Source organism: Sorex fumeus, unplaced genomic scaffold (assembly GCF_029834395.1).
Source record: "Sorex fumeus unplaced genomic scaffold, SorFum_2.1 ptg000030l, whole genome shotgun sequence".
In the NCBI taxonomy this organism is placed as follows: Eukaryota; Metazoa; Chordata; class Mammalia; order Eulipotyphla; family Soricidae; genus Sorex; species Sorex fumeus.
Genome location: NW_026606087.1, coordinates 8,195,170 through 8,339,348, shown reverse-complemented (window position 1 = coordinate 8,339,348; position 144,179 = coordinate 8,195,170). Strand labels below are relative to the sequence as shown.

The 144,179-nt window shown below is 45.2% G+C and overlaps 1 protein-coding gene and 1 pseudogene across 2 annotated transcripts; both read left to right on the top strand.

Moving 5' to 3' along the window:
* The first annotated feature begins 10,630 nt into the window (after positions 1–10,630).
* Positions 10,631–11,106, top strand: LOC130025209 (alpha-ketoglutarate dehydrogenase component 4-like; annotated as a pseudogene).
* A 47,284-nt stretch (positions 11,107–58,390) lies between these two features.
* Positions 58,391–143,124, top strand: SWAP70 (switching B cell complex subunit SWAP70). Of its 2 annotated transcripts, XM_056116025.1 has the most exons (13): positions 58,391–58,560; positions 84,206–84,346; positions 108,225–108,242; positions 109,777–109,950; positions 125,502–125,729; positions 126,112–126,258; positions 127,399–127,507; positions 129,309–129,490; positions 132,941–133,048; positions 135,005–135,171; positions 138,562–138,760; positions 141,121–141,217; positions 141,749–143,124. In XM_056116025.1, exons 1-13 carry the CDS (start codon positions 58,462–58,464, stop codon positions 141,853–141,855), a joined length of 1,776 nt encoding a protein of 591 aa, XP_055972000.1. In that variant the 5' UTR covers positions 58,391–58,461; the 3' UTR covers positions 141,856–143,124. The 2 variants fall into 2 exon arrangements, with proteins under 2 accessions (XP_055972000.1, XP_055972001.1); XM_056116026.1 differs by lacking the exon at positions 108,225–108,242.
* Positions 143,125–144,179: the final 1,055 nt, after the last annotated feature.

Here is a 144,179-nt window from a genome sequence, read left to right as displayed (position 1 = left end):
TAATATTATTTACTTTTATGTGGTTAATAAATACTTGAAGAGCATTCTTTGTCTTGATTTTTGACAGGCTTTTTTGTTGGTTTGTTTTGTTTTGGGGTCATACCTAATGGTGCTCAGGCCTTACTCCTAGCTCTATGCTCAGGGCCTATCACTTTGGGCTGGGCTTTTGGGACTGTATGGGGTACCAGGGATTTAACCTGGGCTGGCCGCATGCAAGGCAAGCATCCTAACCCACTGTATTCTCTCCAGCCCCAAGTTCCGACAGTCTTATGCTAGGTCATGGATTTTCAAGCCCAGAATTCACATTTATTCTATTACATTTATCATAGCCCATTATGCCATAAGACATAGAGGCTCGCTGTAAATGACTCCATTTATGATTATCCAGAGAAAGAGTTACTTTTTTTGCATGTGAGACTAAGAAGAATTAGGTAAGTTCAAGTTGGAGACAATTACCAATTAAAGGACAGAATGTAGGCAGCAAAGAAGAATAAGAAGGTGGTATGTGAGAGTTAAAATTGGAAAGAATATGGTTAGTAGGGAGACCAGCTTGATGGAGAAAATAAGATTAACTGTGACTCTATATGTAGAAGGGCTGGAGCGATAGCACAGCAGGTAGGGCACTTGCCTTGCATGCAGCCGACTCGGGCCGACCCCGGTTTGATTCCTCCGTCCCTCTAGGAGAGCTTGGCAAGCTACTGAGAGTATAGTGCCCACACGGTAAACCCTGGCAAGCTGACCATGACGTATTCGATGTGCCAAAAACAGTAACAAGTCTCACAATGGAGACGTTACTGGTATCCGATTGGGCAAATCAATGAACAACGGGGGACAGTGCTACAGAGCTACACATATGTAGAAAATGATCGAGGATCTCTATATAATGATAAATGGCTCAGCTCCAAAAGGAATCTGAAGTTCATTAGGAGAGCTTGATCAGTGTTAATAGAGAGGGAAGAGAAGGCAGTTTACAGTGAATGGGGTTAAGTGGAAGATGAATAAATAGGAACAAATACAGGGTTAGGAATGATAGTACAGCAGGCAGGGTACTTATTTTGCACATGGCTGGCTAGTACTCAATCCCTGGCATCCCATATTGTTCTTTGAGTTGACAGCAGTGATCCCTGAGCGCAGAGCCAGGAGTTATCCCTGAGCACTAGTGGGTGTGCCCTGCCCCCCAAGATCTCCCCCCAAAAGCGGCAAAATATAAATCATTTTAACAGAATAGCTGAAACGCTCGCACATCCGTATGTTGTGCTCACATAAGGGCCACAGCTCAAAGGGGGAATCTTAGGATTTTGTTTTTGCTATTAACCACCTTAGTATTTCACATAATGTCATAATCAGAAAAACTCTGACAAAACCCCATTATACGCTTAAGAGAGGTAATGCATTTCCAGATCACAAAGTTATAAAATGCCAGGATACAGATATGAAGTATTTGACTGCTCCATGTCAGATTCATAGTGAATCCTCTGAGCCTTGGGCAAAGGAAGAGTGAGTATGGACAGGACAAACTTAGAAGTGTGTGGGGAATACAGTAAATGGGTAAGAGAATTTCAGTCTGATTTCCTCTCCTCTGAAGCTGGAATCAAGTTCTCAGGAACTGAATGTGTTTGAGGACAGAAGCACATCTGAGAGGAATGACTGGGGTTGTAGTGCTCACTGGGGGGGAGGAGTGCTCATCAAATTGCACTGCTCAGTGCTGGCCTGGGGTAACTATGTTGGGCTCACTGGGGATTTTCTGCTTATACATACTTAGCCGACATGCGGTCAATAATAGCTTACAAGCAGAGCTTCCAGGTTCAAACAGCACAGCTACTAGGATTGCACCTGACACATGTGGGACACCAGGGATTTGAACTTGTGACCATATGTTTTCAAGGCTGTGTGTGTCACTGTGCTATTCCTCTGGGTCTCTATATTGTTCTTTAAAGCAGTACTTTTTTTCCCTTTTTGGGTCACACCCAATGATGCTCAGGGGTTACTCCTGGCTCTACACTCAGGAATTACTCCTGGCGGTGCTCGGGGGACCATATGGGATGCTGGGAGTCGAACCTGGGTCGGCCGCGTGCAAGGCAAACACCCTACCCGCTGTGCTATCGCTCCAGCCCCTAAAGCAGTATTTAAGAGATGCTTTTAATGACTTAGAAGAGCATTTATGTTATGTTTGGATAAAATAATCAAGAAGTTTGGGGCAGGAGAGATAGTATAGTGGGTAGGGTGCTTGCCTTACATGCAGCTGATCTGGGTTCAATTTCCGGCATCCTGTATGGTCCCTTGAGCACTGCCAGGAGTAATTCTTGAGTACAGAGCCAGGAGTAACCCTTGTGCACTACTAGGTGTGGCTCCCAAATAATAATAATAATAATAATAATAATAATAAATAATAATAATAAAGAATCAAAATTGAGTTGTACAGGTTATTTTTTAGCATGGAATATAAGGAAGGTTAGCAATGGCTGTCATTTTACTAATAGGATTCACTGTCACTGTCCTCCCATTGTTCTTCGATTTGCCCGAGCGGACCCAGTAACATTGAGACTTGTTACTGTGTTTGGCATATCGAATATGTCACGGGTAGCTTGCCAGGCTTTGCCGTGCAGACGAGATACTCTCAGTAGCTTGCCGGGCTCTCCGAGAGGAGTGGAGGAATCGAACTCTGGTCGGTTGGGTCGGCCACGTGCAAGGCAAACGCCCTACCCACTGTGCTATTACTCCAGCTACTTTCTACTATTTTTCTCTTTCTGAGTTTCTATGGCGAAGGACAGGCGGGTGCTTTTCCCAGCTTCTGCCGCATCTGCCAGCACTACTGCTCTTCTCTCTTTGAGGTCTTCCTTTATCGCTTCTCTGCACTGCTTTGCAAGCTCGGAAGGTTGCCTGAGGCTTGCGCCAAGCCACATTGGCGAATGAGCTCAAGAGTTTTCAAAGACAGGCATTTTTTTGTCTTTTTTGTGGCTATCTCTCTGTCACTCTCTCTCTCTCTCTCTCTCTCTCTCTCTCTCTCTCTCTCTCTGCGTTCCTCGCACAATCATGGAGGTGCTGAACCAGTCCATCGTATTCTTTGTCAATGTTGTCAATGACGGCATCTTCCCATGTTGCCACAATAGTGCCAAAGAGCTTCCAGCTGGTGGTCGTTCTGGGAGTTCTCTTCTGAAACTTTGCAGTCCTTGCTCCCAGCTCCGTGAAGTAGAATTTTGCACAAAGGAGATCGTGGTCCTATCCCGTTCAGAATTTTGGGACAACAGTCAGGCAAAACCGTCGATTGAATATGATGTGGTCAATTTCATTGAACTGTACACTGGGAGACTCCCATGTCCAACGTTTAGATTTGGCCTTCTGTAACTGTGAGTTATCATGGACGGTCTTTGTTGACATGATGAACTCAGACAGTCTCTCACCCTGTTCGTTCCATTCTAAGCCATGGGTCCCGATGTGGAGTTCTTTGGCTGATGATCTTGGTCCAATCTTGGCATTAAAATCACCGACAATGATCTTGTAGAAGGTGTGGTCTTCTTTATAGAACTTCTCCAGCTCCATGTAGAACTTCTCAATTTCTTCTTCATCATAATTGGATGTTGGTGCATAGACAAAGAAGATAAAAACTGCCGGCAGTGAGCCACATCTATTCAAGTGTAATCGTCTGATTTGGGTTGTTAGGCATTCGAATGAATCAATGCTCATGGCCAAGTTTGTGTTGACAAGGACACACCACCAACACCTCTTTTGTCACATGTTCTGAGGAACAGTTCTTCTCCAGTGTCAAAAACGGCGTGATGTGATTGATGCCTTCTTATCTCAGTCAGACCAATGATGTAGTACTTGATCTTTTGCGTTTGTACCATCAGGTCCTCAATGGATGCATCCAATGCCAGCGAACGTGCATTGAAAGTACAGACAGTCATTTTTGTCCTTCTTTGTTTTGGCAGCCTAGTTCGGCCTTGAGATTTTATCAGCCTCTCCTTCCTCATCCTTCTTAATCCTCTGAATTGGTGGCTCTTTCAGGGTCAGGGGAATGAGAACCATTGTATTTACTGATTTGGGCATATTGAATACGCCACAGATAGCTTGCCAGGCTCTGCCATGCGGGTGGGATATTCTCAGTAGCTTGCCAGGCTCTCCAAGAGGGATAGAGGCTTTTAGGGCGGCCTCTAATCACCTTTGCAGGTGTCCCCATGGTTCAAACCATATTTGAGCCCCATCAAATATGGTGCAGTAATCTTGGAAGATGGGTATTAAGTGTCTTATGATGTATCAGACCAAGATGACTGCCCTCCAACGTCCTGATGGATCTACCACATCTTCCAGAAGGGCAATGGAGATGATCCATAACTTTTACTTGGATCTCTTCGATAGCCACATACCAAATCTGCAGGATGAACATCTCATTCCCAACGTTCCCCCTTCCGAAATCCAACATGCCATTTCATTGGGAAAGAAGCAAACAGCACCCAGCCCAGACAAGGTCAGACCTGAACACCTGAACACCCTGCCGTTGGTACGCATCAATATAGTGGCTTGGCTCTTCACACGCTACCTGTCTAAATGCAAGTTTCCATCCCAGTGGAAAACCAGCAGGACTATACTACTATACAAGAGGGGAGACGTCCATGACATTGGAAACCATCGCCCGATTTGCCTGTTGTCTGTCGTCTACAAACTGTTCACTTGAGTCATCCTGAATAGGATTGGCAGAACACTAGATGAAGGACAACCATGCAAGCAAGCCGGGTTCCAAAAAGGATTCAGCATCGTCGACCATATCCACACGATAACCAAGCTCATTGAGGTTTCTCAGGAGTTCAAGATGTCGCTCTGTCTAACATCCATTGATTTAAAGAAGGCCTTTGATTCTTTTGAGGCTGAAGTGGTCATCGACGCCCTAGCCAAACAGGGCATCAAACTCAATACATCAGGATCCTCCATGAGCTGTATTACGGATTCACTACCAGGATCTCACCATTCTACAAGGAAGTAATCATCCAAGTCTAGAGAGGGATTTGGCAGGGTGATACCATTTCACTGAAGCTCTTCAGTGCCACCCTCGAGAATGCCATGCAATGACTAGAATGGGAAGGAATGGGAGTGAAGACAGACAGTCAGCAACTATACTACCTCCGCTTCTCTGATGACATCGTTCTAATAACACCAAACATTAGCCAAGCATCACAAATGCTGGCCGACTTCGACCATGAGTGTGGAAAGGTCGCACTACAGCTGAATCTCACGAAGACAATGTTTATGAGAAACAGTCTCATTCCTGACGTTCCATTCGCTCTCAATGGAACAAACATCTTCGAATGCAACAGTTATGTGTACCTAGGTCAAGAAACCAACATGACAAATGACCTGGCACCTGAGTTGCGCAGGAGGAAGAGGCTTGGAATACCTTCAAGAGCATCAAAGAAACAGCTAAGAGGACAAAGAACCTCCAACTCCAGGCATATCTCTTCGATTCCACTGTTCTTCCTGCATTAACATATTCCTTAGAGACCTGGGCCCTAGGAAAACAGGATGAGAACACTATCTATGCTTGGAGTATCACGTTTCACTCAAATGAAAGAAAGAATCTGGAGTTCCGACCTCTGTCAACGATCAAGAATCAGGGATGCTGTCTCATTTGCCAAGGCTTCGAAAATCAGATGGGCTGGACATGTAATGAGATTTGGAGACAACCACTGGACTAAAGCCATTACTGACTGGATTCCACGGGATGTCAAAATATCACATGGCTGCCCATCTATGAGATGGTCAGACTTCTTCGTCAAGATCCTGAATGATCGGTTTGAGGCTCTTCGTGTTCCTAGAATGAGCAGATGCCATTGGGCTACACTAGGAGACACGACAGGGATGAATGGAGACATTACTGGCGCCTGCTCAAGCAAATCGATGAATAACGGGATGTCAAGTGATCAAGTGAGTTTCTATATTTATTTTGTAGTCATGGTAAAGGTAAAGGCCCTCTCGTTGTTCGTCAATTTGCTCGAGCGGGCCCAGTAACATCTCCATTGGAGACTTTGTTGTTACTGTGTCTGGCATATCAAATACGTCACGGGGAGCTTGCCAGGCTCTGCCGTGCAGGAGAGATACTCTCGGTAGCTTGCCAGGCTCTCCGAGAGGGGCGGAGGAATCAAACTCGGGTCGGCCATGTTGGCTGCGTGCAAGGCAAACGCCCTACCGCTGTTGTAGTCATGAAAGATTTTTTAAAAATTGGTGTTATAAATGTAAGCAGTCAATACAAATTAGTCAAGTCATCTCACCAAGGTTTGTCCAGTGATCATGTCTGTTTGCCTCCATGTTTCCATGTTTTTTTTGGTATTAGAAACTCTCCCTTTGAATATAAGGGTGTTTACTTGACCTTGACGGGTCAAATGTAGTTTTTCCTGGAAGCCTGTATATGTTTCCATTTACCAACGGAAAATGGCTGACAGACGGGGCAGCCAAGCTCTTCACTGCCAGAAAAAAGCATTTCTCCTATCAAGTCCCTGCATATGGTTAGAGTGAGCACCACGCAGCTGGGTTTGCGGTTCCAATGTGAAGACTGACATCAGAGTGAGGAGATCCCACCCAAACAATCCAGAGGATGAGTCAGAGCAAAAATCTTAGCAACAGGGTCAATGCAGAAAACAATTCAGTTACCAGCCAGGGGGCAAGAGGCTTAGGCCCTGACTTGGGTCAGGAGTAGGTGAGTAGCAACCACAGGCTGCTTCATAGGGTTGCCAATCCCATGAGGTTAGGGCGTTAGAGCATGTACAGCTGGGGGGAGGGGCAGAAATAGTCTTTCCCCAGAGAAAGACACTGATGGTGAAGCTCTGCCACATGAACGCTCCTTCCCCTCACCCTGTCCCTGACACTGGGTGGAAGAAATCGGTCCATGAACTGAAGTGCCTGCTGATTTTATCTGCATGTTTTTCCTTCTCAGAAAGGGCAGAAGGAAGGGAAATGAGAGGGAGCAGTGAGCAGACACTTCAATAGGCAACAGGGAGCCACAAGAAGGAAAGACCTAGAAAGTGCAGGTGAGGGAGGGAGCGAGGGCACAGAGAGGGGAGAAAGGGTTCAGCCTTATGCCAAAATGTTGTTCTTTTTTTGTTCTTTTTTTTGCATTGCAGTCAAAACAAAAATTTAACAAAGCATTCAAAAACTTACACAAGGAGAAACTTACTGAGAATAAGTGATAAATCAGAAAAATACCAAAATGTGGGCTGGAGCAATAGTACAGCAGGTAGGGCGTTTGCCTTGCACGCGGGCGACCCGGGTTCGATTCCCAGCATCCCATGTGGTCCCCCGAGCATCGCCAGAAGTGATTCCTGAGTGCAAAGCCAGGAGTAACCCCTAAGCATGGGCAATGTGTGAGGGTCTTTTGACGGTTCTTGAAGAAATGAAAAACACATATTTAGCAATAATGTAGTTAAATTCTACTTGGATTGCTTACCTGCATTCTAATTCCAATTTTCTTTTTTAATCCCGAGGATTGAAGCCAGATCCTTATATGTGCTTGACCTCAAACCTCATACCCAGACCCTTCTAATGATATCACATGACCCCTGCAATATTCTAATGGTAATCCTGATATTTTACCTGTAAGATAACAGTTGGTTTGCCCTTCTACCCTGGCCTGCTCCCCAACCCGTCAATTACTTTTGTCTCCTGATCAGACTCTGATTTGTAAATATTGTCTTTCTCTTCTCCTTAATGTCCTTTGCAGAGTTATTATTTCAGAGCAGTTGCTTTTTTCTTTCTTTCTTTTTTTAAGAGCAGTTGCTTTTTGTATGGATATAGGAAAGGAAGACAGTTAAAAAGATAAGCTTGTGGCTTGGGAGTTGATTGACTCCAGATAATAGACCTCCTGGACATCGGCTCTCTTGACTTAAGCCTCAATTCTTCCTAGATCCCAAAAAGCAGGGTCCCAACGTGGGACTGGATGGACCCAGGGCAAGTGGTGTGCTATATGCTACCCTGGCATCGAAATGGGCCTGGCTAAAGTGCCCTAATGCTTAACTACAAGAGCTTGGTCATGGACAAATTCTGTCATGATCCAAAAGTAATAACTCAATTTGGACCCTGCTGAGGTTAGGAAGAATTAATCCGGTCTGAGCACTGTAGTCTGAGTCTGTGGTAAGATGTCCCCAGGAGAGTCACCCTACAAGCCTAAAAGTGTCTATTACTGTGTCCATACAGAATGGTAAATATTAGGAAGGAGAATTAAAGATGCTAATTAAGTTGCAGGTCTAAGGAGAGGAGAAACACACCTTATGGGCTGTTTTGCCCTCATGGGTTGCAGGTGTTCAGGAAGTCTGGAAAAACGTTTTTGATCAGGATTCCTATGGGGAGGCCTGGTTGGGGAGGTGTGGTGAGAGAATAAAAAAGCGACTGGGCAGGGGGAAAGGGGGATTGATGATTGGAGAAGTGAGTTGGTTGTTGGATTGTGGAAGGAATTGATTGAAGGTTGCTGCAGGGGGTTTGAAGGAGAGACAGCAGAGAGATAGAGGAGATGGATACAGCAGAAAGAAAAAGAATCACAAGGTTAGAGAAAGAGCTGGGAGAGACGAGAGATTGAATAAACAGCAACTAGGTTGGCCCTCGTTCTTCCTTCATCTGTCCAAGGAAACAGCCCTCTGGGGGCGAGAAGCAGCTCGAGAGCACATCGAACGGCAGCAGCGAGAGAGAGCCGCCGGGAGAGCCCACGATCATCCTTTCACGGGTAATCCCCGCTCTGGAGGCTTACACAGCCTGTGGTGTGGGGGAAATATCACAGCCCACATGTGAGCGCTGGCAGAATTTGTTTTTACATCTACCCAAGACTGTCCTTGTTATAATGGGTAGTTGCCCAAATGCAGGGTCTGTCCTATGTGGTTTAGTCTCCTTAGCATTACAGATTCGTCTGGGGGCTGGCACCTGAATCGAGGAGGACAGTTGATCACAGTTCAGCCACTGTGATTGATGGGTGGGTCAGCTGCTGCTTGACTCAGGCCTTGCCACAGTCCATCTTGGAAAGAGAAAAGAGGAAACCTCTGCAGGGCCAGGTGGGATATGAGAAGTCAGCAAGTTTTGGTCCCTCAGCTCCCTGGAAGGGTCCAGTCTGCTCTGTGGGAGCTGAAGCCAGTCTGCAGAGAGAACCCAAAGGGCACACATGGAATTCTTGGTTCTGACCATATCTGATCAAGTCTCCAATGCAGGGTCTTCCTCCCATTTCTATAATTTGCTTGCTACTCAAGCATTCAGGTATGTCCTTCCAACAGGATATCCTCTGCTTTTCTTGTTATTTTTTAAAATTAATATTTTGGGGGAGGACACTCCCAGCTGTGTCCAGGGATTTCTCCTGACTGTGATCATGGATCGCTTGTGTCAGGACTCAGGTGACCATATGGGGTACTGGGGTGGAACCCGGGTCATCTCTATGCTAGACAAGCACCCGACCTTCTGTGTTATTTCTTCAGACCTTGCTTTTCCTCCTAAAAGGTTTGGTGAGTTCCTGGCTTCTTGTATTATACACCAGAGTGTTCACATAGATGACAAATTGAATCAGTTAAATTAAAATTAAAATTATCTAAAACTTTATTCATGGGGCTGGAGCAATAGCACAGCAGGTAGGGTGTTTGCCTTGCACGTGGCCAACCCGGGTTTGATTCCCAGCATCCCATATGGTCCCCTGAGCACCCCCAGGAGTAATTCCTGAGTGCAGAGCCAGGAGTAACCCCTGTGCATCGCCGGGTGTGACCCCAAAAAGAAAAAAAATTTTATAAAACTTTATTCATCCCACACCACCAGTTACTGTATTTCTCTCTTACTTGGAGATGACTGTGGCAAGATCTGTTTTGCTGTTTTACCCCCAGCTCCATTGCTAGACCTGGTATATGGCTCTTCTTTGGATCATACCAGATGGTGATCATGGGTTGCTCCTGGGTCTGTGTTCAGGGGTCACTCTTGGTGATGCTCAGAGACCATAGGCGGAGCTAGGGAACAAACATCAGTCAGCAAGCATCTTTATCCCTGTACTACCTCTCTGTCCTCTAGGATAGTCTACATACATAAGACCAATGAGAGTCCACAATTCAGGAGGGGCTGTGAGAGCCAGAAACTGGAGTGTCCTTAGAGGATATCTATGTTAGCTTTACAAGTGACTCAGTGAGGTCGGAGTGATACCATAGGTAGAAGGGCACTTGCTTTGCACGTGGCTGACTCGAATTTGATCCCTAGCACCCCAAATGATACCCCTTAGCCCTGCCAGGAGTGATCCCTTCTGGGAGTGATCCCAAAACAAAAGCAAGCAAACAAAAAAGGAAAACAAGGGGGGCGGAAAGAGCGAGAGAGAGAGAAAGAGAGAGAGAGAGAGAGAGAGAGAGAGAGAGAGAGAGAGACCATACAAGTTACTCAGCTTCGTATCTACACAGCAGAACTATTTTTGAGCACACAGACAAATACATGGACCTCCTGAACTGGGCCCTCCTCCATAATTCATTACCCTTGTCAACTGCCCATCTAAGACAACAGGACAAGAGACAGTATTTCCAACTGAGATCATCTGTGTAAGAATTCATAGTTGAGCATCTCCAGACTTTAGGGGGAAGATGGGATTAGAAATAATTCACACACCGCCCCGCCCACCCTCGGCTGCCCGAGACTTTAGTTAACAGAGCGGTATGCGAGTGCCCCGGAAGCTGCCCCTTCTCAGGGGTTAAGATGGGCAGCAAGATGGCGTCTACCAGCAGGGTTGTTCAGGTAGTCAAGTCACATACTCCATTAATAAGGTTTCCTGACAGAAGAGACAATCCTAAACCCAATGTGTCTGAAGCTTTGGGATCAGCAGGGCTACCTTGTCACTCTTCTTTAATGTCACAGCATTCTAAAGAAAGTAAAGCACCAGATTGGCTGATGCACCAGGGTCCACCAGATACTGCAGAAATGATCAAAACATGACCTCAGAAGTACAGAAGGAAACTTGTTTCTCAAGAAGAAATGGAATTTATCCAACGTGGAGGTCTAGAATAATCACTCAGAATATGGCTGCTGTTTGTCATCAGATAAAAGAATGATCTTTACAATAAAGGACTTCCAAAATGACAAATGAGAAATTGTACATTAAACAATTTTAATAAATATTATGTTCAAAAAAAAAGAAATAATTCACTAACTGGGTGAGTGAAAGGTGTGTTCAGGACATTGTAATGCATCTTGAATGAGTAATAATGACACCTGTTCATTTCCTTTTTCCATCCAGGAGAGCAGCAACATCCAACAGTGTTAGTATACTCCTATTTCATGCAGGACACAGTATATCAATGAAGAGGAAGAGTAGTCCAAGTTTCAGAATAGAAAATCCAATTTTGGAGTTGGGGAGATGGCTCAAAGGGCTATAGCACATACTTTGCATTCTGGAATCCGTTGTTCAATTCTCTTGCACAGCACTGCCAGGAGTGACTCCCAGCACTGAGTCAGGAATAACTCCCAGTACTGTATGGTTTCAAAACCACCACCACCACCACCACCACCACCCACTTCCCCCCACCTCCCACCCCTCACTCAAAAAAAGCGGGAAAAGGAGAAAATACAACTTTGGATATGATGCATTTAAAGAGAATGCATCATATCCAAACAAGATGTGGAAACAAGATCCAATAAACAATAGGCCCAAGATTTTGGTTTGTGCATGATCAACATTTGAGTAGTTGAAACCTTGGATGTGAGTGAGATGATTTGAGAAGAATTTGTAAAACAAAGAGATAAGTAAACCCAAGTGGCCCTCTGGAACAGCAATCTATATGGGCTCGTCAAGGGGAAAAAGAAATTTATGAGAGGGATGAAAAAGAAATTCAAGGAGATAGAAGAAAGAGAAAGTGACTGGCTGTGAATAGCACCAGGAGAGGAGAATTTCAAGAATGAAGTAGTGGTCCTGTGGAAAAGGACCAGTGAGATAAGGACTAACGTATGCCTCCGGCTTAGCAATATGGGAATCTCTAGTGACAATGGGAAGAGTAGGTTTGGTGTAGTATAGAAAGAATCCAGATGTCAGGGGGTGGAAATTGAAGCGCCGCTACCAATTCACGGGGAGCGGGATTTCCCCCCATGACTCCTCAGTAGTGTGGGATGACAAGAAGATGGAAGGGTAAGGTGACATAGGAGGTGGCAAGATAAGGAGGACAGGGCTAGAACAGGTGTCTGGGCAAGGAGAGTGGGCTTTTATCAGTGTGGCACTTGTACGTGATGACAGGAGATAACAAGTGTGACCAAGGGTGTGAGCGGTGGAATTGGTGAAAAGGCAAAGGGCACCGCTGATGAAAGAGTAAGATTGATTTGGGAGCCTGAGAGAGAGGACAGCGGGTAGGACGTTTGATCTGGGTTCGATCCCCTGCAGCCTATATGGTCCCCTGAACCCTGCCAGGACTGATCCCTGAGTGTAGAGCCACAAGTAAGCCCTGAGCACCACTAGGTGTGGCCCAAAAACCAAAACTCAAACTAAAAGTGAGAGAAGTTATGCATAGGGGCATACTGTAAAGTATAAGGGCAGTAACTAAAATTGCACACATGCCTACATCTACATGCGGGCTCCTCTGTCACATGTATCTTTTGCATCTAGGTAGCTAGAGGTTGTGTAAGTTAATTTGTATTTTGGATTAGAAGAAGAAAAGTGAACTAAGGTCAAGGGTCTGTTTTCTGAACAGGCTCTGATAGCTGGCTGAAATGGACTTTCTCTCTAGTTCTCTCTAGTGAGAGGCTGGTGACCTAACACAAGGCTGTCTTTTTTGGGGGGTCTTTTTCATGTTCTTTTTCTTTTCAATCTGCCTCCGGTCGTGCTCAGAGCTTACTCCTGACTCTGAGCTCAAGAAATCATTCTGGCTGGGCTCGGGGGACCATTTGGGGTGCTCTGGATTAAACCCAAGTTGGCTGTGTATAAGGCAAGCACCCTAACCACTTGAGTCGTGCAGCTTGGAATCCTAAGACCTCTTTATTTACTTTAGATAGATTAGACAGTCGTTTTTTGTTTTGTTTTGTTTTGTTTTTTTGCTTTTGGGTCACACCCGGCAATGCACAAGGGTTTCTCCTGGCTCTGCACTCAGGAGTCACTCCTAGCGTGCTCAGGGGACCATATGGGATGCTGGGAATCGAACTCGGGTCGGCTGCATTCAAGGAAAATGCCCTACCCGCTGTGCTATCATTCCAGCCCCCGATAGTCGTTTTTTGTTTGTTTGTTTGTTTGTTTGTTTAGTTTTTTGGACTGTACCTGTAAGTGGACTGGCGGATTCAAGTCCATATTCTTCAAGGGTGAATTGTGAAATCTGGAGAAACTGTAGTTACTTCACCTTCTTGTGGGATACCTGCCGAAAGCATTACAAAGCCTGCACACAAAGGAGGGTAGAACTGAGTCCAGAAAAGCAAAGCTTCTCATCAAGAGACCTAGGTTTCAGGGGCTAGAGAGATGGTGCAGTGGGTAGGGAGCTTGCCTTGGCCATAGCTAACCCAGGTTCAATCCTTAGCACCACATTTGATTCTACTCCAAATTTGCATCTTTAAAAGCAATTTTTGATGGGCCAGAGGGATGGTACAGCAGTAGGGTATTTTCCTTGCATGCAGTCAGCTGTCTTCAATCCCCGGCACCCCATGTGGTCCCCTGAACATCACCAGGAGCAATTCCTGAGTATAGAGCCAGGAGTAAACTCTGAGTATTGCCAGGTGTATCCCCTCACCCCCAAAAGCAACTTTTGAAAACACAATATTGGAATATTGGATTGTCTAATTCTAATTTTAGGGTTTTTTGGGGGGGTCTCCTTTGGTAGGCTCTGTGTGTGTGTGTGTGTGTGTGTGTGTGTGTGTGTGTGTGTGTGACTGTTCCTGGTCATACTCAGGGCTTAGTTCTGATTCAGAGATGGGCTCAGGGGACTCCATAGGGGGCTGGGGATTGAACCCTAATTTTAATGAAAAACAAACACCTTACCCACTGTACTGTCTCTCCAGCTCCTGTCTAATTTTAGTTTAAAGGTCAAATGTTTATTTCAATAACTTTACCTTGAGACATAATTTTCTTAACAAAATGCTTTCATTTCCATGTCTTTGTCACCATAAATACATATTTTGTTCTCCTGGTACTCAGCATTATTTTCCTTATTAGCTTTGACTTTCACAGGGCATTCTGAGTATTTGAACTCTTAAAACCTCAATTTCCTAACTGCAAAACTGTAAGCAAAAAACCCAAAAACCAACCCCTCACCCTCAAAAAAAAAAAACTCCCCTATGAGCAATGTAAAGCAGTGATGTCATCATCCCAAGCTCTCCTGGGTGTGGGCAGGCAACCAGCTAAACACTTTCTCAGATGACAGTGACACTTGTGGCTGGCAGGAGAGGACCATGGAGGCAGCTCTGGTAGCTGCGAAGGTTGCAGGGGGCTTGGCACAGAAACAAGGACAGATGCAGGGAGGAGCAAAGGATTCAAACTTTTCATAGCATTTCTGTTCTCCTCTTTTCCTTCGTGATCCCTGCAGGCCTAGAGAGTGATCAGAAGTTTGAGGTCTGGAGTGCAGGTGGGGAGGAGGGAGCAGGGGACACCTGTGTGTTAAGTCTGAGTGTGCCCGGGGCAAGCAGGGATTTAAGGTTGCCCAGCAACCACTGGTTCAGCAGGCTCTGGTGGTGGGGGGGCCCACACTGGGGAGGGTTTGAAAGGAGGCTGGGGTCTTGGTTCCAGCTGTGGGCTTACCGCAGGCAGCAGGGTCCCCTTGCCCATGGTCATGCTTGGGAGGCCTGACTGAGAGGGTGTGGCTTGCTTCCCAGCTGTCAGATGTGGGCTACCAACTCTGTTGGTCTGCTAGGGTTCACCCATCTTACCGTCTGGGCTCAGGATCTCCCCTCACTCAGGGTCTGTTACGACAGAGCATGAGCTCCAGGTACAGGATGGATCACCAGGTTGAAAGAGGTTCTTAAGATGAAACTTGCCAGTGATCCTCACCCAATTATTCCCTAGAGACTTTTAGTTTTGAGGCCACAGCCAGTGGAGCTAAAGACTCCTGGCTCTATGCTCAGGGATCACTCCTGGAGGGGGACTTGGGAGATCATATGTAGTGCCAGGGATCAAACATTGGTGGACCATGTGCAAAGCAAGCATCCCTACACCCTATAGTTTTTTGGGGTCTGGGATTGTGGCTCTGAGGCACCCCCTATGGGTGAGGCTACAGCCTCACCAGCACCACCCTCTATGCCCGATCCCTGCCACCACAACTGAAAGTGCAACACCATACCCCCAACATATTGTCACTGTCACTGTCGCTGTCCTCCTGTTGTTCATCAATTTTGCTCGAGCGGGCCCAGTAATGTCTCCATTTTGAGACTTGTTGTTACTGTGTTTGGCATATTGAATACGTCACGGGTAGCTTGCCAGGCTCTGCCATGCGGGCGAGATACTCTTGGTAGCTTGCCCCCAACATATTAAATATCATTTATAAGAACATGGGTTGGAGTGATAGTACAGCGGTAGGGCGTTTGCCGTGCACGCAGCCAGTCTGGCTGAGCTGGGTTCGATTCCTCCGCCTCTCTTGGAGAGCCCAGTCTACCAAGATTATCTCGCCCGCACGGCAAAGCCTGGCACGCTATCCGTGACAGTATTCAATATGCTGAACACAGTAACAAGTTTCAAAATGGAGACGTTACTGGGCCTGCTCGAGCAAATCGATGAACAATGGGATGACAGTGACAGTATAAGAATACATGCTTCCTGGTTGCAGCCTGTGGCCATATGGTGGGATTTCCTTCCTGGCCGGGTCATCTCTCTGTCTCCTGCCTGTGGCTGCTCTTTTTTGTCCTTTGCTCATCAAGATTTCAGGGGGCTGGATTTCAGGGCACAGTGGGTAGGGCATTTGCCTTGCATGCGGCCAACCAGGATTCGATTTCCAGCATCCCATATGGTCCCCCAAGCACTGCCAGGAGTAATTCCTGAGTGCAGAGCCAGAAGTAAACCCTGAGCATCACCGGATGTGACCCAAAAAGAAAAAAAAAAGATTTCAGGTCAATGTCTGTGTAGATTAATCCAGCTTTGGGTTGGGTAGAGATTTGCTATGACTGTGGAAGGAGGTCAATGAAAGTTTGCCCTATTCAACCGGCCATCTTGGGCATTACAATTTCAAAACTTTTTGGCTACTTTAGTGCATATAAGGTGCTATCTCCACATTATTTGTTTATTTTTCTCTTTCTTTTTCTTTGGCAGTGCTGGTCTCTTGCATGGAAGGCATTCAGAGTTTGTTTTCTTCTTCCTTTCCCTTTGATGTCTTTGTTGCAATGTCTTGTGGTTGGTTTAAGATAATTTTTGTTTGTTTGTTATTTTGGGCCACACCCCGTGGAGCTCAAGGGCTCCTCCTAACTTTCAAGTGCATGGGGGTCTCTCCTGATAGTGCTCAGGGAAATGCAGTGCCAGGAATCTGGGTCTCTCTCATGTTAAGCGTGTACTCCAGGCTTTGAGTTATCTCCTGGGCCCTAAGTTAAAAAATTTTTTGACTTAAAAATTTGACTCAAGGATTGGAAAGGGGGGTGTATACTGGGGACATTGGTGGTGGAGAATGTGCACTGGTGGAGGGATGAGTGTTTCATCATTGTATGATTGAAACTCAAACATGAAAGCTTGTAACTGTATCTCATGGTGATTCAATAAAAAAATAATAAAAAAAATTGTCTTGGGCTGGAGCAATAGCACAGCAGGTAGGGCATTTGCCTTGCACGCAGCCGAACCAGGTTCAATTCTCAGCATCCCATAAGGTCCCCTGGGCACTGCCAGGGGTGATTCCTGAGTGCAGAACCAGGAGTAACCCCTGTGCATCTCCGGGTGTGACCCAAAAAGCAAAAAAAAAAAAATTGTCTCAATTTGGGATCAAGTTGGCTCAAGGAGTTTGTTAGGTGAGGGGTAGAGTGATTGCTTTGAATATGTGAGACTCTGGGTTCAATCCTTGACACTGCAAAACTGAAAAAACAAAGTCTGGGGCTAGAGTAATAGTACAGCAGGTAGGGTGCTTGCCCTGCTTGCCGCTGACCCAGGTCTAATCTCTGGAACCACATATGGTCCCCAAAGGAACATCATATGGTCACCACATATGAGCCCTGCCAGGAATGATCCCTGAGCATAGTGCCAGGAGTAAACCCTGAGCACCATTGGGTGTCTCCCCCCGCCTCCCCCCAAAAAACTCCAAAACTCCTGGGGCATGCTGGGTATAGTTCAAAGGGCTGGAGCATATGCTTCGCATAGGGGGCCCTGGGTCCTAGCCCTTGGTATCACATGGTCTCCCAAGCAATACCAGGAATATATCCCAGGCTCTGTAAAAACCCAGGGCTGACAACCTAGTCAAAGAAATGGAGCATGTGATTAAAAAGTTCTGAGTCTAGTTCCTGCCCCTACAGGGTGCTGCTGGTGGCCACCGGCTCTATCAGGTCTGAGCAGAAAGCATCCCCCCAAATCAACCAAGTGAACAAACAAAAAATAAAAACTAATGCTGGAGAGGGTGATGTGAAGCAACATTCTTCCCCCCCCCCCCCCCCCCCGACTCCCCTCACACACACACACACACACACACACGAGGTGCTTTGGGCTTAATTCTGGGTTTGCGCTCAGGAGTGGCTCGGGGGATTGTACGTGGTGCTGAGAATTGAAGCCCAGTTGGCACGCACGCACGCATACAGTTGTTCAGTCTCGTTCCTTTGAAGGGTTGAACTCAGCAGTTTATTTGGGTCTCAGGTCTCAGCTGCAGCCTCGCAGTGTGACGGGAATATTTCGCCCCCTGCAGGTGAAGCAGGCAAAGCTGCTCAGGCGCGGGTCCCAGTCCTCTTTCCTCACCGCCCGGTGGTTGCGTGGCTGTCCTTGGGGCCCTTTTCACTGGTTCTTTTTCTGTGCAGACCTTTAATTTCTCGGATCCCATATCTTGAGTAATCCCGGGAGGGTGAATTCTGTCCCCTCCGCGCTTTCCCTTCGCATCTTTCCAGCCCAGTGCCCAGCCCAGGGCACTGGGCACGCGGTCAGCACGGATCCTCCCCAGACTCCAGGTCCTGGGAGTGACTTGCAGCTCAGAGCCTGATCGCCGGGGTCCGCCGAGTTCCCTCCACTCCCCTCTTCTCTTCCCAGCACCGACTGTAATCCGTTCCGAACACACGTGGTCTGGGAGTGTCGTGGAAGCAGACGCTGTTCATAAAATTAAAAAAAAAAAAAAAAAGGAAAGTCCATGCCCGAGCGCGCACACTTAAAGTGAGCCCCAAGACAGTCGTTTGCTGGGTTCCCATCCCGGGTCAGCGGAGTGTCTAGAACCCGTCTTGCTCGCCCAAGCCAAGCTTCGGCGACTTTCAGGGGGAGGAGGGGAGGGAGAGCCGGCGGGAAAGCATCGCGCTGGAGCGGGTAGTGAGGCGGGGTGGGTGGCCTGGCTCTGCGCCCCTCCTCTTCAGCCCCAGGAGTTGGCGCCCTGCTGGAAGGAGCGAGCGCAGTGCGCGCCCCCTGCAGGAAGAGGGAGCTGCCGGGAGAGGGAGCTCGCGGCCGGGTGTTCAGGCCCAACCCTGCACCGGGGCTGCCTACCAAAGCGACCCTACTGCTGAGTCCAGCTCTCAGTACCTCTCGAGACGGGAGCTGACGGTCCACGCCTGGAAAACCCGGGCCTTGCTGCAGAGTAAGGCTGCATTTCTGGAACAAAACTCGACAAACAGTAGGGGAGGTAGGGTGGGCTTTTTTTGTGAGGGCTCCCGTACCCTGACACTCCGACGTAGGGGGCGCAGAGCCTTCCAGGGCTTGGACCCTGAAGCGGGGCAATGGTCACTTCCTAGGAAGAGATACTTGGCAAATGGCCTTGTTGCAGGAGTAGGAGACCCCTGGGAGAGAGAACACCCCCCACCTCCCACTCCCAGCTCTCCCCATCTTTTTAAAATGTTCTTGTTCTGCACAGGTTATTTTTCTGGTTTGTTGGGACCACGTACAAAAGCCCATCTCAACTCCAGTCTTTTAAATGAATCTGTGTTTATTCAACAAAAATCCCATCAGACTGAAATCTTATACTGGAAAGCCCACAGTACTCACTGCCTGAAGATGTATTATACAGGAGGAGAAGGGGTTTCACATTGAGACATTTTATGCTTTTATGTTCAGCAAAGAGTTCATAATGAGTTTGGTTAAGTTCAGGCAGGGTGCAGTAGAGATAGTCCTAGGGTTAAAGAGCTGGCTTTGAATGCACCTGATCCTAGTTCTAATCCCGGGCTCCACAGATGAGCATCAAGCCCAGTCACCCCTGAACACAGCCCGGAGTAAGACCTGAGCACTGTGGGGTGTGGCCCCCAAAACACAACAAATGAAGTAATGCTGGGGTTGGGGATGCAGCCCAGAGCTGGCCATTTGACTTGCATATGTGAGGTCCTGGGGTTGATCCTTGGCGCCACAGGAAGAAAGAAATGTTCTCAAGTTGGTGCTTCCTGGGTGTAAGATGTCAGCATGCTTGCCTGGCCCTGGGGGAAGATTTGCCCTTCCTGTGAAGTTCAAAATAGAGCTTGACTCGAATCTCTTTACTAAAGGCCCTCCCACCCCCCAATTTCACAGAAACTCCAGGGTCACCACTGGTTTCTTTTTTAAAACAATTTTTAAAGCCAAATTAGGCTTAAGTAGGTTTACTTCTGCATTTCTCTGAGCTTAAATAGAAGTAACTCTCCAGTGGGTTTTTTCCTAAGTTAGTCATGCAAACCCTCCATGCCTCACTCCCTGCTGTGTTTCGGGTTCTGCTGCCTCTGCACAGACCTGGGGTCCTGCCTGCATGGGAGCCTCCGGTTGGGGTTGGGGGCAGGGCGAGAAAATGTGGGCGCTGACTCTACCAGGTTGGGATTTTCTTCAGTTAATGTTGCCCAGGGAATTAAAAGGTATTCCTTTTAAGGAGAAAAAGAATCCATGATTTTATTTTTTAATTGTTACTGAATCAACATGAGATACAGTTACAAAGTTGTTCAGGATTGCTTTTCAATTATAAGATGTTCCAACACTTGTCCCTTCATCAGTGTACATTTCCCACCAATGTTCCCAGGAAACTCCCTCCGCTCCCCCCTTCTGCCTCTACGGCAAACACTTTCTGTCTGTCTGTCTGTCTGTCTGTCTGTCTGTCTCTCTCTCTCTCTCTCTCTTCTTAGGCACTGTGGTTTGTAATACAGTTACTGAAAATGTCACCTTACCTCCCTTCAGCACTCAGTTCTTGTCCAGAGTGCTACTTTCAAATTATCCATGATATTTTTTTAATTTAAAGAAAATAGATGACAAAACCACCTCTAACAGCACTAATATAATAACTAAATTTGTTTTAATTTAATTTTATTTATTTAGGTGTTTGGAATTTTAGGCCAAACCTGGTGGTGCTCAGGGTTTACTCCTGGCTCTGAGCTCAGGGATCACTCCTGGTGGGCTTGGGGGATCAAATGGGTGCCAGGAATTGAACCCAAGTTGGTTACATGCAAGGCAAATGTCCTACCCGCTGCATTATTGCTCCAGCCTTAAACTTGTTTTTAAGATAAGCTTTCTTATGATGCACATTGTGATTATGGAAGTACCATAGAACTGTTCTGGGGGCCAAGGTAGGGAGAGAGCTCTAAGGGCTTGTGCGCACTCTCTGCATGCTGGCCGACCTAGATTCAATCCCTAGCACTGCCTGGTCCCCCAAGCACCTTGTCAGGTGGCGTACCCAAAGTGTCACTCAAAAACAACCCCAGATAAATGAAATATAAAAAATTATAAAATAACACTTAAAGGGAGGGCCTTTTTGGTAACATGACTTATGAGCTGACACAAAGAAAGTTGAAGAATAAGGGGCAGAGCGATAGTACAGTGGGGACGGCATTTGCCTTGCATGCGGCTGACCCAGATTTGATCGCCAGCATCCTATATGGTCCCCTGAGCACTACCAGGAGAATTCCTGAGTGCAAAGCCAGGAGTAACCCCTGAGTACTGCCAGGTGTGACAGGAAAACAAAATAAAACAAAATCCAAAAAACAACAAAACAAAGAAAAGGAAAGTTGAGGACTAACATTTTTGTAAATCTGGGGAAAAGTCTTTCCAGGTTTAAAGAAATACAAGTATCCTGAGGCAGGAGCATGCTTGTCTGTTGAAGGAGGCCAGAGTGAACTGGACAAGTGAAAGGAATAGAGTGGAAAGGTAGGGTTTTTTCTCTCTCTCTCTCTCTTTCTTTTATTTCTTGAGGGTGGGGCACACCGAGTGGTGCTCTTGGCTTATTTCTGGCTTCGCTCTCAAGGATCACTCCTAGTGCAGGGGAATCAAATGTGGTTAGCTGCTTGTAAAACAAGTGGTCTACTCATTCTATATTTTATATTCTATATTCTATATTTATATTTATTTATTTATATTCTATTTCTATATTCTATATTGCTTTGCCCCAAGGTAGGTTGTGAATGGTAGGAGGCCAGGAGGGCCTACAGGCTTTTACTCTGATACTGGAGCTGCTAGAGTGATTTGAGCAGGGGCCAGAGTGAGGATAGTACAGTGGGTAGGACGTTTGCCTTGCATGCAGCCAACCCAGGTTCGATCCCTAGCATTCCATATGGTCCCCTGAGTACTGCCAGGATTAATTCCTGAGTGAAGAGCCAGGAGTAACCCCTGAGCAATCCTTGAGCATCGACGGTTGTGTCACACACACACACACACACACACACACACACACACACACTCAACCACCCCAAAAACCAAAAAGACTGATTTGAGCAGGGGAATGAGATGTTGTGAATTATACAATAGCGGGTGTTTAGAACAGATGGTCACAAAGGTCAGGGATTGTAATGACAATTTCAGCAAGAGGAGATGTGGTCCAGTGGTTAAGGTGGTAGTGCTGGCATGCAGGGTGCGGGGTCCCTGGAGATCTTGTTCTTGGCTGTAGTGCTTGCATGGGAGGGGGGTGGAGGGGGCCCTTGCTTCAGTCACACACTGTAGTGCTCCAGCAATCACATACTTTATTGTGGTGATATGGGTCCAGGGAGGGCTAGGATGGCAGAACCACCGGGACCTGGTAGACCACATCCGGGTCACTCTGAGGATTGAAGTCCACGCTTCAAGGCAGGCACTTGTAGCCACTGAGTCAGCCCCCGACCCTGTGGGCTTCTTCTTGCCTAGGGTCCTTAGTGTGTTCTCTATCTCTCCCCAGCCCTGCTCCCTCCATTCTATTCTCAGCTCAGGAGAAAGCAGGAATCTTTTCAGACAAACCAGAGCCAGTGTTCCTCTGCTCAGAGCTGCCAAGACTTATTTGTTAGCTTTGGTTTGTTTTGGGGGTTACATCCAGTAATACTCAGGGATATTACTGGCTCTGCATTCAGGAGTTACTCCCGGAGGTGCTATGGGGGACCATATGGGGTGCTGGGGAACCAACCTGGATCGGCTCACATGCAATGCAAGTGCCTGACCTGCTATACCATTGCTCCAGTCCCTCCAAGAGCTTCTGTTCTATAAAGACAAAGTCCTTATAAAACCACCGTGCTCTGTGTGAACAGACCAAGGGTCTCCAGCACTAAACCTCTTTTCACTGTGTTTGTTCTCATTGACTTTGCTGCAGCATCAGTTCCCTTACTGGTCCTCTAACATGCCAGCATGCTCCTGCTTTGGTATCTTAGAGGTAGAGAACACCCTTCTCTCAGCTGCACCTTCCTCATCCCCACACCTTCTTTAGAGTTTTCCTGCTTCTCTTTCTCAGTAAAAGGGCTTTGATCACCTTGTTAAACATGCAGTGCCTTTCACCCTGCGCTCTGATCATCCTTTTCCTGTTTTTCTCTTTAAAAATACCTTTTCACTGTGCAACATATGAGACAATAAATTAACTGAGCATGATCTCTTCCAAGACAGGAATTGTTATTCTTCTTTATTGATTTTTAGTTTTCTGGTGTGTACCAGATACCTAGAATAGTACCTAGTAGAAAGTAGATGTTTGGTTCATGCTTGTGAAATGAAGGAAAGGAAAATTGGATGAAGAACACAGTGAAATGAGTCTGATGGTCTCCAAGGCAGATTCTGATGCTGAAATTGAAAGATGGGATGATAGAAGAGGCCAAAAGCAGGTATGGGTGTAACGCTGAGATGCTTCCTGGATTGGATGAAAGGTGTAAATAAAAAAAAAAACTATCAGAGGGACTAGAAATATAGGAAAGATGTTAGGGCATTTGCCTTATATGTGACTAACCTGGGTTCTATCTCTGGCATCCCATATAGTCCTCAGCCCACCAGGAGTAATTCCTGAATGCAGATCAGGATGAACCCTTGAGCATGCCAGGTGTGGCCTAAAACCAAAACTTAAATAAATAAATAAATAAATAAATAAATAAGAGCAGCCAGAGATATAGTACAACCGGCAGGGTGCTTGCCTTGCATGAGGCCAACCTGGGTTCAATCCTCAGCACCCTGTATGGTTCCTTGAGTTCACCAGGAGTAATCTCTGAGTAATCTGTAGATCTAGGAGTAAGTTCTGAGCACAGCTGGGTGTCGCCCCAAAACAAAACAAAAAAATTATAAGAATCTGACCAAAGTTGGGGAAGAGAAACATTCCTAATGAAAAAAGTGACAGCCTTAGGGCGGGAGAGATAGTACAGCAGGTAAAATATTTGTCTTGAACGCAGCTGACCTGTGTTCAATCTCTGGAAATTCCTGTGGTCCCCTAAACCCTGCCAGGAGTGGTCCCTGAGTGCAGAGTCAATGAGCACCACTGAGCACCACTGGGTGTGGCCCCAAAACAAAGAAAAACCAGGACATATCTGGAGTATGAGACTAGTGACATAGTTCAGGGGTTAGGGCACTTGCCTTGCATGTGACCAATACTGGTCTGATTCCCAGCATCCCATGTGATCCCCTCAAGTAATATAGGAGTGAATCCTGAGCACAGAATAGGAGTAGACTGTGAGTGCCGCTCGGTGGGTCTGACCCCAAAATTCAAAAACAAAACTGGAAGTTAGAGAAATAATATAATCACTCCCTCCCTCCCTCCCTCCCTCCCTCCCTTCCTTCCTTCCTTCCTTCCATCCTTCTTTCCTTTCTTCTTTCCTCTTTCCCTTCCTCCCTCCCTTCCTTCCATGCTTTCTCTATACCTACACTGTGGAAGGTATGTGACCAGTTGTTTCTTCAGCAAAGACTATCACTATTTTGCTGCCCAAGAGCTCTGGGCCTGCCTTGGGTCAAAGAGAGCACAAATATGGGCTGCAGCTCCTGGGTTTCCCAAACATCAGTCTGGGCAGCTATGAAGGCTGAGGCTTGCTCTGCCTCAGGCATCCTGCCCTCACTCCTGGTGAACAGTCTGAAGCCGTGTCCTGGGCCAGAATAGGGTGGCCGGTGGAGGTAGTGCTGAAAAGGACCCACACATTAGACCAACTAGAGATTTATATGGGTTAGTAAATAGGATTTTCAAACATGCAAGTTCCCTAAAGGACCAAGGACTAGCAGCACAACAGGATGGAGAATCCTGACCTCCCTGGACCTTGGGCTCCGGAGACTGTTGGAGGATAAAGGTTGAACAGTTTCATCCTTGACTGTTTGGAGAGTAGATCTCAGTTCCCACAGTGAGTGACATGGCTCCCTGTAGGTGGGGGTCGAGTGAGTGGTTGGAGAACTGTCCAGGGGTCCATAGCAGCCTCCCGTGCAAGCAGGCCACGGCGGTGATACAAGAGTCTGGGTCCCCACTTGTGACCTCTTCTTCATTCCAGCTCCTCCCATCCTCTCGCTCTCAGGGCTGGGTAGCACAGACTCATTCCATTTTGTGGCTGTGGTTGCTGTACGGAAATGAGATTGATTAGACCAAAGAGATTGACCTTTCACTTTTAGCTCTTTGATGTTATTTGAATGCATAAAATGAGTAGGAGTTATTTTTGTTATTTAAAAATATTGGTGGTGGGGCTGGAGCGATAGTACAACCGGTAGGGTGTTTGCCTTGCATGCAGCCGATCTGGGTTCAATTCCTGGCATCCCCTATGGTCCCTCAAGCACCGCTAGGAGTAATTCCTGAGCACAGAGACAGGAGTAACCCCTGAGCATCGCTGGGTGTAATGCAAAAAAAAAAATTAAAAAAAATATTGGTGGTAAAAAAAATATACTGGTGGTGGCTGGGGTCAGAATGATGGCACAGCAGGTAGGGTGTTTGCCTTGTATGCAGCTGATGTAGGTTTGATTCCCATCACCCATACAGCCTGAGCCCTGCCAGGAGTAATTCCTGATTGCATGCAGAGTCAGGAAGTAAGCCTTCAGCATTGCCAGATGTGGACCCAAAACAAAACAAAACAAAACAAAACAAAACTTGGTGGTGGGTGCTTGCCCGTGCACTCAACAGACTTCGGTTCAACTCCTGGCACCACATGGTCCTGAAAGCACCATCAGGAGTGACCCCCTACAAAGAAAATAGAAGGAAATAAATAGGAGTGAGTTATCATATCACTCGGTTACTCAGAATCCTTCAATACAACTCACACACACACACTGTGCCCTCTGCACTCTCTCGCTTACTTGTCTCTTGTCATTCAGAAGGACACTGGCTCTGGTGGAGAATGGCATGATGGTGGTAGTGGAAGGAGGAAGCTGGGACATTAGAGTTTGGGTGATAGATTATGACCCAGTAAACTACCCTCTAACTTAGAAGCTTACATAACAAACTTCTCGTATCTCTCACATTAAGAATTTGAACCAAGAAAAACAGAGCTGACAATTTCTGATGGGCCTACAATAGCTACTGTGACATCTTTATTCTTGGGGTTCATGGAAGGCGGGGGACTGGCTGTACCCTCAATACTGGACTCAGAGATCAAGTGCGCTGATTCTGCTGTTAGATGGATTCCTCAGATCACCTCCTGGAGGACTTTTAGCCTCTCCCTTTGCACCCATCCTCTGCATTGGGATCACCAGGATACTTGTAGGGCTGCTGACATTTTTCCCAGAGTGTCCAATGGAAGCAATTTAGTCCACAATAAGAGTTAGGTTTATTGCTAGCAAGTGTTTGTTCTGCCACACAATGTTATTTATTTATTCATTATTAGGGTGGGGTTCACCACACCCAGCAGTGCTCCCAGCTACTACTCCCAGCTCTGTGTTCTGGGGACCATGAGGTGCTAGATATCACCAAGTCAGGGTGGGGTGCATGCAAGGCAAGTACCTTCACCCTGGTATCAGCTCTCCAGCTGTACACACTCGTATTTCAAGCAAAGTACAACATTTTTTACCATTGTAAACTGCCAACAAATGAAAAGCAAGCAGGATACAGGCCAGCCCAGACTGTGGAGTCAGAATTCATTCAAGGACTTGAACAGAGAAGCTGGAGTTCTTGAGAGGACCACAGTGAGAGCCCCACATTAACGAAATGAAAGCTGCTCAAATAAATAGGGAAAGACATGACGCTGGTTTGGATCAGGGCCTTAGTAACGGAAATGTGATTTCTGGATATATATTTTTTTCCTTTTGATTTTTGGGTCATAACCGGAGATAATCAGGGGTTACTTATGTTTTGCACTCAGGAATTACTCCTGACTTTGCTTGGGAGACCGTATGGGATTCCAGGGATTGAACCCAGGTTGGTTGCATGCAAATCAAATTCCCTACCCTCTGTAGTACTTCTCTCTGGCACTGTGATTTCTGGATACATTTTTGAAGGTTCAGTTGAAAAGATTTTCTGGTAACCTTTTTTGGGGAACAGTGCACATACCTGGCTGCTTCATACACTGTGATTTGAGATCTCTCCTGAAAATGCTCAGGGGTGCCGGGTGTTAAACTCAGGACTCATGCAAACCCATGCAAAGCGGCTCTCCAGTCCCCTGAGCAACCTCCCTGATCCCCTGATAGCTCTGTGCACTGGTGTAGACAAGGGTCATGGATCACTGAAGTTTTCACACTGAGAATCTTAAAGAAAGCCCTTTCCCAAGAAGCAGAAAATTGATAAAGGGTAGATGTAGGGGAAACCTTTGGAAATTCCAGTGTGGAAATTTAAGTTTGAGATTTCTATTGCGTGTACAAGTGGAAATATCAAGTCACAACTGAATGTGCAGGATTGGAGAGTTCTGGTTTGGATAGATATAATTTGCAAATTGCCAGGAGTGATTCCTGAGTGCAGAGCTGGGAGTAACCCCTGATCACTTTGGGGTCACACCCAGGAGTGATTAAATTTTTTTTTTTAAATGTCTGGGCTGGAGAGAGTATAGCAGGTAGGGCATTTGCCTTACACACAGCTGACCTGAATTTAAGCCCCGCATTCCCAGGGGGTCTCCTGAGCCATCAGGAGTGATGCTTGAGTTCCAAGCCAGAAGTCAGCCCTAGGCACCACGGTGGCCCCAAACAAAACAAAATGAAACGAAAGACTCAGGGTCCAGGGGATAGGACAATGGTTAGGGAGCACACGTGGTTCTCTGGGGTGGCCCCTGGCACTGCAGGGCCCAAACAGCACCACCTCCATAGGCCCTTGTACTGTACCTGATTGGCTAAGAATTGCCTGTGGGGTCCTCAGGGTTTTCTAAGCACTGCTTAGGAGCACCTTCCACCCTCCTCAAAAGAATAATTTCCTCTTAGTATAATTACTTCTTTAGGCCTGGGGATGTAGCTCACGTAGTAAAGTATATGCCTTGGTCTGACATGTGCTCTGCTCTCTTCAGCATCTCTGAGGTGTGATCCCCTCAACAATATAAGAGTTAAATGAAAAGGTATTAGGGCCAGAGATAGTGCAATGTAAGGCATTTCCTGGCATGCGGTTGACTGTGGTTGAATTACTGGCTCTGCATATAGTCTTCCTAGCACCATCCCTAGTACCATAGATGTAACCCCGAAAAAATTAAAAACAATAAATATTACTTTTCTTATTATTTCCTTCAATTTTCTTTCTCTGGAACTCCTAAATATTTAAACCATATAAATCTCTGTGTTTTTGACCTCAGTTTTTTTTTCTTTGTCTCATGCTCTATTCTGAGTTCCTCAGTGCTCTCTTCCAATTCTCTAGTTTATTCTTGAGCATGTTCAATCTAAAGATTTTTCGGTTTGTGACCTTTTACATTTCAGCTGGGGTATTTTTCACTTCGAAGATTTCTAATTGGTTATCTTTCAAACTGTTTCATTACTGCCTATTTCTGCTTAAAAATTTTCTTTTGAAATGAAAGGTGTACATTCATCTCTGAACATTTTCAATAAAATATTTTAATGTCTTTATATATATACACATATATACTCATATATATGTATATATGTATGTATATATGTATGCATATGTGTGTATATATATATATATACATATATATATACTCTTACAAATTTCCAGTGGAAATTTAAGAAAATTTCTGGTCTGTTCTCACTTAATGGCAAAGGTTCTCTGCTTCCTTCACCAGCAGTTTCAATTTTCTGAGAATTTCGGTTTACAAGCTCCTTCTGAGTGAGTGTTGGTCTTTAGATAACCCAGCAGTACTCAGGACTTAACTCCTGGCGGGCTCAGGTCAGACCAATTCTCTGACCTGAGAATTGAACCCGGGTCAGATATATTCAAGGCAAACGCCCTTCCCACTGTACTATCTTGTCTGACTGCTTTTGTTTTGTGTCTCTCCTTCTCTCCTCTCAACCTTTCCTGGGATGCCTCCATCGATGCTCTGGGCCTTGGCAGTGGCTGAGCGCTGGACCATCATTCTCCTTACAGGTGACTCAGAATCTGGCAGATCTGGTCGTGCAGGCAGCAGTTGACTTGACCCCTTGGGCCAGCAAGTGTTCTCCTCTTTGTTCCTTGCATCACAGGTTCTAATAAAAGTACCCCATAGACTGACAGTTTGACAGCTAGTTTCTTCCGCTGATTATATATATATATATGTATATATATGTATATGTATATAAAGAGCATCTCTGATACAGACACAATACACACACACACACACACACACACACATATATACTTTTTCTCCTAGTTTTTTTCCCACTCCCTCTGTGCTCAAGGCTTACTCCTGGCTCTGTGCTCAGGGATCACTGCTGGTGGGGTCAGGGGGACCAAATGCAGTGGCAGGGATTGTCCCTGGGTTGACAGCGTGCAAGGCAAGCTGTGCTAGTTTGTGCCCACTGTACTATCTCTGCCATCTCTTTTCGGCTTCTTTCCACAGGCCATGGAACTCCCCCAAAGCCTGTGGTATCAGACTTCGGTCGTCTATGGTAGAGGGGGAGCTCCATTCTCACAGCAGCTGAACGCTCATCCTGCTGCCATTTTCAGCTCCTGGTCTTGGGCGCACACCCCCTGAGGCCTCAGTCCCCCTCATTCACTGCATTTCTAGTCTATTGCTGCCTCCTAGAGATATGTGAGTCCCACTTTGAGATGCTGGAGATGGAAGCATAACAGCCACATGCAAGGCAAAGTGACTTAACACCTGTCCTCTCCAGTCCTAACATAAAAATCTTTGTGTGTGTGTGTGTGTGTGTGTGTGTGTGTGTGTGTGTGTGTGTATGTGGTGGGGGCATCAGGGAGATGACTCAAAGAGCTAGAGCAAGCACATGTTTTGCATGCAGGGCCCCCCTGGTTCAACCTCTGGCACTGCACGATCCCCTGAGCATCTCTGAGAGAGACCCCAAGACCCTGAGCAACTAACTGGGTATGACTCAGAAACAGAAATCATTTTTATGGGCTGGTATATAATAGAGCGTAAGATGTGTAAATCCCTGTGTTCATTCTCCAGCACCACACACACATTTAAGATATTTTATTTATTTGCTTACTTTTGTGGTTCCTTTCTTTACAGTTATCTTGCCAACCCTGCCACCAAAAATAGACAGTTTGGATAATCTTTGTTCTCTGCTTTCCCCCAAAAGGTTTTATTCCTTTTAGTTAACTTGTTCGTTTGTGTGGGGGGCCACACTGGATGGTGTTCATAGCTCACTCCTGGTGATGCTCTGGGTATCCGATGTGGTACCAGGGATTGAACTAGTTTGGCTGCATGCAAGGCAAAAAAACCCTTACTGCTGTACCATCTCTCCAGTCCCTAAGCACTTACTTTGCATGCAGCCAACCCTGGTTTGATCTCTGTCACTGCTAAGGGCCCCCAGAGTCCCTCCAGTCCTGACAGGGGGTGATCTGTGAGCACAGAGCCAGTAGTAAACCCTGAGAACCTTGGGTGGTGCCTTAAAAGATGAAATCAAAACCCTAAGATAGTGCATGGATCTGTCTTAGGAACTTTTGCTGGGTGGTACCCCAAGAAGACAGTATCGGTTTCTCAGAACAGCCCTGGATTCAGGGTTTGGGTGAGGATAGAGTCCATCTGGGAGAAGAAACAGGGGGACAGTGGGCCCAGGGCCTTACAATGCTGGGAGCATAGATGGGCTAGTATGAGGCAGGCAGCTCTCCCCGAAGGGAGACCCGTGGCCCTATAAACAGTCCCAAGGGGCTGCTCTGTAGGAAGCAGGGGAGCATGGCTAGAGCTTGCTGATTCCCCTTTCTGGGCGGTTTTCTCTTGCCCCCTGGGAGGTGACCCATAGAGCCCTCTTGGAAGGCAGGACTGGGGCAGTCACCTCCATCCCCCACTGTGCACTGAATACTGCTGGTGACACACCTGGTGTCCCTCCTGCTCCTTCAGGGGGGAGTAGGTGGTGATTGCACCACATAAGGGGCCCTGCAGTCCCTGTCCCCAGCCTCAGCGCCTCCTGGGCCCTTCTAGAAGCTGCTCTTGGTCTGGGGCTTTGAGGGACTGGGGTCCTAGGAAGCGGGAGACTGAACCCCAAGGCCATGGCAGTCAGGAAGTGTGGGGGCTCATCAGGTCACAGGTGTCTTTCTCCTGTGAGAACACTGAGAGGATAGTTGCCCCTTCAGAGTGCCCGATTGCTCTGAGGGAGGGCAGATGAGACTGTGCTTGTAATTTTAAATGTCATGGCTCTGTATTTGAAGCACAGGGGGTTTTCGAGATACAAGCTCACTTCCTTCTGTTGACTTAACCTCTCCACACCTGCTTTCTGCCCCTGACACTCTGCTGAAGACTGAGTGGCCTCTGGCCAGCTCAGGTGCTAGAATCTAAAGCATGTTTCTCTGTTCCAGCTATTCCTGATTGCAGGTTGTTTTGGTATAACTTATAGCATTGTTCTTCAAACATCCTCCCCTGATTCTCATTCTTTAATTTTTTTTCTTTTTGTTGTTGTTGATTTATTGTTCTGTATTTGGACCTTGCTTAGTATGACAGTGCTTGGGGATTATTCCTGGTTTAGCACTCAGGGTTCATTCCTGGCAGAGCTTAGGGGACAATTTGGGATGCCAGGGACTCGACCCATGTCAAACATATGCAAGGCAAATGCTTTACATGCAGTACTATCTCTCTGGTTCCTGGTTCTCATTCTTATTGAGCTCATTCTTGCAGCTCAATAAATCAGTGATTTTAAGATCTTTGCTAGTTTTTTGTTTTTGTTTTTGGGCTATACTCAGTGATGCTCAGGGTTACTCCTGGCTCTGTAACCAGGAATTATTTTTGGCAGTGCTCAGGGAAATGGGATGCCAGGAATTGAAATTGGTTTGGTTTAATGCAAGGCAAACACCCATCTGCTGTTTGTTTTTTTTCTCTCCAATCCCTAAGAGCTTTACTAGTATTAATTGTGTTAATGTGTGCCTTTCTTAGTTTTTTTTCTAGGTAGCCTGTCTTTTTCGAGAGGTTGTTTTTGTTTAGTTTGGGGGCCATCACCTGACTGTGTTCAGGGATTACTCCTGGCTCTGTGATCAGGAATTACTCCTGGCGGTACTCAGGGGACTATATGGTGTTCTAGGATTGAACCCTGGTTGGCTGCATGCAAGGTAAATTAATAACCCGCTGTTTTATCTCTCTAGCCCCTCTAGATGTCATTTTAATTGTTGTTGTTGTTATTATCATTATTTAGGGTCAGGATGTAGGTCAGTGGTAGAACACTTTCCTTGCATGTGTGAGACCCTGGGTTTGTTCCCTAGCACAGAAAAAAATGTTTCTTATATTTTACCATGGTGTCTTAGTATGAACTACTTGTATCTGCTCAAAATCCTGCCACCTGAACCTAATGGATAATGAAAATTCAGTTTCCACACTGATGCAGAAATAAGTTTGGGTTTCCAAAGGCACAGGGGCACCCAGTGCTGCACCATCAGTAGGTGTGCCTGTGGGTGGGGTGTGGCAGTCAGGTGACTTGTGCCTTCAGGCAGGTGTGCCTGTGAGTCTTTTTCTTTTGTGACCACAGCCAGTAAGCTGCTTTTTATTCTCCCATGGGGGTTAGGTGGAACCTTTACTTCGACAACTTTTGCTCCAGAAACCCTCATCTTCTGTTGCAACATCAGCATTAAAATTCCATCCTCAGGCAGAGAGATAATAACAGGGGTTAAGGCACCTGACTTGCACATGGCTGACCCAGGTTGGATCCCTAGCACCACATGCATGCCCTCCCAAGTGATCCCAGAGCACCAAGTCAGGCTTAGATATGCACATTGGAGGGTGTGATTCCCCAACCCTTGAAAAATCCCATCCCTAGTCCCCTGAGATGTACCCTACCTTACCTTCAGATTCTGCTCACTGTGCTAGCTTCGGTTCCCTTTTCTGGTGCTGGGGAATTCCCTTTTCATATTTTCAATCTTAGAACTGTCTCAAGAAACAGTTATTTAATGTTTTCTATTTGCTTCAAGGGTGGGTTCCTTTTTGTTTCACCACACCCAAGCCGAGCTGAGGGAGCTATTCCTGGCTCTGTGCTCAGCAGCGACTCCTGGTGGTGCTCAGTGGACCATGAGGTGTCAGGGATTTGGGTCTGCTGCAGCTTCCCAATGAAGCTATGCTATCGCTTGGGCCCTCTTGGGTTCTTTCCTGCCAATTCTCCACCAGATGATGCGGCCCTGATTGGGTTCAGCCTCACTCAAGGCCACACACAGCAGGACTGGGGAGCCCTGTCGGGGGCTGAACTCAAGGTCTTATACATACTGGCCCTGTGAGCTACCACGTGTCCCAACTTGTCCTTTGAAGCCCAGCTCAGCTGGTGCTCTAGAGAAGCCTGGACAATCCTTCCATCTTCCTGTGTCTCCTACAGTTCTGTGATCAGAAGACTCAGCTCTGGGTGGGAAGGACTCAACCTGCCAACGGCTGTAAGGACTTGCCTCCTCAACTGTTTCCTTTTACCAATCTGAGTTGTGATTTTTATTTTCTTTCTTTTGTTTTTGGGCCACACCTGGCCATGCTCAGCAGGGACTCCTGGTTCAGTGCTGGGGGGTTGTTTCTAATGGTGTTGGGGATGGAACCCAGGCCTCCAGCACGCAGCGCTTGTACTCTCCCATTGAATTTCTCTCTCCGCTGTCACTTTTTTTTTCTGCTTTTTGGGTCACACCCGGCGAAGCACAGGGGTTACTCCTGGCTCTGCACTCAAGAGTTACGCCTGGCAGTGCTCAGGGGACCATATGGGATGCTGGGAGTCGAACCCGGGTCGGCTGCGTGCAAGGCAAACACCCTATCCGCTGTGCTATCTCTCCAGCCCCTCCGCTGTCATTTTTTTCTTTTTTTTTTTCTTATATAAAATAGATCGAAAGACTGACCTGGGGCCAGAGAGATAGTAGAAAGGTTAAAACTTCTGCCTTTCTAGCATATGACTCTGGGGTCTATTCCTGGTACTACCTATGGTCACCTGTGTACTTCCAGGAGTAATCTCTGAGCACTGCCAGGTGTGACTAAAAACAAACAAAAATACTGATCTTGTCGAGTTAGTGTCTTTTAATGACTCTTGGTTTTGAGTGACCAAAAAACCACCCAAATTGTCCTCTGACTAAAGGGCATTTACTACTTTACACAGGTGAACAGTCTAGGGAGTAAGTGGCTTTAGCACGATGAGTTCAGAGCTTGAATAGTATCATTAGGACCCTTTTTGCTTATTTGTTTGTTTTGTTTTACCCAGGGATTGTTCTTGGCTCTGCACTCAGAAATTACTCCTGATGGTGCTTGAGGGAACCATATGGGACCGTATGAGATGCCGGGGACCTAATCCAGGTTGACTGTGTACAAGGCAAGCATCCTACCCACAGTACTATCAGTCTGACCCTCATCAGGACTCTGTGTTGACTCTCCCTCACACTTAGGCTCAGAGACTGGCGAGTAGCACACAGCTGTCCCAGCGGCCACCATCTTTGTGTTCATTGTGGCACGCAGGCCGGGAGCCTCCTGTCAGAAGAACCCACTTCATTCCTGCAATCACTGCTCCCAATGTATCTGCTTTCCTTCCATGCCACCGTCTCTTCTCTAGTTGACATCTAATCTTTCTTCCTAACACTGGCTTCCTCTTTGGGGCTCAGTAATGCCGCACAACTCAAGAGGGCAGTGTTCCCCTGGCCTCTTCCCTGCGGGTGGGCAGGTCCTCTGCCTGGGAACCTGTGATGGCATAGCTATATGGAAAGAATCTGGGGGGTCTGAGCTATAGTGCAGCAGGTAGGGCCCCTGCCTTGCATATAGCCAATCTGGGTTCGATCCCTGGCAACCCATATAGTTTTCAGAGTTTTCCAGGAGTTATCCCTGAGTGTAAAGTCATGAGTAATTGCCAAGAACAGCCAGGTGTGCCTCTCCTCTTAAAGAGCAACACCCCCCCCCAAAAAAAGTCCAGACACTTTTTTATTTATTTTTGGGTCATTCCCAGCGATGCTCAGGGGTTAGTCCTGGCTCTATACTCAGAAATTACTCCTGGGGCTGGAGCGATAGCACAACGGGTAGGGTGTTTGCCTTGCACACAGCCAACATGGCCTACACAGGTTCGATTCCCAGCATCCCATATGGTCCCCCGAGCACCGCCAGGAGCAATTCCTGAGTGCATGAGCCAGGAGTAACCCCTGAGCATTGCTGGGTGTGACCCAAAAAGCGAAAAAAAAAAAAAAGAAATTACTCCTGGCTTGGGGGACCATATGGGATGGCAGGGTTCCCCGGGTTGGCTCATACAAGGCAAATGCCCTATCTTAGGCTGTAATATCACTCCAGCCCCCAGGCTTTTCCCATACATACAGCTATGCTGCCACAGGGCCCCAGGCAGAGCACCTAGGGAAAGATATTGGTGGTGGGGGAGAAATTCTGCCCCCTTGAGTTGTGCAGCCTCGCTGAGTCCCAAAGAGGAAGCCAGTGTTAGGAAGAAAGATGAGATGTCAAGTGGAGCAGAGATGGTGGCATGAAAGGGGAGCATGGTGGGGCCTGAGCATGGGGAATATCCTTCCAGAAATGAATTAGCCCTGACTCGCACAGTTCAGGAAGTGAAGATAATGAACAAGTTGTTCCCTCTAACCAGCCGCAGCTAGAGGTGCCCAGCCCTGATCCAGACTGGGTGGTGCAGATCCCCCAGCTCAGATTTTCCCTCAGAGTCACCTGACGGGCTAACAATGCCCTTGGACCTTGCTCATTCTCACTTCCACCTCCAACAATTGTTCTGGAAGTAAAGGAGCTGAAACATTGTTTCCAGCAGCCGCTGTAATTTCCTCAGATGCTGGAGTCCATGTTCAACATCTGTGATGACGGATCTTTTTTTCCTTTTGGACAAAAACTTGCCTGTTTTGCTCTGTTCCTTAATGCCCAGCGGGGGTCCAGACGCCTATATTGTGCCCATCCTGCAACCCAAGAGAGCACAGGCTCAAGTCAAGTGGGTCTTTCCAGTCCCAGTATAATATGCTAAATCACCTACATCACCTTTCCTGCATTAATGCCTATGGCTCAAAAGAACTAGTACCGGGACTAGAACAATGGCACAGAGGGTAGGGTGCTTGCCTTGAATGCCAGCTATATGAGTTTGATTCCTGGCACCCCAGATGGACCCTGGGCACCTCCAGGAGTGATCCCTTATGGCCAAACCAGGAGTAATCCCTGGTTATTTGTGGTTCCCGATCAAACCTTTCCATTGAGAAGAAGAAGAAAAAAGAGAATGAGTGTCTATTGCTAAAGCAATCAAATAGCAGATCCCCGCCAACCCTGGAACAGGGACTGCCTATAGACTATTTCAAGAGGTAATCAGGGACCCTCCTTCCTGCTTTTCAGAGCTAAGCTTAAACTCCAGCTTGGCTCCAGGCTCCATGTTCAGATAGGAAGTTGAAGGAAATTGGACCACCAGAGAGATAGTTAGGGGTTCAGGAACTTGGCCTTGCACATGGCTAAACCCAGTTCTATCCTCAGCACCTCATATAGCCCCCCGAGCACCACCAGGAATGAGCCCTGAGCACAGACAAGTACAACAAAACACCCTCAAAAAGAAAAAAATAGAAAGAAAGAAAGAAAGAAAAAGAAAAGAAAGAAAGAAACCTGAAGAAATGAACCCAACCACAAAGACGGGTAGAGCATACCCACTGGGCCGGTGGGCCGGGCTTCCTGCTGTTGTAGAAGTGGTGCTCCAGTTCCTTTATTTATTTTGTGGTGGTGAAGGGGTGATTGTTCTTGGCTCTGTGCTTAGGGGTGACCATTGGCAATACTCAGGGGTCCACGTGTGGTGCCAGGGATAGGAACCAGAATTATGGCAAGGAACACGTTCCCCGCTATGCCACCTCTCAGACCACGCCTCAGCTTCTTTCCAGAAACCAGAACCTTTCTAGAACCTTAGGCATCAAGGAGCAAGAGGGAGGTCCAAATCTGATGACTGATCTGTACTTTCAGGAATTCCTTGGGTTTCTGTTTTTGGGGTTGTTTGTGGGGATGGGGTTTGGGCCACACCTGGCAGTGCTCATCCCTGCTTGGCCTGCAGGGTCACTCCCAGTGCTCAGGGACCCACCTGGCGCCAGAGAGCAAACCTCATGTGCTTTCATCCTTCAAGATATCGCTCCGTCCCAGGAACCTCTGCCTTATTCTGTGCTTTCCCAAAGGCCACCTCCCTAGAACAAAGGCAAAAAGAGAAATATCAAGTGGATATTTTTAAAATAAGCAAATTGGTTCAGTGCCTCCTGTATTGTATAGTGGGGCTAATTCATCTTAGAGGGTTTCCATGAGGATTTGATAAGATAAAGGAACTAACAATAGCGAGAGTAACCTTCTAGAAATCTCGTTCTTGTTGTTTGTTTTGCTGCCACACCGAGCTCAGGGAATCACTCCTGCTGGTGCTCAGGGCACCAAAGCCGTGCCGGGGATGGAATCAGGCTCTTAAAGTCTGTAATTATATCTCTGGCCTGGTAAATGGCAGATCTTAAGACAGAATTCAGGAACTTGGAGATGGCTCGGTGCCTTTCAGACACGAGGCTGTTGCTTCTTGAGTTGCACTCTCTTTGCCACTGCATATACCCAGGATTATCCCAGCAGCAATGCTGTCCACGATTCCCTGGGTCACGCGAGGTGTGTGTGAGCAGGAAGAAACCCACCGTGAGCATTGCATATAGGAGCACTCACCCTTACTGAGCATAGGTGTGAGCACCATAGTGACCCCAGGGAGCACTACAAACAGACAAGGTGTGAGCACTGCAGCTGGAGTATGAATTTTTTTGAGTATGTGTGTCACCCCTAACATGTGCTGCCACAGCTACATGTCCCAGCACCACCAGCAAGCGTGTGTGCAATCCCAGATTATCACACCAACAATGTTAACAGAGGGCCCGGAGGAGGAGGAGGGAAGGAGAATGAGCACAGAAGGGAGGGCATGGCTCAGCGATAGAGCACTGCCTTGCAGCGTGAGGCCACAGGTCCCCCCAGCACCGCCTCCCGTCACCAACTGTCATCTGTGGCATTGCTGCTGTGACCCCCTTGTGTCACAACGCCTCAACCAAAGCATGCACGGACCTCAACCAAGCATGGGACTCCCAGTCATTGCAACAATGACAACCCCAGCTAGTGGAAAAGACTGGACGAGAATGAAGAAGAGGCTGGAGAAGAATGACCACCAAATAGCAATTTCCTGTGTCCCCGGGATGGCCTCTCACCAACAGAGCCAGACGGTTCCCGGACAGACAAGTCCTGCACAGACAGAGCTGCACTTCCTCATTCTAACCTGCTCTTATGTTTCACAATCTGAGTCAGGAAATTGTTCTTAATATCTAACCTAAGTTCCCCCTGCTACAGTGTGTCATAGCACACTTTTTTAAAAAACAACCCCCCAGAGACCCATGGAAATGAGCCGAGTTTTCTATGAGTCAGAGGCATTCATTTGCCTTGGGTTTACTTTTAGTGTCAGGAAATCAGCAAGCATTTTTTTGTGTGACCAGTGCAGACTAGGGGCTGTGCTGGACTTTGCGGGCAAGAATTGTGACAAAACTTCTGTGCTCTTTAGACATGTCTTGGGGCCAGAAAGATCATACAGAAGAAAGGGCGCTTGCCTTTCATGCAGCTGATCCAATTTTGATCTCCGGCACCCCATATCCCCTACGTGTGCTGGGAGTGACCCTGAACACAGAGCCAAGAGTAAACCCTGAGCACTGTGCCAGGTATGGCCCCCAAACAAAAAATAAGACTTAAGTCCTATGGCACCATCAGTCTTAGTCTCCCTTTATCTCATAGTTTGTTTTTTTTTTTTGCTTTTTAGGTCACATCTGGCCATGCACAGGGGTTATTCCTGGCTCTGCACTCAGGAATCACTCCTAGCAGTGCACTGGGAACCATATGGGATGCTGGGAATCGAACTCGGGTCGGCTGCGTGCAAGGCAAATGCCCTACCCTCTGTGCTATCTCTCCAGCCCCTATCTCATAGTTTTTCAGATGCAAGGAGATAGTTGACCCTAATTTCATAAAGCCTAGCAAAGACTTTATATTTTCTCTGTGTTTAAAGATTGGGTTTTTTTTTTTTTTTTTTTTTTTTTTTTTGCTTTTTGGGTCACACCCAGCGATGCACAGGGGTTATTTACTCCTGACTCTGCACTCAGGAATTGCCCCTGGCAGTGCTCAGGGGACCATATGGGATGCTGGGAATGGAACCTGGGTCAGTCGCATGCAAGGCAAACGCCCTACTCACTGTGCTATTGCTCCAGCCCCCTGTGTTTAAAGTTTTAAACTGGGACTGAAGAAATAGTAGAAGGTTTAAAGTTATAGCCTAGTCTGCTACAGTCCCTGATTTAGTTCCTGGTACTGCATGATCCCTGGGGTTCATTACTAGGGGTTGCTCCTGAGTATAGAGCCAGAATAGCCCTGAGCACTGCTGGGGGTGTACTCCCACACTACAATAAATTTAGGAACACAGAGGTCAGAATGATAGTACAGTGGTTAGGGTGCTTGTTTTACACATACCCAAGTTTGACCTCCAGCATCCTATATAGTCCCCTGAGCACAGTCAGGAGTAATTCCTGAGTGTAGAACCAGGAGTAACCCCTGACCATTATTAGATATAGCATCAAAATGAAACAAAACAAAATTTATAGAACACAGAAAAGGAGTTTAATAGGACTAATAATCTCAGTGGCTAAGCACTAATATGTAACTTGTCTTTGCCTTCAATACTTTATTTTTAATTTTTTGTTTATTTGGGGGGTTTTGGTGCTGGAGCACCTGGTGGTGCTCAGGACTAACTCCTGACTCTGCACTCATGGATCGCTCCTGCCAGGCTTGAGGAACCATAGGGGATGCTGCGAATTAAATCAGGGTTGCTGTGTGCAAGCAAGAACCCTACCCGCTGTACTATCTCTCTGGCTCCTCTCTCCATTGTCTTAGCAGGTGACTTTAAACCTCTTCATTCACCTATGGGTGCATATTGTAGCTAATCTTGCAGGGCTGTTACTATAAATCTCGTCTTTTTATCTATGGGGTCTAGAATCAAAATGTCCAAGAAGCTCCCTTGTAAGGGAAAGGTTTGCCCTGCCTGGCATCACAGGGCCCAGGTCTCAGCTTTCACACACAACCTCTATGGACAAGCTCGAAGCTTAAGGTCCCAAGTTGCCGAGAGGTAGCCCATGAACCCTGACTGCCTGTAGACATGTTCTCTTGGCTTACACAGTGTTTTGCTTTTATATTTTTAAATTGGACTGTTGGGGGCTGGAGAGATAGTTTGGTGGGTAAGGGACTTGCCGTGGATGGTCAGCCTCAGTTCAATCCCCATCACTACACGTGGTCTTCTGAGCAGTGCCATGATTGATTTTTTAAAAATATTTATTTATTTTTTTATTGAGTCACTGTGAGATACAGCTACAAATCGTTCATGACTGAGTTTCAGTCATATAATGATTGAACACCCTTCCCTCCACTGGTGCACATTTTCCACCACCAATGTCCCCATTATCCCTCCCTCCACCCCCACCCACCCCACTCCCTGCCTCTGTGACAGGCACCTTCCTTCTTACTCTTTCTCTACTTTGGGGCATCATGGTTTGCAATACAGATACTGAGAGGCCACCATGATTGATCTTTGAGCAAGAGCCAGGAGTAAGCCCTGAGTGCTGCCAGGTATGGCTCTACCCACAAGAAAAGATCTCGGGACTGGAGCGATAGCACAGTGGGTAGGATGTTTGCCTTGCATGTGACCAACCGGAATTCAATTCCCAGTATCCTATATGGTCCCCTGAGCACCGCCAGGAGTAATTCCTGAGTGCAAAGCCAGAAGTAACCCCTGTGCATCGCCGGGTGTGACCCAAAAAGGAAAAAAAAAAAAAAAGAAAAGGTCTCATTTAAGTGGCCAGAGAGATAGTGTAGTGGGAAAGATCTTGCCTTGCACACATCCGCACTCTGGGGCTCGATCCCTGGTATCCCATATGGGTTCCCAAACATCACCAGGTGTGATCCCCGAGTGCAGAGCCAGTATTAAGTCCTGAGCCCTGAGCACCGTGGTCCAAACCCCACCTTCCACCCCCCCAAAAAAAATAGTACTAAAATTGTTTTATGAATGCTATTGCAAATCAACTGAACTCAACAGGGGAATCCTGGTTAAATAGGAGAAATCCTGGTGACCTGCATGCAAGTCAGCTTCCAGCTGAATCAATAGCCTCTTCCTCCTGCCCCTCTCTGTGTTCTACAAGGATACAGCAACTTGGGCCTCACGTGGCACAGGGGAAGCTGACAGACAGCAAGAGGAGTGGAGAAGAGCTCATCTCTCGCTGGCACCGTCTCTGGCTGATAGTGGCATCAGGTATCTTTTTTTTCTGTTTACACCCACTATAAAGGTAAAGGCCCTCCCGTTGTTGGTCGATTTTGCTCGAGCGGGCCCAGTAACGTCTCCATTGTGAGACTTGTTGTTACTTGTTGTTACTGTGTTACTGTGTCTGGCATATCGAATATGTCACGGGGGTCTTGCCAGGCTCTGCCGTGCGGGCGAGATACTCTCGGTAGCTTGCCGGGCTCTCCGAGAGGGGCGGAGGAATCCAGGCTGGAGCGATAGCACAGCGGTAGGGCGTTCGCCTTGCACGCGGCCAACATGGCTGACCCGAGTTCGATTCCTCCACCCCTCTCGGAGAGCCCGGCAAGCTACCGAGAGTATTCGATATGCCAGACACAGTAACAACAAAGTCTCCAATGGAGACGTTACTGGGCCTGCTCGAGCAAATCGACGATCAACGGGAGGGCCTTTACCTTTACCTTTACCTTTACACCCACTATGGCTGGAGTGATAGCACAGCGGTAGGGCGTTTGCCTTGCATGCAGCCAGCCCGGCTCAGCCGGGTTCAATTCCTCTGCCCCTCTCGGAGAGCCCGGCAAGCTACTGAGAGTCTCACCTGCATGGCAAAGCCTGGCGAGCTAGCCATGAAGTATTCGATATGCCAAACACAATAACAACAAGCCTCAAAATGAAGACGTTACTGGGCCCGCTTGAACAAATCGATGAACAACGGGAGGACACCCACTATGGAAACCAGTGTTCAAACTGCTGAGGCAAAGGGGATCCTGAAACAAACAAACCAACCAGAAAACAGCAGCACAATCTTCCGAGGCAGCAGTCACACTGGGCACAGATCCGGAGGAATTGGAATAATTATCTCAGAGCTGTCTGTTCTCCCATGTTCATCGCATCACCGCATTGGCTAAGGAGTGGAAACAACCTAAATGTCCAGTGGAAGTAGAAAATGTGTGTAGTACAGTGGAATACTATACAGCTGTTAGAAAAGATGAAGTCATGAAATTTGCATGTAAGTTGATCGACATGGAGAGTATCATGCTAGGTGAAATGAGTCAGAAAGAGAGGGACAGACATAGAATGACTGCACTCCACAGCTTGGAAGCTGGCCTCACATGCTGGGGGAAAAGGCAGCTCAGATAGAGAAGGGACCACCAAGTAAAGGGTGCTTGGAGGGTCTGTTCGGAATAGATGTGTGCTGAAGGTAGACTATAGACCGAGCATGATGGCTACTTAATACCAGTATTGCAGACCACAACACCCTAAAAGAGAGAGAGAGAGTAAAAGGGAATGCGCCTGCCACAGAAGCGGTGGTGGGGAGGGGGATGGGAGGATAGGGTGGGGGCGGGGAATGGAGTGGGGGTGGTACAGGAACATTGGTGGTAGAGAATAGGCACTGGTGGAGGGATGGGTATTGGATCATTGTATGACTGAAACATAAGCACGAAAGTTTGTAAGTCTGTAACTGTACCTCATGGTGATTCATTAACAAATAAATAATCACTGTCCCTTCGTTGTTGATCGATTTGCTCGAGCAGGCCCAGTAACGTCTCCATTGGAGACTTTGTTGTTACTGTGTTTGGCATATCGAATACGTCACGGGGAGCTTGCCAGGCTCTGCCGTGCGGGCGAGATACTCTCGGTAGCTTGCCGGGCTCTCCGAGAGGGGCAGAGGAATCGAACTCGCGTCAGCCATGTTGGCTGCGTGCAAGGCAAACGCCCTACCCACTGTGCTATCGCTCCAGCGCTAAAAAAGAATGTGTGTAGTTACACAATTAACATTATTAAGTCTTTTAAAAAATTTGCTTTTCCTTGGGTCATCATGAATTACAAAGTTACTCATCATTGAGTTCCAACAGCAATCCCCTTACTAGTGTCCACTTCCCTCCACCAATGTCCCAAGTTTCCCTCTTTCCCCCAGTATTAGCCAGTCTTTACAAAGAGGGAAATTTTTCACATGTATGACAACACAGATGAACCTGGAGAAGATTATGCTGAGCAAAATAAGCCAGAAAGGCTAATGCATAATCTCACATATGAAACAAAGTGAACACGGTCAAAGTCATAGAAGCAGAGAGGAGAACAAAGGTTGCTACAGGCTGGAGACAGGGGAGACAGGGTGCTATTCATCAACAAACAAAAAACAAAAACAAACACTGTCCTCCCATTGTTCATTGATTTGATTCGCTCGAGCGGGCCCAGTAACATCTCCATTTTGAGACTGTTGTTACTGTGTTTGGCATATTGAATACGTCACGGGTAGCTTGCCAGGCTTTGCCACGTGGGCGAGATACTCTCGGTAGCTTGCCGGGCTCTCCAAGAGGGGTGGAGGAATTGAACCCGGCTTGGCCGGGCTGGCTGTGCGCAAGGCAAACTCCCTGCCATTGTGCTATCACTATTCATCAGAAGTGCAAAATTTTAGATAAATAAGATTAATAAATTGTGGAGAGGTAAAGGACAGCATTAAATATAGCATAATAACTATGCTATAGTTAAATATAGTATAAATATAGTGTAAATATAGTATAGTTAACAATATTGGTTATATTACTGACATTGGCCATAAGGATAGATATTAAATGTGTGTGTATGTGTGTGTGTGTGTGTGTGTGTGTGTGTGTGTGTGTGTGTGTGGTGCCAGGGCTGCTATAATCCAGGGTTCATGCATGCAAGGCTAGTATTCTACCTCTGAGCTATTGCAGCTCCAAAATGTGCTCAAATCTCAAAGAAAAGACAAGACGTCCACCCAGCCCCAGTCGGTGAGAAGACGCTGGCTGCATCTACTTTGTTAGCTCCCATTAGCTTTTTTGTATCCAGCACAATGTCTAATACAAAAAAAGATGCTCAATGCTTATCTGAGGAAGGAAAGAGAGAAAGAAGAGATGAAAGCAAGGTAGAAAAAAGTAAGAAAGTAAACGAAGGTCTGATATATAAGACATTTATATTTCCAGGCATTCCAAAAAAGTGGAGCAGTCAATAGAAACACAAAAAAGACAGCACAGCCAGTAATAAAATGCTAGGAAGCATGGCATGGTTTCAGGAAATTCCCTAGGAAAGGCAGAGGTGTGTCAGATGGCCCTTTATGAGCACAGAAACTACAGATGCATGAACAACCTCAGCAGGAGCAGAGCCCGAGGGAGCGCATGTGTGAGCACTCACCTAGGGATCCCTGGACCAAATTGTTCAGGGGCCACAATGAAATAGGCATGTCCAAGAGTGAGCCCTGTATGCACACGCCACAGACACACATTTGGCAAGCCTTGGTCTTCATTGCCTCCAGCACAGATGGAAAGGGGCGTGTGTGCATTCCTGTGTGCATGTGTGTGTGTGTGGGGGGGGGGGTTAAAATTTGATGTAAACATAGTTCCAGCCTTTCTGATTCTTTTATTGGTTTGCTCTTCTGTCTGCTATTTGGCATATTAAAATATTTGAAATGTTCAATAATTTTTATTGGATTTATGATTATAATTGGACTATTTAAGAGAATTCCATTAAGTTTACCTAATGATCACCGTGACTGCTTCCCCAACAGATAATTAGTGAAAGCCCATCCTGCTTGCCAAGGATTGGTTCAAGAACGGGCATGGGACATAACACCAGCCAATGGCCAATGAGAGAGTACAGATCTGTGGGTGCCGCTGATACTCAGAGAATAACTTGTGAAGTAGGGCTGGAGCCAGACACTCCCACCCCTCACTACCCCCACCTCAGCCCTGTGAGCTTATCTGCTTCCTTCCCTATCAGCTTCTCTGAGTCAGGGTTTTCTGTTATTTTCTTCCAAAAGAAATAGTGTGGAATCCAGATTCAAATACAAAAATGTGACTTAAGGGTCAGAGTGATAGTACAGCCGGTAGGGCGCTTGCCTTGATGCGCCCAACCTGGATTCAATACCCCCCCCCCCCCCCACACACACACAAACCCCTCCCCCCATCCCGTATGGTTCCCTGAACACAGCCTGGGGTAATTCCTGAGTGTAGAGCCAGAAGTAACCCCTGAGTATCACTGCGTGTGGCCTCAAAACAAAAGGAAACAAAATGTAGTTTAAGACATTTTTTTTCTTTCTAAGTTTTGTTTGTTAGGCATGTAGATTTGATCGATTGATCTATCACTCATTACCCTGGAAATTAGCAAGACTCTCCCTCTGCACGCACAGAAGCCCTGTAGACTCAAAAGAAGCTGGAAGTAGTGCAGAGACTCACTTTCAAGGAATTCTCTCGGCCCTCAGATGAGAACAAGTTGAATTGTGGCATGAAACACACACTCAGGAAAGACACCTGTGCCACCAGCAGTCTCCACCAGTGTCCAATTTTGCTGGGAAAGAAAGGTCAGAGTCCAGAGAACATGTCACCAGCCACTGTACTCTCCGCCAGACCAAAGGGGACTTCCCAGGCCAAGAACCACCCAGTCACATGCCTTTAGGGCCTTGGCACGGTCCATGCATCAGCCCTAGAGAGTGGAAGTGGCAGTCTCTCCACCTCAGCCCAGGTGATGAAATGCAATTTCAGAGTTAGCAGAGAAGCCAGCAACCTGGATCATGGTGATCTATTAAGGTTTAGGGTCAACACTCTAATTTTTAAGATTTATTTTGGTTTTTGGAGGGGCCACACCTGGCAGTGCTCAGGGCTTATTCCTGGATTCCTTATTCCTGTACTCAAAGATCTCTACCCCAACCCCATAGAATTTAAAACCAGTTTACTCAACTCCATGGGTACAGAATATATTAAAAGACCAGAGTCAACAGTCAGATGAAGAGAGCCACAGGGTGTGGTCTCCAGTGAAAGGACTTCTACACACATGGTGTTTGGGGCCCAGCAAGTGAATACATTCGGACTGGAATGTTAGTGCTTGGAATCTTGTTCTGAATTTTTTACGAAATTGCATACAATTTATTGTCATGCGTGCCATTCATATTTGGGAACCATTCTCAGCAGTGCTCCTGGGGCTGCCTGTGGTTCTGTGCTGGCCCTGAGGGGATCGCTCCCATGGGGGCTGGGAGGCCCAAGCTGCCCTAGTGCAGGTCTCAGCCCCTTTTTCTCCAGCCCTGCCATCAGTGTTTGGACTCTACCCATCCCCGCTCTCTTCTAATCACCTGGTTAGTTTCTTGTCAATCAGCCCCACTCCTATGTACTTTCCCAAATGACCTCATTAACGTAACAAGAGGAATCTCCTTACCTAGTAAATTTAGGAGCATGGTGCCAGGTACTAGGGTCAAGAGCATACATCTATCAGAAATCACATGAACACATCCCCAAATCCTGTTCTGCACTCTCCCTCCTCCCTTGTCTCCCACATGGGTATTTTTTTGGGGGGTCACACCCAGCAATGCTCAGGAGCTACTCCTGGCTCCGCACTCAGGAATTACTCCTGGAGGTGCTTGGGGGACCATAGGGGATGCTGGGAATTGAACCCGGGTCAGCCATGTGCAAGGCAAACTCACTACCCTCTGTGCTATCGCTCCAGCCCCTTCCACATGTTTTTTTGCTTCACCTAATTTAATTTTATCTCTCCTCTCTCCACTCCCCTCCTCACATGCACTTGGTCATGCACATTTGATTGTGTGCTTGTGAGGGGTGCCACTCTTTAGTTGGGGTGCTCACTCCTCACCTGACTGCAATGAAACAAAGTCAGCTGCGTTGCCAGAGATCTCGGAGAGCAGAGCTGCCAGGATCTGGCTTGGCGAATGCAGAGGCACCAGGGATTGAAACCATGGATGTGCCTAGGTACTGCACACCCCAGCACTGAAGTAGCTTTGGCCCTCCCCCACGCCCTATGCACCTCATGCCCAACCTTCCTCCTCTTCCATCCCTCTCCCTATTATTTGTTGACTGACCACTGTGCTTTTCATTTATTTTTTATTTTTTTAATTTTTTTGCTTTTGGGGTCACACCAAGCGATGCTCAGGGCTTACTCCTGGCTCTTCACTCAGGAATTACTTCTGGCCGTGCTGGGGGACCATATGGGATTCCGGGGATCAAACCTGTGTCAGCCGCATACAAGGAAAACACCCCACCCGCTGTGCTATCGCTCCAGTCCCACTACTATGGTTTTTAGAGCATACTGTGGAGCACACTGGGTAGGTCTGTATCTATACAATGTAAGCCTCTGGGTTTTTTTGCTCAACGTGATACCTTCCAATTCTGTTTAAGTTGCTGCAAGATTTTATTATTTTTTTTTATTGGTTGTGTAGTAATCCATTCCACATGTATCACAACTTTTTTTTTTCTTTTTGGGTCATACCCGGCGATGCACAGGGGTTACTCCTGACTCTGCACTCAGGAGTTACTCCTGGCAGTGCTCAGGGGACCATATGGGTTGCTGGGAATCAAACCCAGGTCGGCTGCGTACAAGGCAAACGCCCTACCCGCTGTGCTATCGTTCCAGCCCCTATCACAACTTCTTTAGTCATCTAGATAAAGCTGTTGGACATCCGGTTTGCTCTCCTATCTAAGCCATTGTACTAAGAGCTACCGTGAACATAGATTGTACATCTGTCTTTTCGAATTCATGTTTTTATGTTTTGGAGGGAGATTTCTAGAGGAGAACCAAACAGGAGCTCCGTCCTTACTTTTTGGAGAAATCTCCATATTGGGTGTTTTTAAAAATTGAATCATGTGAGATAGATACACAGTTACAAAGTTGTTCATGATAGGGTTTCAGTCATACAATGTCCCAACATCCAGCCCTTAACCACTGTACAGTTCCCACCACAAATGTCCCCAGTTTCCCTCCTGCCACTCCCACTCATCACCTCAGCCTGCCTCTATCTACGTAGGCACTTTTCTTCTCTCTCTTTCCTCTATCTCTCTCTCCCCACTCCCTCTTTCCTTTCATGGATGGATGCTTGCCACAAGAGGAAGGGTGAGGGGAAGGCAGGCAGTTAGGATAGAGAAGAGAAGGGACCACTATGACAATGTTAGTTGGTAACGGTCACTCTGGAAAAGAACTGAATGCTGAAAGTAGGTAAAGGGACATACACAATAACCGGTCAGTACCTGTATTGCATACTCATATTGTTTTTCAGAGAGGTTGGACCAGGTGACATTGCTACCAGCAGTGGCTGAGGATTCCTTTTTTTTTTTTCCTGAGTCACACCTGGCGATGCACAGGGCTTACTCCTGGCTTATGCACTCAGGAATTACTCCTGGCGGTGCTCGGGGGACCATATGGGATGCTGGGAACTGAACACCCTACCTGCTGTGTTGTCGCTCCAGCCCTGAGGATTCCTTTGTCTCCACACCAAGGTGGGCACTTGAGTCACTGAGTCATCTCCTAACCCATTTGTTTTTTGACTGCTCCTTCGGGTAAGCCCCCTTCCCCTTTTTAAATACCTATTTGTGAACTTTTACTAATTCTCAAGACTCAGTGTCCACCTTTGAGAATCTTCTACAGGCTGTTCTCATCCTGTCCTCAGTGGGTCAGGCTGACGCCAATGACCATGAACTCAATGGGGCAGTTGCTTTGGCCTTGATCTCAGTGAAGGATCCTTAAATCAGGATTTCCTCTGAAACCCCAGACTCAGCATGCTATTTGAAAAACTTTTTGAATTAGCCTTGCCCACAATTCTTATAATTAAAGGATCAGATGCTGTTGCTTTTTTGCTTCTAGAGCAAAACGCCCTACCCTCAGGCCTGAGACTTTTGTCCTCGCTGTGTCAGAACCCAGTTATTATTACTCTCCTGTTTGTTGTCATTAACACACCCACTTGGGTGGGCTTTTGCAATTATAGGGGTGTTTTCACACTTGCTATCTTAATTGTTCCTCACAGGCCTCTGAGGTAAAAGGGGCCAATGTTTCTGTGACTTTAGTAGGCCACAGTTTCACCTAGCTCCAGGACTGTGGAGCAGACCCTGCAGTCTGAGCTGCAGTCTGAGGTTATCCTAGCTCTCTGGGCTGGCTGGTTTAGGAAAATTCCAAGAGCGCCTACCTGAAGGCTCTTCTCCTCCCTGAGAGCTGTGGGTAATGCCAGGACGAAGATGCTATTATCTGCTGCTGAGGCAAGCAGTCAAGGCCGGGACATCAAGCCCATATCTGCCGACTTCTAGCCGTCAGTCATTCGGCGTTTCTGCTTCTTGTCATCTGATTGTGCCCACTGATTGCAGGGTATTTCAGGCTTTTGAGGGAGATAAGAGTCTGCAGAGCTAACTGCCTGGCTGCGGCTCCTGGTCTCAGATGCGGACTTCTGCTGTTTCTCCTCTCAACGTTGCCCTCTCCCTAGAGTTCTCTGTAGGCCTGTCTCACTGGCCCTCAGTTGGGTTTCTTGGCCCATCATGCTCCTTTTAGCTATCTTGTCTCACTTTTTTTGCCCCGTTAACCGCAGCTCTTCCTTTAGGACTCATTCATTATCACCTTTGTTTGAGAAGTTCCCTCTTCTCTACAGAGCAGTGGGTTACCTGTATGGACTTCTATTTCAGTTCTCATTATTCCTCTGAAAAGGAAAAGATAGGATGGTAGGGAACCATGATTAAGCTAGTTTTGAATGAAAGACCAGAGTTCAGCCATCCAGCACTAATTAAAAGGACTCCAAATCCTTTATCTGAGTCTTTCTAACATGATGGAGCTATCTAGTTTCCTGTGAGTCCTCTCTGAGCCTTCCCCCTCTACGCCCCCGCCAACCACCCACTATTTCCCAGTTTCCTACCTACTGTGATCACTTACTAAAGTTCCTTTTTTTTTTTACTCAGTTAACTGCCAAAACTCCACCATGGTCTCCTTTTCTTCTTCCTCTATTCCAAACCACCTTTACAAAAATAGCTGACAAACTGGTCTGGGAGGTAGGACTCTCCTTGGAAAGCAAGAGCGAGAAAGCAACACTTCATTAGTTAATCAAGACAGAATCTTCTTTGGTGGATCAGGGAAGGGGACATTATCTCGGAACATTATCTTATCACTGCTAGTTATGACTATTACCTAACAACCCACTCTGACTTAGTGGCATGAGACAATAACCATTTGGGTGCCAGGGTTGGAAATTAAGGGAAGAACATTTGCCGTGTGTGTGTGTGTGTGTGTGTGTGTGTGTGTGTGTGTGTGTGTGTCTGGATTCAATACCCAAGACTGAAAATAAAAAATTTATTATGTTGATTCAGTGGTCAGAATCCTGGACAGGGCACTGAAAGGATGGCTTGTCTTTACTTCTTAACTGCAGGGCCCCTGCTGGGTTGGTGTAAATAGGTGGGTATGGCTCCGAGAGCTCGCAGGGGTCATGTGACTAGGACTTTGGTTCTTCTCCAGGTAGTGTGGCTGTTACTAAATATCTAAGATGGTTCCTTCACCCAGACATCTGATGCTTGGGCTAGTATGGTTGAAAAAGTTAGGGTCTTTTTTTTTTTTCCTTCCCCTATTTCTTCAAGTGTTCTTTCCTTGTAGTTAATTTTTCCTATTTCTCCACGTGATCTTTTTCTGTAATTTAATTATGGTTAATCAATTACTTAGTTGTTTCCCCCCCCCCCCCCACTTCTGGCTGTGCTCAGGGCTTACTTCTGGCTCTAAGCTGAGGGATCTCTCCCTGACAATGTTTGAGAAAACCATATGCACTACTGGACATAGAAGCTGGGATTCCACGTGCAAGGCAAGCTCTTTACCTCTTCTACTATCTTTTCAGTCCATTTCCCTATCATGTAAGCTTCTCACAGAATGGCAGCATGCTTCAAGAAAGCATATCCTGGGGCTGGATCGATGGCACAGCTGGTAGGGCATTTCCCTTGCACGCAGCCGACCCAGGTTCAATTCCCAGCATTCCCCGAGCACCGCCAGGAGTAATTCCTGAGTGCAGAGCCAGGAATAACCCCTGTGCATTGCCGGGTGTGACCCAAAAAGCAAAATAAATAAATAAATAAATAAATAAATAGAAATAAAAAAAAAAGCATATTCCAGGGTCAAACTGGCAGGCTACCGAATGTAACCTGCCCACAAGGCAGAGTCTGGCAAACTCCCCGTGGCGTACCCAATATGCCAAATACCAGTAACAATGAAGGGTCTCATTCTCCTAACTCTGAAAAAGCCTTGAATATGGCACTTTTTAAAAAAATCTCAGGGCTAGGACGAAGGAGACGTTACTGGGGCCTGCTCGAGGCAATCGACGAATAACAGGATGGTTGTGATTGTGATTGTGATTCCAGGGTCTGGAGAGACATTACACCAGGTAAAGTGCTTGCCTCCTGTGCAGCCCCTGGGGGTTGAATGACAGCGCCCCATATGGTCTCCAGAGTCCCTCTAGCAGTGATCCCTCACTGTGAGCCAAGAGTAAGCTCTGAGCACTGCTGGGTGTGATTCCCAAACCAAACCAAAACAAACAAAAACAAGACGACATAACCCAACAGAATTCCAAGGAACCCAGATGGAACTTTTTTTTTTTTAGTTTGTTTTTGGGCCGTACCCGGCAATGCTTGGGGGTTATTTCTGGCTCTGCACTCAGGAAACGCTCTTGGCAGTGCTTGGGGAACCATATGGAACATATGGAAATCCAGGGATTGAATCGTGGGGGGGGGGGGGGGGCAACATGCAAGGCAAACACTCTACCCTACTTGTTGTACTATTGATCCAGTCCCTCCAGATTGAACTTGTAAGCCTTCCTATGAATTGGCCTTTGAAGTTCCAAGTGATCACAAATACCATATTCTGTTGAACACATAATAAAAGACAAATCAAATTACCAAAATCTATCTCAGAGTCATGGGAGAGAAATTTGTCTCTTGCCCTTTGTATGGGCTGTAGCGATAGCACAGTGGATAGAGCGTTTGCCTTGCATGCGGCAGACCCAGTCAACCTCGAGTTCGATTCTTCCGCCCCTCTCGGAGAGCCTGGCAAGCTGCTGTGAGTATCTCGCCCTCATGGCAAAGCCTGGCAAGTTACCCGTGATGTACTCGATATGTCAAGCACAGTAACAATGTCTCACCGTGTCTCACAAACCAACGTCTCACAATGGAGACGTTACTGGGCTCGCTCGAGTAAATCGATGAACAATGGGAGGATAGTGCCCTTTGTATGAGGAACAGTAACTTAGCTCATTTCTTTATTTCTGCAGTAGAAATTCAAGGTTTGAGCCTGGGATTTCACATAAATAAGGCACGAGCTCTGCAGCTGAGCAGCATCCCCCACCTGGAAAGGATGTCACTGTCACTGTCACTGTCACTGTCCTTGTGTTGTTCATAGATTTGCTCGAGCGGGCACCAGTAACATCTCCATTGTGAGACTTGTTGTTACTGTTTTTGGCATATCGGATATATCACGGGTAGCTTGCCAGGCTTTGCCGTGCAGGCAGAATACTCTCGGTAGCTTGCCGGGCTCTCCAAGAGGGGCTGAGGAATCGAACCCGGGTCAGCTGAATGCAAGCCAAATGCCCTAACCACTATGCTATTGCTCCGACCCAGAAAGGATGTATCTATAGGAAATAGTAATCTCTTACACAAGGGCTTAGTGGCTCCAAGGTGTGTGAACAATCTGCACACACTTTCTTCTAAGAAAATATTTTTTGGGGATCACGGCCATCCTGTTATTCGTCAATTGCCTTGAGCAGGCCCCAAATCAACTAGCCCTGAAAATGGATGGCGCTGGAGCCTCGGACCCATACCCGGCTGTCGCTGGCAGTCGGTGACGCATGAGAGGGGGACGAGAGCGCCTCGAAGTATGGGGTCCACGCCCCAGAACGAATCCCGGGGTCGCTAAGCCGCGACGAGTAGGAGGGCCCCTGCGGTGAGCCTTGAAGCCTAGGGCGTGGGCCCGGGTGGAGCCGCCGCAGGTGCAGATCTTGGTGGTAGTAGCAAATATTGGGATAATTTTTAGCAAATTATTTATAACAAGCACTGTAGCACTGTAGCACTCTCCTCTCATTGTTCATCGATTTGCTCGAGTGGCACCAGTAATGTCTCACAACAAATCGTGAGACTTGTTACTGCTTTTGGCATATTGAATACGTCATGGGTAGCTTGCCAGGCTTTGCCGTGCTGGTAGGATACTCTCGGAAGCTTGCCGGGCTCTTACAGAGGTGTGGAGGAATTGAACCCCGGTCGGCCACGTGCAAGGCAAATGCCCTACCCGAATAAATTATTTAGGGTCTGCTATTGAGGCAGGCTCAAGTGGAGATTGGAAAAATTGGAAATAATGGTGGTGGGAAGGTATAATGGGCTTGGTGTTGGAATATTGAAAGTAATAAATCATCGTGAACAACTTTATAAAAGTAAAATTTTAAAGAAAAAAAGAAGAAATAGTGTTTTTTTTTTTTGCTTTGTTTTTCTTATCTGTTTGTTCCCCTTACACTGGGCTGTGCTCAGGGCTTGCTCCTGGCTCTGCATTCAGAGATCAATTCCAATTCTAGTGGGGCTTGGGGACCATATGGGGTGCTGGAAATTGAACTCAGGTTTGTTGTATGCAAGACAATTTCCCTACCTGCTGACTATCATTCCATCCCAAAGACACAGTTTTAATAAAAAATTTACTTTTTAAAAATTAAAAATACATAGAGGCAAGAGCAATAGCACAGAGGGTAGGATGCTTGCCTTGCAGATGACTAATCCAGGTTCAATTCCTGGCATCCCATCTGGTTCCTTGAGCACTGCCTGGATAATTCCTGAGTGCAGAGCCTATAGTAACCCTTTAGCATTGCTGGGTGTGGTCCCCAAACAAAACAAAACAAAACAAAACCAGTTACAAAATAAAAATAAATTGGAGGTACTGTATGACAGTCCAGTTAGAGCACAAAAAATTAAGTAGGAAAGTTGAGTAGAAGTACACTAAACTCAATAAATCAAAACAATAGCACAGAAGGCTCAATTAGCACCAAACAGCTCAGTTAAGTCTCAAACAATAGCTTTAATAACACCATTATGAGATAAAATTTTTCACAAGTATTCTTTTACTGAGCTATTTTTGATAATTCTGTCTGCTGTTTTGTTGTGACTCACAATGTAAAGTAAATTATTTTGTGCCTGCGGAGGAGGCCGGCTGGGGGGGTTGGGGCTTGGGAACCTGGGGACATTGGTGGAGGGAAGGTCACACTGGTGGTGGGATTACTGTTGCAACATTAGATCCTGAAATGACTTTATTATGAAAACTTTGTAAATCATGACATTTAAATAAAATTTCAAACATAAAAAAAATGTTGGTACCAAACACACGCACACACACACATGCACATGTATGCGCGTGTGTGTGCATGCACACACACACACACACACACATAAAGGAAAAAAGTAGTTTTTATTTTGAATCCAGAAAATCTTGGTTCCTTTATAATCCCTTTAAATTCTTGAAAATGGAATGATTCCTTCTTTGGTTCAACTATATATTTTTTTCCTTTTTGGGTCACACCTGGCAATGCACTCAGGAATTACTCCTGGCAGTGCTCAGGGGACCATATGGGATGCTGGGAATCGAACCCGGGTCAGCCGTGTGCAAGGCAAATACCCGACCCACTGTGCTATGGCTCCAGCCCCTCAACTATCTTCTTATATTTTATTTTAGGCAAATGGAAGTCAGCCGGTTGTTTCAACATTCTGACTGGAAATTTCCCTACTCAGATTCACAATCATTCAGTATCTTTTCCACTTTTCATTAGCTATTCTATTTTTTAAATTTATTTTGTTTATGTTTATGCCTGCCAGTGCTCAGGAATCACTCAGGCAGGACACAGATGTAGTGCTAGAGACTGACTCTGGGTGGGTTGTGTCAAGGGAAGCGCCTTATCTGTTGTACTATCCCACTGACCCCTCTTTCTATTTTTCCATATTCCCTCAGGCAACTGTACTGTCAGACTTTTTGCTACTATAACCTTTATGCTAACTCTCTTAGTTTGCTAGGGGTGAGATGTTACATAGGTTACATAGGTTGGGCAATTTAAACAACAGACATTTGTTGTCTTATGGTTCTAGAGGCTAGAAATCTAAGATTGTTAGCAGGGCTAAATCAATCCACCACAAAGACAGTTGTTAGCAACTGTCTTTTAGGATAAGGAGGAAAAATCTACTCTCTGTGCCTCTTTTCTAGTTTCTGGTGATTTTCTTTTTCTCTTTTTCTTTTTGGGTCACACCTGGTGATGCGTACGGGTTACTCCTGGCTCATGCACTCAGGAATTACTCCTGTCGGTGCTCGGGGGGACTATATGGGATGCTGGGAATCGAACCTGGGTCAGCTACGTGCAACGCAAATGCCCTAACTACTGTGTTATCACTCCAGCCCCTGTGACATAATCTTTATTATTCATTTTCTAGGTTTAATTCGTTTATACAGCAATAAATAATAATACAATCTGTTAGATTCCAAAGACATTCTTTTCATCACATTCTGCTTTAAAAGTCGGGGACCGGGGCTGGAGCGATAGCACAGCGGGTAGGGCATTTGCCTTGCACGCAGCCAACATGGCCAACACAGGTTCGATTACAGGTTCGATTCCCAGCATCCCATATGGTCCCCCAAGCACTGCCAGGAGTGATTCCTGAGTGCATGAGCCAGGAGTAACCCCTGAGCATCGTTGGGTGTGACCCCCCAAAAAAAGTCGGGGACCAAGATTAAAAAAAAAACAAACCAAAACAAAACAAAAATTGGAGGCTAGGTGCTAGAGAGATAGTATAGTAGGTAGGGCACTTGCCTTGCAAATGGTCACCTGGGTCTGCTCCCCGGCACCTCATATGGTCTCCTAAGTTTCACCAGGAGTGATCCTGAGTACAGAGATAGGCACAAGCCTTGAATAGAACCAGATGTGAAGCCCAAATAAAAGCAAAAAAATTGGGGAGCTTGCTTTGTACTCGCCTGACCCCAGTTTGATCGCAGCCACCACATATGGTCCCCTGAGAATCTCCAAGAGTGAACCTGGAGTACAGAGCCAGGAGTCAGCCCTGAGTACTGAGTACTCTTAGGTATGACCCCCAAAATAAGGAAAAGAATAAATAAAATTTGTTTTGATTGTGAGAATGGGGATTGTGGAATTTGGAATCTTGACACACACACACACACACACACACACACACACACACACATACATACATACATACACATCAAAGGGGAAAAGAACTTTGAAATCTGCTTGGTGATCTCCAATGTAAGAGAAGAGGAGTGTCATCTAGTGGTTAAGCTGTAAAGTAAAGGCCCTCCCGTTATTCATCGATTTGCTCGAGCGGGCCCAGTAACGTCTCCATTGGAGACTTTGTTGTTACTGTGTCTGGCATATCGAATACGTCACGGGGAGCTTGCCAGACTTTGCCGTGCGGGCGAGATACTCTCGGTAGCTTGCCGGGCTCTCCGAGAGGGGTGGAGGGATCGAACTCGGGTCGGCCATGTTGGCTGCGTGCAAGGCAAACGCCCTACCGCTGTGCTATTTTTTGTTGTGGTTAAGCTGAACCTTGAGGAATAGGAGGGTTTCTTCTTCATCACTACCCAAGGTGAGCTGAATTGACATGCAGAAGTGAGTGGTTAAGTCAGAAGTTTCCAATCTTACTGGCACATTGCTCCTTTACAGAAGCAAAATTATTCAGTTTACTTCTACTTTTTTTGGGGAGGGGAGTGCAGGTCACACCTGGCTACGCTCAACGGGGCTACATCTGGTTATACACTCTGGGTCTCTCAGGGGACTCTGTGTGTGGGGAGAGGGGGGAGGGGTAGGGGTGGGTGGGGTCCTGAATGCAAAGCCCTTGCTCTAGACCATTAAACTAATTCTCTGGCCCTGGAAATTTTAAGCTAACAAAGAGAAAGAATCCCCACCCTCAACTGAAATCAAGTTTACTATTGCCCCCCGAATAATTCCATTACACCCTCCATGCACCATCACCCAGGGGTTGGTGGTGGGAACACATTAAACTGTGAAATCACATGTTTGGGGGGACAACAGAGTCAGTTGAGTGGGGAAATATAAGTGACAGAAACTGAAAGTCCTGACAAATGGTCACAAAACGGAGTGCCTCAGAGGCTGGCCACAGGAATCAACATTTTCTCCTTTCCTTTCCCTCCCATTTTCCAGCTCAAGGGCTGAAGAGCAGCTCCATACCTTGCTCATTCCTAAACTATTCTCCATATAGTTTCTTTTTCTAATAGGGTGTATATTGGTGCATTTAGGAACATCAGAGAGGATAGGAGAGACACCACAGGCATGGCTCCTCTCCAATCCAATACCAAATCCAAAGAGTTTGAGAGAAGAGACAATACCAGAAGTTCTCAATAGAAGATGTTCTTAGATATGTGGTTCCTGTACCCTGCCACCACCAAAGTGCCCAGACTTTCCACCACTGTCCCAATGCACCTCTGGTCCATTTCTTCATCCCTTCCCTCTACCCCTGCTGCTTGATAATCTAAATTTTTTAAACCAAGGCCGAGAAGTTTGTCATTCCTCCATATAGTCTATTCCCTTGTTTCATCTCTCTATATTCCAAAAGTGAGTGAGATAACCTGCCGTTTGTCCTCCTTTTGACTTATTTCGCTTTACATGGTACCCTCAAGTTTCACTGGATACGTTTTTCCAAATGGCCCACTTATTCTAATTAGTACTATGGGTGGAGAGATTTGCCAGAGTCTGACCAGATTTTCTGTTGCAGGAGCTTAGAAACATAGGAACAACGGCATAACCTGTGTGAATGCTTCCTAATTGTCTATTGACCCTCAAAGTTCTGTTGTTATAAAGACAAAATTGCCAGATCCTCTGGTGTTTTGGCTTTGTTTCAACTTAGAGGAAGACACAGCAGAAATTACAATCTGAGTAGTATGTTGTTCCCACAGGGCGACCATAGGAGCCCCTTTTCCTATAGGGTGCTTTGGGATAGAATGGGGGTGACATCCTTCATCCCCTCTCCCCCCTCTTCTTCATTCCCCGGTGGGACAAGATCAGGAATCTTGGTCTTATTTCCTCCTGTGACAGGGAGTTGGACGTGGAGGGCACTTGCTACTCAGCTCCTTGCACCTTTGGGTCCCATCCTCGGCGGCCAACACGGCAGCACGTGGACAGGACACACCCTCGGACTTAACCTAGTCTCTGGGCCCCAGGAGATACTGCATAGTAGGCACCCCCCCCCCCAAAAAAAAGAAAAAACCGTCTCGGAATGAAATGAACCAGCTTCCCACAGCGACAGCGTCCCCGCCTCTCCTCTCCTCCCGCTAAAGACTGTGCTAGCATTTGGGACTTTTCAGGGTCCTAACTCGCGTCTTTGTGTCCCGATTCCCGGGATAAGAGCAGAGCTCCTTTTCTTAAGAGGTCTCAGGGAGAAGCCGGGCACTATGCTGGTTCCAGTTTTTGGGGACTTTGAGGGCAAGAGAACACGGAAAATGACTGGTCTGGGGAACATTAAGGGGAATGCGGGGTGGCGTTTTCATCTTTAGTCAGAACGTGAGTGAAGACTGGGCTTTCCGCCCCAATCGGTCCACCCGTCCACCTGCGGCTGCAGCCTCAGCTCCAGCTGCAGCGCGCGCAGGGGCCAGCCAGCGCGAGGGGGCGCGGCCTTGCCGGACGGGGGCGTGGCCTTCGGAAGGGGGCGGGCCCTGGACGGGTCAGGTGACCAGAGGCTGGCGGCCACCGAGCCCCTGGGGCCTCAGTCGCGCCTTGGGGCTGCCGGGGCGAGTCGGGCAGTCTGCGCTGCAAGGCCGTGGCGATGGGGGTCTTGAAAGACGAGCTGCTCAAGGCCATCTGGCACGCTTTCACCGCGCTCGATCTGGACCACAGCGGCAAGGTCTCCAAGTCGCAGCTGAAGGTGGGTGCCCCCTTGGGGAGATGCCCCCGGTTCCGTGCCCGGGGTGTGCATGCCGCGCTCCTGCGGGGTGGGAGTCAGTCCCTGCGGGGCGATGACTGCCGCAAGTCCCGGGCAGGAACGCGTGAGGGGCGGCCTGCGGGCGACCCGGAGGGCAGAGGCGGAGATTTAGTGTTCCCTATTTCCTTTTTACCTTCGGGCAGCGCCCCAGGGCGAGTGCCCTAGTGCCCTCGGGGCTCCGGGTGCTAGGGTGGACGCACTGGCTGGGGCGGGGAGAAAAGGCGGAGGTGGGATCTGGGAAGGGCGAGCCCGCTTCCTTGTTGGCGCCCGGGCCCCGAAAAGTTTCCAAGTTGGAGAGGGCGGCGGGGAGCACCCTTAGACCCGCAGAGGAAGGTGCTGCGAGCTACGCATCCAGCGCGCGCCCCACACCCCACCAGCCTGCCGGACGCGTGACTGCGCCCCGAGTGGAGAGCAAAGCGCCCCGGATCCCGGCCTCCCTTGGCGGGTGGGGGGTGGGGATGGGGGGTGGGGGGGACTTGTCGGGTTTTGGTGGTGGCGGACACCTGACTTCGGAGATCTCAGATCTGATGATAGTGGCGGGGTGTGCAGTGTCCCCGGGAGGAGCGCTCGTCTTTCTGGCACCCTGCTTTTGCAAATCTTTATTGTGACTGCCAAAGACCCCAGAGTTAAGTGAGAGTATTAAGGTATAAATAAAGGAATGCTTGTAAATTGAGTAAACCCGAGCAGGGAGAGGGGCATGGAGCCAGGAGAAATTGGCAGCTTCTTGGAAGTATTAAATATGGAAACAGACAAGAGCCATTCACAGGCATTTAAAAATATACACATTTTGGCTCCGAGTGTTTTTCTTAGCCCCTTCTGGGAATGAATTACTGAAGACTGGGTTTGCTTTGTATATTCTATGCAGTGATGAGGTTCCTATGAGTAGCGGCATTTATTCTAGTGAGACTTAGCCTTTCCTCTGTCTTCTTTCCCTCTGCTTCTCTTTCTCATTCATAAAATCAGCCTGGAAGGAGATCATCCACTTAACATTTGCTTTATTTCAAAAAATCATACAGTGAAATCGATTTTTAGGTGTACAGTTTTATGATTTTCAGCACACATAGGCATATATAAAATTAATTTAATAGTTATATAGTTAAAATAAATATGTGCATTTATGTAACTACAACCAAATCAGAGTTTTATCAGGTCTATCACCCCCAAATTTCTTTCATGCTGTTTTTTATCCCTTACTGCTGATAATCAACGCTCTCCGTTTTGGGCTTTTGGGCCACACCCGAAGCTCTGGGGACCTTGGGTGGTGATCTTCCTCCTGCAAAGCTCTCACACCCTCTTTTGAACTATTTCTTTGCCCCAGTGCTCTATTCATGATTGGTATAGTTTTGTCTTTTCCACAATGCCCTATAAGTGGAGTTTTAAAATATGCAATCTTTTAACACTGGCTTCCTTTGGTCTGCATAATGTCTTGGAAATTAATTCATACTGTTGTGTGTATCAATACTTATTTTTATGACAGAGTAATATCCTATTGTCCGGATGTACTTGATTTGCCCATTCACCCTTAAAGAACATTTGTACTATTTCCAGTTTTTGGTAGCTATGAATAGAGCTGTGTTTTATTTTTTTATTGCTTTTTTTTTCCTGGGGGGAGGGGTGTATGATTTGGACCACACCAATCGCTCTCCGGCAGGGATCACCTCTGGAGGTGCTCAGAGACCACATGTGCTGAGGATTAAATTGAGTCCTGCAGGGCTAATGCATTCATGCCAGTACTATCCCTCTGACCCCTGTGTTTTCTTTTTAAATTACCTATGTCACTGTATTTAAAGTGGATTTCTTATTGGTAGAATGTACAATAAGTAGTAATTGGGTATTGGTTTTTTAATCTATCTTGACATTTCTTAATTGGTGTTTAGATAATTCACATTTTATATAATTATCAACATGTTTAGATTTAGAACTATTTTTTTTCTTTCTTGATTGTTTTCGGGTCACCCCTGGCAGTGCTCAGGACTTACTCCTTGCTCTGTGCTCAGGGATCACTCCTGGCTGTGGTTGGGGGAACCTATGGGTTGCTGGGAATTGAACCACGTCAGCTTCGTGCGAGGCAAGTGGCCTTACCTACTGTGCTATCTCTCAGTCTCCTGCTTTTAAAATATTTATTTATTTGGCATTGTTGTGGTTCCAATCCAGGGTCTCATGCAAAATATTTATTTTTTATAGTAGTATTGGTGATATCTGCCCTTCTCCACCCCTCTCTCCTGTGGTGGTTTGTTTATTTTTGTGTTCCTTTCCCTTCTTTATATTATCTAACTATATTTTAGTATCCTAATTAATTAATTAATTCGTTCATTTTGGGCCACAGCCAGCTGACTCTACCCTCAGGAATTACGCCTGGTGGGTTTGGCGATCATATGGGGTCCTAGGGATTGACCCTCAGTCAGCTGCATGCAAGGCAACACATTGTACTATCTCCAGCTCAATGACAGAACTTTCGACAACTTCCGGTGTTAGATACTGTTTTCATCTCTAAGGGTGATATAGTAGTAAATATAGTGAAGGGAGAGTTTAAATTTTGGCAGGCAATTTAAGAGAATGAATTATCATTTAGCGAAGGTTCTCTTTTCCTCTCTATATAAATTATATTAGTCGGATAAGGCTCTGGGGCATAGCTTAGTGACCTAGAATGCCTGCCTTGTAAGCGTAAGGTCGAGTGTTAGATCTCTGGTGCCACCGCATGTGCTGAGCCCAATCTTAGCAGTTTTGCCATGTAAGCCTGGCAGCACTGCAGTCTGAGGTCATTGGCATCACCAGTGGTCTTTGGCACACCATACCCAGGTATATGTGAGCACTATCACTAAAGGGGGTGTGACCTCCCCTTCCATCACCCACACCCTCAGGGAGCACCACTAAAACATGTGTGCATGACTCCTGGTAAGCATGTGTGATAGCACTGCAGACAAACTCTGGCAAACACTAGAATCAGTTTGTGTGTCATCTCCATGCCTGAAGGGTGCAGCCCCCAGTGATCATGTGTGCAGTGTCCCTTGATGAACTCTGTGACTGATGAGCAGGCCCCAGGCAGCGCTACAGCTCAAATGTGCAAGCCCAGCAGCCAGACCCAGGGGTGTGTGTGAAACTGGTCATGGCAAACCACAACAATGAAAGGGAAAGGGGGGTGGGCGGAAGAATTATTTTATATTATTCAATTACTTTATCTTTAAAGTCTGGTGGTAGAGATAAGATACAGAAATAACATTGGGTAGAAGATGTTCAGATGACAGAAGATAAGAGGCCGGAGATTTTAGAGGAAAGGGGCGATTATGTTTTACAGATGGGATTACGTCATTAAAAAATTATTTGAAATAAACTGTGAAGAAAGCTGGGATGTGATAATATAGAAATGGGCTCAGTGACCTGAGTGCTTACTTAACATGCAGAGGCCTGGCCTGGCACTGTGTGGTCCTGAGCACTGCCTAGAGTGACCCTGAGCACCACTTGGTATGGCCCCAAAAGAAGACACAAAGAAAAATAAAGCATTCTTCCCCTCCCCCCTTCCCCCGTTTGTTTTTCTTCGGATCATACCCTGTAATTGTTGGGTTACTCTTGGCTCTGCACTCAGGAATTATCCTTAGCAGTACTCAGGGGTCCATATGGGATGTTGGAGATCAAACCTGGGTTGGCCTTGTGGGAGGCAAGTGCCCTATCCACTGTACCATCTCTCTGGCCCTTCTTAATTTTTTTTTTTTTTTGGCTTTTTGGGTCACACCTAGCGATGCACAGGGGTTACTCCTGGCTCTGCATGCAGGAATTATTCCTAGTGTTACTAAGGGGACCATATGGAATGCTGGGAATCGAACCAGGTCGGCCGTTTTACAAGGCAAATGCCTTACCCGTGATTTCTTAATGGGAACAGTTTTCTACTAATTCATTCATTTAATTGGTATTTGTTGACAATGGTGGGCTCTAAGGGACCCCAGTTAACTTCTTTTTTTCATTTATTTGAATCACATGAACTACAAAGTTATCAAGATGTTTATGAGTGAGTTTCAGGCATATATTGTTCTAACACCAAACCCTTCACCAGTGTCCACTCCACTCCACCAATATCCCGAGTTTCCCTTCTGCCCCCCAGCCTGCCTCTGTGGCAGGCACTTTTCTCCTCCCCCAATGTCCTAGTGTTGCCTTCCTTAACTTATCCCCCCTGACCCCCGCCCCAGTGGTAAACTTCCTACTGAAGGCCAGTTCTCCTGCTCTATCTCTGTTGCCATTGGGCATTTGATAATCTCTGGATTCTGGCAAGAGAAATTCTTGACGTATGTGTGGGCATTTTTGTGTAGCTTATTATTATTATTATTATTTAGCTACCGAGAGTATTCGATATGCCAAACACAGTAACAACAAAGTCTCCAATGGAGACGTTACTGGGCCCGCTCGAGCAAATCAACGATCAACGGGAGGGCCTTTACCTTACCTTACCTAAAAAATTTTTATTTTATTTTTATAAAGTTGTTCACAATAATGTATCGCATTCAGTATTCCAACACCAATCCCATCACCACCACACCTTCCAACCACCATATTTAGAATGCTTCTACTCTGACTCCCAAACCTGGCCCCCAAAGCAGGACCTAAATAATTTGTATTACTTGCTATGAATAATCCACTAAAAATGATCCAAAAAAGTTTGAGTGTAGACTATAAGTGAATGTGTTTCTGTGTATGCAGAAGAAGGAGTGACTGCTGGTGATTAAGCTGTAGAAACTACCACTGTAGCACTGTCCTCCCCTTGTTCATCTATTCGCTCGAGCAGGCACCAGTAATGTTTCCTTTGTGAGACTTGTTGTTACTGTTTTTGGCTTATCGAATACGTCATGGGGAAATTGCTAGGCTCTGCCATTTGGGCGGGATACTCTTGGTAGCTTGCCGGGCTCTCCGAGAGGGATGGAGGAATCGAACCCTGGGTCGGCCTTGTGCAAGGCAAACACCCTACTTGCTTTGCTATCGCTTCAGCCCTAAGCTGTAGAAAAACACTTGAGTTAATGCAAAGAGGGCTTGCGTGCCAGGCTAGTTAGCTGGGTGCCTTCGGGCTTCCAGGTTTTCTGAGGAGTGAGCGCCATGATCAGAAGTGGACTTAAGGAGCCTTTGGACAGTAGCTCGTGCACTGGGTTTAAATGCATTGGGTAGACTGGAATTGGGGAGCCATTGCAGTAGTCCAGTTGAGAGGTTAAGAAGGTGGGCAGAGCAGGCCTGGTGGGGGAAGCAAGTTTGTTGTTCACGCACCAGGACACACAGTTTCACTTTGGGTGTGAAGAAAAAAAGAAAGGATGGTCAGAAATGTTGCAAAATTTAATTTAACTGCCATTGATCAAATTGATAGTAGTGGTTTAGGAAAGTTTTGAAGCAAGTTGTTTATATTTGGGGATAATTTAGGCCACACCCAGTGGTGCCAGGGGTCACTCCTGGCAGTGCTTAGGGAACCGTATGCGGTACCAGAGATCTAAATGGATGGGACCAGGGGATTGAATTGTGTTTCCTTGGGCAAGCAAACACCTTAACCTCTTTACTGTCTCTCTGCATGGGAGAGGGAATTGTTTAGAGAAGAAATAACAACATTAATTTTTAATTTTTTTGTTTTTGTTTTTTGCTTTTTGGGTCACACCCGGCGATGCACAGGGCTTACTCCTGGCTTTGCACTCAGGAGTTACTCCTGGCTGTGTTCTGGGGAACCATATGGGATGCTGGGAATCGAACTGGGTCAGCCACTCGGTACAAGGTTAATGCCCTACCCTCTGTGATATTGATCCAGCCCCGACAACATTAGTTTTGAGCACACACACAGAGTTTTATCTGTTTGGTTCTATTTTTGAGGTCCTTGAGGGCTGGATTTTTCCTCCAGAAATGACATCCTCAGAGGATGACAGTGGGGCTATGAGTATAGCAGGTCCCTGAAAAGTAATTATTATTATTAGCACAGCGGTAGGGCGTTTGCCTTGCACGCAGCCAAATGGCCGACCCGAGTTCGATTCCTCCGTCCCTCTCGGAGAGCCCGGCAAGCTACCGAGAGTATCTCGCCCGCCCGGCAGAGCCTGGCAAGCTCCCCGTGATGTAATTCCATATGCCAAACACAGTAACAACAAAGTCTCCAATGGAGACGTTACTGGGCCCGCTCGAGCAAATCGATGATCAACGGGAGGGCCTTACTTTGCTTTACTTTATTATTATTAGCCGATGGTGATCGAACCCAGGCTTTACTCATGCAAGTCATGTGCTTTACCATTGAGCCACATTCCTGTCCCTAATAATTCTATTTTCTAACATCGATGAGGAGAAAATAAAATTGATTCTTGGCCAGTTCCATTATGGAGTTTGCACGTTCTTTCCATGTCTGTGCAGCTTTCTCTGGGGACTCCCCTTCCTTAATGTCGCCCCCCACAAATGCTGTTAGGTGCATCTAATTTGAGCTACTAGGGTAGACTGTGACCTTCCCTGACTCTGAACTGGAATAAGCAGATTGAAAAATGAATGGTGAATACAGAGTATTGTTGAGTATTGGAAGTATTTGGGTCTTTATTTAGAACAGAGGTTCCCGAAGTTATTTGGCCTCTCGCCCCTTTCAGAAAGAAAATTACTTAGCACCCCTCTGGAAATGGGCCTTCTCTAGGCAGACAGACTAATCCCCCTCCCCACCACCCCTGTTGCATTGGAGGTTATGAGGCCAATTTGGATCTCCCAGCAAAACTCTGGAGCATGATGCAGGATCAGGGTTGGTATTACCCACTTTGGGAAACACTGATTTAAGTTTAGTGATGGTTTTTGTGACCAGAAATAATGAGTAGATGCTTAATTCTTGCTTATGTCGGGCTTGGGGATTGAGTGGCTAGAGTGGGTGGTGAGAGGAAACATAAGGAGTCAAAACTCCAATATCAGAACCACTGGGGGCATCACTGGAGCTGAGGAAGAAGAGATTTTTCAGGGAACACTGAAAAGTTAAAGAGTTTCCTGCCATAGCTTAGAAACCATAACATTTTTTTCCTCTAAAGAGAAGCTGTGAAAAGTTTGTTTGGTTTTTGCTTTTTGGGTCACACCCAGCAATGCTCAGGGGTTATTCCTGGCTCTGTACTCAGGAATTACTCCTGGCGGTGCTTGGGGGACCATATGGGATGCCGAGGATCGAACCCAGGTCGACCGTGTACAAGGCAAATGCCCAGTGCTATCTCTCTAGCCCCAAGCTGTGAAAAGTTTGGAATAGACGTCATCTTGGGAATATTTTTGATTTGTAGGGAGATTACTTTGCAGTACAGAACTCATTTTCTAAATGTGTTTGAGTTGCTGCTATAAAGGTAAAGGTAAAGGTAAAGACCCTCCCGTTGATCGTCGATTTGCTCGAGCGGGCCCAGTAACGTCTCCATTGGAGACTTTGTTGTTACTGTGTCTGGCATATCGAATACTCTCGGTAGCTTGCCGGGCTCTCCGAGAGGGGCGGAGGAATCGAACTCGGGTCGGCCATGTTGGCCGCTTGGAAGGCGAATGCCCTACCCGCTGTGCTATAATTTGTGATATAATTAGTGTCCTTAAGGGCCCCCAGATTATTACAAAAATGCTTATTTTCCATTCCTAACTTTATTATTAATAGCATAGCACAGCGGGTAGGGCGTTCGCCTTACAAGCGGTCAACATGGCCGACCCGAGTTCGATTCCTCCGCCCCTCTCGGAGAGCCCGGCAAGCTACCGAGAGTATTCGATATGCCAGACACAGTAACAACAAAGTCTCCAATGGAGACGTTACTGGGCCCGCTCGAGCAAATCGATGATCAACGGGAGGGCCTTTACTTTTACTTTACTAACCTAAGAATGATATTTTACCTAATATGTGTACTCTTGGCCTTTCCCCATCTGGTGAAGCCCGTATACTCTCTGGAGCACATATCTCTCTCTTTCTCTTCCCTCACATTTCTCTAAGTAAATTTCTTTAAATAAATTTACTTAACTTCACTGAAAAAAAAAAAGATTTTGTTGCAAAAATGAACTTTTATGAAATTTATCAATAAAATTAAAATAGAGAATGCTTGTGATTTACATAAGCTACTTCCTTAGAACAGATTATAATTTAAATCTGTATTATTAATTTTTGAATGAAATTTTAGTATGCTTTATGATAACTGACAGGAGATTAAAAATTACTGAGAAAAATTCTTCATACTGTATTATACTTTCTTTATACTATCTGAAAGATAGTACCATTCTTTGTACTATCTTTAAGAAAGTGCCATTAATTTCTCAGTAATTCTCTCAGCATTGTGTTGAACTTTTGTTTTGTTTTGTTTTTGGGTCACAAACAACTGAGCGCAGGGCTCCTTGTTCTGTGCTCAGGGCTCACTTCTGGCGAGCTTTGGAGACCACATGGGGTGCTGGGGATTGAACTCAGGTTAGCCTTGTGCAAGGAAAGTGCCCTACCTGCTGTCTTATCTTCCTGGCCCCTAATGTTGATATTTTTGGTATATACTCAGTAGTGCTGGGGGGAGGAGGTGGTGTGGGAACCATGTACCAGTGGGATGGCCCATAACACCTGTATTATCTCTTCAACCCCTAGATTTTTAAAAAATTATTTTTTCCCTTGTTTTGGTATTTTTGACCTTTTATCTGAATTTTAAAAAATAAGGGGAACATTTATAGTGTATTATGCATATTAGCAAACTGGTTAATTTGCCATCTGAAAGAGACACTTTTATATATTTATTATTATAGTTTTTTGCAGTTTGGCACTGCACTGTAGCACTGTACTCCCATTGTTCATCAATTTGCTTGAGCGGGCACCAGTAACATCTCCATTGTGAGACTTGTTGTTACTTGTTTTTGGCATATCGAATATGCCACAGGGAGCTTGCCAGGCTCTGTCGTGTGGGCAGGATACTCTCGGTAGCTTGCCGTGCTCTCCGAGAGGGATGGAGGAATCGAACCCGGGTCAGCTGCGTATAAGGCAAACGCCCTACCCGCTGTGCTATCGCTCCAGCCCTTTTGCAGTTTATTAAAGATATCTTTTTTCAGTGCCACCCATTAAATCCCGGGTCTCACAAGGACAGGAAAGTATGCTGTTGATGAGTCACACCCCTGTTTCTCAGACACTGTCATTTTATTTTATTTATTTTTATTTATTTTTATTTTTTTATTTTTTGGGCCACACATGGCAATGCTCAGGGCTTACTCCTGGTGTTGCTTGGGGGTCCATATATGGTGCTGGGATCAAACCCTGGTCCGCTGCATGCAAGAGAGGCACCTTACTTGCTGTACTACAGCTCTGGCCCAGACACTGTCATTTTAAATTATGATAAGCATTTCTAGAAGTCCTCCACTTTTTATGACATCTTATTATCTCATTCCTACTTTGGACAAACTTGCAGGCTATCGAATGTAGCCTGCCCACACGGCAGAGTCTGGCAAACTCCCCGTGGCGTACCAAATATGCCAAATACCAGTAACAATGATGGGTCTCATTCTCCTAAAGAGCCTTGAATATAATCTCAGGGCTAGGATGAAAGAGACATTACTGGGACCTGCTCGAGGCAATCGATGAATAACAGGATGATGAATGAATGAATGAATGAATTTCTAGAAGTCATAATGGAAATAAAATATAGGGCATATATATCTGAAGTAGAGAAAATATATTTCCTTTTTATTGATATTTAAAAATTGTGGTTAGATTCTTTAGACTTTCAATGATCTTGCTTCTCAAGTATTTAGAAACACTGGTAATTCCAAGGAGATTAATAAAAAGAAGGCTATTTAAACAAATGAATGTTAAAGACTGATTTTGAATAGTTTACGTATGTATGTAGCATAAAACTTATTAAGTTTGAAAGGGCTTTTAGAAAAGTGAAAAGTGGTAGTTTCTTCTACCCTGGCCTACACTAATACCCCCACCCTGGAGGTAACCATTATATTCCTAGCTACACTCTGCTGAAAGATCTTAACGTTCTTTAAAATGAACACTCTTATTATAGTAATGTTTTCCTCTTAAGTATAGTAAAATCTAGGGATATTTTTGAGAATTCTGTTATAACTGCAATTATGGTTTTAGTGTGAATTACATGTCAGTGTTGAAAATATCTTGCATGAGTTTCCTTTTTTGGGGCAGTCTTTTCTCTTGTTGTATTTAGAAACCTGAGCTTTTGCTCTATTATGCTTCTAATTGTGTCCTTTTGAAGTAAGAACTTCGTTTTCACTGAGGATCCAAATGGGACATTTTTAGGTAGAAGTCTGGCTCAGCCTTGAGCCTTGTTCTAGAAGAGAGGCAGCCCTGTGTTTCATTCCCAGCACCAAAAAAAAAAAATGGTTAGTTTGAATTTTTGTTCTTTTCCTTTTCTTGGATTTGGACCACACCCGGCAGTGCTCTGGGATCACTCTTTGGCGGTGCCTGGGGGAACCATCTGGGATCCCAGGGATCAACCTAGGTTGGTCATAGGCAAGGCAAGTACCTGAACCTTCTCTCTTGCCCTTATTCTTTTCTTTTCTTTTTTTTTCTTCATTTTTTATAATTTTATTTATTGAATCACCGTGAGAGCAGTTACAAAGCTTTCGGGTCTAAGTCTCGGTCATACAATGAAACACCTGTACCTTCACCAGTGCCCATTCTCCACCACCAAAACCCCCAGTATATCCCCATTCCACACCCTCCCCCTACCTGTGGGGCAGATGATTTCCACATTACTCTCTCTCTACTTTGATCACATTCAATATTTCATCACCAGACCCACCATTATTATTTGAGATTTTACCCTACCACTCAGATCTGCTGAAAAGGCAACAGTAGACAATTTGTGTTCTATTGCTGGTTATGAATAACATATGATGTCGCGTGGCTGCAGTAGGGCCATGTGGTTTTGAAATTCCGAAATTTCAACACTTAAATCTGGAGGGATTTCTGCCAAAAGCCACTGGGTTTCGAGATTTGTTCCTGAGTCTCTGGGATCATTTGCCCTTATTCTTTGCTTATAAAATGTAAGGTAAAGGTAAAGGTAAAGGCCCTCCCGTTGATCGTCGATTTGCTCGAGCGGGCCCAGTAACGTCTCCATTGGAGACTTTGTTGTTACTGTGTCTGGCATAATTGAAAACTATATATCATTTATGCATTTTATAATAATAATAATAATTCGATATTATAAAATGTATAAATGATATATAGTTTTCAATTAAATTTTTTAAAATTTTGTTTTGGGGTCACACCTGACGATGCTTAGGGGTTACTCCTGGCTCCGCATTCAGGAATTACTCCTGGTGGTGCTTGGGGAACTACAGGAGGCTGGGGATCAAATTAGGATTGGCTGCATGCAGGTTTACCTATTATTCTATTACTCCAGTCTCAAAAGTGTTTTTTTTTTTTTGGTTTGTTTGTTTTTGGTCTTGGGCCACAACCCACTGTGCTCTCTCCAGCCCATAGATACCTGTTGTGCTAGTTCTCTAGCCCCAAAATGTTTGTTTTTAAATAGTTTTCCTTATCATTGGTTTGTGTGAATAATACCATGCATTCTGGTCCTGTATAGGTGTTTGTTCCAGAATTCTTTTAATCTTGCTAGTTAGAAAGTAATTGACCCAGGCTAATAGACAGTTGAAAATAGAAAAGAAGTAGGTTCAGTATGAGCTTTAATTGTGTGAAACACAATGCGAAAGGTATGGTTAAGTCTCTGTGAACTTGGCATGTATATGGTATTTCCTTCCAGTTCTCTAGTATTATGTTTCTGTTAACCCCTGCAGTAAAAGTTATTTTGAAGCAACTAAATGTCTAACTTAAAAAAAAAAATAAGAGTCATGAGTGAGTCTGTAAACATCTTTGCAAATAATGTTTATTAGTGAGTCTGTAAACATCTTTGCAAGTAATATTAATGGTTCACTAAATAAAGTAACAATGAGGACTGATCTTGAAATAAAGAGACTGTAAGAAATCTTAAAACAGGAATTGGAGGGATTGTTCAGGGGTTAAGGCACTGACTGCCAATGCTGATTTCATTCTTGGCATTTCGTGGCCCCCAAGCAAGCACAGAAGCACAGAGCTGGGAGTGGCCACTCCCCCACCCCCAAGCACCATGGCATATGATTCCCTCCTTTCCTCCCCGTCCCCCACCCCCTCCAAGAAAAGCAAAAAACAAAAACCAAAACCAAAACCAAAAAACCCAACAACAAAGCTTCAATTGATGATGATAGACTCTAGTTTCTTTCTGTTCTTATTTCAAGACAGCTTAGAGATTTGGATTTTTTTTGAAATACTGATAAATTTTGATTTATTGAAGATTGTACGGAGGCTCATTTTTGTTGTGTCTGGCCCTCCACCCTAGAGCCAGTATGTTTCTAACCTCCTCACTCAGCATGCCGAACCTTCCTGATTCCCATTGTGTCTTTCCTCTGGGGTCTCACCGTAGTCCCTGAGGTATATGGTAGCTGGAAATCAGAGGTGGACGTGCTTTGGGTGATCGTTACTCCCCAGTTTGCTTTTACAGCCAGCACAGGCGTTTCTCATTTCCTCCCAACAGGAGGGACATTCCAGCCCCTCTGTGATCATTAGTGCATTGAGCTGTAGATACTCTCACTACCTCCTCAGTCCCTGGTGTGTATGTCCCTGTTCTCTTCCCACTGTCTGAGCTAGGGTAACCCTCAGTTTCCTGACACACACACACTCTCTCTCTCTCCCTTTCTCTATCTCCCCCTCTCCTCCTCTCTCTGTCTGTTATCTGTTTGTGGACATTGATTCTAGGGCCTCACACAATGCAAATGCTTTGCCACTGATCCACATTCCTGGCCCTTCTAAAGCTTCTTCTTTCTGTTTGCGTTTTGGACTACACCCAGTGATGCTCAGGGCTTACTCCTGGTTCTGCACTCAGGGATCACTCCTGGCAGGTTTGGTGAACCTTTTTTTTTTTTTTTTAATATTTTTTAATGAATCACTGTAAATATAGTTACAGACTTACAAACTTTCATGATTGTGTTTCAATTATACAAATGATCAAGTACCCGTCCCTCCTTGGTGAACCATTTGGGATGCGTGGGATAGAACCCGGGTCAACCACATGCAAGCGCCTTATTCACTGTACTATCGCTCTGGCACTTCTTCAGCTTCTTTCATCTTTCCCGAGATTTCCTTTATAAGTTGTTTTCTCTTTGCTTCTGTTTTCTATTTTATTTCTTCTTATTCTATCTTTAGGTTTCTTCAACCCCAAATCTGTGCCTATCTGAAGTAACAAGCCTCAAAAGTGAATTAAATTAATCCTAGGAAAGTATTTAGAAGTCTGTACCTAGTTAAATTTCATGACGAGATCTTGTGATTAGGGGAAAGATTTTTGCAATAATATAAACACTTCTCCCCCCTGCCCCATCTAAGGATTTCTATACCTTCTATATTTTTATATCTTTATGAATTTATAAGCACTGTAGCACTGTCCTCCCATTGTTCATTGATTTGCTCGAACAGGCAGCAGTAGCGTCTCCATTGTGAGACTTGTTACTGTTTTTGGCATGTCAAATATGCCATGGGGAGCTTGCCAGGCTCTGCCGTGCAGGCGGGATACTCTTGGTAGCTTGCCGGGCTCTCCGAGAGGGGCGGAGGAATCGAACCTGGGTTGGCCGCGTGCAAGGCAAACGCCCTACTCGCTGTGCTATTGCTCCAACCTGAATTTATAAGCATATTTTATAAATATACAAATTATATAAACATATTTTAATCCCATGTCATTCAGATCGCGGCATGGTATGCAGCCAGAAATGATACCAGTTTTGATAAATTGCTGTAGCTGGGTAGACAGTGTTGAAGGAGCTATATTTCACTGGATAGGCTACTCTGGGCAAATGTGTCATCTTCCCAGGCACATTCCCCACCAGTCTTTCTACCATGAGCCATATCTCAAAATTAAAAATTTTTAAAATTAAAATTATTAAAATAAAAAATTATTAAAAATGCAAAATTCTAGGCCCAAGATATAGCTCCACAGAGCGCCTGCTTTGCACACTGGAGGCCTGGGTTTGATCCTTTGCACCACCTGGGCTTTTGATCACCACAGGAATAACACCCCACCCCCCCACCTCCAGCACCCAGCTGGGACTCGCCTATAATTATGACTGGGTGTAGCCCCAAAACCAAAATGAAAGAAGAAAATGAACTCCATATATATTTTAAAATTTTATATTGGAGCTGTTGTAATAGCTCGAAGGGAATAGAGAAAGAGATGGAGGGTTGTAGATAGGAAAGTTTCATCAGTTGTAGATAAAAGTTTCATGGAGGGGCTGGAGTGAAAGTACAGTGGGTAGGGCACTTGCCTTGCAAGCAGCTGGCTGATCCTCGGCTGATCCCTGAGTGTAGAGCCATTAGTAATCCCTAAGACCTGCTCATGTGTCTGCCTGCCTCCAAAGGAAAGTTTCATGGAAAAGAGAATGGCAGCTTTTTCTGGAGAAAATGGGACAGATCTGGGGCTGGAGCAATAGCACAGCATGTGTATTGCACACGGCCGACCCGGGTTCGATTCTCAGCACCCCATTATGGTTGCCCGAGCACCGCCAGAAGTAATTCCTGAGTGCAGAGCCAGGAGTAACCCCTGTGCATCGCCGGGTGTGATGCAAAAAGAAAAAAAAAATGGGAGAGATCTTTCCCATCTAGTCACAAACAGACGAAAAGCACAGTAGTGGCATTGTATGTAAGGGCAAGAGTCTAAACTTAGAGTAGATGTCAGCAGGGAAAGTAGGAAAACACTCTGGGTTAGAGGAGGATTTTTTTTTTTTGGGTCACACCCGGCAATGCACAGGGGTTACTCCTGTCTCTGCACTCAGGAATTACTCCTGGCAGTGCTCAGGGGACCATATGGAATGCTGGGAATCGAACCGTGTGCAAGGTAAATGCCCTACCCACTGTGCTATCTCTCCAGCCCCGAAGGATATTTGTTTTGAGGCATGTGGAAAATTGGGATTTAAAGGGAGATGGAGTGACATTTTAAGTGGGTTTTATTTATTTTTTTTCTTTTTAGTGTTTGTTGACTGGCAATCTGTATTAGGATGAGTAGTCTGGAACTGAGCCTAAAAGGAGTATAGTTTTGAGATTTTTGTTTGTTTGGTTTTGGCCCATACCTGTCTTACTCCTGGCTCTGTGCTCAGGGATCACTCCTGGTGGGGGTCAGGGGACCATGTGGGGTTTCTGGGATCAAACCTGGGTTGGCCAGGTGCAAGGAAAGCACCCTAGCTGCTGTAGGAGGACTTTTTCTTTTTTTCCCTTTATTCCTCCAACCTAAATTTTGAGATTCTTTTGATGCTGTGGGGATGATTACAGGTGAGAGGCTGGAGTTGGGGAGACTAGCTGTTGTGGAAGGTGAGTGCTTGGCTGGGATGGTGGTAGGTAGAGGAAAGCAAATAGATTGGCTCACAATTTTTCTAGAACTTAAATTCTGCCTGGGGCCAATACACCAGTACTGAAATATAGGAGGGAATCTGTCCAGTGTTGGGGAAGACAGGAAGGGAACCTTTCTAGCTTGTGGTGAGAATTAGGGGTCCAGTCAGAGGACATGCCCTAGGGACAGGGTCGCCTGTCATTGACCTCATGGGATTTGTGAATTTTTCTTGCTAAGAATAGCTTCTAGATGAAAGATTTGGAAAAGAAATCATTTGGAGGAACAGAAACTTGCGCGCGCGTGCGCGCACACACACACATACACACACACACACACACACACACACACACACACACACACACAGGCAGAGAGACAGAGAGCGACAGAGACAGAGAGAGAGAGCGAGAGAGCACCCTGGTAGGAGAGTTCGGACATGTGTCTCTGCTCTTACTTGTGGCCATGGGAAGTCACTTCTCTTTGCTGACCCTCAGTTTCCTTATTAGTAAAGTGTGGAGTAGTGTAACAGATCTTTAAGCTTCAGTCTCATATCTTGACCTTGTTAGCATGATGTTGACCTTTTCACCACAGCCATGTTCTGGTGAATGATTGCTGTCAGCAGCTCTGTGTGAGGGTGTGGGAGAGTTGGATGTGCCAGGAACCAGTGAATCTCCTGAAATTCACCTTCTAAGGGTTTTTTTTTTCCCTTTCTCCATACTCAGTGGTGTTCAGGGCTTAATCCTGACTGTGAGCTCAGGGATTACTCCTGAAGGGGCTCAGGGCACTATCTGGGATGCTATGGATCGAATTAGTATCTATAGTGTGCAATTCAAACACCCTCCATACTGTACTATTGCTCTGGGCCCCAAACCACCCAGTATGTAGAAAGTACTTTTAAACCATGATTAAAAAATAGTTTGTTGCTGGAACCAGAGTGAAAATACAGCGGGTAGGGCATTTGCCTTGCACGCGGCCGACCCAGCATCCCATATGGTCCCCTGAGTACCACTAGGAGTAATTCCTGAGTGCAGAGCCAGGAGGAGTAACCCCTCAGCATTTTCAGGTATGACCCATAAAGCTTAAAAAAAAAATTCTAAAAATTTCTAAAAACTGTTGATCACCATCTGAGCCTCAGCTTGTTGTGATGGTTTTACTGGTGAAGAGTCTTGTAAATAACATTAGTGAAGTGCAATAATAATAATATAATAATAATAATAAAAAAGTTATATACCTGGAGTACAGTCATGAAATTAAAAAAAAAAACTAAGAGGAGGGGGTAAGGACTATTTGGACTGCCAAGTGCAGAAGACCCCAGGCTGGTCTTCCAGAGGCAGATGTTGAGTCAGAGTTGGGAGTACAGAGGGTTAATGGGAGGAACACCGATGGAAAACAATGATCGGTTGGATGTATGTCTGTATGTCAATACAGACTTCACAGAACTGGGAGCTCTGGAGTCAGGATGTGGCTCATGCCTCCTATGTGTGAGACCCAGGTTCCATCCCTGTCCCTGTAAAACAGCAGCGAGTGGCCAGAGTGATAGCACAGTGGGTAGGGCGCTGGCCTCGTGCACGGCCCACCTGGATTCAACCTCTGGAACCCCAGTGACCCTTCAGGCCCTCCTAAGAGTGATCTCTGATCCAGATGTTAGAGCTATCAGTCTTTTGTGTGATTTTGGAGTGATTTTGTGTGATTTTTAAATCGTTAAACATTTATCTTTGGCTAATCTTTGATTAAAGTAACATTGGTTTCCAAAAGTGTAAATACTTGTATTTTCTAGAGGCACAATGTTCTCATAGTCCCGCCAATAAAATGCCAATATTCCTCCAGTAGCTCATTGGACCTCCTCACTTATTTGTCAGTATATGTATTTCTTCTCAAAGAGAAATTTGAATCTTTCCTTTGAGTGTGTGGTGCATGCTACACTTGGTGGTGCTCAGGGCTTGTTCCCAGCTCTGCTCAGTCATTATTCCTGTTGGGACTCGGGACCATCTGTGAAGATCAGACCTCGGTTGATTATGTGCAAGGCAACTCTCTTACCCACTGTACTCTCTCTCCAGCCCTGAAATTTAATAGTTTTTGTTGTGGTCAAATTTCCCATTATTTTCATTTGTTTTTTTTTTAAAGAGGGCTAAATTAGCGATATATCCAAAATAATTTATCGAAGCTGATTTATTTAGAACGTAATCCAATGACATATATTGAGTTTAGTAGCATGAAGTCTATAGATGGCTTCATAACAACTGTTTTTGAGTTAGAAGCACTGCTTATTTATTTACTTGATTGTTTTTGGGTCAGACCGTGGCAGTACTCCGTGGGCCACATGTGGTGTTGGGTATTCAAACCAGAATCAGCTGCATGCAAGGCAAGTACCTTACCTTCTCTACTATCTTTCTGGTCCAGATGTCCTGCTTTGATCTGCCCATAAATGTCCTACACTTACCTGTGGCGTGTGCTAGATATTGAAATAGAAAATGAGTCGATTAGGCAGAGTTCCCTTTTTCCCAGAGCAGCAGTTATATGAGATTCCGTTAACATGTGGAACAGCATATAACTAAATGCTGAACTAAGAGTTTAGCGGATAGAGTGAAGATTTCCTAGAGTTTTTGAAGAATAACCCAGCCTGAAGGATATAATGAGGGAGAAGGAAATGGCTTCTAGTATTGGGCAGCATTGTGGGTTGGGCAGTTAGAAAATTTGTGTTTTGTTCCTCTTTCATTAAGAATCAGAGAGGGTCTTGGAGCTGGAGAGATAGTACAGCAGGTAGGGTACTTGCCTTGCACATGGCCAACCCAGTTGGATCCCTCGCACCCCATAAAGTCCCCCGAGCCTTGTCAGGAATGATTTCTGAGTACAGAGTCAGGAATAAGTTCAGAGCAATGCTGGGTATGACCCCCCAAACAAACAAACAAACAAAATAATAAGTGTGTGACTTAGCTAGTGTGTTAAGCCTCGGCCTCTGTCTTTTAATCTATAAGTAGCTAAAGGTTGATTGTTGTCTTATTAAAGTATTATGATTTTGCTGTTTTAAGGAAGGAATTTTAAAAAGTATTCATAGCGGGTAGGGCATTTGCCTTGCACATGGCCAACCCGGGTTTGATTCCTCCATCCCTCTCGAGAGTATCCCGCCTGCATGGCAGAGCCTGGCAAGTTCCCTGTGGTGTATTCGATATGCCAAAAACAGTAACAACAAGTCTCACAATTGAGACGTTACTGGTGCCCACTCGAGCAAATCAATGAACAACGGGAGGACAGTGCTACAGTGCAATGCATTCATTTACCTTCTGTGTCTGGGCAGCATGCTGGTGCTGTGGGATGGCAAGGACAGTAGGGATTGGTTATTTCAGACAGGGATTTTCTCCCCCCTCCCCCTTTTTATTGATTCACCGTGAGATACAGCTACAAAGCTTTCATGTTTGAGCTTCGCTCATACAATCATCAAACACCCATCCTTTCACCAGTGCACATTTTCCACCACGAAAATCCCCAGTATTCCCCCCCATTCCAACCCTTTACCTGCTTGTGTGGCAGACGATTTGCACAATACTGTCTTTCTACCTTGGTTACATTCAATGTTTCGACATCAGTCCCACCACCATTCAAACCTGCCGAAAAGGCAATTTGTTTTGTATTGCTTTTTTATAGGTAAAATATAATGTCGCATGCTTCGAGAATGGCCACATGCTCTAGGAATTCTAAAATTTTAATAATTAGGGTGTAGAGAGATCTCTGCAGCGAGCTGCTCGGTTCCGAGATTCGTGTGTGTGTCTCTGGATCATGGGCTTGTGGGAGCTTAAGTAGCTGGTGGCCGTTTGTGGGTGTCATCTCAGAGTCCCATCAGGGTGGGGGGAAGGAGAAGGGCTGACAGACAGGAATTTTCTTTTTTTCTTTCTCTTTTTTATGTAGGAGTACTGCTATTTATTCAGCCACTGATTAGGCAGACAGGAATTTTCTAATGGAGTGAAAAATCATGTGAGACTGTAAATAAGAACATGGGTTGCAGAGATGGTACACGGCACAAGGCCTTGCCTTGCATGCAGGAATCTTGTGCAGTTCGGGCTCTGCATATGGTTTCCCCAGCATCACTGGTAGTGATCCTTGAGCACTACCAGGTGTTGCCCCCAAGCCCAAAAAAGAAATACAGAGTGAGGTAGTGTTAGGAAGAACCCTCTGATTTTGAGTGCTTCTGACAGGCTTCAGGAGACAGAAATAAGCCAGGCCTGGGCAAGCGGGTGGGGGTAACAGGGCGGTTTACAACACAGTGGGTAAGATTGTTCGGCTGAATTTGTATGATTGGTGCAGAGGGTAGGGAAAAGGAAAGAAAATAGAGAGGTGACGTGGAGTTGGCTTGTGGAGTGACTTAAAAAAATGGATTTCAGAGACTTGGGTTTTCACTTCTGTAGGCTTTTATGCCTTTTTTTTTCTTTTCTGTTTTTGTTATTTTTGGCCACATCTGGAAATCCTCAGGACTTACTCCTGGCTCAGCAATCACGGATCACTCCTGGCTGGGCTTAGTGGACCTCTGGGGTTCCCAGGGAACAAACCCAGGTCCAGTACATGCAAAGCAAACACTCTGCCCACTCTACTCTCTTTCTGTTCCTGCTTTTATTGTTTTTAGGTAAGGGAATAAGGGACATAAGCAACAACTATTTGGTAAAGAGTAGTGATTGTTGATTGTACTCAGAAACTGAGAGAGAGAGAGAGAGAGAGAGAGAGAATTGTCAGAGACGACTGAGAATTCTGAGACTGAATACAGTACCTGTAGTTTAAGAGAAAGCAAACAAGATTGAAGCAGCAAACAGCAGAGGAAAGGATTTTATCAGGAAAGGGAAAATGGCCCCGTGTGGTAAGGGGCAGGGCTTCTCTTAGACAATGCTCCAAGGCAGGGCATAGCTGAGGTAAGGAAATTGGTCATTCAAATTCATTGTTAGGAAAAGTTTTCTGGTCATTTGCCATTAGTTTGAAATTTTATAAGTCAGACAGGAATTTTCATGCTCCTTTTTTACAATAAAAGAGTGGCCATTATGAATTCCACTTCTGTAATTATGTTGATTCAGATAAGCTTGTTGGAACAGAGCTCGGCACCTCCTTTTTTGTTAGTGTTGAATGTTGCCCATTACGCACATCCTGTGAGGGGAAGCTGTGTGTGACTGGAGGGGCTGGTTCAGAGAACCTTGATAATCTCTACATCTTTGGGAGGAAGAAGGGCGGACATTAAGCACTTGTGTTTAAACACTGTTTCATGGTACGTTATCCCAGGTTTCTTTTTCATTTATATTTGGGGCAGAATGCTTGGAAAGTCTCAGTGCCAAAACCATTGATCCAGTGCAGAACTGGAACGGAACTGATCCGGACAGATGTAGCTCATCAGTCATTTCTTATCAACTGAGGCCCCGCAGAGGCCCTTGCAGACAGTTATGGAGAGAGATGAGTTTCTGACATGGATGTGGGCTAGCTAAAACTAGTTGCCTGAAGACTATTTCAAAATAATAATCCTAATGATGATCACTGAAATGATATCAATGGCAGAGAAGGTTCTCAAAGAAAAGTATGAGAGAAAGCTCAAGGAAAATCCAAACAGAAATTACAGAGCTAGAGAATACTATAGCCAAGGGGTCAAAGAGATAGTCCAGTGGGTAGGGTGCTTGTCTTGCACATGGCGGACCTGAATTCTATCTCCTGCATCCCATGTTGTCCTCCTGAGCACTGCTGAGCACTTCTGAGCATCTGGCCAGAGTAAGCCCTGAGCACAGCTGGGTGTGGCATGAAAACAAAGCAAAATAGAATAAGAATACTGTAGCTGAACTACAAAATATGTTAGCCAGGGTGATAGTGCAGTGGGTAGGATGCCTTCTTTTTTGGGAGGTGAGGGCACACTTGATGGTGCTCAGGACTGACTCCTAGCCCTGTGTTCAGGATCACTCTTGGTGGGACTCAGGAGACTATATATGATACCAGGGATTGAACCCAGATTGACCACATGCAAGAATGTTGCACTATTCATTGTACTGTCATTCTGGCCCCTCCAATATTCTTCTAAAGGCTCTCTCTTAGGAGTGTGTTGGTGTCCTGTTCAGAGTTCTGCCAGGCAAAGACAAGCACACTACCCACTGTACTATCTCTTTGGCCCTTGTCTATTACTCTTCTTGTCTTACTACTTGCGGCCTCCCCACCCCCACCCCTCCCCTTCCCCACCTCATCAAATATGGAACATCTTCAGTTTCCCTCTTTCTTACTCATAAGCTATTCTTTTTTTAAGCCAGGGTAACATTTTTTTTACTTTTATTTTTTCTAGGAACTCATTGTAACACACTCCTTTTCCTTCCTGAATTCATTTACTGGTTACTACCTTCACCTTGCTCAACCGTTAATCACGGTACATTGCTGTGAAATACACCTTCTCCTTTTTTTCCTTTTCCTTTTTCTTCTCGTTCTCCTCCTTCCCTCATTTGCAGAATCAATGTGCAAGGAATAGACTGAAGTCTGTACACTTGGCTTTGTGGTATTAGGCTCACTGCTATGAAAAAATGACACGTAAGGGCCAGAGAGATAGTACAGACTGTACAGAGCTTGTCTTCCATGTGGCTGGCTGAGGTTAGATTCCTGGCATTCCTTATGGTCCCTTGAACCCTGCCAGGTTTGATTCTTTTCTTTCTTTTTTTTTTTTTTTTTAACTTTTTGGGTCACACCCGGTGGTTCTCAGGGGTTACTCCCAGCTCTGTACTCAGGAATTACTCCTGGTGGTGCTTGGGGGATCATATGGGATGTCAGGGATCAAACTTGAGTTGGCCAGATGCAAGACAAAAGCCCTACCTGCTGTACCATTACACTGGCCCCAGGTGGTCTTTTTTATTTTTTTAAACATTTGAAACTTGCTATTTATTTTAAAAAATTTTAAAATTAAAAATTTTTGTCCAAAGTAGGAATTCCTACTTTGGACAAACTTGCAGGCTATCGAATGTAGCCTGCCCACACGGCAGAGTCTGGCAAACTCCCCGTGGCGTACCAAATATGCCAAATACCAGTAACAATGATGGGTCTCATTCTCCTAAAGAGCCTTGAATATAATCTCAGGGCTAGGATGAAAGAGACATTACTGGGGCCTGCTCGAGGCAATCGACGAATAACAGGATGATGAAATGAAATGAAATGAAAAATTTTTAATTTTTAAAAATTAAAAAAAATTTTTTAAACCAGGTGTGATTCTTGAGTGCAGAACCAGAACTAAATCCTGAACTTAGCTCCCCACCCCCCCAAAGAGTGTAAAATATATATATAATTTTTAAAATAGTAGATTTTCGAATGTGTAAGAATTTTTTTCCCCTAAAATTTAATGAAAAAAAAGGAAGTACAGTGGAAAGTCTATCTACCCTCGGTCTTCTGTCAAACTAGTCTTTCTCCACTGTTATTAATCTCTATATGTCCTCTCAGCATTTGTTCTTCCTTCCTTTTTCTTCTACAGAAAAGATGACCCCCTATATATAGCCTTTACGTACAATAAATTCTTTCACTCAGTTTATCTTGGAGATCTTTTCATATCTTCACAGTGAGCTCTCACATTGTTCTCAATGGTTTATGGCCATATCATAATTTCATAAGTGGTTGGGAATTTTCAATTGGGTAAATCCCCAAATAATTAAAAAATTTGAACGGCCTTTTTTTTTTTTTTGACCATACTCGGTGGTGCTCAGGGGTACTCCTGACTCTGTACTCAGGAATCCCTCCTGTTGGTGCTCAGGGGACCATATGGAATGCTGGGTATTTAATCTGTATTGACTACATGCAATGTAAGCAACCTACCTGTTGTACTATCTCTTCAGCCCCTGACTTTTCAGTTTTATCTAAGAAATCTATATGCTTTTATATTTATTTTCTTTTTTGCTTTTTAGGCCACACCTGGCATTGCTCAGGGATTAGTCCTGAATCTGCACTCAGGAATTACACCTGATGGTACTAGGAAACCATCTGGGATACCAGGGATCGAACCTGGGTTGGATTTGTTACAAAGCAAGAGTCCTACCCACTGTACTATATCTCTGACCCCATATGCTTTTATATTTCTGTAGTGTGTTTTTAAGCTCTTCAAATTCTTTTTTTTTAAAGCAAGGTAGGTTTTATTGAAACTTGCTTAGAAATACATGAAGAGAGAGAAAGGGAGAAGTATGTATTTGAGAGAGAACACATGTTTTCCTGGAGTGGAAATAGGCAAGCAGAGAAACTTTGAGTCAAGCAAGCGAGATATGTGTTCAAGGGACAACACAGGCTTGAAGAACAAGCCAATTCTCTAAATTCTTGAAGTTGATCTACACAAAACCACTCTGAGGGTAGAGTATTAGTTTTACGTAAATAAAGGAGGGAAATATGGTGTTTTGCTTACTCTGGTGCAGGATTCTTCATTCACTAAAGCTCTACCATGGTTTTTTTTTTTCATGTGCTCTACTATTGGCAAATGGAGGGTTTGCTGTAGAAACACAGCCTGCTTTGTAATGGCTAATAAAAGTGTCCATCAGTTCATTTATAACCGTTTTTGAATTTACTTCCTTTCCTTTCCTTACTTCCTTAAAATCAACAGAGCATGTAGAAAAGAATCTGTACATGAGTTAAGCTTTGAGAAACAAAACGGATGTAGAAAGAAGATATGTAAATACTATTTCTATAGAAAGAAATCAAATCTTAAAAAATTCTAAATGAAATATGTGTGACAGAAAAGTGACTTGCTAAATGGAATTAAACACATTTATTGTGATGATTTTGGCTTCTCAAAGTGATCTGGTGGGTAGGCCTGAAAAAATAGGGACTTGGGCTTTGACATCTTAGAAGATTCTCTATTAAAAGAAGTACAACAAAACTATGAAAGCTGACCTGCTTAGAATGCACAAATAAATTGTAAAGGACTAAAATTTTATTATTAAATTTTCATTTTACGTGGAATGAGATTAGTGCCACGGTAGCTCAAACTGCTATTTCAACCGCCTGAGTGTTCAAGTGTGTCCATGTTATCGCAAGACTATTCCTTTGGGGAAGGACTACACATTCCTGCAAAATACTTTCAAACACTCTGCTGATTTTGGGGATATTTTTGCTATTTTTCCCCCCATATTAATTTTTTCCTTTTTTCCCCCTTTTCTTTCCTTTTGGTTTCTGGGCCACACCCTGCCATGCTCAGGGCTTATTCCTGGCTCTGTTCTGATGAATCCATTTGTGGTGGTGGGGATAGGACCTGGGTTTATCCTGGCAAAGCAAATTCCCTACCCACTGTACTATCTCTCTAGCCCTTGTTGGTTTGTTTCTGGGCCACACCCAGCTTGTGTTCAGGTCTGACTCCTGACTCCACTCAGGAATCACTCTGGCTGGGCTCATGGGATGATATGGGATGCTGGGGGTCAAACCTGGGTTGTTCACATACAAGGCCAGTGCTTCATCACTGTACTATTGCCTCAGCCCTTATGACCCTTTTAAAATATTTCTATATTAGGTCCTTGATTTCTTTCTCTCTTTATATTTGTTCTCTTTCATACTAAACCTGAAAATCTAGCCTGGTAGCACAAAATTAACTGAGAGATGTTAGGATACTTGAAGATTTTTTTCATTTTTTCATCATTTCATCATCCTGTTATTCGTCGATTACCTCGAGCAGGCCCCAGTAACGTCTCCTTCATCCTAGCCCTGAGATTATATTCAAGGCTCTTTAGGAGAATGAGACCCATCATTGCTACTGGTATTTGGCATATTTGGTACGCCACGGGGAGTTTGCCAGACTTTTGCCCTGTGGGCAGGACTTGAAGATTACTGTTAACATTTGATCAATAAACATGGTCCTTCTACAAAGCAGATGGGGGTCACTGGAGCCCAGACAGTCACCTGGCCCAGAACCCTCCCAAGCCTCACCCGTGCACTACCTGTGCTAAGTTCCACCCCTTCCAGCACCTACTCACAGACATTGCTCTGTTCTCTGCTCAGGAGACATTTCATTCTGAACACATTTTCTTGCTTCCCAGCCACCCATTTCCTTTCATATGTGGTGCAGTTTATAAAAACCTATAAGGAGTGTTGTATTCCCAGTTACTGCTCATGGACTTGTTCGACATGAACCAAGACCCGGAAGGAAAAAGAAAACGAATCATAAGGAGCAAGTGGGCTGCTGGCTTCGGGTCAGTAGTCACCCTTTACTTGCTAGGTTTTTTTCTGCTCTTCATCCTGGGGCAGGAAAGAGTTGTGGCTGCCATGAAAGTGTTCCGTGCTGCTGAGTTAACTGCTCTTTTCCCCTGTAGGTCCTTTCGCATAACCTGTGCACGGTGCTGAAGGTTCCGCATGACCCTGTTGCCCTTGAAGAACACTTCAGGGATGATGATGAGGGACCCGTTTCCAATCAGGGCTACATGCCCTATCTAAACAAATTCATTTTGGAGAAGGTATGATTCTAACCTCTTCTTGCTTTCAGCATTGGTCTGTTTGCATATTTCATATTGGCCCGGAGCCTCTTGTTGGTGAGCAGAAAAAGGACTCGAGGCATGAAACTTCATGAGATAAATTAAAGGAGAGGAAGGGAAGAAACTGGTGGGACTCCTTCTAATCCATTGTTACCCAAGTTGGGTTTAATATTTTCTTTTCTTTTTGAGTGGCGGGGGTGGGGGCACAGCTCAGGATTTGTGAATCCTGACTCTGTGCTCAGGAATCACTCCTGTCAGGGCTTAGGAGACCAAATGCATTGTCAGGGATCCATGCCAGGTCAGCTGTGTGCAAGGCAAATGCCCTCCCTTCTCCTACTGCATTGTTGCTCAAGCCCTGGGTTTGATAACTTTATTTTCACAGTATCTGTCTTTTGTCAGGGTGTTTTTCTGTATATATATATATATATATATATATATATATATATATATATTTTTTTTTTTTTTTTTGGAGTGAGGCAAGGTAGTTTTTTGTTTTGTTTTTGGGCCACACCCCGTGTTGTACCCTACCCACTGAACTCTCACCCTGGCCCTGCAAAGTAGTTATTATTGAAGAAACTTGCTTAGACAGATGTGAGAGGAGAGAAAGGGAAAATATGTGTTCAAGAGAAAAAACAGGTTTCTCCAGAGTGGAAAGAACAAGCAAAGAAATGTAGAAACAAGCAGGCAAGATACATGTTCAAGAGAGAACATGGGCTTGAGGAGCATACCTGTTTAAATTCTGACTTGTTTGGGCCACAGTTGTTAAAGTATGGCTTTGTGGAGTAAAATGTGTGTGTGTGTGTGTGTGTGTGTGTGTGTGTGTTTGTGTGTGTTTTATGTGTTTGGGTCACTCCTGGTGATGCCTGGGGTTATTCCTAACTCTGCACTCAGGAATTACTCCTGGCAGTGCTCAGGGGATCATGTGGTATTCTGGAGATTGTACATGTCTGATTCCTGAGTGAAGTCAGGAGTCAGACACGTGCAAGACCACACCCACACAATATATTATTAATTTATTATTTAAAGTGGTGCTCAAGGAACTCCTAGGCTGGTGCCTAGGACTTATTCCTGGTTCTGCTCAGGAGTCACTCCTGGTAGTGCTCTGGGGGCCATTTGCCAGGGATTGAACCCAGGTCAACTGTCTACAAAGCAAGTACCCTTCCTGCTTTACTATTTCTCCAGCTACCTTTTTTCTTCTTAGGCTACAGGCTGGCTTTTTGTTTTAGAAACCCCTGAGCACTGTGGGATGTGGCCACAAACCAACAAACCAACCCTCCAAACCTTGCCCACCCTGAAAAAAAACAAAACAAAACAAAACAAAACAAAAAAACCACATTTGGGCTGGAGAGATAGCTCAGAGGGATGAGTACATGACTTGCATGTGGGAGGCCTGAGGCTGACGCCTAGATTTGATTCCTGGCACTACATAGACCCCTAAAAGCCCCTGGGAGTGATTCTTGAGCATAGAGTAGAAGTAGTCCTCAGCACTGCCAGATGTGGCCCCTCTGACCCCCAAATTCAGATAAACATTTAAAAAATGCTTTTCCTGGGCCTAGTAGGCTGCTTGCTTTGTATGGGACTGATCCAGTTTGGTTGCTCTCGCCCCATATGGGTGAGAGTACTCAAGGGTGAATACTGCCAGGAATAGTTCCTGAGAGCAGAGCCAGAGGTACCTGTGAGCATTGCTGGGTGTTTTCCCAGATTTTCCATGATTTAAAGATAACTATTAACATGTTTTTTATTTATTTATTTTTTTGCTTTTTGGGTCACACCCAGCGATGCACAGGGGTTACTCCTGGTTCATGCACTCAGGAATTACTCCTGGCCATGCTAGGGGGACCATATGGGATGCTGGGAATCGAACCCAGGTCAGGCTGCATGCAAGGCAAATGCCCTACCCGCTGTGCTATCACTCCAGCCCCACATGTTTTATATTTTTATGGCTTTGTTGCTATAATATTTCACTGCTCTCTCTCTCTTTCTCTCTGTGTGTATACACACACACACACACACACATATATACACACACACACATACGTAGTATACATATGTGTGTGTGTGTGACTTGATTGGGCCACATCTGGGGGTGCTCAGGGCTCATCCCTGGGTCTGTGCTCAGGGATCACATCTGGCAAGGCTCTGGGGATCATATGGGGTTCTGGAGATTGAACTTGCATTAGTTGTGTCCGAGGTAAGTGCTTAACCCACTGTACCATCTCTCTGGTCCCTGTATAATTTTTTTTTTTTATAATTAATGTCTTTTGATGGTAGTACGGTAATTAATATTTATAGTAAAATAATAAAAATTGTTAGTAGTTTGAAAAATGCCACAATGTACATTCTTTGTATCTATATCTGTTAATTTATAATAGCCTCATACTACAACTTTTCTTTTTTTGAAGTGGGGGGCTGCTACTGGTGATGCTTAGGGCTTATTCCTGGCCCTGTGCTCAGGAATCACTTTTGATGGGCATCTAACAAATGGCATATACTTACTATATGATTCTTATTTATTTACTTTTATTTCTTTGTGTGTGGGGGGTGGGTTTGGGACCACATCCGGCAGTGCTGAAGGGCCATTTCTTGCAGTGCTTGTGATCAGACTGGGACAACAGCGGGCAAGGCAAGCATCTTAATCCCAGCACTGACTCTGTAGTCTCTAATTCTATTTATATGAGACACAGAAAATGAACAAACACAGAGGTACAAAGTAGATACATAAAGTGAACTAGTTGATGAAGAAAGTAAAGACACTTCCTGTAGAGGCTCAAGAGATAGCACTTGGAGGACTGGGTTTGATCCCTGGCATCCATACAATCACCTGAGCCTCATCAGCAGTAGCTCTGAGCACAGAGTCAGGAATAAATCCTGAACACCACGTGGTGTGGCCCCCAAACCAGAAAGAACATAAAAACGAAATGAAAATGAAAACAAAAAGAAAATAAAAACAAAATGTTCTTGGGGCTGGAGCGATAACACAGTGGGTAGGGCGCACGCAGCCAACATGGCCGACCCAGGTTCAATTCCCAGCATCCCATATGGTCCCCCGAGCACCGCCAGGAGTAATTCCTGAGTGCAGAGCCAGGAGTAACCCCTGAGCATCGCCAGGTGTGACCCAAAAAGCAAAAAAAAAAAAAAAAAAAACCCCAAAATGTTCTAAAACCAAAATGTTCTTTAGTAATTTGAAGTGCTCTGTCCCAATAGTGAATTCCCCCCTTATAAATTTCTTGAAACATTTTAAATTTTAAGATGTTCTTTGTTTTCATATTGTGACTGGGATTGAAAATATAGCAGAAAAAGGTTAGCCAGTACATGTGAAGAAAAAGTTATTCAAAGAGCAAGTGAGGATGTGGTGAAACAGGGAGCCCTTGTTTATCATGCCTGGCCACCTGGAGTGGAATTTTGCCAGTCCTTCAATCCAAATAAAGCAGCCAAGGTTTCCATGGTGTGGGTTTAAATTGAGCAAAGATTGGTGCCTTGTTTTTAAACTTGGTTGGAATAAAATGCCAATATTGACTAAAGAATGTTATTATAGAACTTAGAGTTTCATTAGCTATGCAAAGAAAATATAAAACAGTGATTTGCAAGATTTGCTTTTTCTTGTAATATAAGAAACATATACTTGTATATGTATGGGTGTACATATATACATATATATATACACACAAGGACTGTTTCATTTGATTTTCATATTAATCCTGTGATGCTTTTTTTTTTACTGTTTGGGTCACAGCCAGCTTTGTACAGGGGTTATTCCTGGCTCATGCACTCAAGAATTACTCCTGGCAGTGCTCGGGGGACCATATGGGATGCTGGGAATCGAAGACGGGTTGGCCGCGCGCGAGGCAAAGGTCCTAACCTCTGTGCTATCGCTTCAGCCCCCAATCCTGTGATGCTTAACCGGAACTTTTCTGCCCTTTTGTGCTGGGGATTGACCTCCAACTCTCATATATGTGAGGAGTGGGCTCTACCAATGAATAACTGTGCTCTTTGATGAGACAGAGGCTTCGATGGCCTAACTGAGAATGGGTAGCTTTTGAATCTAAACATTTAACTTTCAAACAATTGTTCTTTGAATTGTACTATTGAGGACTTAATTATTCCCTGGAGAATTTTGACGTTTTCCAACTGTGGAGTTATATAGGGGCAGGGGTAAAGTGGTGAAGGCAGGGGAGGCAGTAGAGGGGCTTAAAATTCATTTTGATAATCTTCAACTAGTTTGGCCTCCATCCAGTTCTCTTAGATTCTTCTCAAGCATTTTAAGCAATTTTTTTCCCTCTTAAATTGCTTAGTATTTTAGAATATTCATGTTTTTGTTGGGCTGGAGCGATAACACAGTGGGTAAGGCGTTTGCCTTGCATGTGGCTGACCCGGCCGGCCCGGCCGGCCCGGGTTTGATTCCTCTGCCCCTCTCAGAGAGCCCGGCAAGCTACCAAGAGTATCTTGCCCACACAGCAAAGCCTGGCAAGCTACCTGTGACGTATTTGATATGCCAAACACAGTAACAAGTGTTACAATGGAGACGTTACTGGGCCTGCTCGAGCACCTGGCGGTGTTCAGGACTTACTCCTGGTTCTGTGCTCAGTGGTCACTCCTGGAGGTGCTGTGGGCTGGGCGTGGGAGTGGGTGGGAAATCATATGTGCATGCTGGTAATCAAACTCTAGCTGACCTCATGCAAGGCAAGCACCTTACCCACTATATTCTCCATTCCCCATAGTATTCAGTGGATCATTTTTGCCTCTAGGTTGTGTGGAGGTTTTCTGCTTTTGCCTAGGAGTATTATTATGAAGGCATTGATACCAAGAGAAGTTATATTGGAACTCACTCAATTAAATTTTTGTTTCTTTGTTATTGGGCAATACCCAGTGGTGCTCAGGGGTTACTCTTAGAGAGCTAATTCCTGTGCTCAGAAGTTGTTCCTGGTGAGCTTGGGGAACCATAGGAGATACTGAGAATCCAACTCGTTTGCTTGTGTGCCCCACCTTCTGTATTATCTCTCTGGCCCCAGAAATGTTTATTATTTGTCTATTTATTTATTTTGGTTTTTGGCCAAACCTGGTAGTGCTGAAGGTTTTATTCTTGGCACTATATTCAGGAATCACTCCTATATCATATGTGGTGCCAGGGATTGAACACAGGTTGGCTGCATGCAAGGCAAGCGCCCTATCCACTGTACCATTTCTCTCATCCTATCTGTTTATTTTCTTAATGGAGTTCTATAAACATCTAGGAAGTATTGGTTTTTTTGAGAGTTTCGTTGCTGTTGCAAAAATAGGTAACCTGGATTATCTGAAAGTGGATAATTGAAGAAAGTTGTATATTTATTTGAATCTAATTTGACCTCATACAATGCAAGCATCTTATCCACTGTACTATCTCTCCAGCCCACTAAATGGTATTTTTTTTTCACTATTGTGCCTAAATAGAGTAATCAGAAATTAGTACTGTGTTAGCATGTTAATGAGACAATCTGATTCTTTCATGAGATTTAATAGCTTTTTTTGTTCTGAATCATTTGGTTTGAATCATTGTTTTCTGCCTTTCTACATAATGAAAGTTGGTCCATCTATGTAAACTCACTAAGTCCTGATTAGGTAATATGTTTTCTAACTTTTATTTTTTGGAAACATTCATTCAAGGCAAAAGAACACACATAAATGAAAACATTTTGTTCATTGTGTTATCCATTTGTCAGGGGCAAACAACCTTTGTGTTCTTTTGCCCTAGGCTGACATTTATGCCTTTACTTTGGTGTACTTCTTTACTTGGTGCTTGCAATTCATACATCAGTTATAGTTCTTCCATTAGATGAAGTTCCACATTTCTTCTTCTGTTAGTTGGGTGTATATACCTTCAGCTCTCAAAATGTCTTTAAACATTTTGCGCCTAGCAACTATCTCTTAGGAGGATAGGAGGAAGTAGTTCTACTCTTAAATATTTCTAAATTGTGGTTGTTAAATACTTTAAGGAGAAAAAGTGACAGTTTTATTGAGTTAAAATTTACATACTATATACTTTTGCTATATATTTATGTAAAAACTGTTTATTTTTTGTTTTTTGGATCAGTTCCAGCAGTGTTCAGGACTTACTTTTGGCTTTTTGTGCTCAGGGATTGTTTCTGACAGTGCTCAGAGGGACCATATGGGATGCCAGGGATTGAACCTGGGTCAGTCTTGTGCAAGGCAAGAAAACTACCCATTGTACAGTCACTCCATCCGACTTTTGCTATTTAAAATATAAAATTCCACAACAACCTAAGTGCCCAATGACAGATGGCAAAGATGGCACATAATCTCAATGGAATGAAGAAAGAAATCTATACCAATTGCAGTAATGTGGATGAAAATTCAGTCTTTTACTGAGTTCCTTCCATGCTAGGGAGTTTTATTTACTCTTCTACTTACTTTTCAATAAACGTTTCCATTTTCTAACTACAACAGAAAATGATGGGGATGAAATGAAGGGGACCATGCTAAACAAAATAGTCATTAGGAGAAAGATGCTATGTGACTTCACCTGTGTGAAGAATGTAAAAAAAATAAAGCAAAGAGGCAGAAAAAAAACAATCTAAAACAAATTCTTGGATTCAGACCACAACATTAAGTTGCTAGAAGGCTCATGTCATAGGGGCATAAAGGATGAAGGTCCAGTAGCCTGCGGGCTTGGTTATAGATACTTTGGTGGTGTGGTGTGATAACATACATTTGAAGAAATGTGAACTTATATTCCTAAAACATATAGTGCTGTATGCCAGTTTTACCTGAATAATAAAAAATCAGACCCTCAAAATTAAAAAAAAAAAAACAAAAATACAACACTCGATCTCAAAAGCATAACTAGGTGGACACTATAAGTCAAAGGGGATTGAGAGTAGAAAGAGCCTAACAAGCTCTGCTCTAGAGGAGGGAGGAGTTATCAGGAGTTATCAGCAGCAATAATGCAACTGTATTTCTGATAAGAACTGCTAAGTGCTGTAAAGGAAAGTGCATTGTCAGTGTGGGTTATCTGGGGAAGGGTGGGGTGCCACCTGGAGAAATCTCCTGAGGAAGTAGCTTTAGGCGGGGACCTAAAGAATAAACAGGAATCGCCTGCACGTTGTGGTGGAGGAGCAGAGGAAGCCGCATGTCTGAGCACTCTGGCAGGAGTGAAAAGAAGACCAGGGCTGGGGATATAGCTCAGAGGTGCCTGGGCTTCATCTTCAGCATCACCTGTTCCCCTGAGCCATCTCCAGGAATGATTCTGGAGCATCAAGCTGGGAGTGGCTCTTTGACAAGAACGAAAACAGCAACAATGAAAGAGAAGGCCAGCATGGCTGCACTAACGTGAGCCAAAAGGAGAAAGTAGGAAGAGAAAGCTAGAGGGGCTGACCGGAACCAAATCAAACAGGGCCTTGGGATGTGCTGAGTACGGATGCTCTTTGGTCAGGATATGGGCTGTAGTGAAGATGTTTGTTGGATTTTACCTAAAAACAATAGCAAGGCATTGAGGAAAATAAGTTTAGTATTTAATGCTTGCTTACCAAATTTTAACAGAGATGTGAACTGAGATTAGCTCAGAGTCCCTTCTCTCTTTAAAAATTTTTTTCTTCTTTTTTTGAGGAGAGCCACACCTGGCAGTGCTCAGAGGTTATTCCTGACTCTATACTAAGGAATTACTCCTCATGGTGCTCAGAGAATCATATGGGATGCTGGGGATTGAACCTGGGTTGCCAGTGTGTATGGCAAATGCCCTACCTGCTACACAGTAGCTCCAGCTTCATCCCTCTAACTCATAAAAGGACGAGAAATTTGTGATTTTTTACTTGATCTCATCTAAGATACAAAATGTACTCCAACGTCTCATTTTTTATCACACATTTTAAATCAGTAGTCTCCCATCTTTCAGAAATAATAGCTGCCAGTCACTTCAGGGTGTCTGAATGGAATAGTTTATAAAGAAATGTATAGTTTTTCAATTTTAGTATGTTTGTTTTTCACCGGACTGGAGCGATGGCACAGCGGGTAGGGCATTTGCCTTGCACGTGGCCAACCCAGGTTTGATTCCTCCGTCCCTCTGGAGAGCCTGGCAAGCTACCGAGAGTATCCCTGGCAAGCTCCCTATGTCGTATTCAATATGCCAAAAACAGTAACAAGTCTCACAATGGAGATGTTACTGGTGTCCTCTCGAGCAAAACAGTGAACAACAGGAGGACAGTACTACAGTGATACAGTGTTTTTTACTGAACTCTACATATAGGAAGAATAAAATAGCAAGCAATACTATATATTTATAGACTTAAATTTTGACTCAAAGTACTAAAAGTATTTTTATAACTGAGTTGACCTGTTTTCAAAACTAGAATTTTCATCCAATTTAGCTTAACGCTAATATTTTTGTGGGATGAACATAGGGAGAGCCTGGCAAGCTACTGAGAATATCCCGCCCGCATGGCAGAGCCTGGCAATCTATTCATGGCATATTCGATATGCCAAAACCAATAAATACAATGGTTCTCATTCCCCTGACCCTGAAAGAGCCACAATACGGCAGCATTAAGAAGGATGAGGAAGGAGAGGCTGATAAAATCTCAAGGCCAAACTAGGCTGCCAAAACAAAGAAGGACAAAAATGACTGTCTGTACTTTCAATACACGTACACTGGCATTGGTTGCATCCATCAAGAACTTGATGGTACAAGCGCAAAAGAGAAAGTACGACATCATTGGTCTGACCGAGATGAGAAGGCATCAATCATATCATACCGTTTTCTACACTGGAAAAGAACTGTTCCTCAGAACGTGCAACAGAAGAGGCGTTGGTGGTGTCGGTGTCCTTGTCAGCACGAACTTGGCCATGAGCATTGATTCATTTGAATGCCTAACAACCCGAATCAGACGATTACACTTGAATAGATGTGGCTCACTGCCAGCAGTTTCTATATTCGTTGTCTACGCACCAACATCCAATTATGATGAAGGAGAAATTGAGAAGTTCTCCATTGAGCTGGAGAAGTTCTATAAAGAAGACCACGCCTTCTACAAGATCATTGTCGGTGATTTTGATGCCAAGATAGGACTGAGAAGATCAGCCAAAGAACTCCACATCGGGATCCATGGCCTAGAATGGAACGAACAGGGTGAGAGACTGTCTGAGTGCATCATGTCGACGAAGACCATCCATGGTAACTCACAGTTCCAGAAGACCGAATCTAAATGGTGGACATGGGAGTCTCCGGGTGGATGGTTCCACAATGAAATTCATCACATCATATTCAATCGATGGTTTTGCCTGACTGATGTCCCTGTTGTCCCAAAATTCCAAACAGGATCGGACCACTGTCTCCTTCATGCAAAATTCTACTTCACAGAGTGGGGGGAAAGAGCTGCAACGTTTCAGAAGAGAACTCCCAGAATGACCACACACTGGGAGCTCTTTGGCACTATTGCAGCAACATGGGAAGATGCTGTCATCGACAACATTGACGAGGAATATGATCAACTGGTTCAGCACCTCCATGATTGTACAAGGAAGGCCAAGAGAGAGATAGCCAAAAAAAGATGCCTGTCTTCAAAAACTCTGTAGCTCATTTGCCAACATGGCTTGGCGCAAGCCTCAGGCAACCACAAGCGAATGTCTGAGCTCGCAAAGCAATGCATAGAAGTGATCAAGGAAGACCTCAAATAGAAAGAGCAGCAGTGCTGGCAGATGCGGCAGAAGCCGTAAAAAGCATTCGCAACTATCCATGACTTCTTCTCGGATCTCTTCGATAGCCACGTCCACCTACCCACATACCAAATTCCACAGGATGGATATGTAATTCCCAACGTTCTCCCTTTCGAAATTCGACACGCCATTTCGTCAGTAAAGAACTGAACAGCACCCGGTCCAGACAAGGTCAGACCTGAACACCTAAAGAACCTGCCGCTAGTTCTCATCAATACACTTGCTTGGCTCTTCACATGCTATCTGTCTGAATGGAAAGTTCCATCCCATTTGACAACCAGCAAGACTGTACTACTGTACAAGAAGGGAGACATCCACGACATTGGCAACTATCGCTCAATCTGCCTGTTGTCTGTCGTCTAAAAGCTTTTCACTTGAATCATCCTGAATAGAATTGGCAGAACACTAGATGAAGGACAACCATATGAGCAAGCTGGGTTCCGAAAAGGATTCAGCACGATCGACCGTATTCACACGATAAACAAGCTCATTGAGGTTTCTCAGGAGTTCAAGATGCTGCTCTGTCTAACATTCATTGATTTAAAGGCCTTTCAATCTGTTGAGATTGAAGCAGCCATTGAAGCCCTAGCCAAACAGAGAGTTGACATTTAATACATCAGGATCCTCCGTGAGCTGTTTTATGGATTCACTACCAGGATCTCACCAGTCTACAAGGAAGTAATCATCCATGTCAAGAGAGGGGTTCGGCAGGGTGATACCATTTCACTGAAACTCTTCAATGCCACCCTTGAGAATGTCATGCGATGATTGGAATGGGAAGGAATGGGAGTGAAGATAGACAGTCGGCAACTATACCACCTCTGCTTTGCTGATGACATCATTCTAATAACACCAAACATTAGCCAAGTGGCACAAATGCTCGCCGACTTCGACTGTGAGTGTGGAAAGGTCGGACTACAGCTGAATCTCACGAAGACAATGTTTATGAGTAATGGTCTCATTCCTGATGCTCCATTCGCTCTCAATGAAATGAACATCTCTGAATGCAACAGTTATGTGTACCTAGGTCGAGAAGTCAACGTGACGAATGACCTGGCACCCAAGTTGCGCAGGAGGAAGAGAGTGGCTTGGAACGCCTTCAAGAGCATTGAAGAAATAGCTAAGAGGACGAAGAACCTCCAGCTCCAGGCACATCTCTTTGATTCCTCTGTTCTTCCTGCATTAACACATGCCTCAGAGACCTGGGCCCTACGAAAACAGGATGAGAACGCTATTCGGGTCTCCCAAAGAGGATTCAAAAGAGCTATGCTTGGAATATCACGCTTTACTCAAATGAGAGAAAGAATCTGGAGTTCCGACCTCCGTCGATGGTCAAGAATCAGGGATGCTGTCTCGTTTGCCAAGGCGTCAAAATTCAGATGGGCTGGACACATAATGAGATTTGGAGAAGACCGCTGGACTAGAGCCATTACCGACTGAATTCCACAGGACGGCAAAAGATCGTGTGGCCACCCACCTACAAGATGGTCAGACTTCTTCGTCAAGACCTTGACGCTTGAGGCTCTTCATGTTCCAAGAATGAGCAGACGCCACTGGGCTACACTAGCACGTGACAGGGAGGAATGAAGACGTTACGGGCACCCGCTTGAGCAAATTGATGAGTAACAGGATGTCAAGTGATCAAGTGAATATGGGGGAGCTGGCTTTTTTTGTGGTTTTGGTAGTGATTGTAGAATGTTTTCTGAGAATAAATTTATACTCTTTGGTTGATAAATCTACTGTAAAGAATCTGCCCTCACGCTGGGCCACCCCAGGTGGGGAATAGGTTTCATGCATTGGCCTGTTCCCCCTGGCTGCCTCGTGGCTGTCTCCTCCAGAAATCACTGGACAATCAGGTTTGGGCCTGCAGTGATGAGACACACGGAGCCTCACGGGATGGGTGGCCCTTTCCTCCCCACCCCAGCGAGACCCAGCGTCACCGCCCACGAATGGCCTCTCTGGCTTCTGATCAAGCTGCTTAACGGCCATGATCCCAGAGACTCAGGAACAAATCTCAGAACCCAGCAGGTTTTGGCAGAAATCCCTCCAGATTTAATTGTTAAAATTTTGGAATTTCAAAATCACGTGGCCACTACTGCAGCCGCACAACATCATATATTATTCATAACCGGCAATAGAAAACAAATTGTCTACTGTTGGCCTTTTCAGCAGATCTGAGTGTTGGGGTAAAATCCCAAATAATAATGGTGGGTCTGGTGTCAAAATATTGAATGTAATCAAAGTAGAGAGAGAGTAATGTGGAAATCATCTGACCCACAGTTAGGGGGAGGGTGTGGGATGGGGGTATACTAGGGTTTTTGGTGGTGCAGAATGGGCACTGGTGAAGGTATGCGTGTTTCATTGTATGACCAAGACTTAAACCTGAAAGCTTTGTAACTGCTCTCACGGTGATTCAATAACTAAAATTATAAAAAATGAAAAAAAAGTCTGCCCTCAAAAGAGAATAAGAATCAGATAACAATTTAATCTTACTAATTTGTATTTAAAAAAGTTGGAATGACTTGGGAAATTGTTCTGTGTTGATGCCAACTTAAACAATGATACATGCTCTCCCTCTCCCCCCATTTAAAAAAATACTCAGTGTAAATGGATCAAAATGTTATCAGTGACAGCCTTTAGATGGTAAAATTGTAGGTGGGATGTATTTTCTCGACAAGTTCCTTTCTCCCCTTTAATTTTCTACAATAACCTGTGTTATCTCTGTAATACTAAGGATAGTTTAAAAAGTACTTTGACAAAGTAGTAAAATAGCTCACGGCAAGCCTCAAGTTGGATCCTGGCATCATATAGCTCCCTGAGCACCTCTGCTGGTGGATGCCAAACCCTCTGGGTTTCACTAGGTATGGCCCCTAGGACAGCAGCACCCTGATCAGCCTGGGGGTGTTTAGTGGCGTCTTGACAATGAACTGCCCAGACTAGTTGGCCCAATATTGCCAGGAGTGGCTCTCAGGCTTTACACTGCCCTTGGAAGGCTTCCTTCCCCAAACTGCAACCACTTTGAAAACTGTTTTACATTACCTCTGTTCAGGTGAAAGCACAGGATGATACCATGTTTCATACTCAACTGGGATGAGTGTCATAAAAAAGACAGAAAATAGAAAAGATGAAATTACTATCCTCATATGCTGCTAACACTGTTGAATGTGGTCCCAAAACAAATCCTTTTTTGTTGTTTGTTTGTTTGTGTCTTTTCTTATTTGTGTCTTTCCAGAGGACTCTCCTGGCTTGTGCTCAGGGATAACTCTTGGCAATTTCAAAGGATCATCTGGGGTGCTGGGTATTGAATACAGATTTAATACAGGCAAGCACCTGAACCACTGTGCTATTTCTTTGGCCCAAAAAGTTATTCATTCTTTAAAATCGGCATTTTGTAATTTTCTACGTATAGTATTTTTACTCCTCTGTTACCTAAGAGTTTTATTCTTTGATACTGTTGTGAATGCAATTATTTTTTAAATTTCCTTTTCAGATTTCTCTTATAAAATACATCTGAATCTTCATCTTTCTTTCTTTCTTTCTTTCTTTCTTTCTTTCTTTCTTTCTTTCTTTCTTCCCTCCCTCCCTCCTTCCCTCTCTCCCTCCCAGAATTGACTACTCAGGCTGATGGTTCAGTTGCAAGGGAAGCTCAAATTACTTTAACTAGGACTTTCAGTGCTACATTGAACAGAAGTGATGAGTGTGGGTATCCTTACTCTGAAAAGCTTTTTACTTTCACCAGTAAGTGTGATGTTGGTGTAGATTTTCATATATAACTTCATTTTGTACTTTTTTTTTGGGGGGGAGGGGCAGTCTTAGCCTTACCTGGTGATGTTCCACCGTTTCTCCTGCTTGCAAAGTCTATGCTTCATCATGTTGAATGATCATAATTGTCTATATTTTAACACATGTAAATAACATCATTTAACATTGAATATGCTTTAAAGATTGTTTAATTATTTTTAAAAACGGAGTCACCATGAAATACACAGATATACAGTTCACGATTGGGTTTCAGCCACACCATGTTCCAACACCCATCCCTTCACCAGTGTACTTTTCCTACCACTAATGTCCTCGGTTTCCCTCCTGCCACAACCCATCCCACAGGCCTTCCAACCTGTCTCATAGAACTTCACAAGAAAAAAATATCCAATCCAATCAAAAAATGAGATGCAGAAATGAACAGAAACTTCCTCAAAGAAGAAATACGGGGCTGGAATGATAGTACAGTGGATTGGGCATTTACCTTGTATGTGGCCAACCTAAGTTTGACTCCTTGCATTCCATATGGTCGCCAAGCACTACCAGTAGTAACTCCTAAGTGCAGAGCCAGGACTGACTCTTGAGCATCACTGGGAGGGACTCAAAAAGCCAAATGAAAACAAAAACAAAAATCTCCAAAATGCCCCCAAACAAAGGAGAAATATAAATGGCCAAAAGGCACATGAAAGAATGTTCTACACCACTAAACATCAGAGAAATGCTAATCAAAACAATGATGAGATGTCATCTCACACCACAGAGACTAGCACACATCAGAAAGAACAAGAACAGCGAGTGCTGGTGTGGATGTGGGGACTCTCACTCATTGCTGGTGGGAATGCTGACTGGTCCAGCTTTTTTAGAAAACAATATGGACATTCCTAAAAAAAAAAAATGAAGAAGTTCAGCTTAGAAGTTGAACTTCCATATGACCCGATGTTTTTACCTTTTACCTTTACTGGAGCTATAGCACAGTGGGTAGGGCATTAGCCTTGTTCGCGGCTGACCCGGGTTTGATTCCTCCGCCCCTCTTGGAGAGCCCGGCAAGCTACCGAGAGTATCCCGCCTGCACGGCAGAGCCTCACAAGCTCCCTGTGGCATACTCAATATGCCCAAAACAGTAACAACAAGTCTCACAATGGAGATGTTACTGGTGCCTGCTTGAGCAAATCGATGAACAATGAGAGGACGCTGCTACCTTTGACTATGTTTTTACCTTTGACTATGACTAGAGAATAAATAATAGATTAGAAGGGTTAGGGGCTTCATGTGTATGTGACTCTGGATTTGATTCCCCGCACACTACCTCACTCTCCCTAAAAAATGAATACTAACTTAGATTTTAGAGAAAGAATCAGTCAAATGAAAATTATTACATTTGGACGAAAACTTTACCTCTTATTTCTCAGACAAGCAATTTAAGGAGGATTGGTCCAGTGTCTGATCCCATTGGAGTCTTTCACCCAAACAACTTTGACTGGACTGTCTTACTGAACTGCACAGGCAGCGGTCTCTTCCTGCACGCCTACCGCTTAGTCTCTCTGTAGCATTTGGCACTATTCAACAACCTTTTAAACCATTTCTTCAATCAGTCTTCGTGACTCTGTGGTTCATCTTGTTATTTTGACTGCTTCTTTCAGTCATCACAATTTCTCTTCCTCTGCTTGTTTTGTGGATTTCAATATTTCTGAGATTCTCAATTTTTTTCCCTCTGTTTTTTTCTTCCTTGGTGGTGAGATCCAGTTCCGGGCTTAATCAGGCACACCATCACGGAGTGCATTCCTCTTTCTGATCTTGTCTCTTTTCTCACTTTATGTCCTGTCTCTCCTCTCTCTATTTCATTGACTATGTCGGCTTCCATTATCTTCATATTTTGTTTATTTTCATGGGGGCAAGGCCACACCTGACAGTGCTTAGGGGCTACTCATGGCTCTGGGTTCCAGTTCCCTGCTTGTAAAGCATGTGTGCAGAATGTTGAACTCCCGTGAGCCCCACAGCTGTCTTCAGTCTGTGCTGGTTCACGAATCTGTCTCTTAGTGTGCAGCTCCACTTGGGTCATGAACACCCGACCCAAATGCTTTGCCAGAACTCTAACTAAAGATGTCCATCACAAGCAGTTGTTTTTTTCCCCCCCTCTCCTTTCCTGTGTTTGTCCACTGCTTCCTGTGGCTGTGGCTGTTCTCAAATATGGTTGAATATGTTTGTTCCAACAAGCGTGGACCGTCCCTGCCGCATTCACTGTTTCTTATCTCTCCTCTAAAACTCCCCGTTGTGCGCAGGGAGATAGTACAGGGTTTAGGTGCATGCTTTACCTGCCACCAATCCTGGTACAAGTCCATGACACCACATGGCTCCCCAAGCACCTTCAGATGTGACTCTGAAAGTGGCTGGGGTGGCCCCATAGGGCGTGAGCAGCATCACTTCCTCAGATCCTTGCATTGGATCTCTGACATGGTTGACCCCATCATCCTTGGGAAAGCCTCTGGGCCTCCTGAGCACCCTGCATCCCCCAGAAAGCCCCTCAGTTGGGGTTATCTTATAGCCTATTTTTTTTTTTTAATTTATTGAATCACTGTGGGAAAGGTTACAAAGCTTTCAGGTTTATGTCTCAGTCATGCAAATATCAAACACATTTCCCTTTACCAATACTTATTTTTTACCATGAAGAACCCCAATAAAACCCCACCCCCCCACCCCTCCCCGTCCCTGTGCGGCAGATGAATTCTAGTTAACACTCTATCTGCTTTGATTAGATTCATTGTTTCAATAAAAGATTCACCACTATTATTTAGAGTTTACCCCCCCCCCCCAAATCAGACATGCTGAAAAAGCATTGTGAAGTGATTTGCTTTCTACGGCTGGGTTCAAGAATTAAATGTTGGTTTTGGATTTCTGCTCTTTTACCTATTGACCCTGGAAGTATTTCTACTGAAAGTCAGATAGTTAAGAAATTGGTTTCTGTGTTCTGGAGTCCTGGCCGTGCTGGCGAGCCGCTCGCGGGGGGCAACTGGTGGCCTCGGTAGGGCGTGAAGGGCGGACCGAAACGCCCCCCTTCCCATGAGGTTTTAGTCGCCCCCACACTCCCGGCTCATACCTGCTGTCCACAAGGCTCCCATGTGGCCGCCATCTTTCTTTCCAGAGAGGAGAGGGCGAATGGGGCAACACCCTTTCCCCTCCGGCAGACTTGATGGGCTGGATCAACGCATAGTCCGTTCACTTTTCTGCTCCAAGCTGCTGGGTTCTGCATTAAGTCCTTGTGCTTCTGGGGCCGTGGCCGTGCTGGAGAGCCGCTCGTGAGGGGTGACTGGTGACCTCGGTAGGGCGTGAAGGATGGACTGGAACGCCCCCCTTCCCATGAGGTTTTAGTCGCCCCCACACCCCCGGCTCATACCTGCTGTCCACAAGGCTCCCATGCGGCCGCCATCCTTCTTTCCAGAGAAGAGAGGGCGAATGGGGCAACACCCTTTCCCCTCTGGCAGACTTGATGGCCTGGATTAACGCATAGTCCTTTCACTTTTCTGCTCCAAGCTGCCGGGTTCTGCATTAAGTCCTTGTGCTTCTGGGACTGTGGCCGTGCTGGAGAGCCGCTCGTGGGGGGCAACTGGTGACCTCGGTAGGGCGTGAAGGACGGACCAGAACGCCCCTCTTCCCATGAGGTTTTAGTCGCCCCCACACCCCCGGCTCATACCTGCTGTCCACAAGGCTCCCATGTGGCCGCCATCTTTCTTTCCAGAGGGAGGAGGGCGGAAGGGAACAACACCCTTTCCCCTCTGGGCAGAAATGATTGCCTGGATTAACGCATAGACCTTTCACTTTTCTGCTCCAAGCTGCTGGGTTCTGCATTAAGCCCTTGTGCTTCTGGGGCTGTGGCCGTGCTGGAGAGCCGCTCGTGGGGGGCAACTGGTGACCTCGGTAGGGCGTGAAGGACGGACCGGAACGCCCCCCTTCCCATGAGGTTTTAGTCGCCCCCACACCCCCGGCTCATACCTGCTGTCCACATGGCTCCCATGCGGCCGCCATCCTTCTTTCCAGAGAAGAGAGGGCGAATGGGGCAACACCCTTTCCCCTCTGGCAGACTTGATGGCCTGGATTAACGCATAGTCCTTTCACTTTTCTGCTCCAAGCTGCCGGGTTCTGCATTAAGTCCTTGTGCTTCTGGGACTGTGGCCGTGCTGGGGAGTCGCTCGTGGGGGGCAACTGTTGACCTCGGTAGGGCGTGAAGGACGGACCGGAATGCCCCCCTTCTCGTGAAGTTTTAGTCGCCCCCCACACCCCCGGCTCATACCTGCTGTCCACAAGGCTCCCATGCGGCCGCCATCCTTCTTTCCAGAGAAGAGAGGGCGAATGGGGCAACACCCTTTCCCCTCTGGGCAGAAATGATGGCCTGGGTTAACTCATCGTCCGTTCACTTTTCTGCTCTAAGCTGCTGTTTTCTGCATTGAGTCCTTGTGTTTCTGGGGCTGTGGCCATGCTCCAAACTTAACTCTGATTTTCAGGGAGAAAGATTGGGTGGTTTACTTCTCATTGATCACTTTGTATATAGAGAGATGGTTTTGAGAAAAAGTCCTCGTTCCCGCATACTCTAGCTGTGTTTGTAGAGGCTTCTGGTCACCAGGGTTCCATCTGGGGGAGGCGGGATGCGGCGCCTACTCCATCTGGAACTTGCCGGTGCTCTCGTATAGCCTATTTCTTAAGATGAAATGTTTTTGTGATTTGTTCATGTTGCTTTTCCAGCCATAAAGCGACTCCCCCTCAGGAACCCCATAGTCTACCGCATAATCTACGCAGAACCACTTCTTTCTCAGAGCAAAGCTGTGTGCTTCATGCACATGGTCTTCTCCCCGTGTCTGTATCTTCCTCTTAGTGCTTTTGGTGGGTGGAGAGAGAGACAGAGACAGAGACAGAGAGAGAAAGAGACAGAAAAAGAGAGAGAGAGAGAGAGACAAAGAGACAGAGAGAGAGAGAGAGAGACTGGTAGTAGCCATTGAAACTGGTTCTGCAGAGATTTCTTCTCTCCCATGATGTGCTCCAGCCTCTGGATTTTGCAAGCAGTTTGGTGTAGCAATAGCCGGGAACTGTGGTTAAAATTGTGGTTTTGGGGGCCAGAGTGATACAGTAGGTAGGGTGTTTGCCTTGCATGTGCTGACCCAGGTTCTATTCCTGGCATCCTATTTGATCCCCTGAGCATTGCCAGAAGTAATTTCTGAGTGCAGAGCCAGGAGTAACTCCGAGGCATCACCAAGTGTGACCCCCTTCCAACCAAAAAGGCAAAAAAAAATTCTGGTATTGATCTTTATGAACAGTGTGAACTTGGTGCTGTTTTCTGAACTTATATTCTTGATACATAAAATACAGTATAGACTTATATAAGTTTATGTGATTTATTATATGTTATATATAAAGATGTACATTTATCCTTGAAGGGCTAATCCAACGTTTAATAAATGTGAGAAAATGCATACCAAATGTTAAGCATATACAAGGTCCTCAATGAAAGACTTTAAAGAAATAAGGAAAGAAGCCAAAAAAGAGAAGCATTATTCACAATAGCCAAAATCCGGAAATGACCCAAGTATCCAAGAACAGATGCCAGGATAAAGAAATTGGTCAGAGTAAACAATGGAATACTACTTGTCCATAAGCAAAGGTGAAGTCATGCAGTTTGCTGCTGTGTGGATAGACCTGGACAGTACCGTGCCGAGTGAAGTTAGTCAGAAGGACAGGGACAGAGAGAATGGTTTCTTTTATATGTGGAATATAAAGAAATACACTTAGAAAACAACAAAGACCCAAAGGCAACAGAAACAGAACGGATTTTTAGTAAGAGGCATATCACTGTAGAGGAGATTGGGGGACAGGACAGATATGGGGAAATATGACACTGGGACAGTGGTGGAGGGAAGCTGACACTGGTGGAAGATGAGGTGTGGAATATTTCATGTGTGAAACTCTGCCATTATTAGTAGTAAATCACAGTGCCAAAAAATGAAAAAGAAAGCAAAGCAGCAGTTAACAGCAGCTTTCCCTTCACGTGATCAAGCGTTTGTGATGAGGGCAAGGGAAGCAGTACCAGGTGGGGGACAGGGTGGGAACTGGTTTGCTAGCCACCATTCTTCTCAGCTGGCAAGAAAAACTCCTTGCAGCCAGTTGCCACTTCTTCCTTACAGGACGCATGGCATTGTTGCAGTTCTGGAAACAGAAATGCTTTTGCTCAAATTGTTCTGACACCCACTCTGCGTGTTCTAGTACTCTTCCCGTATTGGCGCAGAATATGCCCGTTAAGTCTGGCAGATGATTTATGCTGCTCCCTTGCGTTTGTTTGTTTGGGGGCCACGCTTTTTTTTTTCTTTTTTGGGTCACACCCAGCAATGCACAGGGGTTACTCCTGGCTCATGCACTCAGGAATTACTCCTGCTGGTGCTCAGGGGACCGACCACATGGGATGCTGGGAGTCGAACCCGTGTCGGCCGCGTTCAAGGCAAATGCCTTACCAGCTGTGCTATGACTCCAGCCTCTGGGGGCCACACTTGACTGTGCTCAGGGGTCACTCCTGGCAGTGCTGGGGGAATCTAACTGTGGTAAGGCAAGCCCCTTAACACTTGCACTATCTGTCCACCCACCTCCTCCCCTGCCCCACCTCTTTTCTCAGTTTTTGTCTGTCCAGCTTCTAAACTTTGTTTTCTCATGTTTGGAAAATTCCATAGTGTCCTGGTGGGGGACAGGACCTATCTTGATACCTCAGCAATGGAAAAATTCAGATACTCAGTTTCCTGGCCCTCATGAGATAGAGCAGAGAAACGTGCCAGGCTTAGCCAATGGAACTTTGGATCTGCAGTGCGACATAAGGATCTGGGACTGGGTCACTGATAAGTGCTGTGGCCCTGGTGTCACCAGCATGTGGCTCCTGTGAGAGTCAGTTGTGGTTCTAACCTCAACTGCAGCTTTGTTTCTGAACCTAGATGTTCCAGTTGTTCTGTTGGTTACTCTCTGTTTTGAGGTTACTCGTTGTTTATGTATTATTATTAGTATAATAGTTTTGCTGAGTTTTGTTTTTGAGATGCCAGGGATCAAAGCCAGGGCCTCATACATGCAAAGCTTATGCTGTGCCTCTGAACTTGATCTGTTTTACTATATATTTTTTTTCCAGTAAATTCTGTTTCTGTTTCTTGGGCCTATGAAGAATGACTTACATTACCCTCAAGCATCAAGTTCCCCGTTCTCATTAAACTTCCTGGAGTTTTTCTGTGGCTCTTCTGCCTTTGTGCTTTCTCACATTCTGTTCCATGTGGAACACTCTACACTCTTTATCCAATTCTTTTTTTTTTTTTCTTTTTGGGTCACACCTGGCTCTGCACTCCAGAATTGCTCCTGGCGGTGCTGGGGGGCCATATGGGATGCTGGGAATCGAACCTTGGTGGGTCAAGTGCAAGGCAAATACCCTACCTGCTGTGCTATTGCTCCAGCCCAATTCTTATTCTGATTGAGTTTGGATGGCTCTTTGGAATTCACCTACATGCTCTCAGGTAGGTTAGTGTCCTCACAGAATCCTCTGTTTATCTCTATTTCAGTATCTATCATATTATATTGTAATTATCTCTACATTCCTTGGAGATGTGGGCTAGTTTTCATGTTGGGGGAGATGGGTGGGCTACTACAGTGGAGCCTGGGTACATGTGGTGTTAAGGACTGAACCTGGGACTGAACACATATGCAACATGTATTCTAGTTCTTTTAACCTGCTACCTCCTAATTTTATATGAAATATCTTTACATATAAAATTAATCTACATATAAAATATCTCTAGCAGATAATAATTATTCTCTAATCTAAAACACAAAAACTCAGCAACAAAAAAACCAAACAGCTCTATCCAAAAATGGTGAAAAGAACTGAGCAGACCCATCTCCAAAGAAGATATACAGAAGGCCATCAAGCACACAAAAGACTGCCAGCATTATGGATTATCAGGCAAGTGGAAATCAGAAGAGTGAGGTATCACCTGACACCAGAGAGAATGGCCCATGTGAAAATCAGCCAGAAAACCAAAACCCAGAAACAACAAGTGCTGACAGGGAGATAGAGAAAAAGGAACCCTCACTTTCTGATGATGGAATATAAACTGTTCATCACTACAGAAAACAGTATGGAAATTTCTCACAAAATTACAAATAGAACTCCTAGGTGTCTATCCAAGAACTCAAAACCAGTAAATTGAGAAGATACACACCTATGTCCATTGCAGGGCGATTTACATCCATTATGATCTGGAGACCAAAAAAAGATCTGGAGTTAAGCTCAACAACAGATGAGTAGATGAAGAAGTTGTGGTAGGGCTAGGGGGGTGGGGATGTAGTTCAGTGGTCAGAGTTGCTTTGCATTTGTGAGGCCCTTGGTTCGATTCCTAGCATTGAAAAAAAAAGTTGTGGTTTTTATACACAAAACAGTACTACTCAGCTGTAAGAGAAGATGAACTTTTGCTTTTTGCTGCAACATGGATGGGATTGGGAGGTGTCATACTAAAAATATAACAATAAGGAGGACGATAAATACTGGACCATCCCAGTCAAAAATAATACATGACAGGGGGTATGGTGCTGCCAGCAGGTGAAGTGAATGCATCAGCAGCCTGATGGCACCTTCAGACTTCCAGATACCCCAGAATTGCTGCTGTGCCTTTGGCCAGACCCCAAAAACCTGGAGCAAAGCTTACCAAGAAAGTAAACGGCGAAGTTAGGTATGTGGAAAACACACCCACAAACACCTCCGGCTCAGCTATATAATTGGAGGCGTGGCCTCTCTGGTTCCTGATTGAACTGCTTAATGGCCATGATCCCAGAGACTCAGAAACAAATCTCAAAACCCAGCGGCTTTTGGCAGAAATGCGTCCAGTCCCTGCTGTAGGTTGCTGGTGTTGGGCCAACCCAGGTGGGAATAGGTTTCATGCCTTAGCCTGTTCCCCCTGGCGGCCTAGTGGCCGCCATCCTCCAGTGGCCACTGGACAGTCAGATTTGGGCCCACAGTGGCAAGACACGCAGGGCCTCACGGGATGGGGGTGGAGCCAGTCCTGTCCTCCCCACCCCAACGAGACCTTAAGGCATCGCCCACGAATGGCCTCTCTGGTTCCTGATCAAGCTGCTTAACGGCCATGATCCCAGAGACTCAGGAACAAATCTAGAAACCCAGTGGCTTTTGGCAGAAATGCGTCTGGACCCCACAGTAGGTTACTGTCACCGGGGCCACCCCAGGGGGGAAAGGGTGTTGTCACTCCGCCTGCCCCCCCTTGGTGGCTCAGTGGCTACCATTATCCAGAGGCCATTGGACAGTCAGGTTTGGGCCCGCAGTGATGAGACATTTTGGGCCTCATGGGATGTGGGCGGAGCTGGTCCTGTCCTCCTACCTCAATGTGACCCCAAGTCATCGCCCATGAACGGCCTTTCTGGGTCCTGATCAAACAGCTTAAGAGCCATGATCCTAGGGACTCAGGAGCAAATCTCGGAACCCAGCAGGTTTTGGCAGAAATCCCTCCATATTTAAGAGTTAAAATTTCAGAATTTCAAAATTGTGCGGCCACTACTGCAGCCACACGACATCATGTGTTATCCATAACCAGCAATAGAAAACAAATTGTCTACTGTTGCCTTTTCAGCAGATCTGAGTGTTGGGGTAAAATCTCAAATAATAATGGTGGGTCTGGTGTCAAAATATTGAATGTGATCAAAGTAGAGAGAGAGTAATGTGGAAATCATCTGCCCCACAGGTAGGGGGAGGGTGTGGGATAGGGGTTGTTGGGGGTGGAGAATGGGCACTCGTGAAGATACGGGTGTTTCATTCTATGACCGAGACTTGGACCCGAAGGCTTTGTAACTGCTCTCACTGAGATTGAATAAATAAAATTATAAAAAATGAAAATAAAATCCATGAAGTGCTGGAGCAATAGCACAGCAGGTAGGGTGTTTGCCTTGCACACTGCTGACCCTGGTTCGATTCTCAGCATCCCATATGGTCCCTGGAGTACCTCCAGGAGTAATTCCTGATTGCATGAGCCAGGAGTAACCCCTGTGCATTGCCGGGTGTAACCCAAAAAGCAAAAAAAAAAAAAACAAACAAACAAAAACAAAGGGAATAGACAATGTCCAGTGCAAACTACTTCTTAGACCTGAACTGTAGAAATAAGGTTTCCTAGGAGCATGGAGGAAGGATCTTGTGGACATAAGAACATCCACAGTCTTGTAAAAGAAAAAAGATACTAATTTCTTTCAGTGGAATGAATAGTTATTAAAATATACTAAAATTTGTCATGCTAAAATTTGTCTATTTGCATTTGTATACTGATAACTGAAAATATTTTGAATGTGGAGGTCAAGTTTCTTTCATTCTTATGTCTTTTATTTGTAGCCTGGCACTTGGCTCATGGTAAGTAGATCCTGAGGGAATGCTAATACATGATTGAAGAGTGACTATCAGGGCTTTCTCTTTAGAATTTCAGTAAGCTAGTTTTCCCCCAATAAAGTATCTTCCTTGAGGAGGTAGGTGAAGGAGAGGTATCTGCATGGGTCTCCTATTATGTTCCATGAGGCTTGGTAGTCTGTCTAGAAGAGAATTAGTACACATGAAAGAGAACTGTTTCACAAGCGAGTATTTTATGTACCGGGTAAGTGGTTCAGATTGATGTTATTTCATTGTTAGGCTAAAAATAGCGTTTATAAAAATCCCTTCTCTTCTCCTTCCCTTCACCGTTGTTGTGGCTACTAGGGCTTGGAAGTTGTATCCACATCTGGTGTGGTACTTGCACATTTTCAGTGGCTGGGGCTTGCACACCAGGTCATGGTGCTTGCAGACTTGGTCTTGTTGCTCCCTTACTTGCAGTACTTACTCATGTATTTGCCAAGGTGAGGACTCTTAATCTTCATTGAGCACACAACTTCCAGTGATGGCCTACTCTAAGGCTGGCTGCGATGCTCACCTCACCAGAGGTTGCACTTACTGGCCATGGTGCTCACACAGACTTTTCATTATGGGACTGGCCAGGGGTCAACCCCCTTTATGTGGGCACCACACACACCTGTCAGTGGCACAGCTGAAAATCACTTGTGGTGCCAGGTTCACAAATTAGAGCTGCCAGGCTCAAATCACAGAGTGCGTGGCACACATGGGACTCTGGGTTTGAATGTTATGACTTGCCAGGAAGGTAGTATGAGTCCCTGTGCTATTCTTCAGATCCCTAAATATCACATAGTTTCCTTTAATTTTGTTTGTTTGTTTGGAGGGGCTACCCCACAGCATTCAGGCTACCCCTGGACAATGCTCAGAAATTGCTTCTGGTGAATCACAAGACACTGGGAATGGAAATCCAGTCTCCTTGGTGCAAAGCAAAACCTCCAGTTCATTAAACTGTCTGACTCTTATATATGATACTCTTTTCCCCCTTTTATCTGTTTGGTTTCTGGGCTACACCTGTGCTTAAAACTTACCCCTAGCTATGCTCAAGGATCACTTCTGGCTGAGATTGGGGAACCATATGTGGTGCTGGTGATCGAACTGATTCAGTTATGTGCCAGGCAAGCCCCTTAACCCCTGCACTATCTCTCTGGTTCCAGTATTCTTTTTTATGGTCCATACCCAGAGGCACTCAGGGCTTATACCTGGTTCTCTGCTCAGGGATCACTCCTAGCAGAGATTGGGGGACTATATGTGGGGCCGGGAATTGAACTCAGGTCTGCCGCATGCAAGGCAAGTGCCCTACTTAGTGCTCTATCTCTCTGACTCCAGCACTCTTAATTGAGCTGTCAGAAATATGGTACCATGGCAAGTGCTTTGGAAATGGTTATTGATTCATTGGATGGATTAAAATGGAAACCTGTAGTCCGCTATAACTTTCTGTTATACTTGGCTTCAATACTGCCTATTGTGGACCGGTTCATTAAACTTTTTCCTCATTCCTTTTTAGGTCCAAGACAACTTTGACAAAATTGAATTCAATAGGATGTGTTGGACCCTCTGTGTCAAAAAGAACCTCACAAAGAGTCCCCTGCTTATTACAGAAGAAGATGCATTCAAAGTGTGGGTTCTTTTCAACTTTTTGTCGGAGGACAAGTATCCGTTAATTATTGTTCCTGAAGAGGTAAGATGTGGCTCTGGGAAGTTTTTGCATGATCATGTTAGTATTGAGTAGACAGAAAAGTTAAACCATTTACTGAATGCTCATCAACATGCCAAGCACTGAGACATTCCTTCAAGTGTAGAATCTCACAACCCTTATCCATTTGTTATGAGCTCTAACATTACTCTTGGCAGTGCTGGGGGGAACCATGTAGTTCTGAAGATGAACTTGGGGTCTGCCTCATGCAAGGCAAGCACCCTACCTGCTCTATTGTCTCTCGCATTCCCCTGATTTTATTTTTGCATGATATTAATCCATTCTAAATTTATTGTAATAAGCATATATTACATTTAAAATTTTGAGGACAGTACGGCAGCACAGAAAACCTTATTCCATATTTTTTTTCTTTTAAGAGCTCTGGGAAATTAAGAACAAAGTATGCAAATGTTCTTTTTCATTTAGAAAATGTGGTAAAAAGTTATTCTGGGCTCTAAAATAAGAATTGCCTTTATTTATATTTTGGGTCACACTCAGTGGTGCTCAGAGGTCACTCCTGGCTCTGTGCTCAGAGGCCACTCCTGGTGGGGCCCAGGGGACTATGTAAGGTGCTGGGGATTGAACATTGGTCAGCTGCATGTAAGGCAAGTGCCCTACTTGCTGTGCTATCTTTCTGAACCAAGAATAGTATTTCTCAGTAATAACCTTGAAACACATTCTGGGTCTTGTATGTTTTCCTTGGACATCACTCAAGTGTGTGTGCAAGTAGAGAGGTGTTTTCAAGTTTTAAAAAGTTTAGTAAGGTCTCTCAAGGGGTGCTTGATAGAGGGTTGGGGATTCTCAGCTGACCACGCTGGTAGTTTTAGTGCGAGCCCTTAAGGAGGTTGCACCCGACCTTCCTTACAGGCCGGTGTGGTACCAGGACTTGAAGTGGGGTTGGATGCATGCTGGGCATGGACCTTAACCCTTGTACTGTCTCTCTGGGCCCTGCCAGTGGAGAGATGTCATGTGATGACTTGTACCAAAAGGAGAGACTTTTTGGACAAAAGGATGAATTCAACTATAACTATAGCAATGTAGAGAGTTAGACCCATCCTGTCTGAAAATATCCAGAAAATAACATGTGACCCCGAATCCCTACATTTTGGATTTTCCTTGTTACCAATTTATACACCATCCAGTAATATTTGAAGGTGCCTTTGTTGCTGATGCTGCTAATGTAAGGTCTACTCTGACTTCTGACACTCATGTTCATGTGTTTAAAAGTTCACACTGTGCTACCAGAATCAGTAAGTCTTTTTACCTACTGCCTTCAAGGAATTTGCAGTCCCCTGGAAGTGGTGGGAAAAGGTCAAGTTTAAAGCAAAATTCTCCTCTTGTAGGAGAGCTGCAAATCTCCCTCAGATACAGAGACGGGAAAGATTTATTCCTGTTCAGGGGATGTCAGGGCATCAGGGATCAGGGAATGCTTTTTAAGAGAGGCAATATAATAAAGCAGTGAAAAGCAGGATCTTAAACTTTTTCAGTAAGGTCCAGGTGGTAAATATTTGAGGTTTTGTGGGTCACCGTTAGCTATAAAAGTCTTTGGCTCTGCTGTTAGGGCCGGAAAACAGCCCTATACTGTACTTCAATAAAATGGATGTTGTAATTTAAATTTTATATACTTTCCATCAGTCATGATATATTATTCCTTTGATTCTCTCCCTCTCCCCTCCCCCCCATAGTCACTTAAAAAGCATGAAACTATTTTTAGCTCATGGGTATTCAGAAGCATGCTCTGAGCCAAATTTGGCTGCTGTGTAGATTTAATTTATGGACTATAATTTCCATTCCCTGGTTAAGAGCAGGGGATTGGAGTCAGATTTCCTGGATTTGAATTCTGTCTTAATCACTATTCTTTAGCTGCGTAACCTTGGGAAACTTACCTAATTTGTTTTTGCTATAGTTTCCTTAACCATAAAAGATGACTATTGCTAATACCTATCTCTACCAATTCTGTGATGATAATTTTTTTTATGATCAAATATTAAAAAAAGAATCAAAATCATATCTTCTTTTGTCCATTTATTGTTTTGGACACTTGTATTATTTTTAGATCCTAGATCATAGAAAGAATGCAAGTGTGCAATGAATATAAGTGTGAAGGTGTCCTTTTGGATTAGTGTTTTTGTATTCTTGGGTTAGGTACCTAGGAATGGAATTGCTGGATCATATGTTAAATCTGTTTTCAATTTTTTTTAGAAAACAGTTTACATTCCCAGTTTATATTCCCACCCATGATGAGTAAGGCTTCCTTTTTCTTCATGTCCCTGTGAACAGTTGTTTCTGCTCTTTTTGGTATAAACTATTCTAAACAGATTTGAGGTATAGCTCATTGTTTTGGTTTGAATTTCCCAGTAATAAACAATAATCAGCATTTTTTTTTCTTTTTGGGTCACACTCAGCGATGCACAGAGGTTAACTCCTGGCTCTGTACTCAGAATTACTCCTGGCGGTGCTCAGGGGACTATATGGGATGCTGGGAATTGAACCCGGGTCAGCCGCGTGCAAGGCAAACGTCCTACCTGCTGTGCTATCACTCCAGCCCCAATAATCAGCATTTTTAATGTGCTGTTGGCTATCTATATGTCTTCTTGGTGAAATTTCCCTTTAATTATTATCCTCGATTAAATTTTTTTTTTGTTTTTCTTCTGATGACTTTTATGAGTTCTTTAAGTATCTTGGATGTAAGCCCTTTTTTCAGATATAGGGTGTGCAGATAATTTCTCCCACTCAACAGGTTGTCATTTGCTTTTATGGTAGTTTCTTTTACTAGGCAGAAGCGTTTAGTTTGTTGTAATACTACTTGTTCATTTTTGCTATTGCTTCTCTTGCCTTTGGAGTCGAATCTGCAAGGGCATCCTTAGTGACAATAACATGGAGCGTTTTGCCTATGTATTCTTTAATGTGTTTTACAATTTCAAGTCCAGTATTCAAGTCTTTAATATATTTCAAATGAACTCATATGTATGGTGTGGTAGTGATCCAACCTCCCTCTTTTGTCTATGCCTATCCAGTTTTCCAACAGCATTTTGTTGTTGTTGTTTTGTTTTTAAACCACACTTAGCAGTGCTCAGGAGTAACTCCTGATTCTGAGCTTAGAAATTACTCTAGTTGGTGCTCATGCAACCAAGATGGGATGCTGGGGATCAAACCCAGGGTTGGTCATATGCAAGACAAATACCCTACCTGCTATACTATTGTTCTGGCCCTCCAGTAGCATTTGTTAAAGACTTCTTTTTCTATTTCATGATCACAGTTTCTTTCTAATAATTAATTGTTCATGTGAGGATTTCTGAGTTCTCAATTATATTCCACTGGGTTGTGTGTCTGCTTTTAGTACCACACAGTTTTGCTGTTGCTGTATAGTATAATATATTACTGTCACTGTCACTGTCCTCCAGTTGTTCATCGATTTGCTCGAGTGGGCCCAGTAACATCGTGAGACTTGTTACTGTGTTTGGCATATTGAATACGCCACGGGTAGCTTGCCAGGCTTTGCCATGTGGGCGAGATACTCCCGGTAGCATGCCGGGCACTCCGAGAGGGGATAGTGTAATATAAAATCAAACAATCCAATGCCTCCCTTCTTCACTTGGCTTAGAATTTTGTATGTGCATTGGAGTCTTTGTGGTTCCACTCAAATTTCAGTAACACTTGTTCTGTTCCTTTGAAGAAACCACTGGGATTTTGATAGAGATTGCTTTGATTCTGTATAACGCTCTGGGTGGACAGTCATTTCAGTAATGTTAATTTATCTAATCCATGAGTATGGAATATCATTCCATTTCTATGTCTTCCTCTATTTCTTTTAATAGTGAAGTCACTTTAAATTTGCAGGTTTTTCACTTTCTATAAGTGTGTTGCTTGGTACTAAATTCTTTTTTATGAAATTGTAAATGAGAAAGTTTTCTTGCTTTCTTTTCTTTTCTAGTTCATTGCTGTATATAGAAATACAATAGGTAATAGGTTTTTGTTGGTGCTGTACAAATCAATACTGATTTTGTGGTCTTTTTTTATTGTTTTGGTCTTAATAGTTCTTTAGTTTTAGGACATTCTATATCTGTTATCATATCATCTAAAGATAGTGAAGTTTTACTACTTCTTTCCCAGTGTGGATTCCTTTTCTTTTTCTTCCTTTTACCTAACGGCTGTAACTTGGACTTCCAATACTATGTATGTTAATTACAGTGGTGAACATGAGCATTTTCATCTTGTTCCTGATCGTGGAGAAAAACTTTCAGACTTTTGCCATTGGGTATGACATTAACTGCGGGTTTGTGCCTTTTACTGTATCGAAGTATCAAATCCCCTTTTTGTTGAAAGGATTTGGTTTTTTGTCTTTTGTTTTGGGGCCACGTGTGATTGTACTGTGGCTACTCATTGGAAAGTGTTTGGGGATAATTCCCTATCATATGGCAGAACTATGTGATAACAGGGATTAAACCTGAACTCCTGCATGTAAGCATATTCTTCAGCCCTTTGAGCAATCTCCACAGCCCTATTGTCAAGATTTTATTTTATTATTTTTTAAAATTATTATTATTACTATTATTTGTCTTTTTGGGTTACACCTGGTGGTATTTAGGGTTACTCCTGGCTCAGAAATTATTCTTGGCAGAGCTCAGTGGACAATATGGATGCCGGGGATCGAACCCTGGTTGGCCTCATACAGGGCAAATGCCCTCCCTGCTGTACTATCACCACTCCGGTCCTTATCAAAGTTTTAAGAGTAAATAGAAAAAAGTAAATAGATGTTGAGTTTTATCCAAAGCTTTTCTCTGTCTGCTGATATTATATATATTTTTTCATTTGTTGATGTGATATATTTCATTAACTGATTTCCATATATTGACACACACTTATATTTCTTGAATAAATCCCAGGGTCCAAGGGATCACCGAACATTGTATGTGGATCAATGGTAGTGTGATGGATGGATGGATTGGGGATGTGATGTACAGCAATGGGCTTGGTGAACTTGGCATTTCCAGTGAAATGTTCTTGTGGGGATGTTCTGCATTCAACTGGAAATGCACATCTCGAGTGTGCTATAGAGAGGCCAGGGCTGAAGAGAGAGATGGGAAGGCCTGTGAGACAATTAGATCAGGGAGGATGAAACTGTAATGGGAGAAGTGAGGGCTGAGGGCAGAACCCTGGGTTTGTTTTGGTAGCAGGAAGAGGAAGTAGATTTGGTGGAAGGAAGCTGAGCCTGAACAGTCTGAACTGGGACTAGTGGTGTTAGATGTTACTGAGAAATTGAGGGTGATGAGGGAGAAGTTGTCTTTGGATTTAACCATTAGGTAGTCTTTGGTAATTAAGGAAGAGCTGGTTTGATTGTAGTGGTGAAGTTTCTTGGTGCTTAATAAAAATAGCAATGTAATTGTGTATGTGTGCTTAAGGGGAAGTAAAGAAAATATGCCATAAAGTATGCCATGGAATCCTTTCCATAAAACATTTCTAACTCGGGGCTGGAGCGATAGCACAGCGTTTGCCTTGCATGCGGTCGACCCGGGTTCAGTTCCCAGCATCTCATATGGTCCCCTGAGTGCAGAGCCAGGAATTACCCCTTGTGTATTGCTGGGTGTGACCCAAAAACCAAAAAACAAAAACAAAAACAAAACATTTCTAACTCAATGCAAAGACATAGCAGTATAGCACGTTCCCCGCCCCCCCCCCCCCCCCCCCCCATTGTTCATCGATTTGCTCAAGCGGGCACATCTGCATTGTGAGACTTGTTGTTACTGTTTTTGGCATATTGAATACGCCGCCACCGGGAGCTTGCCAGGCTCTGGTGCGTGGGTGGGATACTCTCGGTAGCTTGCTGGGCTCTCCGAGAAGGTCAGAGGAAATGAACCAGGGTTGGCTGCCTGCAAGGCAAATGCCCTACCCACTGTGCTATTGCTGCAGCCCATGCAAAGACATAAGAGAATGGAATATTGGTTGATGTAGAACAGTGTTTCCCAGGGGGCATTACCATCCTCTGGGAGAACTGGAAGGATTCATGGGGGCAGTTGTTGCTTCAGGTGCAATTGGGGAGTATCTTTTTGTTTAGTTGCTTAAAGAAGGTGGATTTACAGGGCACCGTGAGTTATCTCTATCTATCTATCTATCTATCTATCTATCTATCTATCTATCTATCTATCTATCTATTCCTGAAAAAGTGCAGGTAAGTCAAAGAAGTTTGAGAATCTCGGTAGAAAAAGAGACTGATAGATTTTGTCTTGTTTTGTTCTGGTGCTCAGGGATGACTGCTGGGGTTGCTCAGGGGACCATGTGGGGTGGAGTGCTTGGGACTGAACCTGGGTCTTCTACATACAAAGCACGTGCTCGCGGTGAACATGAGCTCCACCAATGGTATTTATGGTATTTTTAAAACCTAGCAATGTTATGCTAATAAAATTTGCAGCATAATTTTATATCTTCAAGCTACCGAGAGTATTCGATATGCCAGACACAGTAACAACAAAGTCTCCAATGGAGACGTTACTGGGCCCGCTCGAGCAAATCGACGATCAACGGGAGGGCCTTTACCTTTAAAGTATTTACATTTATTAAATTTATTTCATCATTATTATTGTTGTTGTTGTGGATTTGGGGCTATACCTGGCAATGTTTGGGGCTTATTCCTGGCTCAGTGCTCAGAGGCACAGGCTCTGAAGGGAGTCAGTCAGCACTGGATTCCTGTCAGCTCTGGGAAGTCAAGTGATTTCTCTTCAGTTGACCTGAAATGCTGGCATCCTCATGAACCTTGATGCATGCCCTGGAGTTTTGAGTTCCATAGCCCAGCCCCAACTCTGTGGCAATCTTTCCGGCATCTTTGCAGACTGTCTGGAATGTTTTGGTCTCTTTCCAAACAAGCAAATCTCATTTGAGAAGAGAACAATATCTCTTTGTCTTTCAAGACTAGCCAGACAGCTTCGCTTATCATGTGGATTTACCTGGTTTTGTGGTTGCGGCCCTCGGCATCTCTTTTGGGTAGAGACAGTGGAGACAGTATGAGGGATGTTATCACAGTTACTCTTCTCGGGCTGGAGGGCTTGTGTGGAGAAGGAAGGGATCTTTAAATAGATTTATGTATAACCTGATTTTACTGAACTGATCGCTGAGGTTTAAAACATGGCCTGTGTTTAGTGACCACATCTCTTGGCTTTTGACCAAGCATTGCAAACTCAAAGTTTCAGTGTTTTATGGAAAATATGAGAGAAATGATCTCCCTCCTTGCCTCCCACCCTCCCTCCCATCTTCTCTTCCTCCTTTCCTCCCTTCCATCCTCCTATCCTTCCATCCTTCCTTCCTCCCGTCCTTCCATCTTTCCTTCCTTTTTTTGTCCACAACCAGTGGTGCTGAGGGCTTACTCCTAGCTCTGTGCTCAGGCATCACTCCTGAAGGGGCTCGGGGACTGTGTGGGGTGCTGGGTTGACCACGTGTAAGGCAAGCACCTTACCTGCTGTACTTAGAGAGGAGCTCTGGGTGTGGCCCAAGAAGCCAAAATAAATAAATAAAAAATAAAAAGCCATATTTTGAACTACTATTAAATTTACAAACTTAAAATTCAGTGTGAAAACATACATTTGAGGTTATAATTAAACATGGCCAACCTGAGTTCGATTCCTCCACCCCTCTCAGAGAGCCCGGCAAGCTACAAGAATATCTTGCCCGCACAGCAAAGCCTGGCAAGCTACCTGTGACGTATTCGATATGCCAGACACAGTAACAATTGTCACAATGGAGATGTTACTGGGCCCGCTAGAGCAAATCAATGAAGAATGGGAGGACAGTGACAGAGATAAATATGTACAAAAGTTCAATTTGTGATCTTACAGTTTTCATGTTTTACAATTTTAAGGTAATGTTAATATTTATGCTTTCAGTAATCTCTCTACCACAATGATCACTGATGTTTTATTTGAGTACAGGGTGGTTTTATATTTTGCTTTCGTTTTTATTTTGGGGGATCGAAGTTCCCCAGGATTTTATCCATGAAATGTGTTTGCTTTGTTACTGAGTCACATCCTTGATTCTTAAGTCGATGATATTTTTAAAGTCAAATATTTTTCTCCACCTTTAATTAACACAATGTGTAATAGTAACAGCAGTAGTTATAGTAATAGCAGACATGGTTTAAATGAGTGTTCTCTTTTCTTCAGGTTCTCACATACATGTCAAGAAACATATCTCCATTTGAGAGTTCTGTATTTTTTTGGTCAAATGATATTCCTGGAAATATGTGTCTGTAAAGTATAGTTTTTACATTAGTATTCATTTGCCAAAAAGCCAAGAACAAAACAGGATGTGTCTGTTGTGGGCTTATTTGGAAGAGTGTCGTGGAGCTATTAAATATCCATTCTGAAATCATTTCCAGAAGACCCTGCATGAAATAAAATTCAAATTACCGCTAAGCCAGTCAAGACCCTTTTAAATGATGACAGTAAAAGAGCTTTGAACAAAGTGAAATTTTGGAGCCAAAGGCCACAAAAATCACATGCAGTTTGAAAGTTTTTTCTTTGTTATTTTTAGTGAAACTTGCTTGGAAGGAGGAAGTAAGCTGCTTCCTGAAACTGAATGAGCCTTTAGAATTGAGGCCGACCACTTGGGATCAACAGGGCAGCACGTGATTTATTCTTTAGTATAACTGAGTAGCTGAGAATGGCAATGTTTGTCTCTCTGGGGCTCAATCTGACGAATTAAGAGGTCCTTATGATAAGTATATGACTGTATGGGCCATCAGCAGGGGCGGGATCTACAGTAGCTGATTAGCTGGGTGGCTGCATCATGGGAGCGCAGAGCAGGGCCTGGGTGCTGATGACAAGCCCAGGAGGACTTGGGGGCCACCTTCAGGGATCCTCAGAAGCTGCTTGTAGAGATGAGTTGGTGGCGAACAGGCACTTCGTGAGTTAGCAAAATGGTCAAAGGCCATTTGATTAGCTCGAGGCACTCAATGCTTGATTTTGTAACGCTGGGGATCGTACCCAGGCCCCAAACATGTGAGGCAAGTTAGAGGCACTCACTAAAGCCTGGAGTGTGAGGGGATTCGGGGGTCGGTCCCCCGTCCCCCAGTGGTGGATGAGGTAGAAGCTAAGGCTGTTTCCACCAAGGAGTGCGTCTTTTTTTTTTTCTTTTTGAGTCACACCTGGTGATGCACAGGGGTTACTCCTGGCTCTGCGCTCAGGAATTACCTGATTTACCCCTGGCGGTGCTCAGAGGACCATATGGGATGCTGGGAATCGAACCCGGGTCGGCCGCATGCAAGGCAAACGCCCTACCCACTGTGCTATTGCTCCAGGCCCCGAGGTTGTGCATCTTGGTGACCGTGTTACCATTAACTAGAGTCACCATAAGCCAGGACCCTTCTTTATGTTGCCTCTTGGAGGTAGAACTTTGACATCTTAGCATTCTTTAGTTTTTTCTTGATTTTAGTCCCCACAACCCCTCTCTTTTCTGCCCATTCTTTCCTTCTGGGAATTCCACTTTCTTTCCCTCCTTAACTGTTTCTGTTTTCTCTCTTTGGTGGCTCTCCCTATTTAAGAGGTGATTCCACCCCTGGGAATCTACTCCACAGGAATACAAACACATTAATTAGTCATATGCATAGCTATGTTTATCTCAGTGCCATTCATAATAGTCTGGAAACAACCTATTCATCTGGAAACAACCCAAGTCCCCAACAGCAGATGAGTGGATAAAGAAATTATGATACATATACAAAACGGAATACTCTTCAGCTATGTGAATAGTGAATTTTTATAGTTTGCTGAAATTTGTAGAGAGTCAGAAAAAGAAGGGGAAGTAGCAGGTGATCTTGGGGGGGGGGGGGTCAGAGATCAGGGGTTAAGGAGTTTGCCTTGTACATGTCCAGAGTCCCATCCCTGGCACCACATATGAGCACTGCCAGGAGTGAGCCTAGAGCAAGGAATAATTTCTTAACACCCCCAGCTGTGCCTTCCCCACATACCAGATAATCTCACTCCTTTGTGGAGCATAAAGAAACAAAAGATTAGATAATCCCAGATGGAAACAAATCAACTCTTGGATTACAGGAGGAAACTATAATAAAATGTACTTAAAATTAAAAAAAATTCCTTTCATGAAAAATTTTAAAGGTCAGCAAAATGATATCTGATAAGCTTAGCAGTAGGTAATTTTTCTTCAACAAAGAAAGGAAAGACCCTCCAAATAATCTGTTAGTCACCTAGCATGTTCTAGTCTTAGGGGGTGAGAGTGATTTCCGCAGTAGAGTTACAGTACCCCACCGACTTAACTCAATAAAAATTTTGCTGTTTTTTAACTTTATAAAAGGTAAAAAAAGGTAAAGGCCCTCCCGTTGATCGTCGATTTGCTCGAGCGGGCCCAGTAACGTCTCCATTGGAGACTTTGTTGTTACTGTGTCTGGAGCGATAGCACAGCGGGTAGGGCGGTCGCCTTACACGCAGACAACATGGCCGACCCGAGTTCGATTCCTCCGCCCCTCTCGGAGAGCCCGGCAAGCTACCGAGAGTATTCGATATTTAACTTTATGATATTTTTTAATCTATTTCTTTTCAGATATGTTTTTACTATTCATAGGTATTTTCTTTCTATTAAAATGTGTTTTTTATGCAAATAGGATTATAACTAAATTTGTGGAAATACAGAGAATGAAAAAAAATCAGTGCAGGGAAGAGTGATAGTACGGTGGGTAGGGAGTTTGCCTTGCACACATCTGACTCTTCAATCCCTGTCATTCCATATGCCCCCCCCGCCCCGCATCGCCAGGAATAATTCCTGAGTGCAAAGCCAAGACTAACCCCTGAGCATCGCAGGGTGTGACCCCCTCAAACAAAAAAATGAACAAACAAGGGAATCAGTGTATAATTGTGTTTATAACAAACTTTGACAGTTCATTCTCTTCCCTCCCCCCCTCTTCCCTCCCCTCTCCGTCTCTTTCCCTCTCTTTTTTTTTTTTTTGCTCTTTGGGTCACACCTGGCTATGCTCAGGAGTTACCTGGCTCTGCACTCAGGAATTACTCCTGGCGGTGCTCAGGGGATCATATGGGATGCTGAGATTCGATCCCAGGTCGGCTGCGTGCAAGGCAAACACCCTACCCGCTGTATTATTGCTTCAGCCCCTTTCCCTCTCTTTTTGTTTGTGGGCACACGCAGACATACTCAGGGTGTGTGTACCCTGGCTCAGGGATCACCCCATGTGTGGTGCTGGCAATCAAACCTGGGTTGACACCTGCAAGGCACGCTCTGTACCCACTGTGCTATTTCTTTAGTTCTTACAGCACTGTGTTTCCCTGCAGTGTTTGTTGTAATCTTTATGCAGTGGAAAACTTAGGTACATTAAATTTTGCATTCTTTATTATCTTACAAATAACTTTCTTAATGTAGTTTTATTTTGATGGTGCTGGGAAATGGGCCCAGGACAAACCCTGCACCCAACCCTCATCTCTCCCCCCCCCCCCCCCGCCAACACACACACACACACACACACACACACACACACACACACGGTAAGTGCTGACCTATCTCCCTGGTGTCTTATTGTAATTTTTAAATGGTTGAATGCCTTTTCACTCGGTGCAACAGGGAGGTAAGATTGATGGATGTCTCTGTCAGACACTGTGTAAAATATTCTCATTTCTTTCCCTTTCCTGTTGTGAGGTTTTTGCAATGACCCGGCATTGCACATCCATCTGATTTGGTTGTGATGCTTGTCAGGGCTCACGCACGTTATAGTTGTGGTGCTTTGCACACGTGCTTGCTGAGGGTTGCATTCCTGACCACAGGGTTCGCGAATTTTTTAGTTTCGGTGCTCACTGGGGGTCATGCACTTCAGTTTTGGTATTCGCCCACCCCAGCCACAGCACTCTGGAGATTGTAGACTCGGTTTGGGTGTGAGGAAGTGGTGTGAGGTACGGCATTCTCAGACAGCAGAGCCACTGGCACCAACTCCACGTGTGTGGGCGTCACCAAACTCAAAGCCTCCTGCTTGTCAGGCTGCATTTTTGCCTTGGAGCTGTCCCTGGCCTCACCTCCCATGTTAGTTCTCGGTCATGTGCCATGTCCAGTTCATAGATGGGAAAATCGAAACAGCTTAATTTATTTTAGCTTAGCAAATAGTCATTGAACACTAGGTGCTGTGTTAGGTTTTGGATTCAGTGATGAGTGAAACATGGTCCTACCTATAAAGAATTCAGATGGTGGTGGGGATGGTCCCAGAGATGATCCAGGGTCCAGGGAGTTCCCTCTTGTACCGTGTGGTCTCAAGAGCACCTCTGGATGTCACTCTGGTGACCCTGGCATTAATGGGCCTGAGCTGCGCCCTATCACCAGGTTCTAGCAAAGAACCACTGTCTGTAGCACTATAGCACTGTCCTCCAGTTGTTCATTGATTTGCTTGAGTGGGCACCAGTAACATCTCACAACAAATTTTGAGACTTGTTGTTGCTGTTTTTGGCATATCGAATACGTCACAGGTAGCTTGCCAAGCTTTGCCGTGTGGGCGAGATACTCTTGGTAACTTGCTGGGCTCTCTGAGAGGGGCGGAGGAACCGAACCTTGGTCGGCTGCATGCAAGGCAAATGCCCTACCCACTGTGCTGTCACTCCAGCCCAAAGAAAAAGACGAGGAAATGGAAAGAGATAATTTTAATAATGAAGGAAGAGGAACATCCCACCTTGCTTTCAGGCTTCAGCTGTTGGCTAGGCTGGAGCAGCGCTGCTTAAAGGTTTCCACTACTGGCCTCTTTCCGACCTGGGAATGTAACATGGGTGAGAGCTACTGCCTTGGAGTTTTTGTCCTGCACTTTTAGAAACACTTTACTATTGTCAAATTATGTATGTGTATGTATGTGTGTGTTCGTGTGTGTGTGTGTGTGTGTGTGTGTGATGGGGGGGTGCTTAGTTACACTTTGCCATGTGGGGTTGCCACCCACCGTTTAAGAAGCAGGGTGCTGAAGTGACGCTTTAAATTTGAAGGTGCAAATGAAAGTGGCTGCGGTTTTTGTAAAATCAGATTCTGATTTCAGGGTGCCCTTAGTGGAATCTGAATAATTTCTGATAGATTTCCAGGTGGTGCTGATGGTGATGGTCTGCATACCTCACTGAGTAGGAATATCCCCATGATGTAGGACTGAAGCAAAATACCAATCAGCTAGTTAAAAAAAAAATAGGGAAAGGTATTCTAAACCAGTGGTCACCTACCCTCTGGCATGCAAAGGTTTCAATCCCTGTTCTAGATAGTGGCCTGCGTAGTATGTGTGCTTGTAGCCTTTATGTTTTCAAAGGGTGGTTTGTTAATTCCCGTTCTCCCTCAATTCCCATTCTCCCCCACCCCCAAAGAGAGAAGCATGTGACAGAGATGCACAAAACCACAAATATTTACTGCCTAGCCCTTTACAGAGCAAGCTTGGGTTTCTGGTCTTGGTGGCGTGTGCAGTCAGTTGGATGTAGACAAAGTTGTGGACGTAGGAGATAAGGGAAGTGGAGGAGTTTGGCTTTTGTCTTTGCAATGATAGGGAGCCAAAGCAGGATTTAAAGAGGTGGGTGACAGAGCCAGATTTTGTTTTAGAAAAAATAATTCTGACAGGGTATACGTGTGCAAGAGGACAACACAGGAGACAAAATGTACTGCTGGGAGGGAGAACTGCAAAGTGGGGCGTGGAGATGAAGCTTATGAAAAGGCAGCAGGAGTGGGGAGACACATTTGAGAAACAGAACTGCCTGTCACCAAAGCTTTTCATCCCTTTGACTGCAGCCCACAGGAGACATGTTTTATTTTACTACCAGCACACTGGAGTGATAGCACAGTGGGTAGGTGTTTTCCTTCCACGTGGCCGACCTGGGTTTGATTCCTCTGTCCCTCTCGGAGAGCCCGGCAAGCTACTGAGAGTATCCTGCCCGCACGGCAGAGCCTGGCAAGCTCCCCGTGGTGTATTTGATATGCCAAAAAAAAATAACAAGAAGTCTCACAATGGAGACGTTACTGGTGCCCACTCGAGCAAAAACAAAACAAAACAAAACAAAAACAAAAACAGCGGGTAGGGTGCTTGCCTGGCCGGCAGCCCACCTGGGTTCGATCCCTGCCAGAAGTAATCCTTGAGTGCAGAATTCCCTGCCAGAAGTAATCCTTGAGTGCAGAATCAGGAGTAAGCCCCGAGCACTTCTGGGTGCGGCGCAAAAAAACAAAACAAAACAAATGGGCTATGAGCTACAGATGATCTCAGTATATTCCATCCCATTAAAAAACCTTTGATTTGAACAATACTGCCCAGGGTGTAAATGTGGTAGAATCTTGTCACGGATTAGCTGTGAGGATTTGGAAAAAAAAAATTCCTTTTTTTTTTTTTTTTGCTTTTTGGGACACACCCGGCGATGCACAGGGGTTACTTCTGGTTCTACACTCAGGAATTACTCTTGGTGGTGCTCGGGGGACCCTGTGGGATGCTGGGAATCGAACCCGGTTCAGCCTCATGCAAGGCAAAAGCCATACCCGCTGTGCTGTCAATCCAGCCTCGAGAACAAGAATTCTTGATGTGGTTGGATGGGTTCTGTTCCTAACGAAAATCAGTACTAGAAGGGAAGGCATTCAGACAGCGGAGCTGAACCATTTGTGGACATTTTGGGTTTGGGAGTATTGCAACAGATTAGAGAGATCGGTTTCTCATTCAGTATTACTGACTCACTGTGTGGTGTATATACTCTGATTTTTTTTTTCTTTTTGGGTCACACCTAGCGATGCTCCGGGATTACTCCTGGCTCTGCACTCAGGAATTACTCCTGGTGGTACTTGGGGGATCATATGGGAGACCAGGGATTGAACTCTGGTCATTGGTGTGCAAGGCAAATATCCTGCCCACTGAACTATCACATTTCAATAGTAATCTTTGAACAAAAATGTATATATTTTAAGATTTAATAAGCTTTTCCAACAGACATTGATTACAATGTAGTATTTTAGTGGGAGGAACACTTTGAGGACTGTAAAAGAATATTTTTACAAATTTATAATATTAGTACAAGTAAAGATATATTTCATGAGGCAGGTTTCCAACCATGGAGCAATCTTCCATGAGCCTGTCTCATGAGCTGGCGGGGAGGGGTAGAAAGCATCTGGAATAGAGAAGGGATCACTAAGAAAATGATAGTTGGAGGAATCGTTCGGGATGGGAGATATTTGGTGAAAGTAGGTAAAGGACCAAACATGAGAACCTCTTTGTATCTGTATTACAAACCATAATGCCCCAAAGTAGAGAGAGAGTATGGGGAATATTGTCTGCCATGGATGCAGGGGGAGGGTGGGAAAGGGGGTTCTACTGGGAGATTGGTGGTGGGAAATGTGCACTGGTGGAGGGTGGGTGTTTAATCATTGTGTGATTGTAACTCAAACATGAAGGCTTGTAACTGTATCTCACAGTGATTCAATAAATTTAAAAAAAAACAACAACAAATAAAGATGTATCTAAAGGTCCTAGATATACACATATATACCTAAAGGTTAAATTTTTTTTGACCAGGAATTTTTTTGGACTAACTTTTTAATTCTTTCTATAGATTGAATATCTGCTTAAGAAACTTACAGAAGCTATGGGAGGAGGTTGGCAGCAAGAACAATTTGAACATTATAAAATCAACTTCGATGACAGTAAGGATGGACTTTCTGCGTGGGAACTTATTGAGCTTATTGGAAATGGACAGTTTAGCAAAGGCATGGATCGGCAGACGGTGTCAATGGCAATTAATGAAGTCTTTAATGAACTTATATTAGATGTGTTGAAACAGGTAAGATTCTGGTAACAGTATTTGTCTTCACCTTTGGAATTTGACATGTGGGAAAGAAAACAGATCCTTTTTTGGGAGGGATCATATGGGGTGCCAGGAATTGAACCTGGGTTGGCCACATACAAGGCAAGCGCCCTTCCTGCTGTATTCTTCATGCCTGTCCGTGGTGCAAACTTTGGTCTGTGCTTATGTTTTATTGGAGCTAGTGCTGCCGATTTTCACAGATCCTCAGGAGGTGCTCCATGGACAGAGGGCAAGTCCCGTCGATACCTTGTATTCAAAGCTATGGAGCAGAGCACGCGAGAATACCAAGGAGAAGGTGTCAGCTCCTCGGAGAAAGATGTTTATATCAGATATTTATATCAGCCGTCATCTTTCATAGGGTTACATGATGAAAAAAGGCCACAAAAGGAAAAATTGGACGGAACGCTGGTTTGTACTAAAACCCAACATAATTTCTTACTACGTGAGCGAGGATCTGAAAGATAAGAAAGGAGACATCATCTTGGACGGGAACTGCTGTGTGGAGGTGAGGCGCTGGGTCCTTTGCATGGTCTGTGTGCTGCCGCCCCCTGCTGCCCGTGTGGTGCCTTCCTTCCTTTCTCTGGAGTCTTAAAAATAACCCTTCATTTACATTTCTGAAGAGACAGGAATGCAGTTCCTGTAGTTTCTGAACCAACAATTACAAATAACTGGCAGAAATCATGCTTTTTTCGCCTTATGCTTGTGGACATAGTGTAGGGATTAAAGCTCTTTAATTTATACATGTAAATAAAGTCCTTTTGTACTTTGGGGCGGCACACAAGGAAACAAAGCAAGTTCAGCAGGGCAACACATGAAGACATGACTATACAAGAAAATATGGGCCTTTTGGAGTGTAATCAAACAATTGAGGCTTCGTGTCTTGACCTGCCTTTGAATATTTTGAGTGACTTTAGGACACCTTATGCCTCGTAATTTCTGTAAAGAAGTGACTTCACATGTTTTATTTTATTTTTATGTGTCAGATTAACTCATTTTTTAATTTATTTTTTATTTTATTTATTTTTAATTTTTTTAAAGAGCATTACAGTGCTGTTCATCATTGGATTTTAGTTATACAGTATTCCAACACCATTCCCAGCATCAGTGTCCCCAGGTTCTCTCCCATCACTCCCCAATCCCTACGCCCTGCCTGCCTCTATGGCAGGTGCTTTCCTTCTCTCTCTCTCTCTCTCTCTCTCTCTCTCTCTCTCTCTCTCTCTCTCTCTCTCTCTCTCTCCTTTTTGGCATTGTGGTTTGCAGGCATATTTTAATATATATTGTTTTTGTGGCCGCCCCTGGCGGTGCGTGGAAGCGTCTCCTGACTTGGTGTGTGGGGAGCCACAGTTTCCCGGGCCACATCTGTGAAGCCTGTGCTCCAGCTCTTTGAGCCATCTCCCCTGCCCCCTAAAATAAGATTTTATTTATTTATTTATTTATTTATTGCTTTTTGGATCACACCCAGCATTGCACAGGGTTTACTCCTGGCTCACACACTCAGGAATTACTCCTGGCGATGCTCAGGGGTATGGGATGCTGGGGATCGAACCTGGGTTGGCCACGTACAAGGCAAATGCGCTACCTGCTGTGCTATTGCTCCAGCCCCTAAAATAAGATTTTAAAGAATGAATTTTTCTTTCTGTTTTAGTCCTTGCCTGACAAAGATGGAAAGAAATGCCTTTTTCTCATAAAATGTTTTGATAAGACCTTTGAAATCAGTGCCTCAGATAAGAAGAAGAAACAGGAGTGGATTCAGGGTAAGGTCATTTTTATTGTTTGCCATATATTGGGAGCTCTGACTCTATCTCATTAAAGATATGATGGTGGTTTTATTTTCTCATTGTGTATAGTTATTGTTGCATGTGACATAGAGCTGGAAGAAAACAAATTTTAGAGGAGTTCCGAATATTTTGTCAATTCCATTTGCTGTATAAACTTGGGGAAAATGATAAACTGGACATTTTAGATTTATTTACTCTTACTACTTAGAGTCTGGAATTCCCCTTTAATGACTCCCCCCTATCAAAAAGGGGGAAAAAAAAAGAATTTTAAAGTGTCCATTTTTAGTTTGGGTGCTATATCAAGCGGAGAGGAATTATGCATTAGTTTTCAAATACTTCAACTGAGTTTCAGGACCTTTTGTTTCCTTTTTTAAAAATTTTATTAATGCGCCATTATTTACAAAATTATTCATAAACAGGTGTTAGACATACCATGTTCTAGCACTGATCCACCACCAGTGTCATCTCTCTACCAGGGTCCCCAGACTCCTCCCCCCTGCCCACCCTCACCCCTAGCCTGCCACACTGACAGGCATATATATATTTTTGGGGGGGGGGGTCACACACGGCGATGCACAGGGGTTATTCCTGGCTCTGCACTCAGGAATTACTCCTGGCGGTGCTCAGGGGACCATATGGGATGCTGGGAATCGAACCCGGGTTGGCCATTGCAAGGCAAACACCCTACCCGTTGTGCTATCGCTCCAGCCCAACAGGCATATTTTTAATAGGATCTTCGATTTCCATAGGAAATCTTCTTCAAAGAACAGGCACATGAAAACATTTTCAGCATCACTGTTTTTTTGTTTGTTTGTTTTGTTTTGTTTTTTGGGGGGTGCACACCGAACAGTGCTCAGGGCTTATTCCTGGCTCTGTACTCAGGGATCACTCCTGGAGAAGCTTGGTGGACCACATGGGGTGCTGAAGATTGAACCTGGGTCAGCCAAGTGTAAGGCAAGGCACCCTACCTGTTATACTACTGCTCTGGCCCTCAGCATTGCTGTTTATCAGGGAAATGCGAGTCAAAAGGAGAAGTTATAATCAGATATCACCACATATATAAAAATACTAGAAGCAAAATGTGCTGGCTGTAAATTGGGGTTGCAAGAAGGAAAGAATGCTTATCTAATTTTGTAAACTGGTTCAGCTTCTATGAAAATAGTATGAAGATCTATATCTCGAAATGTTAAAAATAGAAATGTCATAGGACCCAGTAATTCTCCTCATAGGCCTCTGTCCCAAGAACATAAAAGACACTAGTTTGAAGATATATTTGGTTACCTATGTTCGCTTCAGAGCTACTGACTATAGCCAAGATTTGGAAACAGCTCAAGAGCCCAACCAGGAATGAGTGGATAAAGATGTTGTGGTGGGGCTGAAGTGATAGCACAGTGGGTAGGGCATTTGCCTTGCACGTGGCTGACCCGGGTTCAATTCCCAGCATCCCATATGGTCCCTCGAGCACTGCCAGGAGTAACTCCTGAGTACAGAGACAGGAGTAACCCCTGAGCATCGCCAGCTGTGACCCAAAAAGCAAAAAAAAAAAAAAAAAAAGTTGTGGCATAGTCAAAACCACCCTTAAACTCAGACAGTAGAACACTTTTTTTTAGAACTGAGGAGGGGAGGCTGGTGCTATCGGAAGCTCTGGACCAGCTAACTGGTGACCCGGCCATCAGGGGCAGCCTGGCATCCACACTGGGTCTCTGCTGGTGTCCTTCCCATGGAGGGCTTCCGCAGCATGGAGAGGGTCTCACTTTTCTTCCTGCACCCTCTACAGCCATTCATTCTACCATCCATCTGCTGAAGCTGGGCAGCTCCCCGCCACACAAAGAAGCCCGGCAGCGTCGGAAGGAATTCCGGAAGAAGCTGCTGGCCGAGCAGGAAGAGCTGGAGCGGCAGATGAAGGAGCTGCAGGCTGCCAATGAAAACAAGCAGCAGGAGCTGGAGAGCGTGAGAAAGGTGGGGCTGAGCTCTGGGACAAGCGAGAACTCCCTTGTCCTGTCCCCCCCCCACACCCCTCACCCCTTTAAGTAGAAGGGGCTCTGGAGCTGGGGAGGTAATGCAGTAGTCATATAACGCTATCATGCTGTCCGTGTTATTCACAACTGAGTTCCTTCATGGTGCTGGAGATTGAACCCAGCCTCCTGATGCAAAACTGTGCCCAACCTTTGGAGCCATCTCTCCAACCCTCTATTAATGTCGTCATCATCATCGTCATCATCATCATCATCATCTTGGTTTTGGGGCCACACCCAGCACTTCTCATGGCTGACTCCTGGCTCTGCACTCAGGGATGAATCCTTGCAGGGTCAGGGAATGATGTGGGATGTTTGGTATTGAACCTGGGTTGGCCATCTGCAAGGCAAGCAACCTACCTACCGTACTATCACTCAGACCCTTCAAATACTCTTTTAAATTCTGCCTCTCAGGAGCGTGTTGGTGTCCTGTTCTTCATTCTGGGAATGCTGGCAGGGGTGGCAAGACTAGGCCCTCCTAGGTAGCTTATAGTTTATAAAGCTAGTTCCCCTTTAGCTAGTTTTATAGAATTAAATAGGCAGCTGGCTGGGATATGTGGCTGGCATATGTAACTGTTATAAACTTGTTACAGATAAGATAAGATAAAGATAAAGGCCCTCCCGTTGATCGTCGATTTGCTCGAGCGGGCCCAGTAACGTCTCCATTGGAGAGTTTGTTGTTACTGTGTTTGGCATATCGAATGCTCTCGGTAGCTTGCCGGGCTCTCTGAGAGGGGCGGAGGAATTGAACTCGGGTCGGCCATGTTGGCCGCTTGTAAGGCGAACGCCCTACCCGCTGTGCTATCGCTCCAGCCCTTGTTACAGAATCTTCTATTTCCTTTCTTTGTCAAGAAATGGGCTGGAGCGATAGCACAGCGGTAGGGCGTTTGCCTTGCATGCAGCCAACATGGCCATCCCGAGTTCGATTCCTCCGCCCCTCTCGGAGAGCCCGGCAAGCTACCAAGAGTATCTCGCCCACACGGCAGAGCCTGGCAAGCTACCCGTGATGTATTTGATATGCCAAACACAGTAACAACAAAAGTCTCCAATGGTGGGGCTGGAGTGATAGCACAGCGGGCCAACCTTGGTTCGATTCCCAGCATCCCATATGATCCCCTGAGCACTGCCAGGAGTAATTCCTGAGTGCACAAACCAGGAGTAACCCCTGTGCATCTCCGGGTGTGACCCAAAAAGCAAAAAAAAATTTAAAAAAGTCTCCAATGGAGACGTTACTGGGCCCGCTCGAGCAAATCAATGAACAATGGGAGGACAGTGACAGTGTCAAGAAATAAAAATTCTATAACTTATTAAGCGGGTTCTGCAATGCCGGGGATTATCTGAGCCACCTCAGTGGGGCTCGGGGGCCTCCAGAGCACTGTCTAGTAATTGAATTGGGGTTGGCCACATGCAAAGCATGTTACTTAGCACACATGCTATCTCTCTGGACCCCAAATTAATATGTATTTTTTAAGAAGTAGAAATAAGAATTTTAGTGGGGCTTTGGAGATAACTCAAAAGACTAGAGTGCATGCAAATTCAATCCCAAGTACTGCCTGGTCCTCTGGTACCACCAGGAGTGATTCCAAACACCCCACCACCGCCCTCAAATAGCAAAATAAAATATTGGGGTGGGGGTAAATTGATGGAGCAGAGAGCATTGTTAAGGCAGTGAAGATATTCTGTATGCTATGGTACAGATTGTACAGTATGTGGCATATCAAGAATGAACCCTAAGGCAAACTGTATGCAGGGGATTATGGTTCTCAGTGGAAAGTCACCAACTATAGCATTGTTCCTGGGGTCGGGGATGTTTCTGCTTGAGGGGGCAGTAGTATGTGGGAAACTATAGTACCTTTCTCTCTATTGTTAGAATTTAAAACTTCTTTTAAAAATTAAAAAATGGGGGGCTGGAGAGATAGCACAGTGGTAGGGCATTTGCCTTGCACGCAGTGGACCCAGGTTCGATTCCCAGCATCCCATATGGTCCCCTGAGCACCGCCAGGGGTGATTCCTGAGTGCAGAGCCAGGAGTAACCCCTGTGCATCTCCGGGTGTGATCCAGAAAGCAAAAAAAAAAAAAATGACTTAGGCAAACTCTTTTTTAAAAATCTATTCATTTATTGGGTGGGAGAGTTAGCACCGAGGTTAAGTCACTTACCTTTCATGCGGATGGCCCAGGTTCAATTCCCAGCCCCACGTCTTTGGTCCATGAGAACTGTCAGGATGATCCCTGAGCATGGAGCCAGGAGTAAGCCCTGCACATAGGTTAGTGTGGCCCCAATCGTCCCCCTATGCAGTAATTTATTAAAATAATTATGATTATTTGTTCTTCCAAATTAGGTAAAGTCTATTAAATCTTATAAAAGTTGCAAATACATGGCCTAATTCTAGGTGATTAAGACATTCACTTGAACAGTGTTTGCTCATTGGTTTGCTGAGAGAACTGAGCGGCTGTTTGAGCATCGCCTGAGCGTGGGTGCTCAGACCCATGGCTCAGATGCGCAGCCTTGGGCAGCGCACAGGCCCTTTCCATGCCGTACTCAGTGTTTTTCCTCCGGTCTCACTGTAGCTGCCAGCTGTTAAAACTCCGACTGCCTTTCACAGGTTCCCCACGGTCTGATATTATTTAAACCCAGGCCCCAGGAGTCTATGAGTGGCTCCTCTTTGCCACGTCCTCTTGCTCAGACTTATAGCTCGCCTTTGGTTTCATTAGCAGAAGCTATCCTCCTCTTAATTCCTTTCACCAAGATTTCCACTTTTTCCCCCCAAGAGTGTTTTCAAGTTTAAACTTCCTACCACGACTTTTGTTTGTGTTTAAATTTTTTTTTTTTTGCCCGGGGAGCAGGGGGCAACCACACCAGCTGTGCTCAGAGCTTATTCCTGGCTCTGTGCTCAGGCCTCACTCCTGGTGGGCTCAGGGGATCATATAGGGTGCTGGATGCATGCAAGACAATTGCTGTACCTGCTGTATTGTCACTCCAGCCCCTTCACCAGTTATTGTTTTGCTGGGGAAAGGGTTCCTGAAGCTTCTCAAGCCAAGCTGTTTGAAGTTGAGCTCTCATATATGTTTCAAAAGACTGTGTGAAATGACAAAACTATACAGCCAGAATTTGTCACTTGGGGCTGGAGCGATAGTACAGCGGGTAGGGTGTTTGCCTTGCACGCGGCCAACCCGGGTTCAATTCCCAGCATCCCATATGTGGCCCTCCTCCTCTCCGCCCCTCCCCCCCCAGCACCTCCAGGAGTAATTCCTGAGTGCAGAGCCAGGAGTAACCCTGTTCATTGCTGGGTGTGACCCAAAAAGCAAAAGAAAATAGAATTTGTCACTTGATCTGGAACCTTTCCCTCTCTCTGTGTGTGCTTCAGTGCAATCATTCTGGTTTTCCTGTTGATAGAAACTGGAAGAAGCAGCGTCTCGTGCAGCAGAAGAGGAAAAGAAGCGCCTTCAGACTCAAGTGGAACTGCAGGCCAGGTTCAGCACAGAGCTGGAGCGGGAGAAGCTTGTGAGTCACCCCGGGCTGGGGAGCACTGCTGCTCGAGCACACAGAGCCAGCCCAAAGCGGAGTAGGCTGGAGCACGGCCATTCTGCCAGTGGGATGCTAGGGTTTTGGGGAAGTCATTAATGTGTTCATCCACTAATGATTATCACTTGATTAGGCGCCTTCTTTGCTCATATGATGCGAGGGATGGAAAGGTAAAAACATAGAGCTTGCATTCCAAACCAAGTAGGAATTTGGGAGGGGGGTGGGCAGGTGTTATAAATATATCCTGGTTTGCTTGCAACACACTCTGCCTTCCTGGCATAATTATCAATAGCATCTTTCTTCCCTTCTCACTGAACTCTGGCTTGGAAAATAAATAACTTTGGAAATAAATCGTAAGTTGAAGCTCCATGCCTGTTGCTCTGTAATGAGCGAAGGGAAAAATCTGAAATCATGAGATTTCGTTATGAATTTAGCTCTGCTTCTCTTGGCAGCTCTGGTTCATTAGAGGTTTAGGCAGTTAGCTGGCTAATTGGAACATTATCCTCCTCGCTTTGAGTTGTAGTATGTGAGAGAATGCTGAGCCTGTCGCCCTGAAACAGTCATAACTTTATTTTGTTTTTGTTTTCACCACACCCTGCCATGCTCAGGGGGTATTCCTGACTCCTGACTCTGCACTCAGGATTAGATCTGGAGCTTCCTGGGAGACCCTGGGGGGTGCTGGGGATCAGACCCAGGTTCTGCTGCATGCTAGACAAGCGCCCTACCCGCTCTACTATCGCTCAGGCGCCAGACCCTCTTCCTTCCCCTGCTACCCGATGACATTTTCTTTAGTGACTTTGTTGCTGCAGTTGACATGGCTGTCTGTGTTCGTGTTATCAGAGAACAGAGGAAGGAAGGGGTGATGTAAGGAGATCAGCTCACTCAGATCTTTCCTCCTCCCTTCTTCTGAGCATTTGTTTTCTGTTCTTTATAAATGAGGCGCCTGCCATCGGCTCCCTTATGACTCTTAGAATAAAGTGAGCCGGTGCATGGGAAAGACTTTATCCACCGCAGAGACGCGTGCCTCGGTGGAGACTACATTAGGGCTGTCCTGGTCTTAATTTGTAGGCAGAGATTTGAAAGTATTTAGCCCAGAAGGGGAAACCTGTAAGCTTGTTAGGACACTAACTTAACCTGTTTGGTTTTTTTCAGGCCTGGGAAAGCCTCAGGGAGGGAGAGAAGAGGGGGTGCTAGGCAGAGCAGTTGAAAAACAACCTTTCCCTTTAATTTTAACCCTTTGGCTGCTCTTACTGGTATCAGTCATTCCTTTAAGAGAAGACCATTGGCAGAGAGACTGTAGCTTTAAGGCAGAAAAGTAGTAAAAATCACACAGGGCTACTAGTATTTGTTTATTTTTTTGGTCCACAACTGGTGGTACTCTTGGCTTAGGGTTCCCTCCTGGCAGTGCCAAGCATTGAGACTCCTGCTCTGGAGACCCCCTCTCTCCGGTACCAGCCTGGTGGGGCCATTGGGCTGGGGGTGGGGGGTTACCTCAGCCTTCTGAGCTATCTCTTTGGACCTATTTTTTTTCTAATTTTAATATTTAGAATGTAGAGTTGAAGGGGGGTTGCTTGCAACACCCTCTTCCTTCCTGGCATAGTCATCAATAGCATCTTTTTTCCATCTCAAAGAGCCCTGGCTTAGAAAATAAATAGCTACGAAAAATAGAAGCAGAGGCTCCCTGGACCAGAAAACAGTGCTTGGGTTGTAGTTTGTGCCCCTGGAGTTTTGGGGTGTGGTCTTGATGTTGGGGTTGGGTGTGGTTCTCTTGCTTCATCCATCCCCAGATAAGGGCTGGCGGGTCCAGCCTGCACCCTGAGAGGCTGCTCCATGGGCTGAGGACAAGCCCCTAGGACCATGTTGCAGTGTGCAGGGCTGGGGGCTCTCCCTGAGGGCGAGTCCATCGCCTATAAGCAGACCTTTCTGTCCCTCCAGATCAGACAGCAGATGGAAGAGCAGGTGGCTCAGAAGTCCTCTGAACTGGAGCAGTATTTGCAGCGGGTCCGGGAGCTGGAAGACATGTACCTGAAGCTGCAGGAGGCTCTTGAGGATGAGAGGCAGGCGCGGCAAGACGAGGAGACGGTGCGGAAGCTGCAGGCCAGGTGACAGACACCACCCCCCACAACCCCCCACCGCCGTGCACTGTGCTGTCTTCTTCCAGGGATGCAAGGCTTTCTGGGTCTCTGTGGAGGAGGAGCTGGCAGAGACCCTGGGAACTTGACAGGCAGGGTGCTGTCACTCTGGGCCAGCGGAAGACTCATTTCTGAGGCTACTCACAGAGCCTGTCGTGAGAGAGGTCTCCTGCACTGTTGGTTCTGGTCTGGACTGTGCAGGGGCCTGAGTCCACTCCCAGGCAGCCTGGCTTTTCACCCTTTTGTGGAACAGGGAAGTTGTAGGTGTTGCTGGGAGCTATGGCCACTTTTCTAGAGACAAGGAGGAAATAGCATTTTCCATTCGGTCATTCAAGGGTTGATGATATTTGTAAGTAATTCTTACATGAGGTCTTAGTTTTAAAGTTTCTGAAACCAGGGTAGAGCAATAGTACGGCGGGGAGGGCATTTGCCTTGCATGTGGCCAACCCAGGTTCGATCCCCAGCATCCCATAAGGTACCCTGGGCACTGCCAGAAGTAATTTCTAAGTGCAGAGCCAGAGTAACCCCTGAGCATGGCTGGGTGTGACCCAAAAAGGAAAAAAAATGTTTCTGAAACCTAGATTTTTTTTTTTAAAAAAAGCAAAACTTGGTTATTTATCGTAATTTATTTGGAAAGATTTAAGGTTTTCCTCCCCTATGGTAACCAAAACCTCCCTTACAGTGCCAGGGAACTGGTTCAAAGGGCAGGAGTATGTGAGCCCTTGTTCAATGTCTGATGATGCCTGGTCCCCTGAGCACCACCAGGAGTGATACCGAGCATTGCCTGGTGTCACCCCAAAACAAACCAAAAAAAGCCCCAAACTTCACATCCTTATGAGCAGCCCAATGTATACAAAATACGAAATATCTAGGACATACGAAGTTGTAGTCCCACTGTGAGCATATGAACTGACTTTTATTCAGCTTCCCCTATGTGGTTCTAAGTTTCCAGCCTGCATTATCATCAGCAAACCCCAGGTGGTGGCGTCATTCTGATTCCTTCTTTATAAGTGAGCCAAGAGAGACACAGAGGGCTCAGTCTTGGGTCAGGAACCTTGTTTGCAAACCAGGGAAACCAACTTGAGGGAACTGAAGCAGCAACAGAGTAGTTTGCAGACATGGAATGCAGGCAGGCGCCAAGGGAGGTGGAGGAGCCCACCCCAGGCCAAGGGAAGGGTCCCCTGGGAGGAAGGGAATGCTTCTCAGCGTCACATGTCACCTCCGTTCCTGTCATCACCAACCTGGGTATTGTCACCAGCAAGATACAGCTACCACTCTAACCTGATACTTTGTGTCAGTCATTTTGTAACTGTAACTCCAGGAGGGTGTCTGCTCAGAGAAGCTTCTGTATAGCCCTGGTGGCTAAGGGGCAGGAGGGCTCTGTGGCTAGTGGTGGGAGACAGGTCCAGTCTGCCACTCAGATACCTGCTGTGACAGGTGTCCTAGACACATAGCTGCTGAGCAGCCTGAATCCACTGTCCTATTCTCTTCCATTCACTGTGTTTGCCCAGTGGTCTAGGAAAGAACATAGAAATGCACAATCTTCATACACTGAGAGAATGGGAAAAACTGCATTGCAGCGTTTGATCAGCCTTAGTTTGAGAGCTCCTCTTTGTTCGAGGAGAGCATTCTTTTTCCCTTTTGACCATCTCAGCAGTGCTGAGGGACTATTCCCAGCTCATTATCCTGCTGATGTGCAGGGGACCATATGTGGTGGTAGGAACTGAACCCCAGCCTTCTGTAAGCAGAGCATGTGCTCTGGTTTGTTGAGTTCTCTCTCTGGGCTAGAGAAAGAAATTTCTAAGGATTGAAGCTTATGGGCACCTAAGTAAGCTGGCAGGATCAATGAAGTGTGAGTACGTGAGCAGAGTTGAATAACCACCTTGCAGGGTGTGGTAGAGGGAATTCTTACTGTGGTCCAGTTGGGGGTTCTGGGGATGAAGGAGTTAGGGGTGGCCAGATAAGGTCTTAGATGCTGTTACTTGACTTACTTTGTTGGTTCTAGAAGAGCAAATGCTACTAGTAGCTGGTCTACCTGTGGCTCATTACCATAATTCCAATGCACAAGCTGCTCGAGATGGTCTTATGCTAGACTGGTTACTTAACCACATTGTCTAGACACGGATGTGTTTGGCTTCTTTAAGTGTCTCTCAGGTTAATGAAAATGTCATTTTTGAAGTCAGGCAGACTTGGGTTCAAATCCATTAGTATTTGTGCAGTGCAGCACAGCTTGAAATCCTTTGTTCCCTCCCCACTTCCAGGGTTTTGGGTTTGGGGGCCACACCTGACGGTACTCAGGGTTCCAGCGATCAAACCCGGGTCAGCCACAAGGAAGGAAATGCCTTTACCCACTGTTCTGTCTCTCCAGCCCCTAATCCTTTGGTTCTTGATTGCTTCACCTGTAATGCATGCCATTCTTAATAATAAAAATTTATTATTGAAGGTAAATAAAGTGCCTGGCATTAGAAATTGTTCAATAGGGGCTGGAGTGATAGTACAGTGGGCAGAGCACTTGCCTTGCATATGGCCACCCAGTTTATAGCACATTAATACCCCCCCCCACCCACACACAAATGTTATTTCACTTTTTTTTTCCATAAAGAGGGTGAATCAGAGCTTGGGCAGAATCCTTGGGTCTCCCTTGCCAGCTTAGTGAATCATGGGTCTTTGCGGAGTCTCGTTTTTTTCTATGAAAGAGAGGTGAGGGCGGGGGAAGAGGGCCTGGGAGATCCTCTTCAGCCTACTGCTTAGCTTCTTAAACCGTGGGTTGCTGATGGCATGGGGGATTGTCACCAAGAGTTTATATTTGTTTGCTTGTTTGGGGGCCACACCTGGCAGTACTCTGGGCTTATTCTTGGCCCTGTGCTCAGGGATCACTTCTCATTAGGCTGAGGGAACTAGATCAGGTGCCCGGAATCAAACCCAGTTGACCAGGTGCCAGGCAATGCTCTATCTATTGTACTATCACTCCAGTCCTAAGTCTTAATTTTTTTTTTTGTATGATTGTTGTTGGCTGTAGGGTCACACCCTGTGATGCTCAGAGGTGTCTCCTGACTCTGTGCTCAGGAATTACTCCTGGCAGTTCTTTGGGGATCATATGGGATGCCAGGGATCAAACCAGGGTTGGCTGGCCATGTGCAAGGCAACTGTACTATCTCTCCGGCCTCTGAAAATTTGTTTTTAAATACATTTTCTTATTATTATCAGGCAGTGTTTGATTTGCACGCCCATTTTATATACCTACATACTGGGGTTATGTGAAAATATCTCAGGCCAAAGTGGGGGGGTCTAGACTGGAGAAAGTTGGAGACGTGGGGCCAGGCAGGTGGGCTGACCCCTGACGACCCCACACGTTGGCAGGCTGCTGGAGGAGGAGTCTGCCAAGCGGGCTGAGCTGGAGAAGTGGCACTTGGAGCAGCAGCAGGCCATTCAGAACACAGAGGCCGAGAAGCAGGAGCTGGAGAACGAGCGTGTGCGCAAGGAGCAGGCCCTGCAGGAGGCCTTGGCGCAGCTGGGACAGCTGGAGCAGGAGCGCAAGCAGGCGCTGGAGCAGTATGAGGTGGGTGAGGCCCCAGCGTGGGTGTTTTTTTTTTTCTAATTAAAATACTGTGATTTATACAGCACCCAAAAGGAGAGCGAGAACAAGGGGGAATGCCCTGCCACAGAGGCAGGGTGGGATGGGAGGGGGTGGGGGGTGGGAGGGTTACTGGGATCAGTGGTGGTGGAGAATGGGCACTGGTGGAGGCATGGGTACTCGATCATTGTATAACTGAAACCCAAGCACAAAAATTTGTAAGTCTACAACTGTACCTCATGGTGTTTCACTAATAAAAATTTAAAAAAAAAACCCTGTGATTTATAAAGGTATTGGTAGTTAAGTTTTAGTCATATACTAGTCCAACACCAATCTCACCACCAGTATTCCCGTATTCCCATATTCCATATTCCCCCCCAGCCCAACCCCCACCCCACCCCCGCCTGTCAACTTGACAGGCACATTACACAGTTCCGGTGGTTACAGCTTAGCTCTATCTCATGTTTTCAGTTTTGTTGAGTTTGTGTTTTGGGCATATGGCTATACCCCTCACTCATATCACCAGTATAACTGTAGTCCTGATGCCTATTCACACATTACTTTTTGTTCTCTTCTTCCCCACTTGATTTCTTTCCTTTTTTTTTTTTCTTTTTGGGTCACACCCGGTGATGCTCAGGGGTTACCCCTGGCTCTACACTCAGGAATTAGCTCTGGCAGTGTTCAGGGGATCGAACCTGGGTCGACCACATACAAGGCAAACTCCCTACACACTGTTCTATCGCTCCAGCCCCCCTTCTCTGTCTTTCTCCTCTCTAAAAGGGTGATCTGGGGTCAAGGGTGATCTGGGCATCCCCCTTTTACTACAGTGCATTTCCTCATCCAGTATTCTATATAGCACAGATAAGTGAGACCATCCTGTGTTTTGTCTTTCTTCTTCTTGCATACTTCACTCAACTGGTGTCTTCCAGTGTTAGCTGCATGTGCACTTTTTAAGAGACATCGAATATTTGTTTCATTGTAAGCTGCTAGAGTAAGTATTTGGCCTAGCTGGAAATAACAAGAGGAAGATTTTTTTTTTTTTTTTTTTTTTTTTTGCCACAGCTGCTAGCTGAAAGTAACAAGAGGTAAAAAGGTAAAGGCCCTCCCGTTGATCGTCGATTTCCTCGAGCGGGCCCAGTAACGTCTCCATTGGAGACTTTGTTGTTACTGTGTCTGGCATATCCAATACTCTCGGTAGCTTGCCGGGCTCTCCGAGAGGGGCGGAGGAATCGAACTCGGGTCGGCCATGTTGGCCGCTTGTAAGGCGAACGCCCTACCCGCTGTGGGCCACACCTGACCGTGCTCAGGCCTTACTCCTGTGGGGGAGCTCGGGGCACCCCATTGTATCTAATCCCTTTCTGTCTTAAGAAAGATTTTGTAAGCAATGAGGTCAGAGACAGGAAGTAACACAGACTTTGGAACAGAGAAGTTAGGAATAAATAATTTTAACTGTAAAAGGGGATGGACCCAGAGAACCCTGGAGTGGCCGACACAGAATGGAAGCAGAGCTCCCAGGGAAGGAGTACGTCTGGAAGGGGCCCCTTGCTCTGTACCCTTAACCCAAGTATTGTGGTCTTTTCCTTGGAGAGGGCAGGACCTCGACCCCCTGCACGGCAGAGAAGCCCAGTGAGGTGTTTTTATTCAGCAGAACTCACTGGGCAGCTGTCCTCCGGGGCACTACCCATAGGTGAGTGTCCATAAAACTCAGGGGGTGTGTGATGGTGTCTAGAGCGCCGCAGAGACTGCCCAGAGAGGACAGCACACCGGAAGCAGAGCCCCTTCCTCTCCCAGTGCCTGTCTACGCCCTCTTCTTACCTGGTCCCAGCCTGTGAGGGGGACCATCCTTGGGTGACAGGAAGGATAGTGGGGCTTAGGGTCTAGAGGCAGTTACTGATACAGAAAGGTCTCATACATTCAACTGTAATCAGGCCAGTTAGGTTTTTCTGTGTGACCTCAGCCAGGTTACTTAAACTCTCTGAATCTTGGGTTCCTGTGTTACTTTCTGCTTCTGAGAGTGACTGTGCAGATTTAAAGAGCTGATCCACAACACCAAGTTAAGAGCCTGCTTAGTGTTATTTAGCTCTTCCACTACCTGTGCATTTGCATAGTCCAAAATTTCCTTTTGTAGGGAATGCCCTGCCACAGAGGCAGGGTGGGATGGGGGGACAGGGGTGGGAGGGATACTGGGATTCATGGTGGTGGAAAATGGGCACTTTTTGGTGGAGGGATGGGTATTTGATCATTGTATAACCAAAACCCAAGCACAAAAATTTGTAAGTCTATAACTGTACCTCGTGGTGTTTTTCTAATAAAAATTAATTTTAAAAAATTTCCTTTTGTTTCAGGGAGTTAAAAAGAAGCTAGAGATGGCAACGAATAAAACTAAAAGCTGGAAAGACAAAGTGGCCCAGCACGAAGGATTAATTCGATTGATAGAACCAGGTAACATATTCTTGGAATAATCACAGAATTATATACTTATTTCATTAATCCCTCTGCTTTATTTCTGTATTTGAATGGGGGTGAGGAGCAAAGACTTTCTTCGTCACTTGAGTAACTGGCCACTGAACAGATAAGAAGGCTGGGTTTAATTAAACTTTGTACATTTTTTCTATTTGTTTTGACCAGATGTTCCTCAAAGAAGAGATTACATTGAAAATTTATTGTTTTATTTGTGGAGAAATGATCATTTATGAAGGAGTATAATATTTCGTTGTTTTTTATTTTATTTTATTTTTTTGCTTTTTGGGTCATACCTGGCAATGCTCAGGGGTTACTCCTGGCTCTGCATTCAGGAATCACTCCTGGTGGTACTCGGGGGACCATATGGGATGCTGGGAATCGAACCCGTCACTCCTGGCAGTGCTCGGGGGACCATATGGGATGCTGGGAATCGAACCTGGGTCGCCCTACCCGCTGTGCTATCGCTCCAGGCACAATACTTCTTGTACTTAAAGCATGTCTGTCTCTTAGGTTCCAAAAACCCCCACCTGATCACTAACTGGGGCCCTGCAGCTTTCACGGAAGCAGAACTTGAAGAGAGAGAGAAGAACTGGAAAGAGAAAAAGACCACCGAGTGACAGAGCAGCACCGACCCACTGGCACGCGGATCCCGAGTGTAGCTGGAAGCTTTTTGCTGAAGACAAAAGAAAGTGGCTTTGATGCTTCTAACTCTTTTCTTCCACTCCTCTTAGGATACTTCTGGGCCAGTAACCTAAGACAGCTTTCTTATTTATCTACCTGCAAATAAAGGGCTTACCTGCAGGGGAAAGAAATAGTCAACACCATCAAGCCCTGTACCTTTACTCTGAAAAACACCAGCTTGTGGAAATTCCTTCTGAGCCCCCTGAGATTCAAGGCAGTGTACAGACTGCAGTCAGCGCCATTGCCTGCCATGGTTGGAGGGAGCAGGGCAGGTGCTCAGAATCACTGGATCATCAGAGCCTCTGTCTCCTCCAAGTGCGTATTTCAGAACTAGATCATCCAATCCACCTGCCACCCCATGACAGTTGCTGGGCAGCCTTTGATTGTTGCTCCATAGGACATGACTAGCCATATGTGGACCTGGATGTGGCTCTCAGTGGTTAGAGCCCTTAGATGCATCTGTGCAGCTGTTTTCTGTACAATGCATCAAGCTACTGATTGATGGTCCGGCCGCAGCTGCCTCTCTCAGAAGCCAGAATCTCTTCCATGATGCTTTGGCTAACATAGATGCTTATGAATCAGAACACAGAAGTAAAAGTAACAAATCTGGGGGCTGGAGGGATCGCACAGTGGGTAGGGCGTTTGCCTTGCACACGGCCAACCCGGGTTCGATTCCCAGCATCCCATATGGTCCCCCGAGCACTGCCAGGAGTAATTCCTGAGTACATGATCCAGGAGTAACCCCTGTACAACACCGGGTGTGACCCAAAGAGCAAAAAAAATAGTTATAAATCTTATTTGGAATGTTGTTTGATACTAACTGAATTCTTTCTAATATCTAAAATGGTCTTAGCATCAAATGATAAACCCCTTTGTTTTTCTTTCATAGTTATTGTACAGAAAAATTTCCAGAGTGTGTGAATGCTTGTTACAATTAGGCCCTTTCTTTAATAAATCAGGATCTAATCATTTATAGGAATTATACATGAAAAAATTTTATAAAATGTATTTTTATGATGTGCTTTGTTGAGAGGGAACAAATATTTATAATTTTCAAACATTCTTATCTAAATATTGTACAATGTAATATGCTTTCTTAATTTTTTGCTAATTTTTCTAAGACATAATAAAATTGTTTTGTATGTTTCTCTTTTTTTATAGTAAAATGGACTCAGTAAGAATAAAAGTTGACAGAAAAAACATGAGCTTTATTTGTAAAACCATGAGTTTAATTTTTTTTCTAGTTTACTAACCAAAAAGTAGTTCACTCATTTGTCTTACCCCATCATCTCCCTTCTTCCCACCTCCAGCATACACCAACTTATGAGCTGTAACTGTGTTCTATGAATTGGGTTTAAAAACATTTATAGCACAGTGGTAGGGCGTTCGCCTTACAAGCAGCCAACATGGCCGACCCGAGTTCGATTCCTCTGCCCCTCTCGGAGATCCCGGCAAGCTACCGAGAGTATTCGATATGCCAGACACAGTAACAACAAAGTCTCCAATGGAGACGTTACTGGGCCCGCTCGAGCAAATCGACGATCAATGGGAGGGCCTTTACCTTTTACCTTTACCATGCATATATATATATCACTCTCAGCTCCTGGGAGAGAACAAGGCAGAGTCTTCTACTTTGTGCCTGACTGTCCTCACCAGGGCCCAACAGCTGAAGACCTCCGGGCCCCAGCCAAGGCCATGCTGGGACCACTTTTCACACACTTGGATGAGCCTCACGCATAAAAGAACTGGCAGAGGAACCCAGGTGTGTGGGACCTGGAGCTGAGATCGCCAAACCTGCACGGTTTGGGACTGGACCTGCCAGTAGCTAGACAGTTACACCCACCAACTGCCGTGTAACCCCAACAACGGCCAGGATCCAGAGATTATCACACTCAGCTCCCAGAAGCTTATCATCTTATCATCTTATCTCATTCCTACTTTGGACAAACTGGCAGGCTACCGAATGTAACCTGCCCACATGGCAGAGTCTGGCAAACTCCCCGTGGCGTACCCAATATGCCAAATACCAGTAACAATGAAGAGTCTCATTCTCCTAACTCTGAAAGAGCCTTGAATATGGCACTTTAAAAAAAAAATCCCAGGGCAAGGATGAAGGAGACGTTACTGGGGCCTGCTCAAGGCAATCGACGAATAGCAGGATGGTTGTGATTGTGATTGATTGTGATATATGCACAAAAGACATACATATGGTATTTACCTCCTATTATTTACTGCATGTTATTGTTATTGCATGGGTTGG

What these genes read in the sequence shown, in the direction of transcription:
- SWAP70 (XM_056116025.1), top strand. Translation starts at nt 58,462, where the DNA reads ATGGGGGTCTTGAAAGACGAGCTGCTCAAGGCCATCTGGCACGCTTTC. An exon ending in TCTCCAAGTCGCAGCTGAAG is followed by an intron (nt 58,561 to 84,205) that starts GTGGGTGCCCCC and finishes TTTCCCCTGTAG; the next exon opens with GTCCTTTCGCATAACCTGTG. An exon ending in GTGCGGAAGCTGCAGGCCAG is followed by an intron (nt 135,172 to 138,561) that starts GTGACAGACACC and finishes ACACGTTGGCAG; the next exon opens with GCTGCTGGAGGAGGAGTCTG.